General features: G+C 36.0%; 1 protein-coding gene across 4 annotated transcripts; it reads right to left on the bottom strand.

Moving 5' to 3' along the window:
* Positions 1-934: 934 nt before the first annotated feature.
* ckd (cracked) lies at positions 935-89,046 on the bottom strand. Of its 4 annotated transcripts, XM_067789916.1 has the most exons (6): positions 88,890-89,037; positions 88,282-88,524; positions 8,832-9,393; positions 4,724-4,884; positions 1,671-1,793; positions 938-1,594 (listed from the first exon to the last, which is right to left on the bottom strand). In XM_067789916.1, the coding sequence occupies exons 3-6, from the start codon at positions 8,875-8,877 to the stop codon at positions 1,529-1,531; spliced, it is 396 nt and encodes a 131-aa protein (XP_067646017.1). In that variant the 5' UTR covers positions 8,878-9,393; positions 88,282-88,524; positions 88,890-89,037; the 3' UTR covers positions 938-1,528. The 4 variants fall into 4 exon arrangements, with proteins under 4 accessions (XP_067646020.1, XP_067646019.1, XP_067646017.1 ...); XM_067789918.1 differs by having other exon boundaries at positions 936-1,594; positions 4,724-4,866; positions 88,282-89,046; XM_067789915.1 differs by having other exon boundaries at positions 88,282-89,042.
* Between the last annotated feature and the right edge of the window lie 32,850 nt (positions 89,047-121,896).

Here is a 121,896-nt window from a genome sequence, read left to right as displayed (position 1 = left end):
GTATCAAATTAAAGGTATTAATGAGGGTTTGAAAAGGGAGTGGCGCTTAGTTGTATATGTGAAATCGTTTTCGAGATATTGACCAAAATGTGGACTAGGGTGACCCAGAACATCATCTGTCGGGTACCGCCAATTTATTTATATATGTGATACCACGAACAGTATTCCTGCCAATATTCCAAGGGCTTTTGTTTTCGCCTTCAGAACTTTTTCATTTTCTTCTACCTAATATGGTAGGTGTCACACCCATTTTGCAAAGTTTTTTTCCTAAGTTATATTATGCGTTAATAAACCAATTCAATTACCATGTTTCATCCCTTTTTCGTATTTGGTATAGAATTATGGTTTTTTTTTCATTTTTCGTAACTTTCGATATCGAAAAAGTGGGCGTGGTTATAGTCCGATATCTTTCATTTTAAACAGCGATCTGAGATGAGTGCCTAGGAACCTACATTCCAAATTTCATAAATATACCTCAAAATTTACTCAAGTTATCGTGTTAACGGACAGACGGACGGACGGACGGACGGATATGGCTCAATCAAATTTTTTTTCGATACTGATGATTTTGATATATGGAAGTCTATATCTATCTTGATTCCTTTATACCTGTACAACCAACCGTTATCCAATCAAAGTTAATATATTCTATGAGCTTTGCTCAACTGAGTATAAAAAACTCAAAAGTGATCATTAAATTGGCCCCAAATTTCTTCAAATTTGTTTTGAAATTATCCCGAAAAAATCCTGTAGTGTTCCTGAAGTCATATCGAAATTTTCACGAAACAATCGTGAATAAACTGCAAAATTATCCAAGAATATACGATACAATTCCATCACCTTCAAGTTTCGATAGAAGTGCGTCAATCCGTTTCGTATTTAGCACACACTTATTTGATATGCATAATGAGGTATTAATTCCGTTACAAATCCTAGTACTTATAAAACTTTATTATTTTTATATATGGTGAGTTTTTTGTAAAATTTTTGACATTGAAACTTGTTTTTCCTATTTTCCTTGTTGTAAAAAACTTTTTCAAATGAGATTGTAAAAATTAATTATAAAAAAAAGAACGTATTAATAACAAAATTATTACAAAATCATCTACATAAATTACAATACAATTACTAATATTTCTTATCGGAATATACATATACTAAATAAACAGTTAAATATATACAGTAAATGTATTATATATCTACAAAGTATGCAAGCTTACACAAATTTTCTTTACAATTAAAACTACAAACAAACAAGGAAGTGGATCAGCGAAAATATTCCATTTAATAACATGAATAATTTGCTAAATTTTAGTCACTTAAAAATTCGTTGTTTCAGAATCTCATCAATTAACAAATGTTTTAGGATTATTTAATAATAACAAATTACAAATAACTACAAAAACAAACTTTACAATAACATAAATACAATTTCGCTTAACTAATTACTACTTTGTAAAGCCGCATCGCTGAGTGATTAAGTGATGTGGACGATTAGGATGAATTGTGAAGTTAGTTTGTCTGAGGCTCAATAGTCTTCATCTTCATCAGGCGGTTCTGTGGCATACGTCAGCTCATTCAAATAAAACCATTTCTGTAAATAAACAATAAAATATTTAATAAGAAATAAACGTGTTAATAAGACATTTAGCGCTGATATTTCAATTTACCGGTGATTCTGTACAATTAAAATTATAATCCCAATCACAGATTCGATATTCCTGATTGAAAGAAGTTTCATTGGCGCATAAATGTGGAATGCGATTGCCCTCTTCGTCACACATATGGAAGATCTATTTGAAAGAGGAATGTAGAAATAGAATTATCACTAACATGTGTTGCATAGTTTCAGGCGTTAAATGGTTCAGAAAAGCTTTGGTTAAAAGCTATTTAATTACTTTTCACACACACAGTCTACCATATGTCGCTCCCTTCCACACAAAAACTCATGTGGCGAAAAATACCCCGTAGGTAAATTAATAGTACTAAACCACGTCCTAGCAGTTTTTAGTACAACGTGGAACTACTCAATCAATTGTCAGATTTCCATAAAATGCAACTTATTTAAACTTGTCACATCTTTTTAGACGGTAAAATTTATATTTCGTTCAAAAAAGTAGCATTCACTTATCAGTTTAAAATTACATAATAAACTGTTGGATTATAGTATTTCGTGATGGAATATGCATATCAGAAAAACCCATATGGAAAACAGTGTTTCCAATGTTGGTGCTCTTCACTAAAAATGTATGCCAGGGTACAACAATCTCCCCTTAAAATTTATCCACAAATTTCAATCTGTAATTTCATTTTCGATAGGTGGCGCTGCGAAAAGCATCAAACAATCAACAAAATGGTTTAAATTTAAGATTCGAAGGCATGTATAAAGATCAAAAGATTTTTCTTAATTTTTTCTCCATATTTTGTCGTATAGCTACCCTGCCGAGTACAATGCGTATAATTTGGGGCATTTCATCGGAACTTATTTTTTTTTTTTTGTTCTGACTTTTTTGTCAAAATGTGTAAAACAATTTTTATTATTTGATGATTTTTCGAGAAACTTTTCATCTGGGTAGTCTGGAAATGTAACTGATGACACTGTTGTTCTAACCAACATTGAAGATATCGGGTAGGATGCCATTGAAGAAAGTTCTGCTGAAGCTGCACGATACAACTTCAATAAATCCAGAAAAATGGCCGAAGTATTTGGACGATATTTCGATGGTTATATATCTAAAACTATGCAAGAGCACTCATTTTGATGTATATTGGAACGATTTTCCGTCATCCCTTGTCAAATTTGGCTTCGCGATAACCCGGCTTTGGCGTTGTGCCACCATCTCAGAGATCAGAACGAAAATCGACACTGATGATGGCACAACGCCGAAACCGGTTTATCTCGAAACCAAATTTGACAAGGGATGACGAAAAATCATTCCAATATACATCATTCATCCACCCTGTCGCAAAATCAACAAAATTAAGTAAACCACTCATTTTATTTGCTAGTGTATCGGCTATTCCATTAAATATGGATATAGTTACGGAAAGTAATTATAAATTTATATTTACGTTAAAATATTTTATTTGGTATATTTTGTTGTTTTCATCAAGACCGGCCTATGTATCTGTGTTCACAAGCAATAAACGCCTAAGTCCTATCCTTTAAATGTGATTTAGGCGATTATTGCTTGTGACATCATATTGGTCGATATGATTCTCTTTAGATAGCTGGTTTCCTAGGCTTTATGTTAGCGGTACCACCCTTGACTTTTTCCAGTGTTCAGGAATGACAAATGAGGCGCGGAATACTTTTAAAACATGGCTATGCCATCTGAGCGCTTTGCTTCTTGGTGGATCAGTTAACCTCCGTGAGCGTGGTGGTAATGGACGCGACGTGAACAGAATATGCATCATAAATTGATATTTTGTCCCTGTGTTTACTTCTGCCGCCGTTGTGTATTGGTTGTGTGATTCACCTACCACACCGAAAATCCTGGGTTCACGCCCCATGCAAAGCAACATCATAATTTAGAAACAAGTTTTTAAAATTAGGAGAGAGTTTCACTATGTGGGGTCGCCCCTCCGCAGTGATTTGGCAAGCACTCCGAGAGTATTTCTGCCATAAAAGGTTTCTCAGTAAATACTCATTTGCCTTGCTGATGCCGTTCGGAGTCGGCATAAAACATGTAGGTCCCGCCCAGCACTTTTTAGGAAAGATTTAAAAGAGCACGGCGGGAATTGGAAGAGATTCTCGACTTAGAATATCTTCGGAGGTTATCGCGTCTAACATTTATTTATTTTGTTTTTCTAAAGCCTTCACGATTGGCCAGCACTATCAGAAAAGTACCTGTTTTGGAGAATTGCTTCCTATTTGCTTTCGTTTACAAGTTTTCTCATATCCGCTTCCTGATATGAACTGCTTTCTGAGCACAATAAAGCATTCTTTGTTTTGTAGATTAATTTTAGCAAACATTTAAGTTGCCTAATATAGATCTGCGCTCCTTGAAGGAAATCGAATTAATATAACCAAAAAAGCAAAGTAAAATGCCTTTGTAGTATGCATCTAAACATTAATTCGTTGACAATGCTTTTAGCATAGAAATATTTTTGAATTTCAAGTTTATATAAACCTGAATACTTTCGGATTAATTTAAAAGTAAAAAAAAAATGTAAGGCACTATAACCTCCGAAGAGATCTAAGGCCGAGCTTCTCTTCCAATTTGCGTCGTGCTCCTCTTGATTTTCCCTACAAATTGGCCGTACGGGACCTACATGTTTTATGCCGACTCCGAACAGCATCTGCAAGGCAGATGAGTTTTAACTGAGAGCTTTTCATGGCAGAAATACACCCGAAGCGCTTGCCAAACACTGCCGAGTGGCGACCCCGCTTAGAAAAATTTTCTTCTGAAAAACCTTATTTCTAAAATTTTGATGTTGCTTTGCCCTGTGTGCGAACCCAGGGCATACGTGCGGAGCACGCTACCATCACACCACGGTGGCCTATAGTCTATAAAATTTAACTTATAAAATAACTCATTGTTACACTACAGGGTAGCGATCACTCACATGAACAATGCTCTAATTTCCTCTCACCAGCACACACATACTTATTCTTGATGCTGATGCAAAGCTTTTACAACAAATATGAAATTCAAGCTCATTTAAATTGGCTACTTCAGGTTATTCATATTTAGTTTGATGCTACAATTTTACCACTCACCTGACAGTTATATTCCATATCAGCATAGAATCCAACCGGCCTATGCGTACAATCAAAAGAGAATGTGATATTATCTAAATTCGTCCATTCTTTCGTTTTGTGATTTTGAAATACTGGACTGGCTGCGTCTTGTAACGTCAAGGCTGCAAGTAAAATTGGACCTGTGCACATGCAGCAAAAGTTTTTGTGACAGATACGAATATACGAATATAATGTGTTAATAAACATTCGTAACAATATATACAAATTTTTACAACTTTTTTTTTTTTTTTGTGTAGGTGTCGTTAGTAGAGGAATCTAAAGGGTAAATTTTGTAAGCACGAGTCTTAAAGAAAAATTGTATATAAGTTAATGTTAATTTGTTATGAAGCATCGAAATCTGAGTTAGCATATTAAACCATGCACATCTAGCGACCTTGGTATGGCAGAACTGCTCCGTTCACTAAAGGAGAAGTCTTGAGACTCATGATGAGCTTACTTAGAGTACACTGCCTTATGGCGCCGACATTCCAACCCCCGAACATTTTTAATATCATTGTTTTTATGAGGATATTTACAAAGCGTTCAAGCTCCTTCTCAAATAATTTCCCTAACGATTCCCAACTAATACATCCGCTATACTAACTCTAATTTACCAAAGCAAAATATCAATAGCCACTTTGTTACACGTGATTTTCACAATATTCTGTCCTTCGCTTAAAAAAAAAAATAAATGTAACGCGCGATAACCTACGAAGAGATCTAAGGCCGAGCTTGCGTCGTGCTCCTCTTGATTTTCCCTACAAATTGGCCGGACGGGACCTGCATGCTTTATGCCGACTCCGAACGGCATCTGAAAGGCAGATGAGTTTTCACTGAGAGCTTTTCATGGCAGAAATACACCCGAAGCGCTTGCCAAACACTGCCGAGGGGCGACTCCGCTTAGAAGAATTTTCTTCTAATTGAAAAATCTTATTTCTAAAATTTTGATGTTGCTTTGCCCGGGGTTTGAACCCAGGGCATATGGTGTGGCAGGCGGAGCACGCTACCATCACACCACGGTGGTGTCCTTCGCTTGCTTATTCTAATTTAACAAATTTAAAATTAAAATAATCTAATTTAGACTTGACCTTCTTAGCGCTAATACCGTATGGTGCTATAACTTCGCACACAACGATACTTTCCATTTGCTTTCACATTACCTTCATATCAATACAAAAAAACATTCGCTTGTTAGCCTTTAACAATTAATAATAAACATTTCAAGTTCATGCCGAAAATATTAAGTTTTCTTAGTTTCAATGTTAATTAATTATAAATAACAACAACAATAAGAACTACATGGAGGTGAAACGCATAAACGAAATGTCACTTGTTGGTTAGCCATCAACCATTTAAAATCAATCAAACCACTAAGCAATCATTAGGGAAATACTTAAGTATACAAATTTACTAAATATTATCTACTTGTGAGAAATTTAGGTTCTGCATATGTATGTGTGCATATATGATGGTGTGTTAATTAAAAATCTAACCTTTATCACAAAACTAATTAAAATGCAAATGGATTTTTAGTAGAGCAATATTTGTATAAAGATGTATTTTACATCAGCCAAAGAGAAAATAGCAGTGCCAGATTTTAACAAATTTCGCCAACCAAATTCTACATATTTTATTTTCGATAATTTAGGAACAAACTTTTATGAATTTCGTTATTCAAGCTATACAAATTAATCTCAAAAATGCTCTCCAAATTTATTCGAAAATTCGAGAAAAATTTTACGAAAATTTCGAACTATTTATTCAGAATTTTCTGATTTTTTTAGTATACAGTTTTCTATTTCAATCAATTTAAATATAACAAAATTAAAATTGAAGATCCCTCGAAATTCGCATTGATTTTTGCAATTTTTTTTTAATATTTTTTATATATATATTTTTTTTTTATTTAAAACACCCTTTCCTTTGTCAAGAAATAATTCGAATTTTGGGAGAACTATTACTTTTACTTTGTGGGATTAAAATGCATTAGGCTAGAAAAATCCACACTCTCAATAAAAAATTCGAAATTTCCGTAAAATTTTCTCCAATTTTGTAATTTTTCATACCAGTTTTTTCTTAAATTATCGAAAATAAAAAAGAGTTTATCTGGAGATATTTGTGTAACATTGCCCCTGTTTTTTTTCTCATGCTACCTACCATTTCTATAATTTCAAGATATTTCAAGAAGGTTTGATTTTAAAGCCTTATACTACGCAATTTGTAAACGTATTGGAAAAAGCCAAACAAAGTTTTGAATATTCCAATTTTTATTTATGACATACAAGCCTTTACCAGCGACTCCATCCCCCATTAAGCAAATAAAAAATACATTTATATAAGTTACGCATTTCCTATTTTACCTAAATTTGTTAGGGCCTCGATTTCGTCTACATAAAAGCCTGAGTGATGTGAGTTTAACAAATTCAAAGTTGAGCAGAACTACCCCGTAATAGTTCTGAAAGTACCAGAAATATAATGCTGACTTACTCCGTACATAGTTCCAAAACGAAAGCAGAAACCGCTCCAAATTGCGTGACCAAAACTCTGTTACGTAACCCTAAAATAATCTCAAAAACAATTTTGTAATATTTTCAAACATATCTCCAAAATCAAACCGGAATTGAGCGGAGATAACCTGGAAATAATTCGATCCAGAAACAATCAAGAATTAGTCCCAAGTTTATCCAAAAACTATCCCAATAACCCACACATTGTCCTAAAATTATCACGAAAACCTCGAAGTAGTCCCGCAGAGGTTTAATTGGCCGATCAATTAAGACCTCACATGGACTGAGAGTGTCCATAGTGTTACAGTCCGGTGGAGATCTTTTAACAGTGTCGAAGTGATCCCCAACTGCCTCAACAAGTTTAAAATAATCCCTAAGATACTTCTGTAACGGTGTTGAAATAATTCTAATAAATTGGCGAAATTATCCGAAAATCAATTGGAGGATAAGCTCAAAACTATTCCCGACAAGATCTCAAAAAATTCCAATAATCTCGAAATAGCGCCACAATAGACATGAAAACAATCCCGGCAATATTTCGAAAACAGTCCTTTAACTACGCTAAAACGATCCAGAACTTTTCGCAAAATTATATCGAAATTTATACCGAGATTAGTATAGAGCTAATGCCACAATTCCATCAAAATGATCTCGAAACTACTTATTTCAAAATAGTCCAATTGATAATGAAATCAATTTCGAAAGAAATAGTCCTGAAATTAACATGAAAACGATTAGAAATAACTCCTAAATTAACTCGAAATCTGTACGATCCAAAAATAGTTCCGAAGCTTTCCCGAAAGCACTGATTTCGAAAAGTTAACGAAATAGACCAAATGACCTAGAAAATGTTTCCAAAAAATAAAATAACTCCCATGATATCACGAAAACGGTCTCAAAACATTAACGATTTAGTCCAAATTATCTCGAAGGTATTTCCAAAATTTTGTTAAAATTGCTCCAAAATGATTCTGAAATAGAACCACCAAATTCTCATATCTATGTTCTCAATCCACAAACAACGCAACGGAAACACCAAAGAAACACAAAAGGAATTCAATAACTTATTTTCTGCTGGCATTGTCTAACAATTTCTTCCAGTCATGCAATTTTGTTCTATTTTAATCTAATTTTTAATTTATCGGGTTAAATTTACAAAAATATTTTATTTTTTAAACTGAATGACAGAAAAAAATAAGATTTGAGTTTTCTCTTTGCGTTCATTGTGGCAGGAAAACTTTCAACTGCGTTCTTTCAAAGTGACGCCAGCGCCAAAATGACGCAAAAGTGGAACGTGTTTGGGTCTTGAGAATTCAAGATGGTTCTTAGACAATTTTTTTTGAATGAACATGAAAAAAAGATATGAGCAAAGTTTCTAATGCATGCATATTAATTGGGTTTTGAAACTAGATTTCTATGTGAAAAATAATAGGTTTCAAACAAAGTTTTAAAACATGCTAATTGTTAGTGGGTTAGGTTAGGTGTCTGTAAATATGTCTATATACATTTCTTATATAAAATGGACTACATATGCCAATTCCTATATACACATTTATATGAACTCATATATTTTCACTTACCTAATAATATGCCGGAAAGCCATAAAAAACGTTTAGTATAATCCATTTTCGTCCATAGAAATATTCTTCTGGTATTCGTATATAAAATTGTTTACTTAATTTTTTGTCCATACGCTCCAAATTATACGCACTCTTGCTCTTTAGTCAATATTTTTTCTGCAATACCAAATGGGAGCCAAAAGAAAGCGATATCCACTTGAGTCTAATACTAAGCTGCTTACATGGGTTATTTGTGGCTAAGTTGTTATGCTAAGCTCGTGCGTTTGCTCAAAGTCGATTCAAGCGTGCTTAGTTACTAACTTAATTGTGCCAATTTCGTATGGTGTGCTACGCAAAGCCGAAGATTAACAACAAATATTTGTATTGTAAAATGGTTAAAACATTTGGCATTGACAATATTTTTGGATTTTTTTTATTTTTCTTATTTTTTCAGTTGGCACGAGCCACTCTCACACGCAATGGATTTTGCGACCTAAATCGGTTTGTTGAGGATGTCGTTGACATGATTTTGGCTTGAGGTGAGCCCTTGTAGTTAATTGGTTAATGTTCATTAATGAATTCACTGGAAAAGAAGAAGAAATTTTAAGTTGAATTTTAATTGCTTGTGTATGCGCATGTACAGCAGGAAACACGAAAATAGCAGCGATAATTTTTATAAAATTTCGTCAATGCAATTCTTCTTTTTTTATTTTCAATAATTTCGCAAGCAATCAAAAAAAGGTTTTCGAAAATATTTGAGAAAATTTTACGAATGTTTCGAACTTTTTATTAAAACTTAAGGAATTCTTTCAAGTATTCAAATTTGTATCCCAATCAAGTTTAGCCTGAAAAATAATAAGTTATAGGTCTCACAAAATTCGTATTGATTTTTCACAATTTTTTTCCTATGGTGTCTAATGGCCTTTTCTTTTCTGAAAATGTTACCCTGATGTTGCACTTTATACTTGATTACTAATAATTCTAAAAAAAGGCTGAGTTTCTAAGTTATGGTACTCATTTACTTATTGAGAGGGATATACTTGGTGAGAGGAATACTCAAACCTACAAGGGAGCTGCATTACTCCCAGAAAAGAAAACGTTATCAAAAAATATATGTTAGACTCAAACCAAATTCAGGTAATTTTATTAAGAGCTCGAAATTTTCTTAAAATTTTTACGAATGTTTCCGAAAACGTTTTTGAGATTGATTCATTTTGTTTTGTTGAGTTTTCGACAGGATGGATAGTTTATGTATATTGGAGCGAAAACATCCCTTGTCAAATTCGGTTTCGGCGTTGCGCCATCATCATTGTAATTTTTCGTTCTAATTTGTTGTTAGAGTTTGTCTTAGTCATATTTATAGTTCATTGGTGAATGGTTGGTGTATGTTTATGTGTGTGAGTTATGTGTTCGGGTGGGTTTCACTGATCAACTTGTGTGGTTAGCTGAGGCAAGTAGAAGTCAGTAATTATATTCGTTTGACCTTTTATGTGTGTATGTTGGAGTGGTTAATTTTTATACTCAGTTGAGCAGAGCTCACAGAGTATATTAAGTTTGATTGGATAACGGTTGGTTGTACATATATAAAGGAATCGAGATAGATATAGACTTCCATATATCAAAATAATCAGGATCGAAAAAAAATTTGATTGAGCCATGTCCGTCCGTCCGTCCGCCCGTTAAAACGATAACTTGAGTAAATTTTGAGGTATCTTGATGAAATTTGGTATGTAGGTTCCTGAGCACTCATCTCAGATCGCTATTTAAAATGAATAATATCGGACTATAACCACGCCCACTTTTTCGATATCGAAAATTTCGAAAAACCGAAAAAGTGCGATAATTCATTACAAAAGACAGATAAAGCGACGAAACTTGGTAGATGAGTTGAACTTATGATGCAGAATAGAAAATTAGTAAAATTTTGGACAACGGGTGTGGCACCGCCCACTTTTAAAAGAAGGTAATTTAAAACTTTTACAAGCTGTAATTTGGCAGTCGTTGAAGATATCATGATGAAATTTGGCAGGAACGTTACTATATGTACGCTTAGTAAAAATTAGCAAAATCAGAGAAGGACCACGCCCACTTTTAAAAAAAAAAATTTTTTTAAGTAAAAATTTAACAAAAAATTCAATATCTTTACGGTATATAAGTAAATTATGTCAACATTCAACTCCAGTAATGATATGGTGCAACAAAAAACAAAAATAAAAGAAAATTTCAAAATGGGCGTGGCTCCGCCCTTTTTCATTTAATTTGTCTAGGATAATTTTAACGCCATAAGTCGAACAAAAATTAACCAATCCTTTTGAAATTTGGTAGCGGCATAGATTTTATGACGCTAGCTGTTTTCTGTGAAAATGGGCGAAATCGGTTGATGCCTCGCCCAGTTTTTATACACAGCCGTCCGTCTGTCCTTCCGCATGGCCGTTAACACGATAACTTGAGCAAAAATCGACATATCTTTAATGAACTTATTTCATGTGCTTACTTGAACTCACTTTATCTTGGTATGAAAAATGAACGAAATCCGACTATGACCACGCTCACTTTTTCGATATAGAAAATTACGAAAAATGAAAAAAATGCCATAATTCTATACCAAATACGAAAAAATGGATGAAACATGGTAAGGTAATTGGATTGTTTTATTGACGCGAAATATAACTTTAGAAAAAACTTTATGAAATGGTTGTGACACCTACCATATTAAGTAGAAGAAAATGAAAAAATTCTGCGGGCGAAATAAAAAACCCTTAAAATCTTGGAAGGTACTACATATATAAATAAATTAGCGGTATCCAACAGATGACGTTCTAGGTCACTATGGTCCACATTTTGGTCGATATCTGGAAAACGCCTTCACATATACAACTACCACCACTCACTTTTAAAACTCTCGTTTATACCTTTAATTTGATACCCATATCGTACAAACACATTCTAGAGTCACCCTTGGTCCACCTTTATGGCGATATCTCGAAAAGACGTCCACCTATAGAACTAAGCCCCACGCCCTTTTAAAATACTCATCAACACCTTTCATTTGATACCCATATCGTACAAACATATTCTAAAGTCACCCCTGGTCCCCCTTTATGGCGATATCTCGAAAAGGCGAACACCTATAGAACGAAGGCCCACTCCCTTTTAAAAATACTCATTAGCAATTTTCATTTGATACCCATATTGTACAAACAAAGTCTAGAGTCACCCCTGGTCCACCTTTATTGCGATACCCCGAAAAGGCGTCCACCTATAGAACTAAGGCACACTCCCTTTTAAAATACTCATTAACTCCTTTCGTTTGATACCCATGTTGCACAAAAGAATTCTAGAGTCACCCCTGGCCCACCTTTATGGCGATATCTCGAAACGGCGTCCACCTATGGAACTAAGGATTACTCCCTTTTAAAATACTCATTAACACCTTTCTTTTGATACCCATATTGTACAAACAAATTCTAGGGTCACCCCTGCTCCACCTTTATGGCGATATCTCGAAACGGCGTCCACCTATGGAACTAAGGATTAATCCCTTTAAAAATACTCATTAACACCTTTCTTTTAATACCCATATTGTACAAACAAATTCTAGGGTCACCCCTGGTCCACCTTTATGGCGATATCTCGAAAATGCAACCGCCTATACAACAACCACCACTCCCTTTTAAAACCCTCATTAATACCTTTAATTTGATACCCATATCTTACAAACACATTCTAGAATCACCCCTGGTCCACCTTTATGGCGATATTTCGAAACGGCGTCCACCTATAGAACTAAGGCCCACTCCCTTTTAAAACCCTCATTAATACCTTTAATTTGATACCCATATCGCACAAACACATTCTAGAGTCACCCCTGGTCCACCTTTATGGCGATATTTCGAAACGGCGTCCACCTATAGAACTAAGGCCCACTCCCTTTTAAAATACTCATTAACAACTTTCGTTTGATGCCCATTTTGTACAAACAAATTCTAGGGTCACCCCTGGTCCACCTTTATGGCGATATCTCGAAACGGCGTCCACCTATGGAACTAAGGATTACTCCCTTTTAAAATACTCATTAACACCTTTCTTTTGATACCCATATTGTACAAACAAATTCTAAGGTCACCCCTGGTCCACCTTTATGGCGATATCTCGAAACGGCGTCCACCTATGGAACTAAGGATTACTCCCTTTTAAAATACTCATTAGCACCTTTCATTTGATACCCATATCGTACAAACGCATTCTAGAGTCACCCCAAGGCCCACCTTTAGGGCGATATCTCGAAACGGCATCCACCTATAGAACTAAGGCCCACTACCTTTTAAAATACTCATTAACACCATTCGTTTGATGCCCGTATTGTACAAACAAATTCTAGGGTCACCCCTGGTCCACCTTTGTGGCGATATCTCGAAACTGCGTCCACCTATGGAACTAAGGATTACTCCCTTTTAAAATACTCATTAACACCTTTCATTTGATACCCATATCGTACAAACGCATTCTAGAGTCAACCCTGATCCCTAAATGGCGTCCACCTATAGAACTATGGCCCACTCCCTCATAAAATACTCTTTAATGCCTTTCATTTGATACACATGTCATACAAACAGATTCCAGGGTTTCCCTCGGTTCATTTTCCTACATGGTTATTTTCCCTTATGTTGTCACCATAGCTCTCATCTGAGTATGTAATGTTCGGTTACACCCGAACTTAACCTTCCTTACTTGTTTTGTATATATTTGCTGATGCGTGTTGGTGTGTTGGATTCGAAAGCATGGAAATCCACAAACAAAAAACATTCGACGGCAAAATCATATACAAACAGATTACCACTTTTCTGAACCACATTTTAAACTTTATAGTAAAAAAAAAAGTTATCTCCCAAATCAGTTCGTCTCCAAACCAAATTTGACAAGGAATGACGGACAATCGTTCCAATATACATCAATTTTTTATACTGGTTTCCATAATCAAAGCGTCTTATTTAAATAATAAAATGTTCACACCAACTCCGGTTAGTAATAAGTTTTTATTGTTTAAGCACTAAAAAAATATTAATGTAAAAACTCCCACGAGATAATTAGCTTACACTTAATAAAAATGTGGGATGCGTATTTATCGAGACAGCGCCAAATTTTGTTACAATATACATAAACACTTACAGGAAAAAAATTATGTGACAGACAAGAAGAATGGGCACACCTAGAACACTTTCCGTATTACTCATCAACCGCTTAATAATATGGCAAAGAATGTGAGTCGGAAATAAGTGAGGTTGGTATTTTTATTAGGTAGGGCACGTGCGTAGACGTAAGAGCAACATTTTATGTCTCGTTAAAAACTCAAAAAATTTCTAAGATTGCTTCATATTTATTTATGTATGTTTGAATTATAAATGCTAAGTCAATAATGAATTGGGGCTTAAACTATTATATGAATTGGGCTGCTGCCTAAAAGTCTTTCCCAGCTAAGCGGAGGGTAAGCCCTTCATCTGCTGTCAAACACTTGTGCTGGAACGCATGCATCTAATTGCACAACATGACCAATTAAGAGAAGCTTTGTATTTTTATTTTAGCTCATGTTAAAGCTCATTTCGGTTCACACAGTTGGCATCACGAAAAACACCATAACTTTTCTCTATCGCAACCCATTTACTTCCGTCACTTTCCATGATTCCAATCCGTACATCATGACAGGTATAAAAACATACCGAAATCGTTCAAAGACGAATGAGGGTAACCTCAAAAACTCTCTCCAAATATCCTTGAAATGATCGCAAGAATAATAGCTATGTCATCCGAAGATAATGCCTTAATAATTCGAAGATGGTGAAACGTAACTGATATCGAAAACAACCACGAAATGATTTCCGAAAGTTCTAAATTCGATCGTGAAAGCATTTCCAAAATGATCTCAAAAATTTTGCCAAAGTTATTCTGAAACTTTGACGAAAGATCCAAAATTTGTGATGAATGGAATTTAAAGCGGAATCGATTAATAATTGTGAAGCTATCCGAAAAATGATGCCAACACAAACTTGAAAGCTATCCTGTAGATATTTGGAAACTGTTCCAAACTGATCTTATAAGCAATTCCAAAATATTAAGAAATAATGCCTGAAACACTCGAGCACGTTTATGCTCATGCCCTGCGCTTGCAAGGCTAAGGCTTCAGTAATTAGGTGTGATACAGCTGTCAAATCTAGAAGCAGCAAAAGACATCGGTCCTAGAAAACTTCTAGTATTTACAAAGAGTACGAAGTTATTTCATAACATATGGTCTGATTTTTGATAAGGTTATTTCATTTGGTCGTTAGAAAGTACTTCTGGTCACCTTTAGCTTATGTGAGGTCCCCACGGACCGGCAAGTTTATCCATACCTAATCCAATGATTTTTGGCAGGTTTTTTCGTTTTATTCGCTAAACAAATTTCTGGTAAGATTCAGTCTATGTGAGACCCCACAGACCGGCCAATTTAACCATACCGAAACCCTGTAAGGTTCAGAAAGAACCCGAAAAGAATCACGAAAAAGGACCAAAATTATTCCGAAATGGTTTTGATTGAACTCACTCTCGAAATGGTCCCGAAATAGCACCGACAACAATATCTAGTACCAAAATTGCGCCTAAATCATCTCAAATTTATCCGGAAAATAGCGCTGAATACGAAAATAAGCAAGAAAAAATGTGGAACCCAATTCACGAACACACTATAAAGATCGCCAAAACAATCTCAAAACATCCAGAGTTATTGCCGAAATGATACCGTAATAGAACAAGAATGATTTAAGAATAGCGGCAAAATGATTCTGAAATAACAGAAATAATTCTGTTGTAACCCAAAAGCTATGACAGAAAACAATTGCGAATTATCGAGAAATCAATTTCGAAATTATCCTAAGATAGCCTAGAAATCCTCCAGCAAAACAATCCTGATATTATTCCAAAATATTATAGAAAATGCTCCTTAAATTTTCCGAAATTATTCTGAATGACCACTAAGTGATTTGGAGAAATTCTCGAAATTATCCTAAAAACTATACAAAACCATTCCAAATTAGTTCCGAAACATCCCGAAGCAAACCCCAAAATGAACAAAGACACCTCGAAGTTATTCTGAAATAAGTATGCAGTTTCAATATGATCCTTAAAAAAATTCTGAACCGCCCCTTTAACATACTTCGAATGATCCTAAATTGCTACTGAATTAGCTTCTGAGATCCGCTGCACAGTAATGCCGAAACTTTCTGGAAAAATTACCAGAAATGGAGCGAAAATAGTTAGAAGCTATTCTAAAATAGCGCGATTCATGCTTGCTGTAGATTAGTATGATCGATTGCGACAATGTCCGCATACATAATATCTTAAAAATAATATAACCAATTATATATATGTATGTAACTGTTTCGGAGGTTATTTCAAGACCAACTGCGATCAATTAAACAAAAGCAAGCTCTGATTTTTTTTCTTTTTTTAATTTATATATTTTTTTTTGTTTTGCACCTTGTCCAACTCATTTCAAACTTTTTTTTATTTTTGCTCAGTCTATTAATATTATTTATTCTTTTTGTTTTTTCAATTCAAAATTTGTTTTTCTTTTCGCAATAATATGTTGTGTCAAACTGCTCAAATAAATGTTCCGATGAGTAAAAAAAATTGCATGCATATTTATATAGACATAGTAATAAATTCATTTCCCACCAACGTCAGTGTTGACATTCTGAAGTTGTCTGCCGCCAGTTTGTAACCGGCTCTACGAGTTCGAAAAAGTATCTTTATTTATTTGCAATCGCGCGTCTGCATTTCATTGCTCAGGTGATTGGTATGTCATGGCAAAGATTGCTATGTTCATGCCCAGAAACATTTATCTGTGTGTGTTTCTGTGTTGCTTATAATTGCATAAATTTCTGTAATTGTGTCCGTTTATTAAATTGTTATGTCAATAAATTGTTGTTGACTTCTCGACATTTTGCGGAAAATTTATTACTTCTTATTTGGTTTAATCAATAACAAGCACAATGATTTATTAAATTACAATTACACGCAAACATATAACTACCACAAGATAAGATGGGTACCTGTGCGTATACGTAACATTTTTATTTTCATTATTTGGTTTAACAAGTAAGGAAATCCAAGTTCGGGTGAAACCGAACATTACATACCCAGTTGTACACTTAAAATGCTGTTGTTGTTTGTTTTTTGTGCTTAATAGTGATACAAGGCTGCGCAATAATACATATCGTTAGCTTAATGTGAAAATGCGTCAAGTCAACTTTTACGAATTTTACAATAGACGAAAAAAAATGAATAACTTTTGAAATAACCTTCTTTTTTCAAAACTGTGAATGCGGATACCTTAATTGCAATGCTTTTGAGTGTAGAAGCTTTGAAAAAGATAAATAAAAATCATGTCTGCTAACCCAGCAGCTATTTTATGACTTAGCATAATTTCCGAACTCATCACAAATATTTTTTCCCGACTTAGCACTTTTTACTCAATATGTTTTCCCATCACTCCTCAACTTAATGATTGAAATAAAGCACTAAAACTATATATTTCACAAAAAATACTATTTATTTCTCAAACTATATCTAACGGTTCCGATCTGGACTCTTTTGCCGGATGGTGCGCAGACAATAATTTATATTTAATTCAAACATATGCTGTGTTGTGTCTAATTCCAATTAGGCAACTACCATAGACTTTATCTACAAACTAAATGCTAAATCTCCTAATCGTTGTCAAGAGAGTAAAGACTTGGGTGTAATCTTTAAGTCCAAACTCTCTCTTGTACCATTGACTTCGTTGTTTCAAAATTTGTTGGAATGGTTGGGTTCAGTAGACTTAACACCAGTGACTTTAAGGACCCTAAGACATTGAGGGCACTTTATATATCGTTGGTCAGAAGTCGTCTTGAATATTGCTCAATAATATGGAATCCTTTCCATGAATCTAGGTAGGTACGTTGGACTGGCCGGTCCATGAAGGCCTCACATAGACTGATTGAGTCCGTAGTGTTACCAGAAGTTTGTTTTAACGACCAAACGAAAAAACCCTATCAAAAACCAGGACCTATGTTATAAAATAACTCCGTCCTCTTGGCAAATACTAGAAGCTTCCTAGGACTTAAGCCACTTGCTGCTTCTAGATCTGACAGCTGTATCACTCCTAATAGCTGGAGTCTTAGCCTGGCAAGTGCAGGGCATGAGCACAGAACGTGTTCCATCGTTTCCTCCTCCAACCCGCACTTCCTACATCTGCTATCACTTTACAAGCCTAATTTAAAGGCATGTGACCACAGAAGGCAGTGTCCAGTCAGAATACCCGTCATGAGTCTACAGTCCTCTCTTTTTAATGATAGAAGCAACTGTGTTAGTATAAGGTTGTAAGACCTACACATAATCTTCGACACTTTACAGCCCGCCCTTGAACCCACGCCTTTTCCGCTTGGTCGATCATGTGCACCTCTCGCCTTCGCTTGATCTCGCCCAATCTAATTGGGACATCTACGGAGCAAGCTTCAAGGTATGCGCCTTTTGAGCTACTTCGTCCGCTTTTTCATTCCCATCTATTCCCATATGCCGTGGGACCCAATATAGATGTATGCTTCTCCCTGTCCCGATTCTCTCCAGAGACTGCTTACACTCTAACACGCATTTAGGCACTGTGCTATGCGAGATTATTGCCTTTATTGCTGCTTGAATGTCAATATAAAAGTTAACGCGGTCGAAGCTTAAGCTATTCTACTCCAGGGTTTCTACTGCTTTGGTTACGGCTAATATTTCCGCTTGGAAAACGCTACAGTAATCCGGCAGCCTGTAGGATCTGCTTATTTCCGGATCAGCGCACTATACCGCAGACCCTACTCCTTCCACTAATTTGGAACCATCGGTGTACACATGTATCGCCTCGTCCGCCATTTGCGCACCCTTGCGCCTGGAACTGAGTCACTTTTTTGAAAAATTGTATTTTAATGCAGTACATGCTTTGTTTTTGTTGTTGTATTAACGATAAAGACACTCCCCGAAGGCTTTGGGCCGATGTTGATGGTCCCTTGCCGCATATATATCCGGTACGTTCCGGTAACAAAGCACTAACAAGGTACTAGTCCGACCATCTCGGTAACAATTTATATGACCACATTAAACCTTCTAGGCCATCCCGTCCTCGCCACCCCCTAGTTCCATGAAGAACTTGAGTTCGCCAGAGTCTCGGCTGTCAATGAAAGAAAATTCGCCACGGGTAGGTGAGGTTGGAAATTGGGTTTGATAAGCTATATATTGCGCTAGAAATTGGATTCACCCAATTGAGACATGGCTTTGGTGGTTGATAAATGCTTTGCGCTGACTATAATCTACTTCAATTCTTACTTGTCGATAACTATATGCTTTGTTACAGACTAGTTAAAAATAGAAAACAATTCAAGCTTAAACTTATATAAGCTGTTATTAAAATTAAGAACATTACTGAATCGATTTGCTAGACGTTCATTTCATTTCTAGCATAATTCGTTTTATTAGTCATTTAGATAAAAATGTATTATGCCGAAGATCACGCATTGGAATTTATGGAATGAACAAATTAGATAAATCACAGCAATTCTTGCCAAAGTTTGTTACATTATAGACAAGCATGTGTGAGATAAAAGTTCTTCTGTCATGCAAAGCCTGAATACCAAGCAATTTGCGCCTGCTGGTACATGAAGGGAAGCCGTCTGGCCAGTGAAGCATACGTAAAGCAATTTTTGTAAAAAATGTTTGAACTCTATCAATTTTATAGGAGTTTATAGGAGTTAGATTCATGGAAAGAATTCCATATTATTGAGCGATATTCAAGATAACTTCTGACCAAGGATATATAAAGTGCCCTCAACGTCTTAGGGTCGTTAAAGTCACTGGTGTTAAATCTACTGAACCCAACCTTCCAACAAATTTTTAAACAACGAAGTCAATGGTACAAGAGAGAGTTTACACCCAAGTCTTTGCTCTCTTGACAACGGTTAAGAGATTTAGTATTTAGTTTGTAGATAAAGTCTATGGCAGTTGCCTAATTGGAATTAGACACAACACAGCATATGTTTGAATTAAATATAAATTATTGTCTGCGCACCAACCGGAAAAAGAGTCCAGATCAGAACCGTTAGTAATAGTTTGAGAAATAAATAGTATTTTTTGTGAAATATATAGTTTTAGTGCTTTATTTCAATCATTAAGTTGAGGAGTCATGGGAAAACATATTGAGTAAAAAGTGCTAAGTCGGGAAAAAATATTTGTGATGAGTTCGGAAATTATGCTAAGTCATAAAATAGCTGCTGGGTTAGCAGACATGATTTTTATTTATCTTTTTCAAAGCTTCTACACTCAAAAGCATTGCAATTAAGGTATCCGCATTCACAGTTTTGAAAAAAGAAGGTTATTTCAAAAGTTATTCATTTTTTTTCGTCTCCTGTAAAATTCGTAAAAGTTAACTTAGCACATTTTCACATTAAGCTAACGATATACTAGTGTATATTTGCTGGCATATTCTGTTGACAGTGTTATTATTGGAGTCAAGAAACCCGCTTTATGTCTTCTCTTGCTTTTATAAAAGTGGCAAATAAATAGGGTCTTGCGTTGAAAGAGCTAGTTTTCAAAGCACTAATCAGCTCATACCCGCCCTGATAGGCACTTAATTGTGGACGAATATTAATTCTGAACTATGAACATGAACAGCACAAGCCAAAAATAATGTTTGCCGAAAGTGTCTACCTTGGACTGAGTAGCTAATTGAAAAGTGAGGACCACTCTCGTCGACCAAAAATAGCGCTCTATATATCCCAGTCCACACCTGTCCAGGTCAGAATCATGGATGTAGGTGAAAAAGTTTCGGCTTTTCGAAAGATTAACGACCTCTTCGTGTTTCCAACGGCATGTATTGGAGGAAGTCAAATGATGAGCTGGCTGAATGATAATATTAACTTCATGCGATATACCTCCAGGAGATTTAAGACGTTTTTTATTTATTGTTGCAAATTGGCGGTAGTGGACCTAAATTCTTTATGTGAACTCAGAACGGAATTTTCCAGGCAGGTACAATTTTGTTGAGTATTTTCCAAACTCTTGGCTAGGGTTGTCTCCTCGCAGTCAAACTTTTTTTCTAAAGCACTTTGACGTTGTCTTTCCCGTAACTTCATCCCCTGGATTCTTAGTGTGGTAGGAGAACACGCCTTGAAGCACTTAGAAGTAGAGCTTACGATATCTTCTCGAACACAAGCAAGACTTCAACCCCTGGATTCTTAGTGTAGTAGAGAATACGCCAAGAAGCACTTAGAAATAGAGCTTACGATTTCTTCTCGAACACAACACGAGATTTTCGAGACCGGAGAAATCGAGAACTTGACTTCACGCGAGATTCTCGTGTCTCGAAGTACTCAAAAATCTCGCGAGCTTCTCGACATTCTTGCTTAATCGCTGTATTGACAGTATTTATACACTTGTTTTTTTTTTTTTACTTGTGACTTTTTTGTTGATTATATTGCTTCAATGACATTTAACTCAAAACATATTTATTATACATATACATGAACCAATAAACAGATCTCGCATTAAAAAATGAGAGAGCAAAAAAATCATAGTTGGCTGGGAAATAAAAGTTCTTGGCGTGACGTCACGCTTTTGGCAACATGTTTTATTGCTGACTCAGTGTTCAGACTTTATTCCAATCGGATTATTTTGCTCCGCTCTTACCTCCTACTACATTTTTTATCTTAAAGGTTTATTTGGGTCGAGTTGAAAACTAAATAGTATTAATACCTAATATCTTTTGGTTGAAGTTTTCATTATATGTGACCCGGCCTATGAAAATGTGGCTTATGACTCAAAAAAGAAATTGTGAGAAGCAGCTGTTAAAGATAAACAATGCGTATCTTCAGTTTCTTAGTAGTCTTCTTTTTTTGAGTCATAAGCCACCTTTGCAAAGGCCGGGTCACATATACATCCGTATGAAAAGCTGATTGTTTACAAGTGACGATTGGATGAAATGAAGTGAATTCATTGTTCGTGTCATGTTTGTTCACATTTTGCTTACAGTTTTTTTTTTTTTTTCGTACGGAATGAGAATTGAAGAAGTAAAATGTAAGCGAAAAAATTGTCCGAACGTAATCTGAAAATCCTGCCAAAATTCAACATACAGCACTTCTTGAAGTATTATATAAAAATGGAGTACGTTGAGTCAGTAAGGGCAGCGATAACAGTCGCCAATTGTGAGCACCACACGAGATCAAATCTAACTCCAACTGTCTCTCCCAACTCAGTGAAAGTCTTTTCTTTCCTCTGTTTAAAAACCGCGGTAACTTTCTTTTTTGGCCGGAGCGTATTCGTCCATCCGCATAACACGACCTAGCTAGCGAAGCTTTCTGTTTTTATTCGCTGCACTATCGTCATATCTGCGAAAAGCTCATCATTATACCTCCTTCGGTACTCGCCGTCGACATCACGAATAGGACTATAAATCTTCCTGAGAACTTGTCTCCCGAATACTCCAAGAGCCATCTCATCTTCTCTAGTCACCTTCCATGATTCCGAGCCATCCATCAGGACAGTTATGATGAGTGACTTGTAGAGCGAGAATTTTGTTAGTCGAGACAGGACTTTACTTTTCAATTGCTTAAAGAAGCACTTGTTGGCAAGAGTTATTCCCCGTCTGATTTCTAGGATAACATTGTTTTTGCTTTTAATGCTGCCTCCCAAATAGACGAAATCCTTCACAGTCCCGAATTTATATCAGTCAATAGTGACGTGGCTACAAAGGCCACGATAACAGCAAGTACTTCGTCTTGTCCACATTTCCTACAATCCCCACTTTTTTTGCTTCTGTATCTTATACATACCAACTCTTCGCCTCCGTGTTTGAGCAGCCCGGCGGGTATCCTGTCATTACTTGGCACCTTGTGATTTCTTAGCAGTGATATTGCCATTCTCACTTCGCCAAAGTTGGATGCCGTCTTTTTCATCATCGACAATCGGGGTATCGGCTTCGTCTTCCCTCACACTCTGTACGGCAGATCATCATTATCATTCCTACAGGAATTTGCCCCGGTCTTGTAGCCTTCTGTCATTAGAAGAGCATGAAATATGTATGATAACCCGAAAATAATAATAATATTTTTTGCGATAAATATCCGGGGAGATAGAGCCCACTTTTCTTCCAGAATGTGGTGTGCTAATGGGAGCATTATTTGGTTATCCTGCATGTTTTATGCCGACTCCATGTGCATCTGATAAGGCAGATAACTTTTTCGCCGAGAGAGATTACATGGAAAAAACAATGGAAGGGATTGCCAAGACACCGAATCAATTTATTGTTGGTTGTTCGCCCGCTTTCAAAACGGGGGAAAAAATATACTCCTAAAATTTTGTTTTTACCCCACCGTAGTCGTTTACTCAGGTAACAGTTTTAAATACTCCGAACACTGGTAGCAAAATATGAGAGAAATGTAATAAATCGAAAAACTTCAAAAGCGCTACGTCATCAAACTTTTTTTTAAATTCGATTACACATACAACAATTCCGGAATGCGGGATCTTGGCTCATTTGTTTATGATACATATGTATATGTTCGCAGTATTTTATTTTTCAACGAGACATCAAGAACACGGCTCCTGACTAGATTCTCGAATCTCGATTTACTACTAAGGCTCGCGAGATTCCCAAATCTCGAATTACTCGTAATACTTGCGATCTTCTCGATATTCAATTCAGTCGCTGCATTGGCAATATTCTATACATTTCGGGGTTTTTAATTGTGGTTTTGCGGACATTTTGGCTTGTGCTCCAGAAGAAATCGTAAGCTCTATATAAAACAGCCAATGAATCGATTAAGTTGAATTTCGAGAAGTTCGCGAATCTTACGAGCCTTACGAGTAATTCGAGATTCGAGAATGTCGCGAGCCTTACGAGAAATTCGAGATTCGAGAAAACGAGACTCGCGAAGAAATCTCTTCTCGAACATGTTCGCGAAATCGCAAGCATAAATAAAAAAATGCAATCCGTGATATCCTGCGTAGAGACTCAGGCCGAACTTCTCTTCCAATCTGCACCGTGCTTCTTTTTAATTTTCCCTACAAATTAGCGGGACGAGACTTATATGTTTTATGCCGACTCTGAACGGTATCTGCATGGGAGATGAATTTTCACTGAGAAGCCTTTCGTGCAAAAATATACTCGGAGTGTTTGCCAAACAAATGCCGCTTGGAAAAACTTTTCTCTATCTGAAAAAAATTGTTTCTAAATTTAAGAAGTTAATTTGTCCGGGGCTTGAACCCAGGATCTTCGGTGAGGTAGGCAGACCACGATACCACAGCAGCCGCTGTCGCTTCTCTCGTGACTTCAGTTAGTGGATCTTTGATGTAGTAGGCGAGCATGCCTAGAAGCAGTAGTAAGCATAGTGCAGCTAAAAAATGCTCAGGGGCAAAACTAGACCATGTTATGCGCGGTGATCAAAAATCTTTGGTTCAGAAAGTTTATCTCAAAAAGCCGCCACTTAATTGGTGGATGCAATTGAAGGAAGACGTGGTATTCCATGGTACTGCCAATCAGCGTCAGTTATGGTGTTAATAGGCATTAAAATTATGACGTTATACAACGGCAAAAACCACAAAGGCTCTTAGGCGTCAATTAAAAGGAATGATGAATAACTTTTTCTCCATTTCTTTCTTTCTTTTCTTTGAAGTTTTACTATTTCTTTTACTCTCACTGCTAATCGCTTTTTCTTCTTATTCTCCTTCTTCTTCTTATTCTTAATTTTCTTTCTTTTCCCCTTTCTTTTCATTTTGCCTTTCGCCTTTCCCCATTCTCACAATTCCTCTCAATTTCCGTCTCCCTCTCCAATTCCAAATTTCTACTTCTCCCCAAAAACTTACGGGGATCCCCCAAAATTTCCTCATAATGACATATAGCAATACGTAAATAAAATAAAGCAAAAGAAAACAAAGCCAAATTCCATAACTAACTTTATTGCGCTCTTTGAATTCGTAAACATTCCACTAACTTAAGGGCGAATTAATGGTGACTTATAACCATAAAGCCATAACCAGATAAAACAGCTGATCACACCTACCTTATAGAAATCAATGTAATTAGCGTTATGGTATGGCCACATTAATCGATTACATTGATTTCCATAAGGTAGGTTCGATCAGCTGTTTTATCTGGTTATGGCTTTATGGTTATAAGTCACCATTAATTCGCCCTTAAAGGTGACTACATTTCAATTAGCCAAACTGGTTCAATGTGTTACTGGGTTACCCTTTGGCTAAAAACCTTTAATGTCTCCTTAGTTCAACCGAAGTCAAGGTGCTCGACTAAAGTATGCTCTTCTTATGCTTGTAGACCTTGCAAATAAGTGAAACAAAATATCAGGGTACAAATACAATGCTGCATAGTTAAGTACTGTGATGTCAATTTGAGCTTGTTTGACCACTTGTTGGGCTACTTGTCGGCGACTGATCAGCACTACCATCATGCGCCAGCCGGCAATCAATTGATGTCATCTGCAAGTGTTCAATTCGCATTCGCCATCACTTGAGTTGTTTTAAGCGAACTTTAAATTCGATTTGCATGACTGAAGTTGTAGACATGCATTGTTCAGTCGTACTCTTCTCCGCGGAAGATAATGTGATTGAATTTAAATTTTTACACTTTTGTTATCCCACTCAGCATTTAGGTGATTAAGTTTTGAATTTCCCTACATTTAAATACAATTTGATTACTCCTTCTGACTAAATAATGAGTTATCATACAATTGAACAAAATAAATAATCAAATATAAATACTTTTGATGATCAAAAACTGAATATAGCTTTTCAATCACATTTTGGAATCATATTTGAATCAAATCAGCTTTCTGAATCTTTTCTGACTATCTTTGTTGACTAAATAATGAATTTTATACTTGTTAAAATTTTGCTTTTCATTGAAGATCTTATTTTTTTCACATACTCACATTTTTTCAATCACGAAGTTCAGAAAAAATATATTAAAATTTTATTCTTCAAGACAAAAAATAATGTAAATACTGCTCCTAAGAAAAGATGTCTCCAACCATTTCTCAACCTTCGGCTTCACAGAAAATACAAATGTAACCATTAGACAACACAAATGTTGTGAACAATTTGAACCCCAGGTAAGTGCAACTCTCTTGATATATGTACCTGGATATGGCTTCAACATCCCGTACCATATCATATTTAAAGATGTTGACGGTCATAGCTGATGCTGGATGTTGTAGTCGAGGTGTATATCGGTCAGTTTGTTTCCTAGTGACCTGCGGTTCAAATAGCTCACTTCCGCATGCTTTCCTCCCCTGATGAAATAAGATAACTATGTAGTATCTTATTTTGAATGAGATATGAAGAATATATGCATCATAATCGCATTCAAAAATGATTCAAAAATCTCAATCAAAACGATTGAAATATGTTCACGAATATTATTAGAAAAAAAAAAGCATTCAAATATTACTCTAAAACAATTAAAGCTCAATTTTATAATGATATCAAATATGACCAAAAAGCGTTTCGAAATATGAATCATAAATGATTATCCAAGAATAATCACATTTATGGTACATTTTTCTCCCGACGATACGTTAATTTTCGAACAGAAAATGCTTTTAAATTTGAACGTTTTTAATCATCTTGGGGTATGATATTTGAATATTTTTTGATCAAAATTTTCAAAAAATGCTGGCTGAGATGTGACTTATGTCCTTGTAACGTAATACATATATACAGAACCTTGTGCAAGACAAATCTATTCGGCCTGTCAAGTTGATTAGGAAAGATAATGGTTTTGATGGATGTTTTTCAATAAAATTTATGAATGTAAGATATTTCAGTTGGGGTATATTTTATATAGATATTGAACTGTTAGAAACAACTGGTATGTAGATTGGTGGGCTGCTGCTTTAATACTTGGAACAAATCCGTTTCGATCATTGTTACGACCACAATATCATCTGCAAAGCCAACAATACATTCTTCCCCTGGGAAGTTGGTCTTTAAATAACCGCCATACATCGCGTTCCATATCTTTGGCACATGGATAATTTCTGAGGTATGCCACCCGTAATGTTGGGCTTTATTGGTCTCTCATCCGTATCAAATAGGAGTACTCTGTCGCTTTACAGCTATCGGGTGTGCTAAAGTTATTTAGCGCTGTCATTGACAGAACAACTCCGTCCTCCGGTCAAATACAAGACGCTTTTTAGGATCTAGCTTAATTGTTGCCCCGAAATCTGGCATCTCTGTGCCCTGGTGTAGGTAAGTGGTCTATAAATTGTTTTAAAACAATCCGGAAATATTCGCAAATAATGCGAAACACCAAACATTCAACAAAGTTGATGAGATATCCCCTTAAAGATTCATTTATGTCATCAAAACAGTCCCGATTTGGTCTAGAAATTATCTTCAAAACAATCACAAAATTACTTCGATATATGTATTTGTAATATGACCCTTCAAACAGTGTTTTAATAATTCCGAAACTATTCGAAAATAATCCCGAATCGTCCAGAAATGATGCCGAAGTACTATCAAATTTGCTTGAAGGTGATACCGAAAGTATCCCGAGATAGACATAAACTTAATCGAACACAATTCTGAAATTATATTTATAAAAATAACTGGAAATAAACCAAACATAGTACCGAAATGTCTAAGAGCTAGTCCCTAAACGATCCGCACATAATTCCGAAGTGATCCTGAAGAGGTTCAAAAAAGACTCGTTATAATCCCAAAACGAATTCCGAACTGAATTCAAAAACAATATAAAAATATTACGAAAATTGTATCTAAAAATATCCCAAAATTTTCCCATATATGTAATGGTTCTTAAAACAATCTGGAAATGGCATTGATAAGTTTGCGAAAAAAAACCTGTTATGATATGACGACTACCCCGAGATAACATAGAAATCATCTCGAATTGAAAACAATTCCGAAAAGATCCCGTAATTGCCCTCGAATAATCCAGAAAACCATGCCGAAACTATTCAAAAATAATCAAAAACTGATTTGATATGGAAAATAACTTCGAAATTATTCTGAATAAATTCCGGAAAAAGGTAGAACTTTTCACCAATTTATCTCAAAATAACCCCGAAATTTATCCCGAACTATCCCAAAATAGACCCGAAATCATTCCAAGCCAGCGTTCACAAATTCACGGAAGCACGAGCATCCTGAAACCGACCCGGGCTATGCCCGACAATGTACGAATTTATCGCGAAATAAATACCCAAGTGAATCCGCACTGTATGATAACGAAACTAATCCCAAAATTGTCCCGTAATGGTTCTTAAATTATCTACAATATCGAAATTTTCCAAAAATAACCAAAAACCTTTTCAAACACTGATTCGATATACTCATAAAAACAATCCCAGGAGGATACGGAAAATAATTTCGAAATAATAACGAATCTATACCCAAAATAGTAAGAAATGGTCCTGAAAGTATCTCAAAATAAACTCAAAACAACCCCTAAACGGAACTGAAATTATCTCAAAATTATTATATTGAAATAGCTTTGAGACGATCCCGAAATCACAAGGATTACGAAAACCTTGCAAATGATCCGGGCTCAGTGCCGACATAGTCCCAATTCATGCCGAATATATTGATATGACCCTGAACTGGTCGGTAACAAAAACTATTCAAAACTGATTCCGTAATGGCCATTAAATGTCCCAGAAATCATCCAAGAATATTCAAAAAGTTATGCAAAAAAGTATCAAAAATTTATTCGATCTGACAGTGAAAGGAAATAAGAAAAAACCCCTTTATTTACAACTCTGCTGAAGTAGTAGAAGTACTTCACAATTTAATTTCTCTCGTACTTCATATATAGCGTGATATAATCAAACTGATTGATTATTCCACAGCTCACGCTGCTTTTATACTCTCAGCCGCCTCGTTCACATATTTCTCTTAGGGTCTAGGTCTTCTCAAAAACTTTCGCATCAATGGAAAGCGGGTGACAGTGCAAACTTTCGCATTAGGGTATTACATAGAGAAAGACTGGAAGAGGGTGACACTGTTCAGCTAGAAGTAGTCGCTTAGGTCTCGAACTAAGTGGGCGAAATACAAAATTTTGCTGCGAATATTAGGAAATTATTAATTATTTTGCACTTTCTGCTATCGTTCGAATCGCTGAACTGTCAAATATTCAGTATAGCAAAATGTTCTTTATTTACAACTCTGCTGAAGTAGTAGAAGTACTTCACAATTTAATTTCTCGCGTACTTCATATATAGCGTGATAAAATCAAACTGATTGATTATTCCACAGCTTACGCTGCTTTTATACTCTCAGCCGCCTCGTTCACGTATTTCTCCTAGGGTCTATGCCTTCTCAAAAAGTTGTATATCACATTTGGTTATATAGCTATATACATGTTTATATGTGAGTAATGTCATCTCCGCTCTTAAGCTAAGAACACACTGAGCTGCACTACATTACGCTTCACTTTTTTGCCTATTTGACGAACATAGCCGCGCCGCGCGGTGCTGCTGCCGCTAGGTGTGAATTGCTTCATAAAAATACATGCGAAGAATATTTTGCAGCGCAGTGTAGTGCAGCTCAGTGTGGCCTTAGCGTTAGCTGATGATAACATGATGTGTGACCGTTTATCTTTCTTTTTTGCTCCTAGCTGCTGACTACATGTATGTATGTGAAATTTTCTCTTTGCTGTTAGTTTCGCTGTTTACATGTATGTGCGGCTGCTTGCTTTGCTGCTGTTGTGCATTTATTTACTAACAGCATAGTGATGTATCGAAATTCTAATATTCGCCGCAATATTATTGGCCGACGGCAAATAGAGCGCTTAAAAAATAATACCAGGTGTAGTGGATGACTCTGCTTACTTTTGCAAAATTAAGTAGAACTTAACCCTTATAGCCCCTGTATACTTAATATCATAGATCCAGGGCAATAAGAGTTATAGTGATTGAAAATTATTAAAAAACTTCTGATCACAGAAGCATGGCACCCTCCGACATTCTAACCGTTTGATTAGATTAAGTCTCAAAAATTATAAAAATTTTGCTGTCCCCTGGTGGCATATCCCTTTCCAATATTTAATAGCAAATCGACAACTAGGTATATTACATTCGGTTTTTATTTGACTCAGCGCTATAACCAACCCAAAAGTTCAGTTTTGTAAATATATTTCACCGTAACCATAACCATAACTGTCGCACGAGCATGTACAGCTGTTATAAATGAAGTTATTAAACTCATTAGTGAAATAAATACGGACCCGTTCAATCCATGCACATAAAAACTAATCTAAGCTTTGAAAATTAAAAACGTGTTTTTTTTTTTTGGCACAAAGAAAGAAAAGTCCAACACAAAAATATATGAGCAATGTAGAGTATCTTTCTATGTATAGTTTGAATCCAACTAGCTGCCACGCATCTGAGATTCAACAATTTTTTTTCTCGCTTTTTCCTGTTTCTTGTTCATATCATTTATTGCTTTTTTCGTTTTTGTATTTTATTTACATTCAATTTTTATTTATTTACTGTTTTAATATCACTTAATTTTATTTCCCTCTCTTCGTTTGCATGCGGCATTTTCAAGTTCACCCCAAATATTGCAAAATAACCATGGTCCGCAGTGGTAAAATAGAAAAAGTAGAAATTAAAAAAACAAAACGAAAACATTGAATTTTTGTTAATTTTGTTTTGATGTTTAGGCCAATTCATTGATGGCAACTTGGTGCTTGGTTGTCAATTGTTAGAGGCAAATATTTAGTTGGCGCTCGTTGACAACTGGTTTTAGTTGATCGTCTGAAAATTGATTGCCGCCAAAGTCATTTACGCACACACGCACCTGTGCTTCAATATGTGAAGCCGAATGCAAAAAAAAAAAAAACAAAGCGTTGCAGAAAACGTGCCATTCGAGGTAATCATTTTGTGTCGGAAAGGAAGTTATGGCTATTTTTTCCATCTCGACTTTTTTTATTATTTACTAATATAATTGTATATTATCATATAAGTATGTATATACATATGGGTAAAACAGTTTTAGTAGCTTATTAGAGTGGCTTAGTTTTTCGTGATTTTTATTAACTAAATTTTTTTTGGTATTTAATTAAAATTCTTTAATTTAAAATGGACTGAGCTGAAATATATTGTGTTCTTATCTGGAAGTTGATGTACTTAAAAGACAATTTTCTTAACCGCTCAAATTTTTTCAACCTTTCAATTGTTTGATCTTTATCGGAAATAATTACTTTTACTGAACCGGTTAATTTTTCGAATCGCTCACGAGTTTGGAGCTTGTTATATTATTAAATTTAGATGTCCGTTTACCTTCTTGGATCCAGTTTACTTATTCAAGATTCGATTTACGAAATTGGTTACTCTTTTGAAATAGGATACATTATCGAATTTTTTAAAACCATTTATATATTCGATATCGGTTTTATTTAACAGATTGTTTTTTTGAAGTATATTAATTTTCGAGCTCAATTGCTTATTAGAAATCGGTACTTTCCGAAATCGGGTTCTTTATCGAAATCTGCTATTTTTTTGAAAACGGTAAAATTCTCGAAATTGGTGACTGCGAAATCGGTAGTTTTTTCGAAATGGGTTACTTTTTCGAAATAGCAACGTTTTACGAAATAGGTTAATAAAAAATAAATAAATGTAAGGCGCGATAACCTCCGAAGTGGTCTAAGGCCGAGCTTCTCTTCCAATTTGCGTCGTGCTCCTCTTGATTTTCCCTACAAATTAACCGGACGGGACCTACATGTTTTATGCCGACTCCGAACGGCATCTGCATGGCAGATGAGTTTTCACTGAGAGCTTTTCATGGCAGAAATACACCCGGAGCGCTTGCCAAACACTGCCGAGGGGCGACCCCGCTTAGAAAAATTTTCTTCTAATTGAAAAACCTTATTTCTAAAATTTTGATGTTGCTTTGCCCGGGGTGTAAACCCAGGGCATAAGGTGTGGTAGGCGGAGCACGCTATCATCACACCGCGGTGGCCACCTTTACGAATTAGGTTACTTATCAAAAAAAAAACAAAAAAAAAACAAACAAAAAAAAACAAAAGGCAAGGTTTTTTGAATACATTTACTTTTCCAATAACGGTTTATTTTTTTTTAATCTGTTATCTTTTCCAAATCATTTAACAACTTAGTTCCTTTTACAAATTTTTCAGTTTTTATAAATCGGCTACGTTTTGAAATAAGTTAATTTGGTAAATTCTCGAAATCAGTTACCTGAAAATGGTTATGTTTTCCGACAGTTACTTCTCTTGAGACAATAACTTTCTGAAAGCTGCAGGTTGCAGAATATTTAGACTATAATTTTCTCAAAGGCTGTTGAAATATTGAAATATTAAATGGAAATTTCAACAAAAAAACAACAATAATATCGAGAGTAGAAGCCACAATAATGGCAGTGATACCTTTTAAAATAAGTTCAAATTTTGGATGGCTTCAGAGTCATTTATAAAGCTCGAGATCTAAGACTTCTCAGCGGCAGAACAGATATTAAATAGAGAAGAAATATTAGAAACATATAAAAACTACATTACTTATTTGAGACTGCTTTAGCATCATTTTTAGCATTAAATGGTGTGTACCTAAGTTTTTCGAGCACATCTTGGGCCAGCCCTGATTTTTGATATGAATCAAAATTACGAGAATTTGTTTTATTTCAAAACGCCCTAATGTATATTAATACAAGGGGATCCATACTAAAAGTCGAAAATGAAAATGTCGAAACAGACACTGCAAAATTCTAGATTCTTGACAGATCGTAATCGTATTTTTTCGAATAAAAACTAGGAAAAATATTTTGCCGAACTGAAAAAAAATCGTGCGAATTCTGCATAAGTTCTACTTAAATCTAGAGCTTCCTACGTACATGGAAACCGCAATAATTTGCAATGCCATTTTCACGAATGTATAATTCAATCACACAGAGTTGAGCCAGGAAAATGAATGTGGCACATTGTGTAACACATTCGTTGATATGGCTAAACAATTTTAACAATTTTTGAAAAAAATAAGAACAGCACATATTCATTCGTATGTTCGATCATTCGGGTATACGTGCTTGGTATTCTTCAAAAAAAAAAAATTATACCGATGAAGAACTTTTAATACCTTAATATCCTAAAAAAATAGTTGTTTAATTGAAGGCAAACCGGTTTATTTGAAGCCGTTGCCTCTTCCCGAATCAAAATTAAAATACTTGCATAAATTTTATGAAAAACTGGTTATACCAAAATAATATCATTCGTTTTATAAAAATCTTGAGGGCAACGCTTTTCCCGAATTCAGAAGGTTCTGATTCTGATGAGAATAAGAACTAGATCTTATTTGCAATAATACCTTAAATAAAAACACATTAGTGTATATGAAATTTAATTTAATGTGTAACTTTTTTCATTTACATACATACTATCGATAAGTCAAAGCCGCGAATGTTTCCCAAGTACTGTGCTCTTCCGAATACCAATCAGCCAACGGAATTGGCCTAGCAGGTCTTCGTTTGGCCCTAACGTTATTTAAAAATCAATCTGTAGTGATTTTTTTACGTCTTTTGAGGTTAAGGCCATACCATGACCAGTTGGGCCAATTCTTTTAGCTTATTCGGATTCAGCGCATCAAAATGCATAGAAAGCATGAGCACATGGTTGTACAGGTATAAAGGAATCGAGATAGATATAGACTTCCATATATCAAACTACTCAGTATCGAAAAAAAATTTGATTGAGCCATGTCCGTCCGTCTGTCCTTCTGTCCGTTAACACAATAACTTGAGTAAATTTTGAGGTATCTTGATGAAATTTGGTATGTAGGTTCCTGAGCATTCATCTCAGATCGCTATTTAAAATGAACTATATCGGACTATAACCACTCCCACTTTTTCGATATCGAAAATTTCGAAAAACCGAAAAACTGCGCTAATTCATTACCAAAGACGGATAAAGCGATGAAACTTGCAAGGCGAGTTGAACTTATGACGCAGAATAGAAAATTACTACAATTTTGGACAATGGGCGTGGCACCGCCCACTTTTAAAAGAAGGTAATTTAAAAGTTTTGCAAGCTGTAATTTGGCAGTCGTTGAAGGCATCATGATGAGATTTGGCAGGAACGTTACTCCCATTACTATATGTATGCTTAATAACAATTAGCAAAATCGGAGAACGACCACGCCCACTTAAAAAGAAATGTTTTTAAAGTCAAATTTTAACAAAAAATTTAATATCTTTACAGTATATAAGTAAATTATGTCAACATTCGACTCCAGTAATGGTACGGTGCAATAAAATACAAAAATAAAAGAAAATTTCAAAATGGGCGTGGCTCCGCCCTTTTTTCGTTTAATATGTCTAGGATACTTTTAATGCCATAAGTCGAACAAAAATTTACCAATCCATGTAAAACTTTGTAGGGGCTTAGATTCTAGGACGGTAACTGTTTTCTGTGAAAAGGGACGAAATCGGTTAAAGCCACGCCCAGTTTGTATACACAGCCGACCGTCTGTCCTTCCGCTCGGCCGTTAACACTATAACTTGAGCAAAAATCGATATATCTTTACAAAACTCAGTTCACGTACTTATGTGAACTCACTTTATATGGGTGTAAAAAACGGCCGCGCCCACTTTTTCGATATCGAAAGTTACGAAAAATGAAAAAATGCCATAACTCTACACCAAATACGAAAAAATGGATGAAACATGGTAATTGGATTGGTTTATTGACGCAAAATATAACTTTAGAAAAAAAACTTTGTAAAAGTTGTGTGACGCCTACCATATTAAGTAAAAGAAATTGAAAAAGTTCTGCAGGGCGAAATCAAAAGGCCTTGGAATCTTGGAAAGAATACCGTTCGTGGTATTATATATATAAATAAACTAGCGGTACCCGACAGATGATGTTCTGGGTCACCCTGGTCTACATTTTGGTCAATATATCGAAAACGCCTTCACATATACAACTACCACCACTCCATTTTAAAATACTCATTAACAACTTTCATTTGATACCCTTATCTTACAAACAAATTCTAGAGTCACCCCTGGTCCACATTTATTGTGATATCTCGAAAAGGCGTCCACCTATAGAACTAGGTCCCACGCCCTTTTAAAATACTCATTAACACCTTTCATTTGATACCCATATCGTACAAACAAATTCTAGAGTCAGCCCTGGTCAATCTTTATGGCAATATCCCTAAATGGCGTCCACCCATAGAACTATGGTTCACTCCCTCATAAAATACTCTTTAATGCCTTTCATTTGATACACATGTCATACAAACACATTCCAGGGTAACCCTAGGTTCATTTTCCTACATGGTGATTTTCCCTTATTTTGTCTCGATAGCTCTCAGCTGAGTATTTAATGTTTGGTTACACCCGAACTTAGCCTTCCTTACTTGTTTTGTATACAATTGTTAACAAAAAATATATCAGCTTTTTAAATTTTTGTTGTGCCAGAAAAATTAACATGCTAAATCTGGGAGAATAGAAGGAATGCGAGCAGAACAATTATCTCAGTTAAAAGAACATTGATACATAAGTACATTTTTACACTAGAAACTAATTCTTCTAATTTTGAGAGAGCAATAAACTTTGAAACTCGATTTTTTAACATTTTCATTTTGGCACATTCATGCTTCTGGCAAGCGGGGGACGATATGTAATTTCGATATTGTTTCGTCATTTTTCTTTTCGACACTTTTATTTTTCCGGGTTTCCGTTTTTCTATATTTTTTCGAATTGGTTTTTTTCGATATTTCTAGTTTTGAAATTTAAATTTTCGCCACATCGTAACAGACCCAAATTGAAGCACCCTGTAATTTAGTACCGTTTTGATATTTTCCACGGTGCAAAAGTTAAAATCAAAAATTAGATTAAGAAAACACAGAAAAGAGCCTAAATTAGCTGCTTTTAGAGGGTGCCAAAACTTTTCGTTTTGTTTTTAAACTTCTCATAAGGTATATGTCGAAACCCTGCAAGAAGGATTTCAGGGTACAACCTCACATTCCAAGGTTCAAAATTCCAAGAAAAGACGTTGGAACTATCCTAACTGTTTCATAGTAACATAATGTCAGCTTTTTCTTGGAAAAACAAATGTCCCTTACAACTATGTTATTGGTTGTAGTTAAATTGCTGTTGGGGCTGGATATGTACAAATTTAGTATTCACTATTAGTTCAATAAAAAAACACGCTATATAAAAAACCATATAAGTTTGCACTCAAATAAAATTAACTTGGTTTTTATAACTAAACAAAATTTAATAACTATTTGCCTGAAGTAGACATAGTTTTTCACATTTTCTTTCTCAGCTCTTCTATAGACATATTGAAACATTTAAATGCTAAAGCAAAAACAAAAAACCACAATGACTCTGTTCCGCCAATTAGCAACACCGGCAATGCTTGCACAACAACTACAAATACAAAACAAAGGAAACATTTTCCTGTCTATCATCTATTGTCCATAATTTTTATTTCTTACCAATGCCTATTTGCTACATTCGATTATTTGTTTACCAATACGTTTGTGTATGTATGTACATACAAAAAATTCAATATTTATATAGCAATGGATTTATGTTTGTTTTTTGTTTTTCAGTATTTGTCGTTTTTCTTGTTGGCGCCGAGTTTCCCGTGCAAAATTGACTTGTCAAACAAAAACGAAAAAAACTTTGCTATTAAACCTTTTGATACCAAATGGTCTAGCATTTAATAAATAAAATAAATAAATTAAACAAGTAAGGACGGGACTGTCAAGACTTCATACCTTTCATGAATGGGGCTGAACAATAATCTTATCCCGTTCGTAATCTCCAAATAATCGGATGTATATGATAAGAAATATATAGTTAACAGATGTACATACCTAAACGATTTTTAAGATAAATATAAAATAAAAAATGGCAAAAAAAACCCCTTATCTGAACGATCGGTTGTATGGGATATATATTATATATAGCTCCGATCGAAATGATTTTTACAGGAAATTTTCTACGATATATTAGAATATATATCACGAAGTTTCACGTTTTTATATTGGAAATTAAGGGAGAAATTGCCAAAAATCTTTCTATCTGAACGATCGGTTGTATGGGATAGGTTATACTATATACATATAGCTCCGATTAAAGTGATTTTTACAGGAAATCTTCTATGATATATTAGAATATATAACCAAGTTTAACGTTTATACTTTCTAAATTGTGGCAGGAATGACCAAAACCGTCTTATCGGAACGGTCAGTTGTATGGGAGATATATGTTATAGTGGTCCGATCCTACCGGATCCGACAAATGTCTAATATAATACAAAAATACATCCTTGTGCCAAATTTCATTGAGATATCTCAAAATTTGAGGGACTAGTTTGCGTTCAAATAGACAGACGTACGGACAGACGGACGGACGGACGGACAGACGGACATGGCTATATCACCTCAGTTCGTCGCCCTGAACAATTCGGTATACTTATTGGTGAGTCTATCTTCTATATTTCTCAACGTTACAAACATTGTACAAAATTTAATATACCATTTCATGTTCATGAACGGTACAAAAATATAAGAAGTGATGACCTCAGAAGAGATCTTAGGCCGGACTTCTCTTGCTATATGCGTCGTACTGCTTTTTAAAATTTCCAAAATTAGTTTTCATTGAGAAGCCTTGCCCGGCAGAATTACACTCGCAGTATTTGCCAAACACTGCCGCGGGGCGACACCGCCTAGAAAAACTTTTCTTTTCAAATTTAGAAAAGCTGGTTTCTAAATTTTTGATGTTGCTTTGCCCGGGGCTCGAACCCAGGACCTTGTGTGTGGTAGGTGGAGCACCCTAACACCGCACCACGATGGCCGCTAATAAAATATATAATACCATTCATAATAGAACGATATGCATATTTTAATGGCAGTTAATAAATTTAAAAAAAATCGTTTTTTCTCAGCATTTCTGCAGCTCTTTTCCGTCTTTGTTTCATAGTGTTTGTTCGTTAAATTGATATTGCATAGTGGTTGGTTAATCGATTTGCTCTGGTTTTGCAATGAATCCAGTTGGTTATATCAACAAAACTGCAAAGTATTATATAATAAATCAGTCGCGATAATTACTTAGTATTACAGCAGTTGGGTTGAGAAATTGGTCACGGGATACTCGTAGTTGAAGAAGAGAGTTAATTATATTTGTTTTTTTAAAAGAACTCATTGCACCGCATCGGCGATTAATTAGAGAAGGTCAGAACAGTCTTTTTATAAAAAAATGAACTCCGAGCTATCAAATTTGTTTGAGTGGGGGTGCTATAATCTTGGCACAAATAACTTAAAGGTTCGTTTAGTTCATAATTAGTTGTATATTATTGCAGAAGAAGGGGTTTGAATAGTCTCATAGTTCGAGAGGGAACACAAAAGTTTACTTCGTTCAGATGAAATGCGCTTTAAATCGATCCATTTAGTAGTTTTGTCGACTACACTCTAAAAAATGCGTCTAAATTCGCTACCAAAATGTTTGTAATTTTTGGTTGAAATATACACTTTTTGCCTAAATTCACGCTATAAGTGCTCAATTAAAAGATTTCAACAAAATTTTTCGCACTGCAGCGGAAAAATAAGCATAATAAGTGATTTTATTAGCATTTTTGATCAAAAATATATTCTGAAATCGTAATTTCATAATTTTTGTGTCAAACTACACTTGAATAATGCAAAATTACACACTGATATTGTAATTTCATCACTTATGTGCGAAATAACACTTCCATGGCGCATAATTACCGAAGTTCAGACGAAGTACCGTTTTCAAACGAAAAGCGTTCGTTGTGGCATTTCGCCGAAAACGAATGTCGAGAGCATCAGTGAAGCCAGATTATGAGAAATAACCACATTTGATAGATGCATCGCAATAAAATTTAATAAAACGGAAAAGGGACTACTCTCGCCACGTAAATTTGATCGTTTGACAGTTGTCCAGGATTTGCCAACAAAAATTCTTTTGACTACTTCTGTCTGAGAGAGCACATATTTACTTTAATTTTTGTCCTCCCAGTAGTCAGAGAATCGAGTTGTGAAATGACTTGCTGTAGTTGCTAACTGTTTGCTGACTGATTCTGACTGTTTCTTAGAATTGTGGAATGCAAATATAGTTTGTACATTCTTGTAAACTAGTTTGTGTAAAAAATGAGTGCTGATCACAAAAATATTTACTAAATACGAACTATTTGGAGCGGTAATAAGACGTTACCACCTATACTGATGGTTAAGATAATTTCTGCAAACCGATTGGAGAATTTTTTTTTTTTTTGTGGTAATTAGCAGAGACATAATGGCAACGCTGGAAAATACAGGAATCGAAAAACTGGAAGATTGCTTTCTCGATAATAGATATCTCGATGTATAACTGGCGCATACCGATTTCGTACGTGGTGATTATTGGGATGTGAATTCCGATAACAATTACCTAGTTTATACCTAAGCCATGACAGAGCTGTAAAATTCGAAATCCCCCCTGTGTATTCAGTGTCTTATTATAGTGGAATTCCATAGACACGCGTAGACGTGCGCGTACCTACGCCTTTCTAAACGTTTTCGTTCCAAAAAATCGAGCACCTCCATAGTACGCGTTTTTACATGCGTTTGACAGTTCGAAACTGCGCGCGGTTGTATTTGGTAAATTTTTAATTCGAGCTAGAAGCAATAAAAATATAAAATATTGCACTCAAAACGAAATATTTTGTTAAAACGGCAAGTTTCCTTGGACTCCCGTTAGAGGATATTGATGACAATTTGCGATCGGTCGCGGCTATTAGGTGGGGCGAGCATTGCTACAACAACAACAACAACATTATTACACTAAAATTGTGTTACATATTACACAACTCATGAGTAAATTTATATTAAAGGAATGTAATTTCATTGTAAAATTACCTCACCTTTATGTAATTTTCAACAAATTTCGGATGAAATATTACACCATAAGTGTTTAAATTTAAAACCTGTTTTAGTAGCTTTTACACTGCTATTGTTGAAAGTTAAACAGCGCGGCTGTTTAATTTTTCAGATGTGTATTTTTGCATATACTGAGGTAGGAAATAAATAACCTACCTTTCTGTGTGCGAAATTACACGAAAATTTCTAAGAGTGTAGCAAGAGAAGATTGACAAGCTTTAATCTACTAATCGATGATGAATCAAGGTTGCAGTTTATTTAAAGAGTCCAATTGGAATTTTTTTAGGACAAGTATTGAAAATTTAATTATTTTTGTATTGATTCGAGCCTATCTGCATAAAATTGACAGCGTGCCAGATTACTAAGCCGTATTCCAATATTAGCCTAACAAATGTTGTAAAAAGTGTTTTATTAGGGGTCGTTAAATTCTTTCGACCACAGTTCAAAAAATGCAAAAACACATTTGTATTTATTGAATGTAGCATAAATATGAATAAGAAGTTTGGAATTCATCATGACTCTCAAGTCAACAGAATTTTTTACTATTTCTTGAATGTAGTTTTTAAAAGTATAATAAATTACATATCGTTAGCTTAATGTAAAAATGAGCTAAGTCAACTTTTACGAATTTTACAGGAGACGAACAAAAATGAATAACTTTTGAAATAACCTTCTTTTTTCAAAACTGTGAATGAGGATACCTTAATTGCAATGCTTTTGAGTGTAGAAGCTTTCAAAAAGATAAATAAAAATCATGTATGCCAACCCAGCAGCTATTTTGTGACTTAGCACAATTTCCGCACTCAAAACAAATTTTTTCTCCTGACTTAGCACTTTTAACTCAATATGTTTTCCCATCATTTCTCACCTTTAATGATTGAAATAAAACACTAAAACTGTACAAATACTATTCATTTCTCAAACTATTTCTAACGGTTCTGATCTGGACTCTTTTGCCGGATGGTGCGCAGACAATAATTTATATTTAAATTCAAACAAATGCTGTGTTGCGTCTTATTCCAAAAAGGCAACTGCCACATACTTTATCTTCAAACTAAACATTAAATCTGTTAATCGTTGTCAAGATAGTAAAGACTTGAGTATAATTTTTAAGTCCAAACCCTCTTTTTCTATTACCATTGACTTCGTTGTTTCAGAATTTCTTGCAATGGTTGGGTTCAGTAGACGTAACACCAGTGACTTTAAGGAGCCTATGACGTTGAAAGCACTTTATATATCCTTGGTCAGAAGTCGTCTTGAATATTGCTCAATAATATGGAATTCTTTCCATGAATATATCTCCTATAAAATTGAGAGAGTTCAAAAATTTTTTACAAAAATTGCTTTACGTATGCTTCACTGGCCAGACGGCCTCCCATCATGTACCAGCAGGCACAAATTGATGGTCTTCAGGCTTTGCATGACAGAAGAACTTTTATCTCACACACGCTTGCCTTTAATGTAATAAACTTTGGCAAGAATTGCTCTGATTTATCTAATTTCCGATGCGTGATCTTCGGCATAATACATTATTTATCTAAATAACTAATAAAATGATTTATGCTATGAATGAACCTGTAACTAGGACTATACATCTAGCAAATCGATACAGTAATGTTCTTAATTTTGATAACAGCTTATATAAGTTTAAGCTTGAATTGTTTTCTATTTTTAATTAGTCTGTAACAAAGCATATAGTAATCGACAAGTAAGAATTGAAGTAGATTATAGTCAGCGCAAAGCATTTATCAACCACCAAAGCCATGTTGGGTGAATCCAATTTCTAGCGCAATATATAGCTTATCAAACCCAATTTCCAACCTCACCTAGCCGTGGCGAATTTTCTTTCACTGACAGCAGAGGCTGTGGCGACCCCAAGTTCCGCATGGAACTGGGGGGTGTGGAGGACGGGATGGCCTAGGAGGTTTAATGTGGTCATATAAATCGTTCTCGAGATGGTCGTTCTAGTACCTTAATAGTGCTTTTTTACCGGAACGTACCGGATCTATATGCGGCAAAGGACCATCAACATCGGCCCAAAGCTTTTGGGGAGTGTCTTTATCGTTAATACAACACCAACAACAAAGCATGTACTTTTAGACTGAATGAATTAAATAAGTAAATAAAATGCGCGCACAAAGAAATGACTAGTAATTCAGATTGATATTATTGACTGGTTGACTTAGCACATTTTTTTTGAACAGTTGACGACTTACCACATTCACACGTCATTGCAAACCGAACGTAAAAATTAAAATATTTTTTTTCTTGTGATCGATGTATTTTGAATTCAGTTTTAAAACTGCATTAAAATACAATTTTTCAAAAAAAGCGACTTAGCACATTTTCACATTAAGCTAACGATATGTATCGATTAAGAATAAGTGCAGGCCCTTAAAACAATTTCTAAAGCTTCAAATATAGCGCTTAAATATCAATTTTAAAATCACACTAACACCAATAGATACCAAACACGTATATATACTTTGAATGTTCACACTAAATAAGCTACGTGTGTTTGATGTTGTGGTATTGAGAAAACCAGCAGCCATCGTGAAAACGTACTCAGATTTGATATCGCCAGCTAATGAATGAGAAGTATTGTTGATGAATTCCGATCAAATTAGTCATTTCGGATATGCAGATTGGCTCTTTCGATGCAGTGCAGATGTAGCATTAGTCCTACAACTTCGGTGCTGCCACTCAAGGTGAACTTTCTTATATTAAATGTTATATAGTGAACTGTTTCTAAGTAGAATAGCCACTTGGCGTTTCCATCTAACCGCACTTTAACTATCCCCTTTTATGTATATTTGCTAATATCTCGAAAACAATTGGCCAATTAGGGTTGCCATCCAATCTATGTAAACAAAAATTATATCGTTGAATTGTATCTTGTGAGGCTGTGGAATTTTTGATAAAGGCTGAGCTAGTTCAACCAGGTACTAAGAATAAAATTCAGCAAATTAAAAAAGACTTAAAGTTTTGTTTCTGCTTAAACAAGTAAGGAAGTCTAAGTTCGGGTGAAACCGAACATTACATACCCAGCTGTACACTTGAAATGCTATTGTTGTTTGTTTTGTGTGCTTACATAGAAAATTGCTTAGTCATACAAGGAGCGGTGCCATTCCTATTTTTTTCAAATTTGAAGTTTTTGCTATTTATTGTTATAAATCCACTTGGGAAAGGAAATACTATTGATATAAAGCTATTTTTTGCAAAGATATAGCTTCTTTTATTCGTGGTCCTTAACCGATTTCGTTAATTTTTCTTCAAAGCATTCCTTATAGTAAAGGCAATCTCTTTGTTGCGATAGGTTTAACGATTTTTGAGTTATGATTAATAATATTTGTAAAATTGATTTTATCACATGTGGGCGGTACCACGCTCATTTTGAAAAATTGTTCTCAAATTTTTATCAAGAGTCTCAATATTTGTCCACACGTCAAATTTCAACATTCTAGGTGTATTATTTACTAAATAATCAGGTTTATTATGTTTTCCAAAATGTTATATATATAAAAAGTGGGCGTGGTTGTCACCCGATTTCACTAATTTTCAATACCAATCTATTCTGGGTCCAGATAAGCTCATGTACCAAATTTGGTGAAGATATCTCAATATTTACTCAAGTTATCGTGTTAGCGGACAGACGGACGGATGGACGGACATGGTCAATCAAATTTTTTTCGATACTGATGATTTTGATATGTGGAAGTCTATATCTATCTCGATTCCTTTATACCTGTACAACCAACCGTTATCCAATCAAAGTTTTAATAATTGTTTATGCACATTACTTTAAACTTTTTTTTTAATTTACTGCTATGGGCCGACTGTATAGCAATTTTCGGCGGGGAAACTGAACGAAAGTGGCTGTATAGTGGGCTCTTAGCTTTTCTCTGCCAAGCGGGCGGCTCTCTTTTGATCCAGCCGTCTAAGTGAAAGCATCCTGCCAACATACGTCACGTAAGTATGTTTAGGCCACAGGCCTGTTTCAATACACCCTGTGTACAAATACAGCTGGGTATAAAAACGAAATCTGTCATCCCTATCATATAAGTACAATATGACGCTTTAAAAAATTAATTTCGGATTTTTGTAGATGCTCAGGTCTAGTAATTCGACATTAAATGTAAAAATACAATTGCAAAAGATTGAGCTCAATCGGACTTTCCTTTACCGAGCCGAGAGAGCCTTAAAATATGATAAACTAGCAATTTTTCGCAGAAAAGCGAAATTTTTGTGCGATATCTTCCGATTGAATATATTCTAGGGAATAAATATTAACCAGTTAAGGAAAATTTTAGGGGCTTTAAATTCTGTTATAACATATTTTCTCCAAAAATGTTCGGTTTGGAAGATATTAAAAATTTAAAGGGTGAAGTGTATTTTTTGAGAGACTCATGGATTATTACGAATTGCATAATAGTTTAACGAATTTTGTGAAATTCCCCTCATTCCAAACCTTCTGCTAATGTTCGAATCGCTAAGCTGTTGAATAAATAACTCCAATATTCAATAATGCAAAATGGTCTTTATTAGACTATTTTGAGTGTACTTCACAATAACTCTTACTTCACAACTAATTGCGGTTTTAGATCAAACTGCTTACTGACTACACAGCTTGCTCTGCTTTTATACTCTCTGTTGCCTTGTCCGCATATTTCTCCTTCTAGAAACTTCTTACTGGTTACCAGCTATATGCGGGTGTATTTGTAGTTTATAGTCTCCCGCATAGGCATATGCGTGTGTATATGCGAGTACTACTTCGGCTGATGATTACATGTGTTTATGAGTGTCTCTCCGTTGCCTTGTATGTATGTGTGTAGATGATGATTGATTTGTTTACGTACATACTGCTTAGTATCGGCTTAGTCATACTAATATTCGTCACAATAGTTTTAGAAATTTGTATGTTTAAGTCCTTCTTACTTACTTCATTGGCGCTTAACCGTCTAAACGGTTATGGCCGTCCAACAAGGCGCGCCAGTCGCTCCTTCGCTCCGCCAACCGGCGCCATTTGGTCACACCAAGGGAGTTTAAATCGTTTTCCACCTGCTCCTTCCAACGGAGCGGGGGCCGCCCTCTACCTCTGCTTCCATAGGCGGGTTCCGATAGGAACACTTTCTTGGCCGGAGCATCATCTTTCATTCGCATAACATGGCCTAGCCAGCGCATCCGCTGCATTTTAATTCGCTGGACTATGTTGATGTCTGCGTATAGCTTGTACAGCTCATCATTAAATCTTCTTCGATACTCGCCATCGCCAACGCGCCGAGGTCCATAAATCTTTCAAAGAACTTTTCTCTCGAATTCTATTTTTACGTTTATTATTCTTCTCTTACGTTTATTTTTAACTCCTTGTGGAGATTAAATCTTTATATTTGAAATTTGCCTTTGATTTTTCCAATATAATTTAAATGTCATTCCGCGGTGCTACATACATATTCAAGTTGTAAGTAAAAAATGGGGAATCCTCTATTTGATTTTGACGTTGCTTCAATCAGAATGATTTAAGAGAAATGTTCATTTAATGTTTGTTGTCCTGAGGGAACAGTTCAAAAGAAAAAGTGCAATAATTCACGTTCCACATAATAAAAAATATGGCTTCCACCTCGTCTAATGTCCGTATCCGAGCAAAAACTCGAATATATTTATTTGACCATCCGTCGCATCAAATAATATGATATGCACAAAATTGTATCTGATTTTTCATTGCAGAGGAAAATATACCAGACAACTCATTGTCTTCTGAATCAGAAGTGGAAGAAATGATCCCCGACGAGGATATCTACGATGGGAAACCCGACAAAGCACACGCAGCTAGTAAAAAAAAGGAAATACAGCCGTGGCTATAAAGAAGTAATGACCGAAAAATTAGCAGTTTTGTCTGGGCCCTAATTTAGAAGAAATAGCACTCAGTAGAAGTACTTTAAGGAAACGGGGAATATTATTTCAAAAGGAATGATCTCTGAAATACAGGACGAGGTTTAAAAGTTCAGATTTAGAGGCTTCGGTTGTTTATTGGGATGGGAAAATTTTACCAAAACTTCTTCAGAAAAACTGTGATGAACGACTAGCAATTTTGGTGAGCCAAGGAAATGATGAACAACTACTGGCAGTCCCTGAATTAGAGAATAGCACAGGTGCCAGCCAAGCAGAAGCTGTAAGTGGTTGCCTAAACGAATGGGATATTGGAGATGAAATTGTTGATATGTGCCTTGATACGACCGCTTCCAATACTGGGCGAATAATAGCGCATGCACTTTGTTAGAAAAACAGCTATGTACAAATTTGTTGTACTTAGCATGCCGCCATCACATTTTAGAAGTCATTTTACGGTCAGTATTTCAGTACAAATGGGACCAACGACTGCTCCCCAACGTGACATTTTTAAAAGATTTCATTGGCACTGGCTTAACATAGATCGGTACTTGGAAGGAGTACATGATAAATCAGTAAAAAGTCAGTGAAAGGGAGATGTTTCGATGTTTCTTCTATTTAGGTTAACTGAAAAACATCCTGGGGATGATTACTTAGAATTTATAAAATTATGTTTGATATCTTTAGGAAAACTCCCTTCTCGCGATGATTCGTTTAGCACCCCTGGTTTCGTTTCGCACTCGTTGGATGGCTAAAGCCATTTACTCTTTGAAAATTTTCATGTTTAGGGAATAGTTTTCTTTGTCCGAAGAAGAGTTAAGTTCAATAAAAACCACTTGTTTATTTATTGTCAATTTGTATGTGAAAATGTGGTGTACAGCTTCAAACGCAGTTAGTGCACCTTATAATGATCTGAAATTTGTTCAAAACGTCATAAGGTACAAAGACATTGATCTGGTGTATCAGAAAAGGTATTACCAAAATATTTGCTGCACTTCTTGTATCTTAATCCGGAACTGATTTGTTTTAGTTTATTCGACAATAATGTTTCAAATAAAATATAAGAGGATATAGCAAAAAAAGACTTTATCATATAAGGATTTAAAAGAAGATAAATGGTCCTTAAGGATAATGAAATTGCAAGTTTCTAAAAATGAAGCGCTTAATTTATTTCAATATACGTCTCCTCAGGAATTTGTTTCCGATCAAGGCCTACTGTTTTTTGAATATTTCACGGTCAAAATAGATTTCTTGAGTGACCACCCAAAGAGCACGTCCGAAAATGAAGACTTTTTGAAATTTCGAAGTTTTGTTAGAGGTTTGAAGATAGTAAACGAGACGGCATAGAGAGCGGTTAAGTTAATTCAAGACTTTAACAACACTCTAGCAAAAGACGAGGAGCAAAAACAATTTCTACTTCAGGTGGTAGCGGATTGTCGTCACCTTTATCCTGATGCTTCCAAAAGGACCCTTCCCTTATCTGATAATTAATATTAGAAATTAATTCAATTTACTAATTTTTATAACTTTTATTTTTGGTATGAATTTTCTTTCCTTTCGATGTGTTCACTTTGAAATAGAATTTTAGCAATTGTCTCATTTTTTTGCTAAATATTGTACTCATTAATGTAAAATATTGAAAATACATAGATAATAATGCAATTAAACAACTTCTAGTCTTTTGAATAATAAATAAATTCAATTAAGTTGTTTATTACGGAGAAGGTAAGTTTTTTAAAAATTATAAAAAACATTGTTCTAAACTGTAAGGAACAGCGTAGTACATGGTCACGTGGCAGGAAGTTGGCCCATTAAACTTTAAATACATTCCAAACAAACGGAAGTTAACTCCAACAAAATTTTGCTTTTCTGCGAAATATGCTAATTTCGTCAAATTTCAAGGCTTTTCCGGCACGGGAAGGAATGCAAAGTGCGATTGATCTAAAACTTTTCCAATTGAATTTTTGACCCAAAGTGAGCCCCCACCGTTTTCAAAAGAAAAAATTCACCTCTATTCAGTGAAACCACCCTATTGTACAATGTACAATGTGCATATTTATGTATGATAGATTAATTATAACTGTTAAATCACACAGCACACTTTTATGCTATTTGCTAGCAGTTGACGTAAGACATGCAAATATGTCAATTAAAAGTGGCGAAATTGTCACAGAACTGGTATGAATTTGAAATTTATTTGTTCTGAATGTTGTTGTTGTTTACGTTCATTAGCGGCATGTTGTATAGAACGTGTTGAAGTTCATGCATTCATACATAAGTGACAGGTGATATGTGCGATTGAGTCAGTGTTACAAAAAATCTGATCTGGATAAATAATTTTTATACTCAGTTGAGTAGAGCTCACAAAATATATAATAACTTTGATTGGATAACGGTTGGTTGTACAGGTATAACAGAATCGAGATAGATATAGACTTCTATATATCAAAATCATCAACATCGAAAAAAATTTGATTGAGCAATGTCCGTCCTTCCGTCCGTTCGTCCGTTAACACGATAACTTGAGTAAATTTTGATGAATCTTGATGAAACTTGGTATGTGGGTTCCCGGGCACCCATCTCAGATCGCTATTTAAAATGAACGATATCGGATTATAACCACGCCCACTTTTTTTGATATCGAAAACTCCGAAAAACAGAAAAAGTGCGATAATTCATTACCAAAGACGGATAAAGCGATGAAACTTGGTAGGTGAGTTGAACTTATGATTCAAAATAGAAAACTACTAAAATTTTGGACAATGGGCGTGGTGCCGCCCACTTTTAAAAGAAGGTAATTTAAAAGTTTTGCAAGCTGTAATTTGGCAGTCGTTGAAGATATCATGATGAAATTTGGCAAGAACGTTACTCCTATTATTATATGTATGCTTAAGAAAAATTTGCAAAATCGGAGAACTACCACGCCCACTTTAAAAAAAAAATTTTTAAGTTAAATTTTAACAAAAAGTTTAATATCTTTACAGTATATAAGTTAATTATGTCCACATTCACCTCCAGTAATGATATGGTGCAACAAAATATAAAAATAAAATAAAATTTCAAAATGGGCGTGGCTCTGCCTTTTTCATTTAATTTGTCTAGGATACTTTTAATGCCATAAGTCGAACAAAAATTTACCAATCCTTGTGAAATTTGGTAGGGGCTTAGATTCTAGGACGATAACTTCTTTCTGTCAAAAAGGGCGAAATCGGTTGAAGCCACGCCCATATTTTATACACAGTCGGCGGTCTGTCCTTGCGCTCGGCCCCTAACATGATAACTTGAGCAAAAATCGATATATCTTTACTAAACTTAGTTCACGTACTTATCTGAACTTACTTTGTATTGGTATAAAAAAAGGCCGAAATTCGACTATGACCACGCCCACTTTTTCTATATCGAAAATTACGCAAATTGAAAAAATGCTATAATTCTATACCAAATACGAAAAAAGGGATGAAAGATGGCAATTGGATTGGTTTATTGACGCAAAATATAACTCTAGAAAAAACTTTGTAAAATGTGTGTGACACCTACCATATTAAGTAGAAGAAAATTGAAAAGTTCTGCAAGGCGAAATAAAAAGCCCTTGGCAGGAATACTGTACGTGGTATTACATATGTATATAAATAAATTAGCGGTACCCGACAGATAATGTTCTGGGTCAAAGTGGTCCACATTTTGGTCAATATCTCGAAAACGCCATCACATATACAACTACCACCACTCCCTTTTAAAACCCTCATTAATACCTTTATTTGATACCCATATCGCACAAACAAATTCTGGAATCGCTCCAGGTCCACCTTTATGGCGATATCTCGAAAAGGCGTCCAGCTATAGAACTAAGGCCCACTCCCTTTTAAAATACTCAAAACACCTTTAATTTGATACCCATTTCGTACAAACAAATTCTAGAGACACCCCTGGTCCACCTTTATGGAGATGTATCGAAAAGGCGTCCACCTATAGAACTATGGCCCACTCCCTTTTAAAATACTCATTATCACCTTTCGTTTGCTACCCATATTGTACAAACGCATTATAGAGTCAACCCTGGTCCACCTTTATAACGATATCTCGAAAAGGCGTCCACCAATAGAACTAAGTCCCACTCCCTTTTAATATACTCATTAACACCTTTCATTTGATACCCATATCGTACAAAGAAATTCTAAAGTCACCCCATGTCCACCTTTATGGCTATATCTCGAAAAGGCGTCCACCTATAGATTAAGGCCCACCCCCTTTTAAAATACTCATTATCACCTTTCGTTTGCTACCCATATTGTACAAACGCATTATAGAGTCAACCCTGGTCCACCTTTATAACGATATCTCGAAAAGGCGTCCACCAATAGAACTAAGTCCCACTCCCTTTTAAAATACTCATTAACACCTTTCATTTGATACCCATATCGTACAAACAAATTCTAAAGTCACCCCATGTCCACCTTTATAACGATATCTCGAAAAGGCGTCCACCAATAGAACTAAGTCCCACCCCCTTTTAAAATACTCATTATCACCTTTCGTTTGATACCGATATCGTACAAACAAATTCTAGAGTCACCCTGGTCCACCTTTATGGCGATATCTCGAAAAGTCGTCCACCTATAGAACTAAGGCCCACCCCCTTTTAAAATACTCATTATCACCTTTCGTTTGATACCGACATCGTACAAACAAATTCTAGAGTCACCCCTGGTCCACCTTTATGGCGATATCTCGAAAAGTCGTCCACCTATAGAACTAAGGCCCACCCCCTTTTAAAATACTCATTAAGAACTTTCATTTGATACCGATATCGTACAAACGTATTATAGAGTCAACCCTGGTTCACCTTTATAACGATATCTCGAAGAGGCGTCCACCCATAAAACTAAGTCCAACTCGCTTTAAAAAAAAAAAAATACTCATTAAAACCTTTCATTTGATACCCATATCGTACAAACAAATTCTAGAGTCACCCTTGGGCCACCTTTATGACGATATCTCGAAAAGGCGTCCACCTATAGAACTAAGGCCCACCCCTTTTAAAATACTCATTAAGAACTTTCATTTGATACCCATATCGTACAAACAAATTCTAGAGTCACCCCTGGTCCACCTTTATGGCGATATCTCGAAAAGGCGTCCACCTATAGAACTAAGGCCCACCCCTTTTAAAATACTCATTAAGAACTTTCATTTGATACCCATATCGTACAAACAAATTCTAGAGTCAACCCTGGTCCACCTTTATAACGATATCTCGAAAAGGCGTCCACCAATAGAACTAAGTCCCACGCCATTTTAAAATACTCATTAACACCTTTCATTTGATGTCCATATCGTATGAACAAATTTTAGAGTCACCCCTGTTCCACCTTTATGGCGATATCTCGAAAAGGCGTCCACCTATAGAACTAAGGCCCACCCCCTTTTAAAATACTCATTATCACCTTTCGTTTGATACCCATATCGTACAAACGTATTATAGAGTCAACCCTGGTCCACCTTTATAACGATATCTCGAAGAGTCGTCCACCCATAGAACTAAGCCCCACTCCCTTTTCAAATACTCATTAACACCTTTCATTTGATACCCATATCGTACAAACAAATTCTTGAGTCAGCCCTGATCCGCCTTTATGGCGATATCCCTAAATGACGTCGGCCTATAGAACTATGGCCCACTCTCTCTTAAAATACTCTTTAATACCCCTTTCGATATGCACGTCATACAAACACATTCCAGGGTTACCCTAGGTTCATTTTCCTACATGGTGATTTTCCCTTATTTTGTCTCCACAGCTCTCAGCTGAGTATGCAATGTTCGGTTACATCCGAACTTAGCCTTCCTTACTTGTTTTTTATTATTTTTACATACATTCTTTAGCTTAATTCGTTTTGCATTTTTTCAGCACTCTTTGCTGTAATTTGATGATTTAAATGGGCAGCACATTTTAGCCAAAGTGGTTTTGTGTAAAAAAAAATGCTGATTAAATAATTGGTTTTGTTGAATATTCAGTACAAATAATTTTACTCTTAACAATCTGTTTCGGCAGCATTTTAGTATCATTTCAAGACTACTTAAGGATTATATCGGGATTGTTTCAAGAAGTATAACGGAGCTTCCTTGGGACCGCCAATCATTTCTTGGATACTTCGAGATCTGTTAAAAATGAGTTCTGGACTTTTTCGACACTATCCCAGATTCATTTCGGGACTGTTTCGCGATTGTTTCGAACTTATTTGGAGATTACTTCGTAACAATTTCGAATAATTTTCGAATGCTGTCAGGATAATTTCGGGGCTATTTTTGAGTCAATTCTTTACAATTTCCTAAACACATCGGGGGCAATTTCGGCACTTTTTCGTGATCGTTTCGCGAACATTAAGACTTTGAGTCATCTAAATGCAAACCAAGCTAATTTTGTGTGTGTCGAACTTTGGAAAAGTAGGCAATACTCACCCTATAAATATATGTAAAATTTTAGCACAAAGAAATTTTCTTATAACTCTCTCCATGTGGGAGGGTACATGCTAGTGCAAAATAGTTTCAAAACAACGTTAATTTTTTTTTTTTTTTTTGCTTTTCAAAAAATTTCCTAGCGTAGCGTCTAAAAGTAAATTTACCGTTCTGCAAGTGAGCCTATATAGCTCAATAAATGTTGAGTAAAAAAAAAAAAAAATAAATGTAAGGCCCGATAACCTCCGAGGAGATCTAAGGCCGAGCTTCTCTTCCAATTTGTGTCGTGCTCCTCTTGATTTTTCCCTACAAATTGGCCGGACGGGACCTACATGTTTTATGCCGACTCCGAACGGCATCTGCAAGGCAGATGAGTTTTCACTGAGAGCTTTTCATGGCAGAAATACAATCGGAGCGCTTGCCAGACACTGCCGAGGGGCGACCCCGCTTAGAAAAATTTTCTTCTAATTGAAAAATCTTATTTCTAAAATTTTGATGTTGCTTTGCCCGGGAGTTGAACCCAGGGCATACGGTGTGATAGGCGGAGCACGCTACCATCACACCACGGTGGCCGCCGATGTTGATTAGTGTCGCGGTTATCCACTTGGATCTCTTAATATATTAATCTGTATGGCTCAGTTTCCTCTTGTATTTAAAACGTAAATATCTTCTGCGAAAATTCTTTACTTTAACTTTCTTTCAGTAGTTATCTTGTATACACAAACTAGTAAGAAAGTTTTGGTTTGGGTTTAGAGTATCTAGTGGCGTTGTGAGCCACTGCTGTAGATCCTTGGATGTATCAACATTTCTCGCATTTTCACTATAATTTTTCTTTTTGCTTTTCAGTAGAGTATACATTAAATAAAATCATAAAAAAAAATTTTAAGTTAAACGGTTTTATTGAAAACAATATTTACATTAAGTTATAATAATACTGAAAGCTAAAAAATAATTAGGTAGGTCCTAGGTATTAGTCATCACACTCCTCATCAATCTAGGGCGTTGATCAAAAAATAAATAAAAGCGTTGGGCGCGTGAAATTTCTAAAAATGTAAGGCGTAGCATAACCTGATTAAGATTCAGTTGGTCTTACTTATGACTATCAACAGTAATTTGACGCGTCCAACGGTTTCATTTAATTGTCTGATCAACGCCCTAGATTGATGAGGAGTGTGATGAATAGTACCTAGGACCTACCTAGTTATTTTCTAGCATTTAGTATTATTAATATTTCATAAGATTTTTCAATTAGAAGACAATTTTTCTAAGCGGGGTCGCCCCTCGGCAGTGTCTGGCAAGCGCTCCGATTGTATTTCTGCCATGAAAAGCTCTCAGTGAAAACTCATCTGCCTTGCAGATGCCGTTCGGAGTCGGCATAAAACATGTAGGTCCCGTCCGGCCAATTTGTAGGGAAAAATCAAGAGGAGCACGACGCAAATTGGAAGAGAAGCTCGGCCTTAGATCTCTTCGGAGGTTATCGCGCCTTACATTTATTTTTTATTTATTTAATATTTCATGTAATTATTGTTTCCAATAAACCCGTTTCACTAAAAAAATTTTTTTTTATCATTTTATTTTCAAGTTTTTAGTCTTTACTTAATTGCCTATTATTTCCCATTCTATTTAGTTCACTCAGTGACTCATTGTTACAAGGACTCTTTCCTGATAATTTGTTACAATCTAGGTCACATAATCCTTCCAAAGACTACACTACTCGACGCCACGTATGCTTGTTACTCCTCCAACTCCAAAATATTTTGATGTCACTTCTACCGGACTGTATGGAATATTTGTTCCAAATGTGAGCCAAATCGGACCACAAATACGATTTTTGCTACACCTAGCAGAATTTTTTTTGTTCCTGAAGTGATTTCTATTTCCTTATATAATATGTGTTCCAAATATGAACCTAATCGGACCACAAATAGGATTTTTTGAAATATTTCGATCCATGCGCCACCTTTCGGAGTTTTTTTTTTTTATATTATTACATTGTCATCGGGTTCTGAACTATATTCCAATTTCAAGCTTGTAGCTTATTGGAAGTTCTTAACTTTTAATTGCCCGCTACATAGTCAAGCTAAATAAAACCATTTAAAAATGAAGTTCAATCAATGGTTTACTTTCCATTTTTTGACTATAAATTAATCAAATGATTAATTAATTGTTTATTTAATATATTTCTTGCTTTCCCCATTGGTAAGGAATGATATGGCGTATGCGTAACAAAATCTATTCGCTCAAACCAGTTTAAAAGGGGTGATGAGGAAGATAGAAGAAGTAATGAAACATAAATCAAATTTTTTTAGAAAATCAGTCTCACTTCAGATTCAAATAATTTAACTAAACTTCAAGAAACACAAAATTGAATTTACTTAAGTACTCTTCAGTGTGGTAGAGTTGTTTCAATAGAAATTGCTGCACCGCCTATTATTACAAAAAAGAGTTATTACATATTGTAACGAATATACTGAACTTCCGCTTATTCCAAATCCTCTGCTAACGTTCGAATCACTAAACTGTTGAATAAATAACTCCAATATTGAATAATGCAAAAATGGTCTTTATTAGACTACTTGAAAATAACACTTATACTTCGCAACTGATAGCTTGCTTAAATCAAAGTGATTGTCGTGCCTCAACTGTTGCTGCTTTTATACTGTTTGGTTTCCCCGTTGGCATATTTCTAGGCGGTTCTATTTCTAGATCTTACTAGTTAGTTATTAGCTATAAAATTAGCAGATATAACTACGTTTATAGCTTCTCATATGTGCGTGTATATGTGAGTGATACTTGCACAAATTATTGCCTACTTTTGGGAGTATCGCAGATATATGCATGTGTTTGTGCGTTGCTCTCCGCTGCTTTTATGGACATATGTATAGACATAATGATTGATTTGTTGATGTGCACAAAAGTCACTGCTTAGTATTGGCTTAGAGATGATAGTATCCCTTAGTGTTGCTAATATTCGTCACAATATGTATATGTATATGTATATGTAATTGTTGAAATTTTTTCTACAAGCGTTTTTTATACTTATTTGAGCAGAGCTCACAGAGTATATTAACTTTTATTGGATAACGGTGGGTTGTACAGGTATAAAGGAATCGAAATAGATAACGACTTCCATATATCAAAATCATCAGTATCGAAAAAAAATTTTGTTGAGCCATGTTCGTCCGTCCGTCCGTCCGTCTGTCCGTTAAACGATAACTTGAGTAAATTTTGAGGTATCTTGATGAAATTTAGTATGTAGGTTCCTGGGCACTCTTCTCAGATCGGTATTTAAAATGGACGATATCGGACTGTAACCACGCCCACTTTTTCGATATCGAAAATTTCGAAAAACAGAAAAAATGCGATAATTCATTGCCAAACACGGATAAAGCAATGAAACTTGGTAAGTGGGTTGACCTTATGACGCAGAATAGAAAATAAGTAAAATTTTGGACAATGAGCGTGGCAGCGCCCACATTTAAATGAAGGTATTTTAAAAGTTTTGCAAGCTGAAATTTGGAAGTCATGAAAATTTGATGAAATTGGGTAGAAACGTTACTACTATCACTATATATGTGCTAAATAAAAATTAGAAAAATCGGATGAAGAACACGCTCACTTTTAAAAAAAAATTGTTTTAAAGTAAAATTTTAACAAAAACTGTTATATCTTTACTGTATATAAGTAAATTATGTCAACATTCAACTCCAGTAATGATATGGTGCAAAAAAATACAAAAATAAAAGAAAATTTTAAAATGGGCGTGGTTCCGCCCTTTTTCATTTAGTTTGTCCAGAATACTTTTAATGCAATAAGTAGAACAAAAATTTACCAATCCTTCTGAAATTTGGTAGAGGCATAGACCCTATGACGGTAACTGTTTTCTGTGAAAATGGGCGAAATCGCTTGAAGCCACGCCCAGTTTTTATACACAGTCGACCATCTGTCCTTTCGCTCGGCCGTTAAAACGATAACTTGAGCAAAAACCGATAAATCTTTACTAAACTCAGTTCGCGTACTTATCTGAACTCACTTTATCTTGGTACAAAAAATGGCCGAAATCCGACTATAGCCGCGCCCACTTTTTCGAAATCGAAAATTACGAAAAATGAAAAAAATGCCATAATTCTATACCAAATATGAAAAAAGAGATGAAACATGGTAATTTGATTGGTTTGTTGACGCAAAAAATAACTTTAGAAAAAACTTTGTAAAATGGGTGTGAGACCTGCCATATTAAGTAGAGAAAAATGAAAAAGTTTTGTAGGGCGCAATCAAAAGCCCTTGGAATCTTGGCAAGAATACTGTTCGTGGTATTACATATATAAATAAATTAGCGGTACCCGACATTTTGGTCGATATCTCGAAAACGCCTTCACATATACAACTAAGCCTTTTAAAGCCCTCACTAATACCTTTCATTTGATACCCATATCGTACAAACACATTCTAGAGTCACCCCTGGTCCACCTTTAGAACTATGGCCGGCTCCCTTGTAACGTATTTGCGGCACCACCCATATAAACATTGAATTTGCATTTTTGCAATTCAGTCCTCGCAGGTGAGCCAGCGGGAGTGGTTGTCTTTTTAAAGACAAAATTGCCACTCCGGCTAGCTAGCCGAGTGGAAGGGGGCGCTGTCATGGCGCGGGTCACCCTCCACCAGAGTTGGACGACGCGAGTGGTGTCTTCGGACTATCCTTCCCTCCGTCGCCCACCCTGGTGTTGAGCGGCCCGCTGCCTTAATGACCAAATAACCCCCCTCCCCCGTGGCTCGGACTGAGCGGAGGCGGCGCTGTCATGGCGCGAGTCACCCTTCACCTGGGCTGGACGACGCGAGTGGTGTCTTCGGACTATCCTTCCCTCCGTCGCCCACCCTGGTGTTGAGCGGCCCGCTGCCTTAATGACCAAATAACCCCCTCCCCCCTCAGCTCTGTTTTAGTAGGCTGGCCGGAGCGGAGGAACCACTCCCTCTAGTTAGCTGGGGAGAAAAGGGTGCGGCCGTGGCGCGAGTCACCCCCTGCTGCACCAGGATGACGCGAGTGGTGTCTTCGGACTACCCTTCCCTCCGTCGTCCTGGTCTGGTAAGGAATGACTCGCCGCCCGAACGACCGCACGACCCCCTCTCCGCAGCTCTGGTTTCGGCCGTGAGCCGATGCGTGCACACAAGGGGCTACCGCTGTGCCGTTAAGGTGCACTTCCCCTCCGCCACGGGTCGACCCACGGCGCCTCGGCTGGTACAACTCCACCCCCCTTACGCACCTTCTACTAGTGTGCAAGTAGGGAGGCGGGGGTGTCCAGCGGTGAAACCAGCACTAACCTCAGTCCTCGCAGTTTCTCCCGCAGGTGACTGACCCCGCCGATTACCGAGCCTGCCGAAGACGTTCGATCAGCCCGATCCTGCCGAAGCCGACCGACCAATACAAGTCCGCTGGTACGCCCATCCTATCCCGCCCGGAACACGCTGCCGCTGTCCAGGTAAACCCCGTCGTCAGCCCATCTCCCCTCTCACCACGGCCCTGGTAGGCGCTCCGTAGCCCACCGCCGCATCGTCGCCCCTCTGGTGCCGCCGCTGCTACGACGACCGTTGGCCGTTCGCCATCCTACCGCCGTTAAGCCGCTGCATCCGTCGCGCCGCTGCTACGACGTCCGTTGGCCGTCCGACATCCTACCGCCGTTAAGCCGCTGCATCCGTCACGCCGCTGCTACGACGACCGTTGGCCGTTCGCCACCCTACCGCCGTTAAGCCGCTGCATCCGTCACGCCGCTGCTACGACGTCCGTTGGACGTCCGCCATCCTACCGCCGTCAAGCCGCTGCATCCGTCCCGCCACTGCGACGACGACCGTTGGCCGCTTGCCATCCTACCGCAGTTAAGCCGTTGCTTCTATCCCGCCGCTGCTTCCGTACCGCCGTACCAGTCCGTCCGTTACCCGACCGTTCAGCCGCCCTACCGAACCTCCGTTAGTCGACGCTCCGCCCCCTCGCCATCTTGCGACGGAAAGCTGCTGTCCGCCTAATTTCTCCAGCCGTGTGTGCGTGTGTTCGTAACACATAAATATTGTGTATTTATTCAGTAGGGGTTTGTGGGACCTTTACTCGACTCTGGATTGACTGAGCGTTACCCCAGCCTTAGAAAAAACCCACCTCATAAATGGCGCCCGAGCAGGGCAAAAAACAGGGCACGTGGAGGATGTGCATAGATTACCGTCAGCTCAACGCCGCCAGCGAACCAGACGCTTACCCGTTGCCGCAAATTGGAGTCATTCTCGACCAGCTGAAAGAGGCGAAATTCATCTCGACCATTGACTTGAAGAACGGCTACTGGCAAATCCCGCTCGCCAGAGCATCCCGACCATACACCGCATTTACAGTTCCTGGCAGAGGGTTGTTCCAGTGGAAAGTCATGCCATTTGGCCTACACTCTGCTCCGGCTACCTTTCAACGCGCTCTGGATTCGATACTTGGGCCCGAAATCCAACCAAAAGTTTTCGCCTACCTGGACGATATCATCGTATTGGGAGATACCTTCGCAGAACACTTGGCGATCTTGAGGGAAGTGTTCGAGCGCCTACAAAGACACAAGATGCAAGTAAACTTCGAAAAGTGCAGCTTCGTCCAGCAACAACTCCATTACCTAGGACACATCATCAGTTCGAAAGGAATTCACACCGATCCAGCAAAAGTATCCACTGTACAGGAGATGCCCGCACCGAAAACGCTCAAAGAGCTCCGCCGTTTTCTTGGACTCGCGTCTTGGTACCGCCGCTTCGTGGCCGACTTCTCTACGCTCGCCGCGCCGCTTAACCAACTGCTGAAAAAGGGACAAGTCTGGAAATGGGAGGCGCAACAAAATCACGCTTTCAAAGCACTCAAGGATAAGCTTTCCAGCGCGCCAATACTTTGTTGTCCGGACTTCTCTCGACCGTTTTTTCTCCAGACCGACGCGAGCGGAGAGGGCCTGGGCGTCGTGCTCTATCAACGCCATTCCGACCACGAAAACGTAGTAGCTTACGCCAGCCGAAGCCTAACCCAGCTGGAAAAACGATACTCGGCCACCGAACAGGAATGCCTCGCCGTGCTATGGGGTATCCGTAAGATGAGACCGTACCTGGAGGGGTATCACTTCACCGTCATCACCGACCACCACTCACTAAAATGGCTGCACTCGCTCCAAAACCCCTCTGGACGTCTGGCAAGATGGGCACTGGAATTGCAACAATATAATTTCGAGATAGAATACCGAAAAGGAGCACAGAACGTGGTAGCCGACGCACTCTCCCGCTGCCCGCTACAACACGCCGATGACGACATTTTGTACACCATAACCAACGGAACAAACGACTGGCACGAGAGGAAAGCAAGACAGGTGCGGGAAAAACCTCAAGCACATCCAGATTACCAGATCGTCGATAACCGACTCTTCCGCCACATTTCCCCGAGAAATCAACTCTGGCGGTCACCGCAATGGAAGCTGTGCATCCCAGCCGACCGACGAAAGGACGTACTACAAGAAGTCCATGACGCCGCCGCCGCCGGACATCTCGGGGTGAAGAAGACGCTTAAGAGAGCACAACAGAACTATTACTGGCCCGGGATGTTCCGCGATGTTCTCAAACACGTACGGAAGTGTATCAGATGCGCAGAATACAAAGTCGAGCAAAGACGCCCAGCAGGATTGATGGCAACCATGCAATCATCACGGCCGTGGGAAATAGTAACCGCTGACTTCGTGGGACCACTGCCCCGTTCCAAGCAAGGAAATACTTGTCTCCTCGTCATGGTGGATAAATTCTCCAAGTGGGTGGAGTTGATCCCAGTGCGCCAAGCGACAACGACAAGCGTAATCAAAGCACTCCAAGAAAGAGTCATATACCGATTTGGCTGCCCGAAAACCTTCCTCACCGACAATGGTAAACCATTCGTCGGGAAGGCATTAGCAGCGTTTTTGAACGACCACCGCATCGATCACAAGTTTACGGCAGCTTACGCCCCGCACGAAAACCCCACCGAGCGAACCAACCGAGTCGTGAAAACCATGATAGCTCAGCGATGCAAGGACGACCACCGCACCTGGGACCAGGAGATTCCGCAAATAGCATTCGCGATAAACACGGCTAGCCACGAATCGACAACAACATCAGCAGCAGAAATCAACTTCGGTAGAGACCTTACAGCACCGCAGCAAGTGCGCACGGAGGGAGCAGTACCAGCAGAGCCACCAACCGTACCACCGTTCATCACCAAGTTATGGGACGAGATAAAAGGGCACCTAGCCAAAGCTTCAAAGGAACAGAAAAAACACTACGACTTACGCAGACGGCAATGGAAGCCACGCATAGGCGATCAGGTGATGAAAAGGGACCACCCACTCTCATCCGCGGCCAACAAATTCGCCCAGAAGTTAGCACCAAAATTTTCCGGCCCGTACTTGGTGATGGAATATGTTTCCACGAACACGGTGAAAGTAGGCCACCCGGGGCAAACAAAGCAGCAACACGCGCACTTGCAAGATTTAAAGCCGTACAAATTCTAAACAACCCTCGTTTTGCTCACTCATTGCAGGAACCAACCGTCCAACACTCTTTAATACCTTCCATTTGATACCCATGTCATATAAACACATTCCAGGGTTACCCTAGGTTCATTTTCCTACCTGGCGATTTTCCCTTATTTTGTCTCCAAAGCTCTCAGCTGAGCATGTAATGTTCGGTTACACCCGACCTTAGCCTTCCTTACTTGTTTTTATCTATAAACGGCTTATCAAGTTAGTACAAATTGTTACAACCTTTATTGCATTGTTTAGTTAGTTCCATTTACCATTTTATTCAAAATTTTCGTAACTGCACTTTTATGGAGCTAGAATATGCATATAAATGTTTCCACAGTGCCAACTGAACTACAGAAATGGCTTCCTAAGTAAGTAAAGTAGCAGACAGAAAACTGGCATGGGTAGCTTTTTTCAAATTTCATCATTTAAATTATTAAATGTTTCTATTTTCTCAATCTAAAAGCGTGTTCAAAAATATTCGAAAATTCAAAAAAATTTTATTAATATTCCGAATTTTTTATTCGGAGGTCACCAAACTGTTTTAGTAAGCAGTTTCGTAGCCCAATCTATTTAAATCTGACATGATCTCTTGAAAATCGCATAGGTTTTTGGTGTTTAAAAAGTTCAAAACTTTCCTAACATTTTCGTAATTTTTTGAAATTTAGAATTTTTCCGAAAGCGTTTTTATAATTGTTTCAGTTACAGAATTAATAAAGTGGTTTTTTTTTAAATATCAATAATAAAAACGGAAGAACTGATTTGACGAAATGTCAGGGACTAGAAGGGCTGTTATCACCTCTGCTTTGGACTTTGTCAAACTTACGTAGATGATGTTGCAATGTCACAAGTGGTAAGTGCATTCCAACACTCTTAGCTCTTTGATATATCGGCCGTTTCGGGATATACCAAAAATTAGCTCTTTGAGGGATAGGCCGCTTCGGGATATACATATATGGGCATATAATATTGAGTTGACCGCCAACCTGCATGGCGCATGCCTCGAAGCTTGCTACATAGACGCCCCAATTAGATTGAACGAGATTTAGAGAAGGCGAGAGTTGCACATGATTGACCAAGCGGAAAAGATGTGAATTCAAGCGAGGAGCTGTAAGCTGTCGAAGATCATGTATGTTCTTACAACCTTAGACAAGAAAAGTTACTCCTTTCTTTAAAAAGAGAGGATAATAGACTCATGGTGGATATTCTGCCTAAGCACTGCCTTCGGTAGTCACATGCTATTAAGTAAGGCTTGATCAGTCATAGCAGATGTAGGAAGTGCGGTTGGAGGAGGTAACGGCCGAGCAAGTTTTGTGGTGATGCCCTGCGCTTACCAGGCTAAGACTCCAGATATTGGCTATTATACAGCTGTCAAATCTAGAAACAGTAAGTGGCATAGGATTTTCCAACATAAGAATAAAAAATTGTATTGCAAATATTTCAATGCACATACATAGATAACATACCACAGGTCCGTATCAGTTACAGGAGATTTTCAAATTTTACAGTTATAAACTATTAAAATAATTTTTTATAATTCAAGGTTCGATTCGAGCTCAAGGCCAGAACAATAATTTTTTTCCAATGGTAGGTATTGTTATTTTTTAATTTTTCTAATTCTTTAAAAAACCATGAGCACTTGGGAATGTCAAACGAAGTAATTGACAATAAACCAAAATCCAGCATTATCAGTGATTTGCACCAGATGGCGCAACACTGAATAATTATAGTTGGTAAAAAATAATAGATGTAGCAAATTTGCCAGTCAAACAAACCACCGCTGTATAGTTAAATGGTTAGCGCAGCGTGCCTAAAGCGTACTGATGATGAAGGCTTAGCACCCTTCGAAATGGATCTATCTGCGCAGCTATGGCAGGTTGTCTGAAAAATTTTCTACTTACTATTCCAAAAACAAAATACAATTTTTCAAATTTAGAAAAATTAAAAAAAAAATAACAATAATTATCAGTAGAAAAAAATTATTGTTCTGGCCTTGAGCTCGCATCAAACCTTGAACCATTTATCAATAGGCCGATAAAAACAAAAAACAATTGTTAATAATTTTTTTATGAGATAATGGGATGGTTTTTTTTTTTTTGCACCGGTCATACACACCTTTAGCTTTTAATATTTCTTTGTACTCACACTTCTCTTAGCGAACGTAAAAACATTCAGCTGATCGTGCAGAAGTACTCATAAGAGTATTGAAATATTTTTAAATAAGTATGTATATATGTACATAATGTTAGTTTGCATGTATGTATGTATATTATAGTGGTCTTAAAAATTTGTTTTCCGCAAAAAGACTGTACGGCCCCCGCAATTTATTCCTTTGTATGTAAGTAATATATACCACAACTCCTGGTCCGATTACACCAGCTTAAGGCGTGGCACATTCCCATTGAAAATGCCTAAACCCATTTTTTTTAATTTTCGAGAATAATACCCGACAAATCTTACAAGAAGTTATAAATATGCTGTTTTACTTATAATGTTTGGAAATAGGAGTGGCGCTTCCCACTTTTCAAGCATTTTCCAACGTTTTTTTATGAGACCAGTTGACGTATCAAGTGAAAATCATTATATTGGTTAAGGACCACACCTATTCTATAAACATTTTGTTTTTATACTCAGTTTAGCAGATCTCACAGAGTATATTAACTTTGATTGGATAACGGTTGGTTGTACAGGTATAAAGGAATCGAGATAGATATAGACTTCCATATATCAAATTCATCAGTATCGAAAAAAATTTGATTAAGCCATGTCCGTCCGTATGTCCGTTAACACGATAACTTGAGTAAATTATGAGATATCTTGACGAAATTTGGTATGTTGATTCCTGGGCGCTCATCTGAGATCGCTATGTAAAATCAACGATATCGGACTATAACTTCGCCCACTTTTTCGATATCGAAAATTTCGAAAAATCGAAAAATTGCGATAATTCATTACCAAAGAGCGACAAAGCGATGAAACTTGGTAGGTGAGCTGAACTTATGACTAGGAATAGAAAATAAGTAAAATTTTGGACAATGGGCATGGCACCGCCCACTTCTAAAAGAAGGTAATTTAGAATTTTTGCAAGCTGTAATTTGGCAGTCGTTGAAGATATCATGATAAAATTTGGCAGGAACGTTACTCCTATTACTATATGAAGCTTAATAAAAATTAGCAAATCGAAGAACGACCACGCCCACTTTTAAAAAGATTTTTTTTTTAAGTGAAATTTTTACAAAAAATGTAATATCTTTACAGTATATAAGTAAATTATGTCAACATTCAACTCCAGTAATGATATGGTGCAACACAATACAAAAATAAAAGAAAATTTCAAAATGGGCGTGGCTCCGCGCTTTTTCATTTGATTTGTCTAGGGTACATTAAATAATTTAAAAGTGCCATAATTCTATACCAAATACGAAAAAAGGGTTGAAACATGGTAATTGGATTGGTTTATTGACGCAAAATATAACTTAAGAAACAAAATTTGTAAAATAGGTGTGACACCTACCATATTAAGTAGAAGAAAATGAAAAAGTTCTGCAGGGCGAAATCAAAAGCCCTTGGAATCTTGGCAGGAATACTGTTCGTGGTATTACATATATAAATAAATTAGCGGTACCCGAAAGATGATGTTCTGGATCACCCTGTTCCACATTTTGGTCGATATCTCGAAAACGCCTTCACATATACAACTACCACCACTCCCTTTTAATTTTCTTATTAATACCTTTAATTTGACACCCATATTGTACAAACACATTATAGAGTCACCCCTGGTCCACATGTAGAAAATAGGAAAATAGAAATAAGGCCCACTCCCTTATAAAATACCCTTTAACACCTCTCATTTAATACCCATATCGTAAAAAAATTCTAAAGTCACCCCTGGTCCACCTTTTTGGCGATATCTCGAAAAGGCGTCCACCTATAGAACTAAGGCCCCCTCCCTTTTAAAATACTCATTAACACCTTTCTTTGAGACACATATCGTACAAGCAAATTTTAGAGTCACCCCTGGTCCACCTTTATGGCAATATCTCGAAAAGGCGTCAACCCATAGAACTAAGGCCCCCTCCCTTTTAAAATACTCATTAACACCTTTCGTTTGATACCCATATCGTACAAATAAGTTCCAGAGTCACCCCTGGTCCACCTTTATGGCGATGTCTCGAAAAGGCGTCCACCTATAGAACTAAGCCCCACTCCCTTTTAAAATACTCATTAACACCTTTCATTTGATACCCATATCGTACAAATAAATTCCAGAGTCACCCCTGGTCCACCTTTATGGCGATATCTCGAAAAGGCGTCCACCTATAGAACTAAGCCCCACTCCCTTTAAAATACTCATTAACACCTTTCATTTGATTTCCATATCGTACAAACAAATTCTAGAGTCAGCCCTGGTCCACCTTTATGGCGATATCTCGAAAGGCGGCCCACTCCCTCTTAAAATACTCTTTAATACCTGCCATTTGATACGAATGTCATAAAAACACATTCCAGGGTTACCCGAGGTTCATTTTCCTATATGGTGATTTTCCCTTATTTTGTCTCCATAGCTCTCAACTGAGTATGTAATGTTCGGTTACACCCGAACTTAGCCTTCCTTACTTGTTTTATACTCAGTTGAGCAGAGCTCACAGAGTATATTAACTTTGATTGGATAACGTTTGGTTGTACAGTTATAAAGGAATCGAGATAGATATAGACTTCCATATATCAAAATCATCAGTATCGAAAAAAAAAATTGATTGAGCCATGTCCGTCCGTCCGTCCATCCGTCCGTTCGTTAACACGATAACTTGAGTAAATTTTGAGGTATCTTGATGAAATTTGCTATGTAGGGTCCTGGGCACTCATCTTAGATTGCTATTTAAAATGAACGATATCGGACTATAACCACATCCACTTTTTCGATATCGAAAATTTCGAAAAATCGAAAAAGTGCAATAATTCCTTACCAAAGACTGATAAAGCGATGAAACTTGGTAGGTGAGTTGAACTTATGACGCCCACTTTTAGAAGAAGGTAATTTAGAAGTTTTGCAAGCTGTAATTGGCAGTCGTTGAAGATATAATGATGAAATTTGACAAGAACGTTACTCCTATTATTATATGTATGCTTAATAAAAATTAGCAAAATCGGAGAACGACCACGCCCACTTAAAAAAAAAATTTTTTTAAAGTTATATTTAAAAAAAAAAAAATTAATATCTTTACAGTGTATAAGTAAATTATGTCAAGATTCAACTCCAATAATTATATGGTGCAACAAAATTCAAAAATAAAAGAGAAGTTCAAAATGGGCGTGTGGATCCGCACTTTTTCATTTAATTTGTCTAGGATACTCTTAATGCCATAAGTCGAACAAGTATTTACCAATCCTTGTGAAATTTGGTAGGAACTTAGATTCTACGACGATAACTGTTTCCTGTGAGAAAGTGTGAAATCGGCTGAAGCCACGCCCAGTTTTTATACACCGCCGACCGTCTGGCCTTCCGCTCGGCCGTTAACACGATAACTTGGGCAAAAATCGATATATCTTTACTAAACTCAGTTCACGTAATTATCTGAACTCACTTTGTATTGGTATAAAAAGTGGCGGAAATCCGACTATGACCACGTCCACTTTTTCGATATCGAAAATTACGAAAAATGAAAAAAATGCCATAATTCTATACCAAAAACGAAAAAAGGGATGAAACATTGTAATTGGATTGGTTTATTTACGCAAAATATAACTTCAGAAAAAAACTTTGCAAAATGGGTGTGACACCTTCCATATTAAGTAGAAGAAAATGAAAAAGTTCTGCAGGGCGAAATCATAAGCCCTTGGAATCATAAGCCTTGGAATACTGTTCTTGGTATTACATATCGCACACTAACTACAAAAGAGTCACAACTTGAAAAAATGTAAATGCTCAGGAGAGAAGAAAAACGGTTTATGTGAAAACGTCTGTAATGTTATACTGAAATCCAGTTTTACAAAGAAGGATACCTTCATTATAAAATGAATTGATGAAATTTTGCTGTAATTATTTGTTTACGAACAAAATATATAGCAATTTTGAATTATGACTATTTCTAAGAAAACATACTACTCATAAATTCACAATTATTTCATCAAAAAAGGCATATTTCACAATAATACAAGCAACTTTAGTCACTATTTACGTATAAAAAGACACAATTTTAATTAATACACAACAAAGTTAAAAGTTGCAACAAGATAGTCAGAATTTAAAATAATACACTTTATGCGTTCACTTGATCTTAAGCAGATTGACACAACTAAAAATTATACTCTTTAGTTGATAGAGCGCAAGCGATGCAATCAACACCAAAACTGGCATAACGGTAGTTTTCCATTTAAAGAAGAAAATAATGACAACAAAATTCAAGGGGCAGTTAGAGATGTGTACTGTGAATTGGTTTATGGAAAAAAACCGATTTTGAAAAATTTTAGGTTGTAACTCTTTTGTAGTTAGTGTGCGATATATAAATAAATTAGCGCTACCCGACAGATGATGGTCTCGGTCACCCTGGTCCACATTTTGGTCGATATCTCGAAAACTCCTTCACATATACAACTACCACCACTCCCTTTTAAAACCCTCATTAATACCTTTAATTTGATACCCATATTGTACAAACACATTCCAGGGTTACCCTAGGTTAATTTTCCTACATGGTGATTTTCTCTTATTTTGTCTCCATAGCTCCCAACTGAGTATGTTATGTTCGGTTACACCCGAACTTAGCCTTCTTTACTTGTTAAACATAGGATCATGGACCAATGTAAAAGGCATTATCCTTGCGAAAAATAAATTAATATCAATCGCATTTTACTTTCAAACTACCATTATAACAAAAAATTTAAGAAATAATATTGTAACGAATTTTCTGCAAATCCTCTTATTTGCCGTTTTGCTAGGTTCGTATCGCTAAACTGTTGAATAAATAACTCCAATATTGAATAATGGAAAAATGGCCTTTTTTAAAATACTTCACAATAACACTCAAACTGTGCAACGAATAGCTTAATAACCAAACTGACTTTCAAAATAATACTGCTATTGCTCGCTAGATATCGTCTTAGTCGTAACTGCTTGACAACTCAAATCAAACTGAATTTTAGCGCATCTACATCTGCGGCCTTTTATACTCTCTGGTTTCCTCGTTCGCATCTTCTAGAATCTACTAGCATTGTCCATGAGCTCTCAAACTTCTCAGCTATAACTAAAATTGCACGATTTTATAGCTTCTCTCATACCCCATGCTTGTATGTGTGAGCGACACTTCCACAATTATAATTGCCTACATTTAGGAGCATCTCAAATAAGATGTCTTCATATGATTGTGCCTTGCTTCTCAGCTGCGTGTCCCTACATATGTGTGTACATGATGATTGAATTATTGATGTGCATCCACGTCACTGCTTAGCATCGGCTTAGAGCTGGCAGCACTCCTTAGTTTTGTAACAATATATATAAATGGGTGTTTCGATAGCCATTATTGGAAGAACAATTGAACTATAGTGAAAAAAGTCTATAACTTTTTTTTTATAAATATGACTATTTCTAATAAAACCGGCCAAACTACATTTAAAAAACACCTCCCTTTTGACAACACGTAGTGTCAAAAATTTGAAGCTAAATTAACTGTACGACAGCCCGTTACTTTAACTTAATTGGCGCTTAACCGTTTAAGCGGCTATATCCGTCCAACTAGGCGTGCCAATCGCTTCTTCGCTCCGCCAACTGGCGCCAATCGGTCACACCAAGTTAGTTTAAATCGTTTTCCACCTAGTCTTTCCAGCGGAGTGGGGGCCGCCCTCTACTTCCTAGCAGGTTTCCGGTGAAAATATGTTCTGTCATTCGCATAACATGGCCTAGCCAGCGTAGCCGCTGAGTTTTAATTCGCTAGACTATATTGATGTCTGCGTAAAGCTCGTACAGCTCATAATTAAATCTTTTTCGGTACTCTTTCTCTCCCAGAGCCGCTTCGTCTGATTCATGCTTCTGCACCACATAGCATGACGGGTACGATAAGTGAATTGTAGAGCATGATTTTCGTTTGCGGACATAGAAATTTACTTTTCAATTGCATAGTCCAAATTAGCATTTAATGGCAAGAGTGATTCCTTGCTGGATTTCAGAGCTGATGTTGTTGTGTTAATGCTGGTTCCGAAGTAAACGAAGTCCTTTACTATTTCAAAATTATGGCTGCCAAATGTAGCATACTTTTTAAGGCGTAAATGCGCTAACTCTTTGCTCGATGACAGCAGGTACTTCATTTTGTCTTCATTTACCACCAAAACCCATCAAATTGTTAATTTCTTTTCTTTAGTTTGGCAACGCTGCCTTTCATAAACCTAAATTTTCAAAAATAGATGTCGCTGCTTGGCCTCTAGCCGTAGGAACGTTCCATTGACTTATCGAGATCTGACTCACGATCAAATCTCATTGGAACGATCTGGATCAACTTAATGAAGGCTGGTAGCACTAATATAAAGCATTTCTTTTGCTGAAAATAAGAGGAAGAAACGTACACAAAAATTGCAGATACTGATAGAATTAATAACATTTAAATAGTTTCGCACGTAAACAAACTATTTATTTTCCTTACATTTTCTTCAAGTTGTTTACTCTTTCCGTGTTTTTGCTTTTAAATATGGCGAAATCTGTTATATGTACACATAGTTATTTCAGTGTTACCATGGCTCAACTATATGGTTGGCTCATCTCATCAGCTGATTTTATTTTTTTCATTTCACTGGAGTAGGTGTTATCAGAAGGAGATGGCAAACTCAAAATGAAACTAACACATTTACAACATTTTCTTACTACAAACTGCAACTACAAAGCTGCTAAGTTTTATGTTTCCATCGCATTACATTCGTCTAACACCAACACGCTGATTTTGACAATCTGAACAAGGGTATGGTGTTGCTGTAGAGATGAGCCAACCATATAGTTGAGCCATGTGTGCTACCAACTCAAAAGTCGTTAGCTGTCAAAAATCTACTACAGAAAACCAAACGAACAGGACTTCTATACGGATCAGAAATTGAACCAGATAAATATCAGGATCAAAACGTTGTTGTTGCATTTGCATGTTAAATTTCTATCCGTGTCTGGTTCACGCGTCATTGGAACGTAACTCGTATGTTTTAAATGAAACACCACGGCGACATCTGCATTTCATAAATCGTTTGTAAAAAATGTCACGAGCTCTGTTTCTCCAGTCTCCCAATAATCCAGAGCATTCCCGCGAGAACAGATCGGAATACGGAGCTAGAAACTCACTGTATGATAGCTAATTTGTGTGAAGTGAGGAAGTTGGATCAAAAAGAGAAATAAATGCTGCCAAAAATAGACCTGACGCAAATAAGTGTTTTGTTTTTTATTAATGGACAACCATAAAACAGTTTTAACAAACACGGAAGAATAACAAGAAAGGTTGTCTAAGTTCAGATGTAAACGAACATCATATACTCAGCTATAAATCGATCGCACAATTCCTTTAGTTCAGTTTCTTGGCCCTAAGTACTATCGAAAGAGTGGTGTTTATTTCGTGATTTTGAGCCTTTTATAAGAAGTATTCCTCTTTGTATAAGAAATAAGTGTAAAGGATTTCTGCCCCCATTTAAAAATGTTCAATCGGTCTTCGAGTTATGGCTCCAGAAACGGTAGCCAGTGCATGATAAGAGGTGGTGCCACGCCCATTTTCAAAAATTGTTGTTATTCATTTAATTGTCATAAATACACTTTAGAAGATAAATAGCGTATTAACAACATTTTAAAAGGTTTTGTCGGGCATGGCTCTCGAAAATAACAAAAAACCCTATTCTGGGCATTTTCAATGGAAATGTGCCACGCCTTAACCTTAAGTTATCTGCCCAAGAGTTTGGAAATTAATTACCTATATACAAAGGAATAATTTGAGGGAGCGGTACAGCTTTTTTAAAAACTTTTTTTTTTCATACAAAATATGTCCAGTCTAATGTATATACATCGTTTATATGTACTTTTTATCTATTTTTACTTGTACCTGTTACTACGAGAGTAGTCAATCTAGATTTGTTTGCAAAATTTGCAATTATTGCAAAGAAACATATGTACTTATCTACATAGTTATACAGCAGCCGCGACTGTACTGGACTACCATACATATTGGTCCCAGAACAAGAAGCATTAACAAACTTGAGGAATAAGACCTCCGAGTGTGTAGTTACCAATTGTTTGGATATAATCAAATGTAGCTTACCACAAGTTATGGAAAATTCTAAGCCTTAATTTCCTCGGGGGTATTTGGCTCAACTTATCATTAGAAATACAAAGTTATGCACAATTGCCAGTAAAACCCGTATTAATATATGCATCTTTGTACAAGTTTGTTTACAAACGTCAACACTTTTTATGTTGTCATATATTGATAATACATAAATATATGTGATAAAGATTACGTTATATATGTACACAAATATTATGTCGAAAGATATTTATTTTTTATTGAGTTAGAAGATTATAAATAAACAACTGAAGGAAATTGAGTTATTATGAATTATGAGCTAATCTTTTTCGTGGCCTTAACAACAAATTAACTTTGATTACCTGGCCGTCCAATAGAAGAATTAACAGCTATCTCTTTCTAGTTTCTTATGCTCGCGCGATCTGGTACTGTCACCGACCAAATCTACGGCCAATTTGTTTTCGACATTGAAGGAAAAGACGGCGCAAATATTGGACTCTAACGTCGATAGTATTATGCTACCAACTGTCAGTCACCCAAAGCTCTAAGTTATAACGTTCGATACTACTCTCACCTTCAAGACAGATGTCAACGAAATTGTATCTTAAGTAAGAGGCCGCAGCGAAGTCCTAAAGTCGCTTGCCAGTGGCACATGGGTAAAAGTTAAAAAAAAACGTTGCTAACCGCGTACAAAGCTGGAAAGGCTGCAGAACTGCCATGGTATGTCTCCTTATGACCCCTGAACTTCATTTACATGATGATCTCAAAGAAAAAAAAAATCATAACGAAATGCTGAACACAGAGTTTTTGCTTAATTGTCACAAACATGGATGCTCAAGAAAACAACTGCTTGATCTACCTCTGCCTCCAAGAGAGTTAATAGAACATCTCCAGAAGCACTATGACGAGATCCGGTACCTGCTAATACAGCTGTTTAATGCAGACGAGCATAAGGAGGCCCTAAGCAATATTTACACAAAATCGGTAAAGGCCTTTGCCAGGACGGCCCGGTGAGACCCATTATAAATACACACTTTCCCACCCTTGCCGAAGAGGAAAGCACGGTACAAATGGAGACACGAGTCACTCTAATACAACCTCGTTCTGGATACTGTAACACGTAAAACTCTTACATATCCAAAATCAACCGCGACATACGAAATTCATGTTCTGCATGCGTTGTATCCCCACATGACATCAACCATCTTTATAATTGTAATATGGAACCTTCTCATCTAACAAAACAATTTCCTTATATTTAAGAATTCATGAGCTTAACACCGGCTTATAATAACTGAAATTCAATTATCATGTTTTTCTAAGAGAAACTGAAAAGAAAGAAACATTTACTGGCATATTGCGATGGACCCATTTCGAAAACCGCCAACGTAATCATCGTCAGGCAATTTTGTAATGTTATCAAAAGTTTCACCGGGATTCGAACCGAGAATCACATGGTGAAACTGCAGTAGCCTTTAACCACTAGGCCATCCTGCTGTTATTTGTTTTCATGCTTAATTCAGTTTTTCTCATTTCTACACTAACAACACAATTGAGACATTTTGTCGCTATAATAATTTGTGTGCCATGTAGATTTGTTTTTGTAAAGTTCTTCTTCGTTGCGAATGAGAAGCTTTTTAAACTCGGGCTCAGTTGTACATATTTATGTATGTTTGTTTAATGGTGTGTTCAGTTTATACTTATATTTAAGAATTCATGAGCTTAACACCGGCTTATAATAATTGAATTTCAACTATTATGTTTTTCTAAGAGAAACTGAAAAGAAAGAAACATTTACTGGCATATTGCGATGAACCCATTTCGAAAACCGCCAACGTAATCATTATAAGGCAATTTTGTAATGTTATCAAAGGTTTCACCGGGATTCGAACCGTGAATCACATGGTGAAACTGCAGTAGCCTTTAACCGCTATGCCATCCTGCTGGTATTTGTTTTCATGCTTAATTCAGTTTTTCTCATTTCTACACTAACAACACAATTGAGACATTTTGTCGCTATAATAATTTGTGTACCATGTAGATTTGTTTTTGTAAAGTTCTTCTTCGTTGCGAATGAGAAGCTTTTTAAACTCGAGCTCAGTTGTACATATTTATGTATGTTTGTTTAATGGTGTGTTCAGTTTATACTTATATTTAAGATTTCATGAGCTTAACACCGGCTTATAATAATTGAATTTCAATTATTATGTTTTTCTAAGAGAAACTAAAAAGAAAGAAACATTTACTGGCATATTGCGATGGACCCATTTCGAAAACCGCCAACGTAATCACTATAAGGCAATTTTGTAATGTTATCAAAGGTTTCACCGGGATTCGAACCGTGAATCACATGGTGAAACTACAGTAGCCTTTAACCACTAGGCCATCCTGCTGTTATTTGTTTTCATGCTTAATTCAGTTTTTCTCATTTCTACACTAACAACACAATTGAGACATTTTGTCGCTATAATAATTTGTGTACCATGTAGATTTGTTTTTGTAAAGTTCTTCTTCGTTGCGAATGAGAAGCTTTTTAAACTCGAGCTCAGTTGTACATATTTATGTATGTTTGTTTAATGGTGTGTTCAGTTTATACTTATATTTAAGATTTCATGAGCTTAACACCGGCTTATAATAATTGAATTCAATTTGGATCAAAAAGAGAAATAAATGCTGCCAAAAATAGACCTGACGCAAATAAGTGTTTTGTTTTTTATTAATGGACAACCATAAAACAGTTTTAACAAACACGGAAGAATAACAAGAAAGGTTGTCTAAGTTCAGATGTAAACGAACATCATATACTCAGCTATAAATCGATCGCACAATTCCTTTAGTTCAGTTTCTTGGCCCTAAGTACTATCGAAAGAGTGGTGTTTATTTCGTGATTTTGAGCCTTTTATAAGAAGTATTCCTCTTTGTATAAGAAATAAGTGTAAAGGATTTCTGCCCCCATTTAAAAATGTTCAATCGGTCTTCGAGTTATGGCTCCAGAAACGGTAGCCAGTGCATGATAAGAGGTGGTGCCACGCCCATTTTCAAAAATTGTTGTTATTCATTTAATTGTCATAAATACACTTTAGAAGATAAATAGCGTATTAACAACATTTTAAAAGGTTTTGTCGGGCATGGCTCTCGAAAATAACAAAAAACCCTATTCTGGGCATTTTCAATGGAAATGTGCCACGCCTTAACCTTAAGTTATCTGCCCAAGAGTTTGGAAATTAATTACCTATATACAAAGGAATAATTTGAGGGAGCGGTACAGCTTTTTTAAAAACTTTTTTTTTTCATACAAAATATGTCCAGTCTAATGTATATACATCGTTTATATGTACTTTTTATCTATTTTTACTTGTACCTGTTACTACGAGAGTAGTCAATCTAGATTTGTTTGCAAAATTTGCAATTATTGCAAAGAAACATATGTACTTATCTACATAGTTATACAGCAGCCGCGACTGTACTGGACTACCATACATATTGGTCCCAGAACAAGAAGCATTAACAAACTTGAGGAATAAGACCTCCGAGTGTGTAGTTACCAATTGTTTGGATATAATCAAATGTAGCTTACCACAAGTTATGGAAAATTCTAAGCCTTAATTTCCTCGGGGGTATTTGGCTCAACTTATCATTAGAAATACAAAGTTATGCACAATTGCCAGTAAAACCCGTATTAATATATGCATCTTTGTACAAGTTTGTTTACAAACGTCAACACTTTTTATGTTGTCATATATTGATAATACATAAATATATGTGATAAAGATTACGTTATATATGTACACAAATATTATGTCGAAAGATATTTATTTTTTATTGAGTTAGAAGATTATAAATAAACAACTGAAGGAAATTGAGTTATTATGAATTATGAGCTAATCTTTTTCGTGGCCTTAACAACAAATTAACTTTGATTACCTGGCCGTCCAATAGAAGAATTAACAGCTATCTCTTTCTAGTTTCTTATGCTCGCGCGATCTGGTACTGTCACCGACCAAATCTACGGCCAATTTGTTTTCGACATTGAAGGAAAAGACGGCGCAAATATTGGACTCTAACGTCGATAGTATTATGCTACCAACTGTCAGTCACCCAAAGCTCTAAGTTATAACGTTCGATACTACTCTCACCTTCAAGACAGATGTCAACGAAATTGTATCTTAAGTAAGAGGCCGCAGCGAAGTCCTAAAGTCGCTTGCCAGTGGCACATGGGTAAAAGTTAAAAAAAAACGTTGCTAACCGCGTACAAAGCTGGAAAGGCTGCAGAACTGCCATGGTATGTCTCCTTATGACCCCTGAACTTCATTTACATGATGATCTCAAAGAAAAAAAAAATCATAACGAAATGCTGAACACAGAGTTTTTGCTTAATTGTCACAAACATGGATGCTCAAGAAAACAACTGCTTGATCTACCTCTGCCTCCAAGAGAGTTAATAGAACATCTCCAGAAGCACTATGACGAGATCCGGTACCTGCTAATACAGCTGTTTAATGCAGACGAGCATAAGGAGGCCCTAAGCAATATTTACACAAAATCGGTAAAGGCCTTTGCCAGGACGGCCCGGTGAGACCCATTATAAATACACACTTTCCCACCCTTGCCGAAGAGGAAAGCACGGTACAAATGGAGACACGAGTCACTCTAATACAACCTCGTTCTGGATACTGTAACACGTAAAACTCTTACATATCCAAAATCAACCGCGACATACGAAATTCATGTTCTGCATGCGTTGTATCCCCACATGACATCAACCATCTTTATAATTGTAATATGGAACCTTCTCATCTAACAAAACAATTTCCTTATATTTAAGAATTCATGAGCTTAACACCGGCTTATAATAACTGAAATTCAATTATCATGTTTTTCTAAGAGAAACTGAAAAGAAAGAAACATTTACTGGCATATTGCGATGGACCCATTTCGAAAACCGCCAACGTAATCATCGTCAGGCAATTTTGTAATGTTATCAAAAGTTTCACCGGGATTCGAACCGAGAATCACATGGTGAAACTGCAGTAGCCTTTAACCACTAGGCCATCCTGCTGTTATTTGTTTTCATGCTTAATTCAGTTTTTCTCATTTCTACACTAACAACACAATTGAGACATTTTGTCGCTATAATAATTTGTGTGCCATGTAGATTTGTTTTTGTAAAGTTCTTCTTCGTTGCGAATGAGAAGCTTTTTAAACTCGGGCTCAGTTGTACATATTTATGTATGTTTGTTTAATGGTGTGTTCAGTTTATACTTATATTTAAGAATTCATGAGCTTAACACCGGCTTATAATAATTGAATTTCAACTATTATGTTTTTCTAAGAGAAACTGAAAAGAAAGAAACATTTACTGGCATATTGCGATGAACCCATTTCGAAAACCGCCAACGTAATCATTATAAGGCAATTTTGTAATGTTATCAAAGGTTTCACCGGGATTCGAACCGTGAATCACATGGTGAAACTGCAGTAGCCTTTAACCGCTATGCCATCCTGCTGGTATTTGTTTTCATGCTTAATTCAGTTTTTCTCATTTCTACACTAACAACACAATTGAGACATTTTGTCGCTATAATAATTTGTGTACCATGTAGATTTGTTTTTGTAAAGTTCTTCTTCGTTGCGAATGAGAAGCTTTTTAAACTCGAGCTCAGTTGTACATATTTATGTATGTTTGTTTAATGGTGTGTTCAGTTTATACTTATATTTAAGATTTCATGAGCTTAACACCGGCTTATAATAATTGAATTTCAATTATTATGTTTTTCTAAGAGAAACTAAAAAGAAAGAAACATTTACTGGCATATTGCGATGGACCCATTTCGAAAACCGCCAACGTAATCACTATAAGGCAATTTTGTAATGTTATCAAAGGTTTCACCGGGATTCGAACCGTGAATCACATGGTGAAACTGCAGTAGCCTTTAACCGCTATGCCATCCTGCTGGTATTTGTTTTCATGCTTAATTCAGTTTTTCTCATTTCTACACTAACAACACAATTGAGACATTTTGTCGCTATAATAATTTGTGTACCATGTAGATTTGTTTTTGTAAAGTTCTTCTTCGTTGCGAATGAGAAGCTTTTTAAACTCGAGCTCAGTTGTACATATTTATGTATGTTTGTTTAATGGTGTGTTCAGTTTATACTTATATTTAAGATTTCATGAGCTTAACACCGGCTTATAATAATTGAATTTCAATTATTATGTTTTTCTAAGAGAAACTGAAAAGGAAGAAACATTTACTGGCATATTGCGATGGACCCATTTCGAAAACCGCCAACGTAATCATCGTCAGGCAATTTTGTAATGTTATCAAAAGTTTCACCGGGATTCGAACCGTGAATTACATGGTGAAACTGCAGTAGCCTTTAACCACTAGGCCATCCTGCTGGTATTTGTTTTCATGCTTAATTCAGTTTTTCTCATTTCTACACTAACAACACAATTGAGACTTTTTGTCTCTATAATAATTTGTGTGCCATGTAGATTTGTTTTTGTAAAGTTCTTCTTCGTTGCGAATGAGAAGCTTTTTAAACTCGAGCTCAGTTGTACATATTTATGTATGTTTGTTTAATGGTGTGTTCAGTTTATACTTATATCTAAGAATTCATGAGCTGAACACCGGCTTATAATAATTGAATTTCAATTATTATGTTTTTCTAAGAGAAACTGAAAAGAAAGAAACATTTACTGACATATTGCGACGGATCCATTTCGAAAACCGCCAACGTAATCTTCATCAGGCAATTTTGTAATGTTATCAAAGGTTTCACCGGGATTCGAACCGTGAATCACATGCTGAAACTACAGTAGCCTTTAACCACTAGGCCATCCTGCTGGTATATGTTTTCATGCTTAATTCAGTTTTTCTCATTTCTACACTAACAATTTCCCTATGGTCTACCCTTGCTGAAACTATACGATATTGTAACGAATATTAGCAGCACTAAGGGATACTATCATCTCTTATCCGATGCTAAGTAGTGACTTGTATGCACATCAATAATTCAATCATTATGTCTACACATATGTACATACACGCAGCGGGAAGCAACACACAACCACATGCATAAATCTGAGATACTCCCGAAAGTATGCAATGGTTGTGCAAGTGTCGCTCACTCATACAAGCGCATGGGGTTTGAGAGAAGCTATAAAATCATGCATATGTAGCTACAGCTGAGTAATTTTATAGCTGATAACTAACTAGTATGTTCTGGAAATAGAAAAGCCTAGAAATATGGTACGAGGAAATCAGACATTATTAAAGGCAGCAAGAGTAGAGGCACGACAATCAGTTTGATTTAAGGCGCTATCTGGGGAGCAATAGAAGTGTTATTCTGAAGTACTTTAATAAAGGCCATTGGCATTATTGAATAGTGGAGTTATTTATTCAACAGTTAAATGATTCGAACGTTAGCAGAAGGTTGCAAATAAGGGGAATTGCACTAACTTCGTTACAATATGTTAATCTTGTGGATGTTGCATTGCTCGGAGATTTCACTCACAATCCGAGTGAGGCTAATGTTGTTTTAAAACGTCATTTGTCAAAGCTTCATTATTATTACTGACAGAGTTTCTGAACTATTTGGTTTTTCGTTCAAATATGATGATAGAAGATTTGTCAGTTCTGAAAACAAACTAATAAGGTCTAAGTGGTTTATCACCTTTGCGCTTATGTGGTAAAGGGTGCGGTTTGCTGGATCGCTTTTCTTATGGGCAAAGCACAAATTCTCACTGAATGCTTGCGCTAGCTAGTGCCACACCATTTTTCATAGTAGTTCTTCCTTAGTTATGTATATAGCTATTAGGAGAAGTTTTTCCTACATTCTATGTGGGTCGTCAACATCGTTACTTTAAGAGTTCGCCCACATTAGAATCTCCCCTCACTAATGCCTTTCGGTAGCGCTTCTTACAAGTAGGCTTATCTTTTTTCTCTTGGTCTTTTGACGCTCCCTTGGACTGCTCGTTACTTCGTATGTTCGCAGGGTGGCCCTGTAAGTACGGGTTTTCTTATTACTATTCCAGTAGTTTTTCCACTCGTAGGCAGTATGCCTACGGGTGGATAAATCAACAGCTTAATGAGAACGATGTTCTTAAATTAAGTTCGTGAAAACAGAAACTGTACAATTCGCGTGGACTACAATATTAAATACAACATTTGGCAAAAGCTATCAAGCAGTTGTGTGTCCCAGCGGCTATGATGTTGCGGTTGCGATCGCGAGTTTGATTCCGTCAAACTCTGAATTTTTTGTTTAAAATAATTTTTTTATGTTCTATTTTTTTAACTATTATTTTTCGTTCAGTTCCATTCACGTATGCACATGTAATTCTCAAACTTGTTATGAACTGTTTTAAGTATATATTCAGATTGCACCAATAAAAAGAAGAATTTCTCAATATGAGAAACAAATAGAAAAATTCATATTATGCATTTTTTTTTAATATTTTGGAAGTTAATAATAGCTTTCTTGTTATTAATATTTTTATTAATGACAAAAAAATTATTATTAATACAAAAAAAAAATAAATAAATGGGTATTAATTGAAAAAATTACTTTCCCACTCTCCCCAAAAGTTCAAGCACAGACCGTTCTTGAATTGAGGCCGAAAAATGTTAAATCGACCACAAATCGTTCTTGAAGCGTTGATCAAAAAATATCCAATATCATACCCAAAGATGATTAAAAACGTTCAAATTTAAAAGCATTTTCTGTAAGAATATTAGCGTATCGTCGGGAGAAAAATGTACCATAAATGTGATTATTCTTGAATAATCATTTATGATTCATATTTCGAAACGCTTTTTATTCATATTTGATATCATTGTAAAATTGAGCTCTAATTGTTCTAGAGTAATATTTGACTGCTTTTCAAAGTCATTTTCTGATCATATTCGTGAATATATTTCAATTGTTTTGGTTTAGATTTTTGACTCATTTTTGAATGAGATTATGATGCATTTATTCTTCATATCTCATTCAAAATAAGATACTACATAATAATCTTATTTCACCAGAGGAAGAAAGCATGCGGAAGTGAGCTATTTGAACCACAGGTCACTCGCAAACAAACTTGACCGATATTCACCTGCGACTACAACATCCAACATCAGCTATGATCGTCAATATCTTAAAATACGATACGGCACGGTATGTTGAAGACATATCCAGGTACATACGTCAAGAGAGTTTCACGTACCTGGTCAAATAGCTCACAACTTTTGTATTGTCCAACTATTATGTATTATATGGGAAGCCGAAGGTGGAGAAATGGTTGGGGAAATCTTCGGGCATGAGCAGCATTTGCATTAAATTGTCTTGAAGAATGTCTTAGTAATAAAAATGTATATACATATATATATATTTTTTCTGAATTTCATGATTGAAAAAATGTGTGTATGTGAAAAAAATAAGATTTTCAATGAAAAAGTAAAATTTTAGCAAGTATAAAACTCATTACTCAGTTAACAAATATAGTCAGAAAAGATTCAGAAAGCTGAATTAAAAATGATTATAAATGTTTGATCACCTAAAGTAAACACATTTGATTCAAATATGATTCCAAAATGTGATTGAAAAACTATATTCAGTTTTTGTTCATCGAAAGGTATTCATATTTGATTATTTCTTTTGTTCAATTGTATTATAACTCATTATTTAGTCAGAAGGAAGAATCAAATTGTATTTATATGTAGGGAAATTCAAAATTTAGTCATCTAAATGCCGTGTGGGGAGCACAGAAGGTTCACACATCAATACCAAAGTGGTCATAAAATATGAACTGTGTGCTTGCAAAAACTGTTCCTAAAACGAGCCCATCGGTCACGAGTTAAGAAAAAATGTACTTAACAGACTTTTGTCAACGAATGTTCTTAATTTTGAACTTGTATCGTTCGTTTTAGAACAACACCAACGTGACGTCTAAATGTTATTATATAGTGGTCTGGCATTCACAGGCACTCTTTTTAGACTTTTTCGAAGTTCAGGTGAAGACTTCGAAAAAAGTATTTATTGCTCTCTTGGGCAGGCTAATGGGAATATATATACTAGGGTGATCCTTAAAAATTTAAAGTAGATTCTTCTTGAATTCGCCTCAGAACAACATGCTTCTAGGCACCTCTAAAATGTACTCACTAAATATATTCTATAGATATACAGAAACAAGCTTTCCTCAAGCCCAACTTTGATTTATTTTTTTTACCCACCCTAAATAATATTTGTGAATAACTAGCACATACTTAATCAAAACCTATCATTAAGTATAAAATATGCACCAAACATAGATTTTTTAAGTTTTTGAAAAACAACTTCCCAAGAAACGATTATGAATATGACCGATTAAGCTTCAGTTTAGTTTCCGTTATCGACACTTTTGAATATAATCAAGAATAGCAAAATATGTAAACACAACAATCAACAACTGTAAGATAAAAAACGAAAACACAAAAAATATAGCAAGATAAAAACAAATGCAATAATTTTTGTGGTGGCAACTAAGCGACGTAGCCGCAACCACACTTAAGCACCGATTACCAATATTACATAATTTTGTTTCTTTTCCAGTCATTTCAAGTGTATCTATGAACGGGCATATTTGTATAAAAGTTTGTTTGTAACTATATCTTACTGCACATCATACGCTACGCTCTAATTTCACGCCATTGCCTGCAGCCCGGCTTAAAGTTAGTAAAAATGGCAATAAAAAATTACTAAGGCAAAACAGAGCCATAGTGCCCTCAATTGTGTAGCCGCAAAGCCTCACAGACGCTATGTACCACCCTTTTACATATTTAGTTGTATCCATCTGTGAATGTGTATGGTAACTTAACATAGTTACAGATATGGGATATTATTATGTCTAGATTTTTGTACAGTAAAATCGGGTTAAATAGAACTGTAATCAATTAAATTGATGAGTTCAGAAATAATTGCTTAGAAGTTAATTAAAAACAAGTAAGGGCGGGACTGTCTTTGGCTGTGCCGAAGACTGAATTCCATTCATGAATGACGCTGAGCAAGAATTTCATTCCATTCGCAATATCCAAATAAACGGCTGTAAAATACATGCTATAAATTGATATCGAAAGTACATAAGCCACATATTAGGTGATTCTCACACATAGTTTGACGTTTCTTGTTTTCTCAATGTGTTACATGTAACCATAAATCTCTTATATGAGCAATAGGTTGTATGGGACACCTTCGATCGATATCTAAGATTTTTAGACAACAGTAAATGCTATATTCGTAAGTATATAAGCAGCACCGTACTTCTGTACACGTCTGATAGATCATACGCAATTCAAACTTATTAGGCTGCATACCTTCGATTCATCGCTTTCTGCACTCTCATTTGCCAACTCGTCGACCTTCGCGTTACTCTCTATTCTTTTTTGATCGGAAACCAAGTAAAAATGTACGGTTTGGCCTTGACGAAGTCTTTTCTAGGCTTCATTTTTTTTTTATAGATTTCCCAACAAAGTCTCAATTACACTTACGAGGTTTAGAAAGAAACCGGACAAAATATGGTTGTTTTTATCGAAAGCCTGAAAGTATATGTACAGTCTATAGTCTATATACTGTTGGTAGACATAAGTTCCAAGTACTATAAGACTTCGTTTATTTGGAAACCTACATCAACACTAACAATCACTTCAGCTCTGAAATCCAGCGAAGAATCACTCTTGCCAATAAATACTACTTTGAACTAGGTAGGCAATTGAAAAATAAAGCCCTCTCTCGGCAAACGAAAATCATACTCTACAAGTCACTTATCGTACCCGTCCTGCTATATGGTGCAGAAGCATGGACCATGACAACTTCAGATGAAACGGCCCTGGGAGTGTTCGAGGGAAATGTTTTTCGAAAGGTTTATGGACCTCTTCGCATTGGCGATGGCGAGTGCCGAAGAAGATTTAACGATGAGCTGTACGAGCTCTACGCAGACATCAATAGAGTCCAGCGAACTAAAACGCAGCGGCAGCGCTGGCTTGGCCATGTTATGCGAATCAAAGATGACGCTGCGGCCAAGAAAGTGTTTCTATCGGAACCTGTCTATGAAAGCAGAGGTAGAGGGCGGCCTCCCCTCCGCTGGAAGGACCAGGTGGAAACCGATTTAAAATCCCTTGGTGTGACCAGTTGGCACCGTTTGGCAGAGGGAAGGATCGACTGGTCCTTGTTGTAACCGTTTATACGCCAATTAAGCACCAATTAAGTAAGTAAGTAGGCATGTAGAACTTTTGCAACACAAAAATGCCTACCGTCAAAATACAATTCCCCAGGTAATTTTGTCATGCATTCTTCTGGAGAAGCTGGACGCATCCGTCTATTTTGCATTCTATTAGAGCTTCTGATCTAAAAATGTCTCGTACATACATCTGCGACACGAGATTATGTTTGAGAATATTAAGATGGAAACAGCTCGCCTTATTCTTTACTTCGGAAGAGGATAATACCAAGTTTTAAACAAAATTCTGTCAGATAATCGCCTTTTAAACTATTTTGAATGCAATATATCCCTCCATTTTAAAAAGTTTGACAGCACAAACAAGTTTGTTCGACTTATTTCAAATTTTGAATATTAGTGTTATGTAGTTGCACGAAAAAATAAATAAATAAACACAAGGCGCGATAAACTTCCGAAGAGATTTGGCTTAGCTTCTCTCCCAATTTGCGTCACGTACATGTTTTACGCCGAAACCGAACGGAGTCGCTGGGAAGCCTTTCATCGTAGAAATACAACTTGAGTGCTTGCCAAATCACTGCCAAGGTGAACCTAGGACCTTCGGTGTGTTAGACGGAGCATGGGAGAACTTTCACAGTTGTGTAGTGCTTTAGTAGTTGATATATAAATTGTTGGAAAGATCTTAATCTCATCTTATATTATTTGGAGCGAAACTGAAAACAACAACAAAATTATTTGCTCGTAACTCTCTTAAAGTACGAAAAATAGGTTTTTTATTCGTAGCTTACGAATTTGGGGTTAACGGGGAAAAACTTGTATGCAGTTATTCTAAGGTCTTTACTATCTACTAGAAAATTGATATGACTTCTCAGGTATTTTTGGTTTCAAATAGTGCAAAAGTACACTTTGGTGTATTGGAAGCCCGCTTGCATTTAGCTCTTAATTAGCTTATTTTGATTCCCTGGAAAAAAATTTCTCCGAAATTGTCCTTACGAAAAACAACCCAGTAAACAACCCCGAAAACAGCTCTGAAACTAGACCCAAATAAACCGAAGAAAATCTCGGAATGTTGAAAGATGATTGACTCCGAATAATCTCAGAAACAATACCACAATTAGCCGGAGTTAGCCCTGAAGTAATCCCAACCTTGTCTCTAACAAAATCTGGAAAGAAAGTAAATAAGTACTTGGCGCTATTATTAATTAGCGGGAAGGGACCTGTATGTTTTATGCCGATTCCGATCGTCGTCTGCATGGCAGTTGCGTTTTCATTGAACATAATTGTTTCGTTTATATCAAAGTCGGAATCGAAAGAATTTAGTTTTTGTGAGATTTTTCGAAGTATGAGCCTTAGGCCGGGTCGATTTGTGGGGAGGCAAAAAAAGCGCCCATTGCTTTGTGAATATCATATTCTAGGAATCAAAATAAGAAACTTTGCCGAAGGAACCATACCTCTAAAACGAAATCTGATGTCCGCCCGTTGGGTCGTAGGGGCAAATTTTGAAAAATCCCACTTTGAAATGCCTATGTTTTTTCTTTTTGGAGTTTATTTTTCTCTTTAGAAATTTATTTAGTCAGAACATATGTAAATGAAAAAATGAATTTAACTTAGTAATAGAAAAGAAATTAAAAAAAATTATTAGAAATTAGCATTTTTACAACCCCCTTTTAAAACCAAGGCATCATTGTGATGCATTTGCATGTCGTAAGCATAGTTGTGTGGGTTTTTTATTCAACCGTTTTAAAAAATGAAGGTATCATTGTGACACAATTGCAGATCGTAAAATTGCTTGTGTTGTTTTTTTTAAGCCACCACAAGACACAGCAGGTAGAATTGAATTTGCCCCTACCCAAAAGTTCGACCCAAAGGGGGGGACATCAGAATTCGTTTTAGAGGTATGGTTCCTTCGGCAAAGTTTCTTATTTTGATCCCTAGAATACGATTTTCACAGAGCAATGAGCGTTTTTTAAATCGACCCGCCCTAATGAGCCTTCTTGAGAAAACTTTATATGGAAAAAACGGTATATAAAAATTTTATATGAAAACAAAATTATTTTTAATTGTTAATTAATACTAGCAAAACGAAATTTTTCGTTTGAAAAAATAACGTTAAAATTATTGAAAAACAAATGAAAACAAGTATGATAGATATTGTGTTTTTGAAAAAAAAAACTAATATATGCGGTCTTCACACGAATTTTGCGTTTTCGAAGCGGAAACCGATATAGGGAAAATTGTACTCAGCGGTCGACATGCGATTACATTGGAGATTATTAAAGTTAAAATAATTTTGTTTACTCTTCAGCTCAGAAGAGAAAACAGTATTTTAAACACGATTCCGTAAGACAGCCGGTTATGTATTCGTACTGGAAATTTTTAGAGCATTAACCTTTCCTTTTATTACTTATGGTGAAAAAATTTGGATCCATTCGAAATAGGGAAATATTTTTGCAAGATGCTTTCAAAAAATGTATATCAGGTGTATGCATATGAAACCGATATTGGCATCTAGCGGTCAGTAGGCACAATTGTAGGAACAGTCAAAACTTACCATTGGCGCTAGTTGGCGTCTTATGATCTGTCAACAATATCCAATACCAAACACTTCAAGTTTCATACAACATCGTGTTTTTTTTTTCGCTCTTGAAAATGTCGAAATTCGTGCCTTCAAACATCGATTTGCGGGGATCATTAATTTTCTGCTTCCAGTTGGGTAAATCGGGGATAGAATCTCATCGAATGCTTGTCGAAGTTTACGGAGAGCATGCTCTTGGTCGTACGCAGTATAGTCGGTGGTTTAACAGGTTTAAAAGTGGTAATTTTGATGTGAGAAACGCTGACCGCGGCAAACCACTGAAATTGTTCGAGGACGTCGAATTGCAGCCTTTGCTGGATGAAGACGATAGTCAGACGCGAAAACAACTCGCAGAACAACTAAATGTGTCCCAGGCAACCATTTCCGGACGTTTGAAATCCATGGGAAAGATCATGAAAACCGGAAGATGGGTGCCACATGAGCTGAATGACAGACAGCAGGAAAACCGGAAAACAACATTTGAAATGCTGCTCGCCAGACAAAAAACAAAGTATTTTTTGCATCGCATCGTGACTGGCGATGAAAAGTGGATTTACTTCGTGAATCCCAAATGCAAGATATCGTATGTGGACCATGGCCAACCAGCACAATCGTCCCCAAGACCAAATCGCTTCGGATCATCGTGGTGTAATCCGGTATGAGCTTCTAAAACCAGGCGAAACTGGCTAATTTGAACCGTGTTCTGCGCCAAAAACACCCAGAATATAAAATTAGGCAAGACAAAGTGATTTTTCTCGATGACAATGCACCATCACATCGAAAAAAACAGACTCGGGAATTGGATGAGTCGTACAGCTGTCAACCGTTACCCCATCCCGCTTACTCACTAGACTTGGCTCCATCCGACTTGCAATTATTTGCATCGATGGGGCACGCACTTTGCGCACAGCGCTTCACCTCATACGAAAATATTGGAAAATGGCTCGATGACTGGTTTGCTTAGAAAACCGAAGACTTTTTTCGGCGTAGTATCCATAAATTGCTTGAGACGTGGTCAAAATGTGTAGCTAGCGAGGGCACTTACTTTGAATAAAATATTCGTTACCATTCTCTTGAAATAAATGTGTTTTTTTTAATAAAAATACCGGTTTCATATGCATACACCTGATATATATGTACAAAGTTGAATTTCGGTTAAGGGATTTAAATTATGTTAAAACCTTTGTTAATTAGCTTATCTTTTACAGATACTTGGCCTTTCAAATTCTACTAGTAAATTTTTCAAACCATCTATAAAAATGTGAGCTTGGCTTTCAACCAATTTTCTCGGCAAAAACTTATCCCTACAACGGTATAATTTTCAGCCAATATCGCAAGAACAAGTATATGTTTGTTCGACCTATGGCTAAATTAAAAAAAGGTGAACCACGCCCATTGTATATAGAATTTTAGTGTAATGGAGTTTCATACCACAAAACCATTACACAAAGCTTTACATAAAGTTTATATAAAGTAGTGGTTTGATAACCATAAGAGCATAATCAATAGTGCTGACTAATATTAATGTTATATCGCCAAACGCTTTTGCTTTATAGATTTTAAAAGTTTTAAATGTTTTTTCCTTTATTCCAAATTTTACTACCTTTTTTAACTTGCGTCATAGATCAATACATTACAAAGGGGGTTATGAGTATTTGTTAACGAGTTATCCCATAACGCAATTGTTTCCGATATTTTTAGAAAAAATTTCTTTGAACATTGTAACTGAAACTATGACAACCAATTTAGAAGACGTTTTGGAAAAAATTCGGAAAGTTTTAAAAACATTTCGAACTGAATTCTATCCTTTTTTTTTTTTTTTGTATGTATTTTTCAGTCTAGCAAAGTAAGGGCTTTAGGACCCCAAAAATCCATTTGTCTTTTGAAATACCTATAACTTGTAATTTCCTTTGCTAAAATTGGTTGGGTACAAAACTGCATACTCAAAAAAAATGCTGAGAAGTGAATATAAAAAGTTCGAAAATTTCGAATTTTTCGAATTTTCTATTTTTTTACGAAAACCTTTTTGTGATTGATTTGCATAGTTGCTATTTCAAAATTCATAGAAGTTTTTTTTTTAATATCAAAAGTAACAAAAACATATTTTAATGCATGAAATCGAAAACATTTGCCACTGATACTGTTCTTTTTGTTACTGTAAGTGTTGCCACTATTCAAAGACAAACCAAATAAAATAGTTACGCTGTTTTAAATTAAGGACCGAATTCCTTTAATTGATACCGTTAATCAGTGCAAACTAGGAAGCATCGCATACGAAATACTCGAGTATGTTATTTTCGTTGAAAGTTTTGACACAACTCAGGAATTTTATCCTTTTCGAAGCAATTTATAAGTAATTTGTGGAGTTATCATTGATTTTGTTATATAGATGGGAGGATGATGAGATCAAATATTATAAAGCATTCTTAGCTTCAAAGTTCGATATTTTTAACTTAGCTCTTTTCATCTTATTATAAGGTATAAGACTTTATAACTAATAATACAAATTTACATATAAACAAACACATAAACCCAAACATGTATAATAGTGGAAACAAACCTCTTTTTGACGACTTGTCAAATGCAAAACAAATATTGGTGCCGGAAGCGGTAGTTGGGCGCTGCTGCGTCTTTTGTCTACCACCAGCGGGCAGCTCTTTTACTGCTAATTTATTACTTAACACCAATGAAGATGTCACTAAATTTTAAATTTTTTTCTTTCTTTTGCTGTAGTTGTTGCAGTTAAGGCATAGCATGCCACGCTTTTATTAGATACAAGTGGCAACAACACAAACAACTCAAACTGTAAAATTAAGTATAATTTTTTTTTCATGTAGCTAAAAAGCTTTTTTACGATTCCTTAAAGCGGAAATTTTATATACTTTTCTTGCACATAAAAAAGATTTTAACCAAATGCTTTAAGCCTCGTTGAAGATCTTTTGCGATAGCTATTATTATTCTATTTTTTTAGAGTTTATTTTAATCAATTTTACAACACTTCTCATAAGCACTTATAACCAATTTTTTTCTTTCAATATCTCGCAAATTTGCACAAAATAAGCTGAGGTTACAAAAAAATTGTAATTCGATCAGCGAATAAAAAGGCAAACAAAATCTGCGAAACGTTCAAGCAAAATGTTAATAATTTAAATCGAAAAAATAACTCACAAAACAGCGCGCACACAACCTTTCAACGTTAAATGCACTCACTGAGTACAAGCCAGCAACCAAACGATGGCAGCACAATATTAGCAATGAGGCCAACAAACCGCTATCATACCACGAACACCATCACAGTATGAATATGCGATTTCACAGTACTGGAATTGTTGTTAAAGGCAAGGCTAGAAAGCTAACAATGCTTTATACCAAGGCAATTGCTAAGTTATAGCAAGAAATAGAGTTTTAAAAAGCTACTTATATCTTCTCGCTCTTTAAATGCAGTAAAACCTGATTTTGTTTGATGTGTGCTCTGCAGCCAATATGTTTGAAGCCAACCAAAATTTGAGTGCATATGCACTTAGGTGTTTGATCGAACTGAATATTATGTGCATAACTCGACTAAAGTGTCTTTCAAGTTATAAACGTGTTTCAATACGATCACTATTTCACATTGTTATTAAATTAACTTATCTACAAATATTTTAAGTTCTCGTGTGCATTAAACTGCATTAGTACGTACAAACTTCACATATGTTGGCAAATTATTCAATTTGTGGCATAGTTGCCTAGGAATTAAACTCTTGAAATGCTCTATTTTTAGAACGACAATAAAGTTGTAGTGGAATTTAGTAACTCTTTTAATGGACGTTCGAAATTGCTTTATTAGCGAATCAATAACTGCAATGATTTCTAGATGCAATAGCCATTTTTTGTCGATATTCTAAAATCAGCCGTTGTCATTATCATCATATCGAATCCTGAGAATTTCATACAATTTCAAAAAACGCACTACCTCACAATTTTTTAATAATAGTCCACTTCAGAATTTTATTCAAAAGTGCCCTACCTCAGAATTTGCTTTGAAAATGCCCCCTATGAGCATAAATTCAATATATTTAAGCGAAAGATATGTAGGTTGTTCTGAAATAGAGCGTTTATTAAAAGAATTCTTAGATAAGAAGTTTTCGAATTGGTAGCCGAGATAGAGCGATATTCCACTTAGCAGACGATATATCATCTACTGAGTGATATATCAACCGATCCCGGTGGCTGGTATGAAGGTAATCTTCATAGCCAGCGCAGCATAAACGCTTTCTCACAACATTTATCCAAAATGTCTTAACGAAGCCTCATTCCATAATTTAGTACCACAAAACATAATAAAATCAAAACCGCACTCGAAACTGAAAAAAAAACCGGGACGGAAAATGGAGCAGGAAACGAAATCCGACTCGAAATCGAAATAAAAATCGGAAGCCAACTTAGGAATAAACTCGAAACCAAAACCTTTCTTCGAATCAATTCGGATCCTGGAACCAGACCTCGATGCAAGCCCTAAGTCGGAACCTAACTTATAGTAAAGCCCGAAATCGATACCTGACCTCAATCCAAACCTAAAACCGGAAAAAATCTGGAATAAAACCTGGAATCGGAACCCAACGTCAAGCCGAGTCCCCAAGTAGAACCTTACCTGGAATCAAACCCAAATCGTAAACCAAGCCCAGAATGAAGTCCAAACGTGGAAGTTAATACCAAAGTGGAACCTAATCTGAAAGCAAAACTGAACCTTTCCTGGAATCGAGACAGTCTAAACTGCGGAACCCAAAACGAAACAATAAACGTAACCAGAACCATACTGAAATCGAAATCTTACCGTAACTTAAATCGGAATCAAAAATGTTAGCACAAGATATGCGGAAAGTGGAATCGAAGACGCTACCGACAACGGAACCAAACCCCGAAAGAAATCGTTCGTAATTGCACTGCACTGAAATCTATTATCAGTTGCTAAAAGAAACTAACCTTAATTTACTCTATTCTACGGATTTCCGTAAAGTAGCTAACTTTGAGTTGACTATAAAAATTCAGCTATTAACTATTCGTAAAGTGATGCAGTGTTACCATAGCAACCACTGTAACTGAGAAATTGAAAAAAGTCGAATCGAAGTATGTCTAAGTCAGAAAATTATCTAGCAAAAAAAGTTTTTAAGGCTGGGTGCGAGTTCGCCTAAATTTTGGGTACTTAAATAATATTCCAGTGGAACTTTCCAGCACTGGCATAATTTAGGAAAAATCTGTCAGAATTGTGCGAGTTGATTTGAAAATCTAAATTGCTTATTTCTGCTAAGAAAATAATAATAATAAGGGAAATTTGGTATTTTTGATGCGTTTTCACGCTTAAAAAGAACATAGGTGAATTAGGGTCCGCGGTAAGTATCTATCGCAAGATAGCAGTTCTAAAAATGCAGTGGCTCCGTTTTATAAGGCCTTTTTTTCGGACATAGTGGAGCATGTTCCACAATCTCGAATTCAATACTGTGATGTTGGTACGCCTCCAATAACCTTCTTAGGCCAATTAGTGCACTTGGCTGCCAAATATGTTCAGATTGTGGTCCGTCTTTGAGAATGATCCAATTTTTGTATCGCCAACATCAGCTTGGACAAAATTGAGCTCACCGTCACGTACAATCGATCGAACCTTAATCGCAGCAGGGATCATCGCTCTATGATTTACTTGCACATACAATATATATAAATCAATATTTTTGTTTTTACAATTTGACATTTGAATTTAGGTTGAAAATTGTGCTCATAAAACTTCTAAATTTTTATTTTGCACTGCCTTACCGACAGTTTCCAGTGATTTACGTTTTTTCTCTATTTAGGTAGAAATTTAGGTCAACTCGCACATATCCTAAATATAAAAAAGATGGATCTTTTCACACAAAATTTTATATTATTTTTTTTTTTTTTATATTCTTAAAAATATCAAAAAATAAACATAAAAATAAATTTATATATGTATATTTCTTTTTTACAGATCTGATTTCAAGCACCCAGAATAAAAACCATCTGTTGTTGGCTTTTAATTGGAGTTAAATACATCGCAGACAAGGAATATTTTAATGTAACAGTTAAGTGTTGTTGCTTTAACGGTAAAGATACTCCACGAGGGTTTTGGGGAGTGTTATCGATGTTGATGGTCCTTTGCCGGATATAGATCCAGTAAGTTCCGGTAAAAAGCACCATTAAACACAATTTAGATATGTGACCACATTAAACATTCTAGGCCATCCCGCCCCTACCCACTAGTTCCATGAGGAACTTGGGGTCACCAAAGCCTCGCCTTCGCATAGGTAAGGTTGACAATTAGGTTGCGGAAGCTCTGAAGCTATAAAGCTTTGTATTGCGCTTACCAACCCCTTTCCACAGTTGTAATAGGCTTACTTATGTACATTTCGACTAAAATTAGTTGACTACTGGTTAGTAATGCAGACGTCTGTATTTTTCTTCGACCGTTGCCATACAAATGTAGTTATTTTTTTCAAAGAAATTTTTTAATTCTTTGAGAGCAATCTTATAGTAAAGTTTGTAGCTAGCTTCTTTTCCTTCCAGATGGATATCGAAAACGAAAGCATATCAAGATAATTTAACAATGGAAATAAATTGGAAGCGCAGCCAAGCCAGCAACCAAAGCCTATTTCCAATAAGAAGGGGCAACACATAATTTTGACTTTCAGAATCCCAACAAAGCAAAACAGCGACGAATTTTCTGTGATAAGTATTAAAAAGAATATATGCGGAAGCTCAAAATTTAAATTTTTTTGAAATGTCATATTTGGAAGTGCTTTGTCATATTCCAATTGTTTATGGCCTGTAGTCGGCGTGTCTGGATAATAAAATTTGGTCTTGTCGTTATTATATATTTCCAAATTTTGTATTTCGAGATTTTATGAATTCAGATATCCGTTGAGGAAACTCAAACATAGGTGAAAGTGTTAACAATTCAAATTAGAAATCAACATCTGCATAGTCGTATTGTAATTTGGTAAAGGCTGGTAAAGTATATATATGGACCTTACAAATGGTTGAGATTGGCAAACTATGGTGTTTCAAATTTATAAAAGGATTTTGGAGTACATTCCAATATTTGAGTCATCTACCTCAACGGAAAACTGCCAGGGATAGGCGACAATTATTATTTCAGTTTGGTATGCGAAACCCCTTTAAAACCCAACCATTATCAGATCACGTGCCAATCTTAACCAGATCAGATGCAATATGAGTATAAGGCCCAATTGCAGAACGGCAAGCTATTTTGTTGGCTCAGCGATAATTTAAAAAATTTGTCAAATATTTATGAGTTTAAACTCTCATGTCAAGTTAATTCTGAGTTAAAATAAAACCGTTTAAAAATACCTTGTCTTTATGCAGCGGGCCGCAAAATTTAAAATAAAAGTTGTAGTCAATATGATCTCAGCCATGATACAAAAACGAAGGTAGTTGCACTCAAAATTTTTTGACGTATTTGGGGATTTTTGAAGTTTCATAATGTTTGTTGTTTTGCTAGAATCGTTGCCATACTGTTACTGTTTAAGGCGAAATTGTGGTTTTTCGGGATGGAAATTTCCTTCAGGATGAAAACGCATTGGTCATCTGAGACAATAATAATATGCTTTGGCATGATTTATGTGCATAAATATCGATTGAGAATACAGTAAAACATGCAATTTTATTGAAAAATAGTAGGTAATGACTCATGCATTGGTTAATGACTCATATCTTTATGGGAGCTTGACCCCTAGACGGAAAAAAAGTACACGAAAAATCCTGTTGTTCTATCATGGCCCTATTATCATGCCCCTACAGTGAATATTTCTCAAGGCATGTTGAGAAAAAGTGTACCTCCAAAGTCTGCACATCTATGTCAATGCTAAAAGGGCACAGAATGTGTATAGGCGGGGCTGCCCCAAGGTGAACTCTGGTACAACGGGCAAAAACACTCTCATAACTAGTGGCTAACCTGCAGAGCTACAGGGTATTGTTCTCCTTAAAAAATGGTTTAACCATTTCCTCCTACAGCGCAACGCTTGAATTATACAATAAATAAAAAAATAAAAAATATGGACTTGTAGCCAATTTATCAAGAAATTGGGGTGTCGGTTTATAAGGACCTCCTTTGAGCAAGTAATTGACAAACGTGTATGTTATGTCAAAATGTTCTGAGCAAACGTACGGACACTTTAGAAGGCTATATTCCCTTGCTTTGCATACTTCGATCCATGTTTCTTCCACCAAACTTATTAAAAACCTTTTCTAGGCTGAGATTTCGTATTAAAATATTTCCAACGCATACGGCTCACTTTTTTTTTCTTTTTATTTAAAAAAAACTATGAAAGTAATTTAGCCATATTCGTTAATATGAAATCCTTCAAAATTTGAAATTCGTAACAATTTTCAATCTGGTAGCTTCTTTTTGGTGAAATGGTCATTGTCCCCGCAAAAGTCAAGTGGCTAACGTCACACTAAATGGAACTACCTCCATTTTTTGTATCGTGTCGTTTTCGTAAAATATAAAGTCATTATCGGCGATCCCTGAAAATTATTATGAAATACTCAATATCAAAACTAATGTTAAACGTAACGAGCCATGAGCCACATTACTAATCTTCCCTTTGTATTGCAATATTACTAGGTTCTAGACTTTTTTCTATAAATGAAATTTCTATCTCAGCGAGAAGTTTCCTAAAAAGTAATCAATGTCTCGATTTTAAATTGAAATTAGAGACTATATAGGAAAGATATATTCGAAAACTTAATTAATTGTCACCCTAATTATTTTAGACCCATCCTGTTAAAGAAAAACAAACAGGTTATCTTAGCATCGGTTTAACCTTAAACTCAAAATGATTTTAATTATGCCAAGCTGGATGCTAATTAATTAATAAAATGAAAATAAGCACGAAGAATATTTCAGTATTGCATTAAATGGAGCTGGAATAATGGCTAAAATAAAATCTAACCGCAACGTAAACGAATTTTATTTATATTTTATAAAGCTTACCTTTAAGTAGATCAACAAACTGCATTAATTGATTTTCAGACCAGTTCCAAGATATTATTATAAGATGCAAATTACAAATGTGTTCGCTTTAAAATAAATTTTGAGAAGGCAATTAAAAAAACGCTCTGCAGGCAAATTGCACCCTTTCCGATGTAAAAAATAATTATGACTTCTGCTTTAATTTCGCAGAATAATTTGCTTAAGAATATTCTTAAACTTAACAACTTTATCGTTGATTTTCACTAAAATAGAATTGGCTACAAAACTGTAGCGGGGTGCCTGAACATTTTATTAATTCCGATTTTTCTTACGGATCCCTGTTTTGTGCGCTAAAATAAGCTCAAAAATACAATTTTATGAAAATTTCGAGTGGGTTTTGATTGGAAAGGTTTGTCAAGGTCAGGGTCTTTTTGAGTTTTTAAAGTATAGATATAAAATTTAGAATGTGAATTTCTACTGTTCTTAGCTTAATATTCTTAAAAAAAAATTGAAGTTTACGAATTCTGGAGCTTATATTGAAAACATTTCTCGCAAGTCTCGGCTTCTCGCGAGATTCTCAAACAGTGGCGTAGCGTGCCTTGGCGGGGCACCGTATAAAAATTTATTTGGGGTCCCTCAGGAAGGGTACAGATTTCCCAAAAGAGAAAAATCATAAACTTAAAATTAATATTTATTCATCATACATAATAGGCACGTCTCCTTACCTTGAATTTAATAAAGTACTGACTTAAATGTGAAAATATCTTTCATAATTTGTCAAAAACAATGTATTTTTACTAAAATCGAGTGTAAATTAACAAAGATAGTTATAGCCTTACAAAGTTTACTTTTACTGCTTTTCTATCCGTTTCTGGAAAAACGAATTTTGACGTCACGATCACATATCCTCATACAAAACAATTGAAAAGTGCACAAGATCTATATGGATTTATATGATAGTGACGTCATCACTCAAATAATAGCAGTCTCTTTCTAACAGTGATTTAAAATGTCCATATATTCGTTATCTTTAAAGATATTAAAAAAAAATACTGTCTCATTATAGCTTTAAATTTAATAAAAAAAAGTAGTCATCTAGCCTATTATACCTATGTATCACTATTTAACAAAAACATAAGAAACAATTCGAATTAAATGTTCACTCTCCTTGCCTTTTTTCAGCAAACTGATTTATTAAGTCATTTATATTTGACGATGACTTAAGTTTTTCTAAAGTTTCTGCCTTTATAGACAGTACTGACAGATTTGAGAGGCGTTACTGTCCCATTTGAAGTCCTTAAGTAATTTTTTATAAGTTTTAATTTCTCTTCTCTTTGCTGATGGATATCTGATGAAAAATGTTCTTGGGTTTCTTCTATTTCTGGACGGACATGTCATGAAGGATGCACTTCGGTTTCCTCTACCTCGGATTATCTTCATAAATATATGTCACCATACAAACATTTGTTTTTTAAGGCAAAATCTAACCGAATATCAAGAAAAAACTATATGTTAACTTTTGACGTATATCCCCTTTGATTAACTATTAAATTTAAAGTATATCCCCCATTTTAAGTACAGGGGGGTTACTATCTTTTTCGATTGAGTTTCAGACGAATGTCTGCCAAAGTAAAATCATTTAAATAAACAAACCAATATACGTTTGCGAATAATTGTAAATGATTTTACTATGGAATACAATCATCAGAAACTCAATCGCTATCGCAAAAATATTAATAGTAATCCCACAGGTAGATGAGATAAATGGGTTGGATAGTAAAATTTTTTACTTAGGACTTACAGAAGGTGTCTAAAAAAATTAAGAAATTTTGGGCACTTTTTTTATGACCAGCTCCCTTTTCTGTTTATTTTTTTCTTTTCGTAGCTCCGCTGGGGTAATCTCTTTTCCTTTCACTCATTATTTTCTACAAATCTCTACTAACACTATTTAATCAGGAGAAAAAATTGTTTAAACAATTGTATTGTATTACAATGTACTACACAATTAAATTAAACACTTCAATAAACACTGCTCTCCGTGGTTCGTATGCAGATTAGACGTATTATTTTACGGGGCATCCACGTTGAAGTATATGACTGAAACGGGGAAATCCCGCAGCCAACGATAATAACCGATGTAGTGTAGGGTGTTGCCACTTTTGAACGGGAAAAAAGAATTTGTTTGTTTTCAATCTTGTCATTTCAGAAGTAAAATAAAATTGGGCAGTTTTTATTAATTTTTGCACGCACGTTGGGGGCCCTCGTGGTTTGGGGGCCCGTATAATTGATACAGCTGATACGGCGGTAGCTACGCCCCTGTTCTCAAATCAGGAAATATTCACAAAGCTCGCGATTTTCTCGACATTCAATTCTTTTGCTGCACTGGCAGTTTTATATAGAGCTTACAATTTCTACTGTGACACAAGCGAAAATATCCACAAAACCACAAGTAACAACCACCATAATACATGGGATACAGTAAAATCAGCTACTCAATTTAATGTCAAGAAGCGAGCATTTCGAGATTCGAGGAGCCGAATTGTCGATTTCTCGATAAAAAATTAAATCATCAACAAAATCATATAAGTATGTTTTGAGTGAAGCATCTTTGAAATGAATGAATAAAAAACACAAAATTGAATGTCGAGAAAATTACGAGTATTTCGAGATACGAGAACCTCGCAAGAAGCCGAGCTCCCAATTTATCGTGTCTCAAAATTTTCACTTCTGTTCGAAAATAAATCGTAAGCTCTAAAAAAATATCAAAATTCAAAAACTATTAATCGGTGGTTTTAAGAACTGGTCATTAGTTGGGCTAGTATACTCGTTAGTACGATGAAATGGCTTTTGTAAAAAAAATTTTGCGAAATAAATTGGGGATGGATGTTATATTCTGCATATAACATAAAAGCAACAGTGGTATGTTAATGAAATCTTTGTTTTTCCCAATTTTCGTGTTAAAAAGGGCAAATATATATACATAATTTCACCGAAATCGGGAGACGTTAACATAGGAGGCACACTGTATGGGACTACGAGAAACTTAATTTTATTTTATTTCTATTTTTAAGAACAAAGCCAAAAGAGCTTTACATTTTGCGTTGTCACGAAGTCAGTTTCAGAGATATAAAAGAAACTTTCTGTGGGTATAAAACTGGACCCCTTCTTCCTTTGAAATGTTTTACGCAAAAGTTATCAAATTAATTAAAAACATATAACATATAAAACCAAACGCATCACAAGGTACTTTTATCAAAATTTATTTTGATCAGAGTTGCCACCTGACCCTAGCTGGTAAATATTTAAAACTCAATCGCTACGATCGTTAATTCGTCTTTGCACAGCAACTAATTTTTTAACTTTTCTTACGAACATTGCTAACAGGAAAATAGCAGAAAAAAATTTGAAAATTTGATCAGTTATTATACCTTTTTTACATTGGAAGGTTTAAATTTTATTACGTAAAAAGTAGGCATAATTTTATTTTTTAAGTAAATACCTAGAAATTTTAGAATTTTTTCTAAAGCTTTTGCAGTGCTGCTCCAAATTTTTTAAATGGAAGTGCGAATCACAATACATGTACACAATTGTATGTGCACTGAACCTTTTTATACCTTTCATGAAAATGGAATGGTATATTAATTTCGTCACGAAACCGAAAATTGTAAGTCCTTAAAGGAAAATAGATAGACCCACCATTAAGTATACCGAAATAATCAGGTTGAAGAGCTGAGTTGATTTAGCCATGTCCGTCTGTCCGTCTGTCCGTCTGTCTGTTTGTATGCAAACTAGTCCCTCAATTTTTGAGATATCTTGATAAAATTTGGTGAGCGGGTGTATTTGGGTGTCCGATTAGACATTTGTCGGAACCGACCGGATCGGACCACTATAGCATATATCCTCCATACAACCGATTTTTCAGAAAAAGAGGATTTTTGTAATATCTTACCCAATTTAACAGATTGAAGCTTCAAACTTCACCATATACTTTCGTATATTGCACGTATTGTTGCCTGAAAAAATTGATGAGATCGGTCGTATATATAGTATATATCCCATACAACCGATTGTTCAGATAAGGAACTTTTCGTAATTACTGCCTTATTTTAAGAGCTAGAGGCTTCAAATTTCAACGAATGCTTACGTATATAGCATATATGGTTGTCTGAAAAAATCATAAAGATCGGTGGTATATATAGTTTATATATGGTGGTATATATAGTATATATATATAGTATATATATATATATTTTTTTTTTTTGCAAATTTTAGCCCCATTTTAACAGCTAGAAGCTTCAAATTTCACAGAATACTTACGTATGTAGCATATATTGTTGTCTGAAAAAATCATAGAGATCGGTTGTATATATAGTATATATCTCATACAACCGATTGTTCAGATAAGAAACTTTTCGCAATTTCTACCCCATTTTAACAGCTATAAGCTTCAAATTTCACCGATTGCTTACGTATATAGCATATATTGTTGTCTGAAAAAATCATAGATATCGGTTGTATATATAGTATATATCTCATACAACCGATTGTGCAGATAAGAAACTTTTCGCAATTTCTACCCCATTTTAACAGCTATAAGCTTCAAATTTCACCGATTGCTTACGTATATAGTATGTATTGTTGTGTCAAAATATCATAGAGATCGGTGATATATATAATATATATATGATGTTATATATAGTATATATATATAGTATATATATATTTTTTTTTTGCGATTTCGGCCTCATTTTAACAGCTATAAGCTTCAAATTTCACCAAATGCTTACGTGTGTAGCATATATTGATGTCTGAAAAAATCATTGAGATCGGTGGTATACATAGTATATATCTCATACAACCGATTGTTCAGATAAGAAACTTTGCGCAATTTCTGCCCCGTTTTAACAGGTAGAAGCTTCAAATTTCACAAAATGCTTACGTATATAGCATATATTGTTGTCTGAAAAAATCATAGAGATCGGTGGTACATATATTATATACTTCATATAAACTGTCATTTTTGCCCCTTTTTTACAGCTAGAAGCTTCAAGATTCATCAAATTTCATCAAATAGTTACGTTCACGTCATATATTTTTGAAAGACGTGATTCGTAGTCATAGTTTTTACATGCAGACCACAAAAAACGTGAAGCTTTGCATCCTCACACAGATTACCTACCTATTTTTATACTCAGTTGAGCAGAGCTCACAGAGTATATTAAGTTTGATTGGATAACGGTTGGTTGTACATATATAAAGGAATCGAGATAGATATAGACTTCCATATATCAAAATAATCAGGATCGAAAAAAAATTTGATTGAGCCATGTCCGTCCGTCCGTCCGTCCGTCCGTCCGTCCGTCCGTCCGTTAACACGATAACTTGAGTAAATTTTGAGGTATCTTGATGAAATTTGGTATGTAGGTTCCTCAGCACTCATCTCAGATCGCTATTTAAAATGAACGATATCGGACTATAACCACGCCCACTTTTTCGATATCGAAAATTTCGAAAAACCGAAAAAGTGCGATAATTCATTACAAAAGACCGATAAAGCGACGAAACTTGGTAGATAAGTTGAACTTATGACGCAAAATAGAAAATTAGTTAAATTGTGGACAATGGGCGTGGCACCGCCCACTTTTAAAAGAAGGTAATTTAAAACTTTTGCAAGCTGTAATTTGGCAGTCGTTGAAGATATCATGATGAAATTTGGCAGGAACGTTACTCTTATTACTATATGTACGCTTAATAAAAATTAGCAAAATCGGAGAAGGACCACGCCCACTTTTAAAAAAAAATTTTTTTAAAGTAAAATTTTAACAAAAAATTTTATATCTTTGCAGTATATAAGTAAATTATGTCAAGATTCAACTCCAGTAATGATATGGTGCAACAAAATACAAAAATAAAAGAAAATTTAAAAATGGGCGTGGCTCCGCCCTTTTTCATTTAATTTGTCTAGGATACTTTTAACGCCATAAGTCGAACAAAAATTAACTAATCCTTTTGAAATTTGGTAGGGGCATAGATTTTATGGCGTTAACTGTTTTCTGTGAAAATGGGCGAAATCGGTTGATGTCACGCCCAGTTTTTATACACTGTCGACCGTCTGTCCTTCCGCTCGGCCGCTAACACGATAACTTGAGCAAAAGTCGATATATCTTTACTAAACTCAGTTTACGTACTTATCTGAACTCACTTTATCTTGGTATGAAAAATGAACGAAATCCGACTATGACCACGCCCACTTTTTCGATATCGAAAATTACGAAAAATGAAAAAAATGCCATAATTCTATACCAAATACGAAAAAAGGGATGAAATATGGTAAGGTAATTGGATTGTTTTATTGACGCGAAATATAACTTTAGAAAAAACTTTATAAAATGGTTGTGACACCTACCATATTAAGTAGAAGAAAATGAAAATGTTCTGCAGGGCGAAATAAAAAACCCTTAAAATTTTGGCAGGTATTACATATATAAATAAATTAGCGGTATCCAACAGATGATGTTCTGGGTCACCCTAGTCCACAAATTGGTCGATATATGGAAAACGCCTTCACATATACAACTACCACCACTCCCTTTTAAAACTCATTAATACCTTTAATTTGATACCCATATCATACAAACAAATTCTAAAGTCACCCCTGGTCCACCTTTATGGCGATATCTCGAAAAGGCGAACACCTATAAAACAAAGGCCCACTCCCTTTTAAAAATACTCATTAACACCTTTCATTTGATACCCATATCGTGCAAACAAAGTCTAGAGTCACCCCTCGTCCACCTTTATTGCGATACCTCGAAAATGCATCCACCTATAGAACTAAGGCCCACTCCCTCTTAAAATACTCATTAACTCCTTTCGTTTGATACCCATATTGCACAAACGAATTCTAGAGTCACCCCTGGCCCACCTTTATGGCGATATCTCGAAACGGCGTCCACCTATAGAACTAAGGCCCACTCCCTTTTAAAATACTCATTAACTCCTTTCGTTTGATACCCATATCGTACAAACGCATTCTAGAGTCACCCCTGGTCCATCTTTACGGCGATATCTCGAAAAGGCGTCCATCTATAGTACTTAGGTCCACGCCCTTTTAAAATACTCATTAATACCTTTCATTTGATACCCATATCGTACAAACGCATTCTAGAGTCAACCCTGATCCACCTTTATGGCTATATCCCTAAATGGCGTCCACCTATAGAACTATGGCCCACTCCCTCATAATATACTCTTTAATGCCTTTCATTTGATACACATGTCATACAAACACATTCCAGGGTTTCCCTCGGTTCATTTTGCTACATGGTTATTTTCCCTTATGTTGTCAACATAGCTCTCAACTGAGTATGTAATGTTCGGTTACACCCGAACTTAACCTTCCTTACTTGTTTATTTTATATTTATCTTAAAAATCGTTTAGATATGTTCAAATTTCACCAAATGCTTACGTGTATAGCATATATTGTTGTCTGCGAAAATCACAGATACCGGTGGTATATATATTATATACCCCATATAAACTCTAATTTTTGTCCCCTTTTTACGGCTAGAAGCTTCAAAATTAATCAAATTTCGTCAAATAATTACGTTTACGTCATATATTGTTGAAATACGTGATTCGTAGTCATAGTTTTTACACGCAGACCACAAAAAACCTGAAAATTTGCATCCTCACACAAAGTACCTACCTGTTTTTTATTTTATATTTATCTTAAAAATCGTTAAGGTATGTAGATCTGTTCACTATATATTTCTTATCTTTTACATCCGATTATTCAGAGATTACGAGCGGGATAAGATTATTGTTCAGCCCCATTCATGAAAGGTATGAAGTATTCGGCACAGCCGAAGACAGTCCCGTTTTTACTTGTTTTTATTTAAAAAAATATATTTAAAAATTTTAATTGTTTGAGGTCGGAAAAAGTTGAATATTTGATTTCAAGTTACAAAATATTTGCTCAAAATATTACGTAAATAGTTATATCACCAACATACAAGAGCCAATAAATTTAATTCTGAAAGTAGCGAAAAATTGCATTGACCTATAGCCTCAAGTTTTGTGGAAACATATTCTATATACATATATCGTTGGAATTTGGGTTTCAATAACACAGGCCGACAAAATGAGACCGATTTTTTTACCATAAACCAGACCCTACTTTCCTAAAGGTTTTCGATGCGTTGAATTCAAATCTGGACGTAGAATTGCTCTATCGCGCCAGGATTTTGAGATATCCTAACCTAAATGTGCAAAAAACACAGTTTTTGCCTATTTTTGAGGTTATATATAAACGACAGATTTTTTTTGTTTAAAGCACACATATCATCTTAAAGAAAAAGTCTTTATCTTACGAGTGGCGTTGAGTTTGCTCAAATGGTTTTTTTTCGCTAAGGTAGAGCAATTGTCGTAAGACTTATCGTAAGAGGTATGTGTTCTACTGCGTCACACTTACGTTAATTCAGTGGTTTTTCAGCTATAGGAAAATTAGCAAATTTATAAACTTTAAATTGCGCTATCTTAGCGAAAAAAAAGATATTTGAGCAAACTCAACGCCATTCGTAAGAGAAAGACTTTTTCTTTAAGATGATATGTGTGCTTTTTAAAAAAAAAAAATCTGTCGTTCTGCGTCCAGATTTGAATTCAGCGCATCGAAAACCTTTAGGAAAGTATGGCCTGGTTTATGGTCAAATTTCTTGTCGGCCTGTGTAATCATACTAAAAGTGAATGTAGAGATGTCCGCAAATGTTGCATTGGAAATTGAATTTGAAAACTTTTGCAATGCTAAATTAGAGAGCTCGCGTGGTTTGTTTTAAATTTGTGTTGAAATTTACATACATATATTAGCAACAGAGATTACTGAGGTGGTGAAATACCATTTGTATTTAATAAAATGTTTAACAAGTAAATGATAGGCATGTTTGCTTTACGGTTCCCCACTTCCAGTCAAAAAATGTCTCATAACCAAGAAAAATAATGTACCGAATTGTAATAAAAAGTCACAGAAACTACCCCGTAAGGAGAATCTCTAGTTCAAAATAAGTGAATTTCTACTGCATTCTGAACCACTAATAGTTCGCCAACTATCTCTTTTACATGTTTTCAACTGGCAAATTTAACATGGCAATGTCCTAAGCGGTGGAAATTGTCCCCGCTGCTTTAACTTTTCACTAGTTCCTAACTATATACAAATTTCTTTTTGGTACTTTTTCGATAGTTACGTACTGGTGGAATAGTGCTGAGAAAGGGTCTTACTCATATGTAGCCGCAGCTCGTTAAAGCTGGTAACAGTTTTTTTTTGTCGATTTTATAACTTAAAATCTAGCTATTAACGAACTAATAATTATTTGGCACTCTAGGTCAAGTTCTGAACCAGAATTTTGTATCACTAGTTACTGACTTCCCTTGAGGGTAATTAACTAATATCATATGAAGTTAGAATAGGCTCCACTTATTTTGGTTCAGTTTTGCTTACAGTCTTTGGTCATATGCCCCATATATTTCAGCTCCGCTGTCAATTATCTATTTTAATTTTATTTATGAATCAATTTTGATTACACATTTTTTCAGTACTATAATGTTTTTAAATAACTTTTAGTTGCCAAATTGTTAGCGTAAATTTTTTTATCATACACAAGTGCCTGAGCTTCATACAGAGTGTTTTTCTTGGCGCTTTCATAAGAAATTCAAGCATTTTCATATGATTCAAAATTATATGTGAGGGCATATGGGAGTGCTATGAATAATTTTTTTTATATTGAGAGTGTGAATTTGAATCTGTGCCTATGATTCATGGCAAAACAAAAACAAAAGTGCAACAAGTGTATAGGGGTTGAGGAGCTCTGGCTTTTGCTTTTATTTTTGTGTTTATAGCTGTACATTAGGGTAGTTCTTAAAATCGAATTAACTTTTTTTTCAGTTTCACCCCTTCAAATAATAATAATAAAATCAAAAATATTAAATATATAATTTGGTCCCAGTTGTAAACAATTGAAAAGTCCAAAGTCAACTATGGAATCGTTACATACGATCACGGATCGAAAACTATTTTCACGAAAGCTTTTATTATTATTTAAAAAAAATATATAATAATATATTATGGATCTAGTGAGTATGCGTTGTTCCTAGTTCACATATTTCATTAATCCGATATACCATATCAGAGCTATTGTGATTTAAAAAACGGCATTTGATCACGCATCGTACGTTACGATTCGGCCCCAGATTATCAGACTAAAAGAAATCAAAATTATCAATTTTTTATACTAACAAATAAAATCGATGCTACTAAATAAGGCCCGACTGGAAACGGTTAAGGCGCATAATACAGAGTATCAAGTTCAAATTATCCTAAGAAAAGTCAGTATTTTAAGACGGGCACCTTAACTACAGAGCGACACCCCTTTACCGCCTCCTACTGGTTCCCAAATTTTTAAGTAATCTTTATTATCGTTTCATGGATTAAAAGTGGAAAAACAAGTTTACTTGTGCTATTACGACCACCTTAATATGCATACATTGAAGTTATTACCCAAACATAAGACGTTATGCACACTACGCAGCAAAATTGGTATTTGAATTAGCGGCGAATAGCTTAGGTACCTAAAAAGAATTGTATTGATTTCTTCAACAATGATTTCATATCTTGCACTAATAAGTAGCTCATCATTGGAACAGCGCTCACGCCCTAAAACTAAACGCAACAGGAGTCTTACAGAAACAAATTTAGATTAATTATATCACCCACAGGGCAACGTCAAGTGAGCATCTGGGTTAGCGAATACGAAATTGGGGCAATCGAAAAATGCACCTCTCTCACCTCTGTGATGTATTATGTTATTTGTAACGGTTAATATTTTGAGCTTAGTTTTTTTTTTTTTTTTTTTTTTTGTTTAGTGGCAATTACTTTTTTAAGCCGCTCCTTAGTGCCCCTTGGCCACTTCAACAATATTATATTCTTATATTCTTCAAACATATTGTAAGCTTAACACATATACAAGCACACATACTATGTAAAAGATAAACATTTCGACAAACATTCCATTTTGGCTGATGTGGTGAATGAGCATTTGATAAATGAATGACTTCGTAGGCGCGGGCGTGAGCATTATTCAAATTTGATTGCTTATTTCAACGAAGCATTCAAAGACACGAGCTAGGATTTCAAGAAAAAAATTGCGATCTACCCTATCAACACAACTCTGGCATGTAAAATCATCAAAAAAGGAGTTAAATAAAATACAATAGTTAACAAACAAAAACTAATTTGCATTCTCTTCATGCTTACATAAAACTTACTTTACTTTAACAAAAACTAGCGCTGATGCTTAGTTTTTGCACTAAATTGCAATTTAGATGCAAAGTTAAAAAATTACCCATACACGTTTTAAGCTCTCAGGAGCTTAATATAATCGCGCTTGTGGTCGAACCATAGGTAGATGGTTGAAACCTCACCACCAAGCGTGGATGGCTATGAAATTATTAGAATGAAACTGGCATAAAATCTACTTTTTCTATTTTACCTTTATACTAAGCCGCTTTCATGTTTGTCCCCTCATTTCCATACGAATGTTTGACCCACGGAAAAGTCTTTTTCGGTAACTTCCCGTTGAGCTAGACACTTGATACTTAGAACATAGTTCAGATCTGAGAGACATTACTATGCAAGTGAAACAAAAATCCGCTAGGTGGCGCACGGATATAGATATACAGAAAATTACTTTTAAAATGGAAATTTTGCGATCGACTTTTAATTAACTTCTCGATGTTCTAGAGACTTGAAACTTAGCACATAGTTTGCTAGTCGATGTCACTACAATTCGTGGAAAACAAAATCCCGCCAGGTGCAGACGAATCGAGATAAAAGAAAATCCCTGAAAATCCCTGAAAAAATGCAGGGAATCTTGCAATCGATTTTTGAGTAACTTCCCGGTGAGCTGGAGATATCAAACTTGAGCCGTAAGTCAGAACCTGGTGAAAATGCAATATTTTATCAAAAAAATTCCGATAGGTAGCGCATGGATCGAGATATTAGGAAAATTTTATTTTAATTTGGGAATCTTTCAATCCATTTTTAACTAACTTCCCGGTTACCTAGAGATCTGTAACTTAGCACATAGTTTGAGACCCTGTGACAATACAATTTGTAGGAAACAAAGTTCCTATAGGTGTCGTGCTAATTGAGATAACTACAAATCGCTGAAAGACGAGGGGAATCTAGCGATCGATTGTTGAGTAACTTACCGGTGAGCTAGAGACTTGAAACTTCGGCCGTGGGTCAGAACCCGGTGACAATGCAATATTTTATTTTAAAAAAAATCCGCTAGGTGGCGCATGGATCGAGATATTAGAAAATTATATTTAATTTGGGAATCTTTCAATCCATTTTTAACTAACTTCCCGGCTACCTAGAGATCTGTAACTTAGCACATAGTTTGAGACCCGGTGACAATACAATTTATAGAAAACAAAGTTCCGGTAGGTGGCATGCTAATTGAGATAACTCCAAATCCGTGAAAAACGAGGGGAATTTGGCGATCGATTTTTGAGTAACTTGCCGGTGAGAGAGACTTGAAACTTGGGCCTTGGGTCAGAACCCTATGACAATGCAACATTTGATCAAAAAAATGCCGCTAGATTACGCATGGATCGATATATTAGGAAAATTAATTTTAGTTTGGGAATCTTTCAATCCATTTTTAACTAACTTCCCGGCTACCTAGAGACTTGTAGCTTAGCACATAGTCCGCAACCTGGTGACAATACAATCTGCAGAAAACAAAATTCCGCTAGGTGGGGCGCTAAGTGAGATAACTACAAATCCTTGAAAAACGAGGGGATTCTTGCAATCGATTTTTGAGTAACTTCCCGGTGACCTGGAGATATGAAACTTGAGCCGTAAGTCAGAACCCGGTGACAATGCAATATTTTATCAAAAAAATTCCGCTAGGGGGCGCATGTTCGAGATATTGAGAAAACTAATTTTAAACTGAGAATCCTGCAAATCGCACAAGTCGAACTGTTTAGAAGATTAGGCCATACATTCATGGCTAGCCTTCTGAGTGTTGCAGACGTTGTAGAATGCCACCTCGTTGAAGGCCCAACTCAATGCACGTCCTTGCATACTTTAGGCGTACGCGACTTTCACCACGATTCTTATAGACATTCAGGCGTATGCTAATTTCATCACCATTTTCAGCTGTGCAAATTAAGCAGCTGACAAACGAGGTGGAACTCTTTTGTTATGATGCGAGGTGGAGTTCTGTTGTTTTCCCCAGTGTTGTCAACGAAAATGCCACTAATTCTATTAACTGCCTCGTTCTGTTTGACGATATCGCCTCTAAAACGATCATCGTTCGTGTGTTCGTATTATGAATTGCAATACGATAGACAAAACGATAACAGCTGACTGTTACGCAACGAAAGTGCTCAATTTGTGTTCTGTATCACGAAAGGTGCTACCAATACGAAAACAAAGTGTCAAAAACAAACAACAGGTATTCCCCTATCCTTTTGGTTGAAAATGAGCGACACAAACAAAAAAAGTGAGTATTATTAATTAGTTAGTTATTATTGTGTAAAAAAAACTTGTATTTTGTATTAGAAGATTCAAAAAAGACCACATGCGCCCACCTCCTCATGCTTGCTCATGAGCTGGAAGCTCAAAGATATGTTGAAATATTTTTTTGTCAACGAGAAAATTTTTAACAAACCTACAAATAAAATTATTTTGTAAACAATGTCAACAAAGGCGCAATTTGTTGTTTTACTGAGCGTCCGGTAAGTGAAGAACGTTCGAGCGGTCTCCCAATATCCGCCTTTGGATTTTTAATTCTTCTTCATGGGACACTTACAGAGGAATAGCTTGATACATTTTTATTATATTTATATGACTATATTTATTTCACTAACAACTTTATTTTTATGTCACTTATTTTGTAAACTTTATGGACGTGCGCAAAAACAAAACATATGTGCACAGAGGTGCAAGTTTGACACTTGATATCGTGTAGCTGACGAACGACGTAAAGCTACACGATAAACAGCAACGTAAGGTTCAGAATACCATGAGCACACGATATCGTCCAAGCAGGTATCGTTCGTTGAGAGTATCGTTCGCCAAACAGAATGAGGCTGTAAATCTTCCTATTTTGAACAAATAAATAAAGATAAGAATTTTCACTTAGGAATTACTTAAATTACTAATCAAAGTTGCAATTGCCTTTTTGTAGGCAGTACTAAAAAATTGAAAATAAAAAGATGATAAAAAAATTTTAAGGACTACCTTTATATAAATGGACCAAAAAATAGAAGGCAATTTTTCCTTTAATACAGATATAGTCTTGCTGAATTTTGACTAAAAATCTTTAACAATAGCTCTTGTAATAGAATTTGCGATTTAAAATTATAAAGGTAGAGTGCGTGTTTAAAGTTTAAATAATCAATTAGTTAATCCCAAAGACATGGTTTGCCATAAATTGAAATATTGCGCTTCACCTGTATAGTTTTAAATCCCAAAATTCTTTTACAAGAGCTATTGTTAAAGTTTTTTAGTCAAAATTCAACAAGACTATATCTGTATTAAAGGAAAAATTGCCTTCTGGTTTGTAGTCCATTTATATAAAGGTAGTCCTTAACATTTTTTATCATCTTTTTATTTTGACCTGGCTTCGAAATCTTTTTGAAGGCAAAGTAGCTTTCCATGAAGAGGATATATCTGTCTTAATATATAATAATAATAAATTCACAAGCATACCCGACAAACGATTCTGTCAGAAAATTGGCTTGCTTGCATTTGAAAAATGGCCATTCTTCCTTTTTATTACGCTCTTTCCCTTCTTCTTTTTCTTAAGCTTACTTTATTCCCTCCTTCTCATTCTCTTGTTTCATTTTTCTTACTCTCCCACTCCTACTACCACAACCAGAACTACCACTATCAACACCACTACCATTACCACTAACATCCACTACTGCTACCACTACCACTACCACTAATACTATAACTACCGCAACAATTCTATTCCAATACCTCTATCACTACTACTACCAAAACCATCACCACTACAGCTAATACTACCACTGTCCCTACCGCTAACATTACTACTATCACCACCATTAAAAATACCACCTCCGCTCCCACTCCCCCTTCCTCACCTATCAAAAAACTCTCAAACACAGAATCTTTGAACAAAATACTGGTTATCTGCTTCAAATTTTTGTGGATAAATAAATAAATAAATGTAAGGCGCGATAACCTCCGTAGAGATCTAAGGCGGAGCTTCTCTTCGTCTTTGCGTCGTGCTCCTCTTGATTTTTCCCTACAAATTGGCCGGACGGGCCTACATGTTTTATGCCGACTCCGAAGGGCATCTGCAAGGCAGATGAATTTTCACTGAGAGCTTTTCATGGCAGAAATACACCCGGAGCGCTTGCCAAACACTACCGAGGGGTGACCCCGCTTAGAAAAATTTTCTTCTAATTGAAAAACCTTATTTCTAAAATTTTGATGTTGCTTTGTCCGGGGTGTGAACCCAGGGCATACGGTGTGGTAGGCGGAGCATGCTACCATCACACCACGTTGGCCACAGAATTGTGCATATCCACAGAATTTAAACATTTCCGAGTAGACGAAGTAGCTTCGCACAATTTTCCATAAGAATGTAATGACCTAAACATAACAAGTGATCACGTGAACCTACTGCGCAAATTGCGTCACGACAGGCTGAGATCTTCGGATAGATATAAGATGAATACATATGCACATTCTTTTTTATTTATAAAGGTGTAATCCATCAGAAGTGAACATACTGACACTCGTGGTTGGTAATAATTGTGCCACTGGATGGATTTCTGTCAGCGCCGTCTAACAGTCGAACCGATAACGCAAACAGAAAATGTAATGTATAAAAATATAAATATGGTAGCTCTGCCTTTTAGGTAGAAATCCAGCATTCAGCCAATCGTATGCTCGCTTTCATTCTTGCAAAGCCGACGCAGCCCTCTGTTGGCCGAAAATAGTAATTTTATCATAAGAGATATGTGAAAACGAGTAAATGTGGCAACGCTATAAGCAAAGAAAAAATAAATGGGCATTAAAGAAAATATAGCGACCAAAGACGAAAGCAAAAGTAACGCTCGCCTTTTAATTGCAAAATAGCTGGAATTAAAGCTCAGGTGTGGAAAAAGAATCTACATGCCACACAGCGCTTCAAAAATTGAAAATGAATATTAGTGAAGAAATGATTAATATCCTGACTGATGCTGGGGTGGAATTTCCACAAACAGCTACAACAATGCAATTACGGAAATTGTAGAAAAATGTGGTTGGGACTGGTCACTTCCACTAATATCCCTGCGTGCGTTGCTTCAGCTTTTAATACAACTTCTAATTTATCTGCCGTAAGTAATCAAAACATTGCCGATGATGCTATTGTTTCTGGTTCTTCCGCCACTGCTGATCCTGCCGTAACCGATGCCGCTGTCTCTGATGTCCCTGTCGCTTCCGATGCCATTACGTCTGCCGATACCGCTGTCGCCGCTGAAACCGCCGCCATTACAACCACCGCTGTCATTACCATTACCGACGCCATCACCACCACTGCCGCCATGGCCACTACAGACGTCATCATCACCACTGCTGCCATTTCCAACACCGCTGTCACGGTAGCCAATACCACAACCGATTTCACTGAAGAAACCACAGCCATGTTATATGGCGAAACGCCTAATAGATCTCAAGGCGTAAAAAATTAACTAGACAGAAGAATAGAAATCCTAAGGAACGAAAAAGAAATCCATGTGATGGAAAAATCTGTTGCGGACCCAAAACGTGAGTTCCGAAACGCACGAAACTACACCCCCGTTGGTAACGGTAGGCTACAACCCCCAAATCGTTTGACTTTTCGTGACATAGAGCATACCATCACAAAATTTGATGGCGAAAATAAAGCATATAGCGTGCATGACTTTCTTCGCAATTTTGATAGAGTCATGCAGCTAGTAAATGCAGATGACACTAAACTTTTACTGAGTAGAGACGTTTTAAATTACGTAGATTTAAAATCGCTTTTTGTTCAAGAATTTGGTCGGGTGGTGAGCCGTCACGAAGTATACAAAGCGCTGGCCACTCATAAATGGGATAAAAAAAAAAGCAGCATTCGCCCATATGTTTTGGAAATGGAAAACATCGCTGCTCGTTGTGACTATGTCGACGAATTTGAACTGATCAAACTTATAGTTGATGGCCTTCAAGACAGGTCCCCATAAACATATATCTTGATGAACGCAAGGACGATGAAAGAATTTAAACAATCGGTTGACTTATACGAGCGTCGTCGCTCATCTCGCCTATCTATATACGACAATATCCAAAAACCGAAACCATCAAAATAAAGTACGTCAAAGAACGAGGAAACTGATGCAGCAGAAATAGCTTCAATTGCACCCATATGGGGCATTTCCAGAGCAAATGTCCTTACGGGAAGAGGACAGTGGGAAGTTGTTTCCGTTCCTGGAAGATGGGCCATGACCACCGCAGTTGCATTAATCCAAAGAAGGCATTGCGCTTGAAGAAAACCGTTGCTGCAGTTGGGGCCGACATTGAAGATGGTGATAAAGAATGCTGCTACCGAATGCTAGGATGTATGAATGTGATTGTTGTTGTTGTTGTAGCGACAAGGTTGCTCCCCGAAGGCTTTGGGGAGTGTTATCGATGTGATGGTCCTTTGCCGGATACAGATCCGGTACGCTCCGGTACCAAAGCACCATTAAGATGCTAGCCCGACCATCTCGGGAATGATTTATGTGGCCACATTAAACCTTCAGGCCATTCCCCCTCCCCACCCCCAGGTTCCATGAGGAATATGGTAAGTGTCGCCTATGTAACAAAACAGGTTAAGTGCAAAAGGTGTATGGATTGTTTACCTCTCTTTGACACTGGCAGTCACACTAGCTTTGTCCGCAAGTCCGCCGTGCCGTTTGATGTGACCGGAATCGCTAAGCAGTCAATATATTGTGGCTTGGGAACTAACAAATTGTTAATTTTTGGAAAAATTAAATGTGAAATAAAATTTAAAAATAAGATAGATAAATTTGTTTTAAATGATGACACTATGGAGATTCCTCTAATTTTAGGCAGAGATTTTTTAAAAAGATTTAGTAAACGCAGTGTCTCATGAGGCTTGTAACGATGGATTATGCCCACTTGATCAAAATTTTAGTGAGAATATTTTTAATAAGCAGACCACTTGCATATCTGAAATTAACATAAATCAAGAATTAAAAGGAAATGATACCGATATATTGGGAAAGACCTTAGAAGATAATTATTGAAGGTCAGGCAATGTCGAATGTAAACCGTACGATTACGAGATGAAAATAAGGTTAGTTGGGGATAAACCATTCCACTCGTCGCCAAGGCGGCTTTCTCATTATGAGAAAGCTGAACTTAGAAAGATAACGAACGAATTATTGGAAAAGGGTTTATTAGGCGAAGCGATTCACCATATGCTTCTGCAATTTTGCTAAAATTGCATTGCGATGCAAGTTCATCAAGTTTCGGTTCGGTCATACTCCAAAAAAACCGGACTGTCGTTTGCACCCGATTATGTACTTTTCAAAAGCCACCTCAGCTGCAGAAGCAAGATACCACAGCTTCGAACTGAAAATCCTGTCCATCATATACGCCCTACGCCGTTTTGGAGTTTACTTGGAAGGGATTCCGTTCAAAATAGTCACAGATTGCAACTCCCTTACGATGGCAATAAGTAAAAAACAACTTAACCCGCGGATAGCCAGATGGGCCCTAGAGCTCGAAAATTATAACTATACAATTCAACACAGAGGTGGAGTTAACATGGGACACGATGCCACTGCCCTGAAACCGGAACTGCCAACAAATCCGAGCCAATCGTCGCTGCTATCGATAAAAAGCCTGTTATTTGGCTGATTCATGAGAAAATTGGTCACTTAGGCGTCGATAAGACGTTCGATCAACTGAAGAAACACTATTGGTTACCCAAGATGAAAGATAAAGTAGAAAACTTTGTTCGAAATTGCATTAAATGCATCATTTACTTAGCCCCAGCCCGCGTGAACAAACGAAATATGCATAGCATTGCTAAAATACCGATACCGTTCGACATTATACATGACTATCACTTTAGCCCTTTACCCTCCATTAACTCGAAGTGCAAATATATTTTAGTAGTTGTTGATGCATTCACGAAGTTTGTTCGTTTGCATCCAGTAAATTCAACATGTACGAAAGAGGGCATATCCTCCCAAGACAAATACTTCAACTATTACAGCAGACACAAGAGTAAAATCTCCGAGCCGATTAATCGTGCCAACTGGTCAGTCAAGTTAGGTCAAGTAGAATATGGTCTTAATATTACCATACACTCCACTACTGGCTACGCGCCAAGTGTGTTGCTGTTCGGTGTGGAACAGAGGGGAACGACAGAACACCTAGAAGATAAAAACCATTAGAGTGTGCCTCGTGACCTTGAGGTTACCCGTGTGTCTGCCTTAGCTGCTACAGAAAAATTACAAGAATACAACTCGAAATACTTTTCCGATCGTGCCAAGCCTCCTGAGACATATAGTGTATGTGACTTTGTTGTTATACGTAATAGATACACCTGCCGGTTCTAATAAAATGTGTATACCAAAATATAGAGGCCCATATGTAATTTATAAGGTGTTACCACATGACCGATACGTGATAAAAGACATAGAAAATTGCCAATTGATCCAGTTACCCTATGATGGTATTTTAGAAGCATCGCGCATTAGAATGTGGTCTGCAGGTGCATCTGAATACCACTCAGCTCCCACTTAGGCGACAATCCATATATTCTTAATTTCCAGTATATTGTGTTTACATTAAATAAGAAAAAATTTAGCTTATATTCACAAATAGAAATAAGTATTTTGACTAAAAGGAAATCTTTGAATAATCGTGGTCGGTTATAGTGTCAGATTGGCCGAAGCTGTAATCCATCAGAAGTGAACAATCTGACACTCGTCGTTGCTAATAATTGTGTGCCAGCCTTAAGGAAATAGTCACTGGATGGATTACTGTCAGCGCCATCTAACAGTCGAACCGATTACGCAACAGAAAATGTAATGTATAAAAATATAAATATGGTAGCTCTGCCTTTTAGGCGGAAATCCAGCATTCAGCCAATCGTATGCTCGCTTTCATTCTTGCAAAGCCGACGCAGCCCTCTGTTGGCCGAAAATAGTAATTTTATCATAAGAGATATGTGAAAACGGGTAAATGTGGCAATGCTATAAGAAAAGAAAAAATTAGTGGGCATTAAAGGAAATATGGGCCCCTATTATGAGACAAATTCGATCTTCGACTGTGGTCGAAAGTGCTGATCGAACGAATTTTCATTCGGAATTATGACACTCATTCGATCAAGACTAGTGTCATTGTTCGATAATTCGATAAATTCAACCGTTCGGAAAAGCACATTCCCATCATCTGTAAAATAAAATAAAAGGAAATGAAGAAAATAACTTAAGTACTGGAACTAGCCAGAAGTATAAAACCATTGTGAATGGTAACTAAGTGTGATATCTTATCTATCAAATGCCTGACATGATGTTCAATATGGCTACTTTTTAGTGTTTTGACAAAGTGTTCAATATGGCGGCGCCTATCTTCAGCGGGTGAAAGAAAGAGATACAGAATGAGACAGAGGTAGTCAAATACAAATCAGGTGATCCAATCACTTTGGAATTTTGATGTCTATGCAGAAGATATCACACTTAGTTATCATTCACAATGTATAAAACGCTGTAATGAATTTCAACACGTAATTGTAGTTTTCTAAACATTGTACTTTCTGAACATGTTGTTACATGTGTTAAAAACTAAACTTCATAATGACCATAGCAGCGTTCATGGACTTGCTATCCAGTGAAGATCAATGGCTGCAATAATGCACAAGAGCCAATCCTATTTCAACTATTTTGAAATTGGCAGCAGTTCTCAGATTTTGCGCTAGGGATTGTCTAAACTGAGCATCGGGTACGAGAATACACTCGGAATTTTTTCCAAATGATCCTTTCTACATGTTCGTTTTCGGATTTTGTCCAGTTTAGGAAATCAGTCTTCATAGCAGTTGTTTTGTATTCACGACCTTGGACCTATATGTAGGGTTCTTAAATTATATTGACTGAACTATTTTTATTTAACTTTGTTATTATGTTACTTTGAACTTTGTAATTTTAATATCTTTTACAATATTTTAATTTTCAATATTGATTTTTCTATTTTCCAAGGCGAATCTATACCAGGTGGTGGCAAAGCGAATTCAATCAATTCGCCGTGCAGATGAATGTCAAGTCAAAAGAAAATTTTCATAGATTTCGATTAACTGACATTTTGTTGTACAAGGCTTTGTATGGAAAATTATCAAGAAGAAGCAATCAGCTGATGGGATAACACCACCTATAATGAATTCGCCTTGCTATTTTCAAAAATTTTCATTATTATTCAATTTTGCATAATGAAGATATAACATTTTCTGTTAAATAATTTTTGTGTGGATGTTAATTTGAATAAAATTAAAGCATCCTACACTATATACGATTAATACAAATAGTTTGAAATTACTATTAGGTAGCAACAAAGTATAAGATAAACACAAAAAACTTACATTTCAAACAATTTTCTTCTAATTCGATACAGCTCGACAACAAATTTCTATTCGCTTAAAAATTAGATACACAATTGCTGTTATCCGGTGGCAAAATCCTGAGACAGATAAATAATTTTGCATGTAAATGCAACAACAACGATTTGAGCTAGATAAATCTCTGGTTCAATTTGTGAGCCAGATAATTTGTTAATTACTTCTTTTTAGTTTGGCAACGCGGCCTTTAATAAACCTACTTCTTCAAAAATAGATGTCGCTGCTTAGCCTTTCGCCGTATGAGTTAAATGAAAAACAGCGGCAACATCTGCCTATCACATTTCACGTGTGCAAAAATTTCACGACATCTGCTTTTCAAGTCTGTCAATGATCCAGAGCATTCCCGAAAGAATTGAGCGTGAGCCGGAGCTGTAAAACTCACTGGATGACGGCAAATGAAAATTTCGACAGAGATTAGATGTCATAATACCAATTTTTAATTCCATTTTCGATGTTCGATAGACAGCGAAGATCGAAGATCGAAAAATTCTCATAATAGGGGCCATAGAGACCAAAGACGAAAGCAAAAGTAACTCTCGCCTTTTAATTGTAAAATACCTGGAATTAAAATGGAAATAACTTCAAGGGAAAGAGGAAAGTGGAAGAAGATAAACAGAATATAAAAATATAATAAACATATGTATGTATACGTATTTTTTAAATGAAATTGAAATATTTTTGAGCAAAACACGAACTTGTAGGTAGTTCTTATATTTACTTGGGTTTTAGTATAATACATGTATATCTATTTCTGTATATATCAATAACTGTGAATTTATGCAGTTCTATGTATTCGCCTATAAAAACAAGAAATCAATAAATTAATTAATGTATTTGAAATATAATACTATTGACAGCTTACTATATGCATAGGTTTCTATGTATGTTTGTTTGTTGGGGCTGGTATAGCCAAGGTTAACTCCTTTCCTTTTCATTCAGGCTATACAACCGTGCATATATATTTGTAGTGTATGTTTGAACAACAACAGCTAATGCAGCCTATGTTACAATAACCAAAAGCCAATCTATCAGTCAGTCTAATCGGTCAACTATCGTAAAGCCAATTATATAGCGCCACGCATACATGTATGTATGTATGTATGTATGTATGTATGTGTGTGTTTGTTTATATATAACATTATAATACTACATAATATTTACAATATGCGTCCCGATATTTTACTTCGCGTGATTGCCAATCAACAAGCTTGCTATAGTGAGCTACTGGGGGTGCACATTGGAAGGAGGCAATATAAAAAGGAAAATTCAAAACATACAAACCAATTCCAAATAATTTGCTTGTTAACTAAAACACTTGTTTACATATAACCGATTTTTCACGCCAGAAAAACATTGAAATTTTTATATCGATTAATGATTAACTGGATCGTACTAAATAGTTGTTATTTGAATGTACCCAGTACCACCAATATTAAATACTTATTTTGTTTGTAAATTTATTTTTTTTCCTAAACTGCGTAAGATAGTGGAATATGGGTTTACCATTCTGTAAAAGACACCATGTAAAATAGTGGCAGGATTTTTAAAATATTTCTATCGCGTTCTTGTCTTAAGTCTTTAGATTTTACACGTTCCCATTAAAAGAGATATTTGATGTTAACAATTTATTTCACAAAACAGTTGTCATGCAATTTTCTTGACATTCGCCAACAGTGTGGCGGTCAATTATTTTAAAAAACAAGCTCTGCCTTAGAATTATTAATAATAAAGGAACCAGCGATCGAAGTGCTGTAGATCTAGCACCGAGATCCCTCGCTCACGAGTGCCGGACAGCTTGTCCGTCATGCCTGGAGTCAAATAGACATGTGAGGCAATTCTAATTCTACCAAAAAAATAATGAAAAAATAGGGCAAAGCAAATTCGAAACAGAGCGCGCTTTAGAGAGTGTTCAAGCGAGAGTATGTCATATTGAATGAGTTTCATTTTGGGTATAGAGCAAGGCGACAATAAAAATCAGCTTTGAATTAAACAATAAGCGATGTCTTTTATTTGATAAGCGAAAACATTTTGGTCCATCGAGCCGAAGGGTGCATTATTTACAGTCAACTTCATCGGAAAAAAAGTTAAAAAAGTGTTAAATAAAGCGATTAGTGACGTAATAGATACATTTTTCAGTTAACAGCGAAAATTTTGTGCAAAATGAGAAAATGTGTTTGTGTTTTGAATGTGTATGTTACCACGGCACATATTTATATAATATAAAAAAACAAATATTCAGACACATAATACTCCAGACATAACAAACTGACAAAATTGCTGAAGCCGCAACACATACAAAGCAAACCGTGTGAACAGTAAGCGGTAAATAGAAACCAAATTAAAAATAAACAAACTCACCTGTGGGAAGCGCGTGATCAGCAGTTTTCACTTTCATCGCGGCAAGGCAAACGTAGGTTAGATTGTAAGAATTATTATTGTGTAAAGTCAGATGTAAGTTTGCATTCAATAAAGGAGCACATCTCCCGTGTAAAAAATATATTTTTTCAGAATATCCAATTTGTAAAAGTTTAACTGGCGGCCGAGCAGGGACCAGCGTGCGAAAGTAGTATTAGCCCGAAAAACAAAAAGTACGGCTACGCGTGTGTAAACTAAATGCGGCATACACTTTACAAGGACCTGGATAAAAGTAGCGGCTAGAACCCTCAGTACCGGAAAGGAAACAGGATAAATTCGAACCACTCATCAACCCCAAGAACCTTCGCTGGACCAATGTTTTTTATGTAAGATTTAGCTATGTAAGAAAGTAGCAAAAAGTGAAAACGTTTTTATGTAAAAGAAATTGCGAGAAAAAAAATTAATATCGAAGATACAACTGTGAAAAGGAAAAATTCAGATAATAAGTTTATAAAGAAGAATAATAATAAATCTTAGAAAAAAAAAAGAGAAACAAAAGCAAAAATAATAAGTGAAATTTCAAGAATTGACTTTGCAAATTCTTGAAAGGAAAAGATTTTTTTCAGAAAAAAGGAAACTACAAAAGGAAAGAAAAGAAAAATTCGTATAAAAAATTTAAGAAGAAGAATAATAAGAAATATTAGAAAAAAGGAAGCAAAAAGTGAAATTTAAAGAACTATTCTCGCAAGTTTTAGAAAGGTAAAGATTTTTTTAGAAAAAAAAAAAACGGATCAAAAGCGGTTTAGTAAAAATTAATTTAAATTAATAAAAATTAAAAATTTTAAGGAAATCTAATTGCTCTGTTGAGAAAAATGCCGGATACCGCAGAAGAATTGGTTAATCAACTAAATCAACTCAGGCTAGAATATGGGTCTTCCCAGCATGGAAATCCCCCACAACAAGAAACCCCCTCTACCTCTAATTCCTCATTAGTAGAGACAATCGTTAAAGAAGTGATGGAGAGAATTAAAACTCCACCAATAAAAGATTTTCATCAACCCGACCATAACGTGACAGTGAGCGTAAATAACATTAATGAATTAGACAAAATACCAGATATGGTCAAATGCCTACGCGAGTTCTCGGGACGTCCAGGAGAATTTAACTTCTGGCGGAAAAGCGTCGACAGAATATTTAAGGTTTACGAAGGATTGAGGGATACACCAAAGTACTTTTCTATACTCCATACAGTTAGGCACAAAATTGTCGGCGACGCCGACACTGCGCTAGAATCGTATAGCACACCGCTCGATTGGGCACAAATTAGGAAATGCATTATGATGCATTATTCAGATAAAAGAGACATTGGTACTCTCGAGTACCAAACGACAACTCTCTCCAAAGAAACGACGACATCCCGACGTTTTACCAAAAAGTTTACCAACATCTGTCCCTTATCCTAGACAAGATATCCTGCCTAGACTTAGGAGAGGAATCAATTAGAACCATGACAAATTCGTACAGAGATAAAGCCCTCGATACCTTCGTTCGCGGACTTAACGGGGACCTTCCTCGTCTCCTTAGCATCCGCGAACCAACCACACTGCCACAGGCATTACACCTGTGCCAGAAACTTGACAATATGGCATTTCGTATGAATCATGCACATAGCATGAACAAAACATTCAACTACGCACCACCCCGACCTCCTCGACAAAGCGCAAATTATAATAACAATAGACCATTTTATCCCGAATTGACATATTCTACGACACCTAGAACTAATTTTATACCAAGAACACAAACATTTAATCGACAACCGAATAGGTACCAACCACAAACGTATTGTCAACAACAACCATTTACGTCACCTAATAACTACAATTACCCTCAAAACAACCAAGGATTCCGCATGAATCAATTCGGTTATAACAATCAAGCGAACCATCCTAATACGAATATGCCTAATTTACCCCCTAAACCACCTGTCCTATGGACGTAGATCATTCTATCCACTCAAGACAGGTAAATTACCAAAACAGGCCAAATAACAATCATAATAATTACGCACAGAAGCGTCCCTTCTCATCTCAACATATGCATCAACCCAATAAGATTCAAAGGAACTTCCATGTTGATACGGGATCAGCGAATCCAAATGAGCAACAAGTATATGAAGATCCTGACCACATATACGGGGGGAACACAAACCCCAATAGCTACGGAACGTCGAACCAATTTCCAAAATCAGATGATAATGTAATGAGACAAAATGGAATGGAGAATCGCGAACAGGAATGCTACAACCTCGACACCATTCATTTTTTAGATTAACCCCGTCTTCACTTCCTTATTACGAATTCGTATCTAGAAGTGGAGACGCACTAGACTTTCTGATAGACACCGGGTCTAACAAAAATTATATACAATCTACAAGAATTAGGAACCCAATTCCAAACGAAGTCCCTTTTAAGGTAAAGTCGGTAGCTGGTGATATCGAAATTACACACCACACATTCATAGACATTCTAGGACCAGAGGTAGGAAAAATAAAATTCTTTATACTTCCGTCATTAAAATCATTTCACGGGATTATCGGTAATGACACATTAAAACAATTAAAAGCCACCATCCATACCGATAAAAATATTATGACCATATTTACGAATACAATCATACCTCTAAAACAACGAATATCCGAAGAAGTTAATAACGCGGTAATAAGGGTTCCCCATCTTTCTGAAGAACAAAAAGATAAAATCAAGGACGTAATAGCAAAATGCCCAAATTTATTTTCGGACCCAGACGAAAAACTGACGTATACTACGCTGGTCAAAGGCGAAATTAGAACAACGAAAGACACCCCAATCTACTCCAAACCGTACCCATACCCAATGGCTCAGCAATAACAACTTGCCATGTTGGTCGAAGGCCACCCATGCCCTAATAAGAAATATGCTCGATGTTACACGTAACAGCATGCGAATGGTGGCAAGACAATTGGGGCCTGAGGAGCAACGCGACTTGTTTATACTAAATTTTTTGGAATCACGTCTGGACAGCGCATCGCGTACATAGTGGGAAATGGTTCGTCCCACGGATCGCATT

The sequence above is a fragment of the Eurosta solidaginis genome, chromosome 5 (genome assembly GCF_040869045.1).
Source record: "Eurosta solidaginis isolate ZX-2024a chromosome 5, ASM4086904v1, whole genome shotgun sequence".
Taxonomy (NCBI): domain Eukaryota; kingdom Metazoa; phylum Arthropoda; class Insecta; order Diptera; family Tephritidae; genus Eurosta; species Eurosta solidaginis.
This window is presented reverse-complemented; position numbering and strand designations above follow the sequence as displayed.

Excerpts from the sequence above, each read along its gene's own strand:
- ckd (XM_067789915.1), bottom strand. The coding sequence starts at position 8,877 with ATGGATTATACTAAACGTTTTTTATGGCTTTCCGGCATATTATTAG. Across the intron at positions 4,885-8,831 it reads GCTTTCCGGCATATTATTAG|GTCCAATTTTACTTGCAGCC; the intron begins GTAAGTGAAAAT and ends GCATGTGCACAG. Across the intron at positions 1,794-4,723 it reads ATATGGAATATAACTGTCAG|ATCTTCCATATGTGTGACGA; the intron begins GTGAGTGGTAAA and ends TCTTTCAAATAG.